This window comes from Lissotriton vulgaris, chromosome 6 (assembly GCF_964263255.1).
Source record: "Lissotriton vulgaris chromosome 6, aLisVul1.2, whole genome shotgun sequence".
In the NCBI taxonomy this organism is placed as follows: domain Eukaryota; kingdom Metazoa; phylum Chordata; class Amphibia; order Caudata; family Salamandridae; genus Lissotriton; species Lissotriton vulgaris.
This window is the reverse complement of record NC_141694.1, coordinates 1,723,470,771-1,723,614,949: the sequence shown is the minus strand read 5'-3', so window position 1 is coordinate 1,723,614,949 and position 144,179 is coordinate 1,723,470,771. Positions and strand designations below refer to the sequence as shown.

General features: G+C 45.4%; 1 protein-coding gene across 1 annotated transcript; it reads right to left on the bottom strand.

Moving 5' to 3' along the window:
* Positions 1–95,801: 95,801 nt before the first annotated feature.
* Positions 95,802–96,678, bottom strand: LOC147709363 (mitochondrial import inner membrane translocase subunit Tim22-like). Its single transcript, XM_086925468.1, has 2 exons — positions 96,342–96,678; positions 95,802–96,234 (listed from the first exon to the last, which is right to left on the bottom strand). Exons 1-2 carry the CDS (start codon positions 96,556–96,558, stop codon positions 95,885–95,887), a joined length of 567 nt encoding a protein of 188 aa, XP_086781594.1. The 5' UTR covers positions 96,559–96,678; the 3' UTR covers positions 95,802–95,884.
* Positions 96,679–144,179: the final 47,501 nt, after the last annotated feature.

The following is a 144,179-nucleotide window of genomic DNA, read 5'->3' as shown; positions in this document are numbered from 1 at the left end:
TTGCTAGAGGAGCTACGGAGAACTTTCTTTGGGGCCATCTTCTTCAGAGCAGGTCAGACAGCAGGCCGCAGTTGCACGAATTGTAGAGTTGTCTGAGGCCAGACGTGACGTCGGGTGACGTTATGCTGCACACACACACCGCTGCAGGACTTCTTCCTGGCACTGGTGGTTCTCTTGAGTCTTGTGCACCTAAAAAAAATGGAAGACAGAGGAACATCAGTTCAGTTATAGAGCACAAAAAAATCGAAAAACACTGCAAAATCAGCACAATCCCAATCCATCCATGCCCTCCATAATGTTTAAATTCAAGACAACCCACAGAAAGACTAAGCCCATGCAAGACTCACTACCCCTGGGCATAAATAAAGGTTGAAAAGTAGGCAAAATGGTTGGAGGCCTAACAACAAAGCCTGCATTCAAAATGGCCACTTGCCTGCCAGCACATGGCCAGTGCCTGTAGCTGCACTCAAAATGGCCACCAGCCACATGGCATGTCCCTCCCCATGAACACCCCCAAAAATCGAAAAACACTGCAAAATCAGCACAATCCTATTCCATCCATGGCCTCCATGCTGTTTAAATTCAAGACAGCCCACAGAAAGACTAGGCCCATGCTAGACTCAAATACCCCTGGTGAAAAGGCCACAAGTACAGGCCCAAAAATCGAAAAACACTGCAAAATCAGCACAATCCTATTCCATCCATGGCCTCCATGGTGTTTAAATTCAAGACAGCCCACAGAAAGACTAGGCCCATGCTAGACTGAAATACCCCTGGTGAAAAGGCCACAAGTACAGGCCCAAAAATCGAAAAACACTGCAAAATCAGCACAATCCCATTCAATCCATGGCCTCCATGATGTTTAAATTCAAGACAACCCACAGAAATACTAGGCCCATGCAAGACTCACTACCCCTGGGCATAAATAAAGGTTGAAAAGTAGGCAAAATGGTTGGAGGCCTAACAACAAAGCCTGCATTCAAAATGGCCACTTGCCTGCCAGCACATGGCCAGTGCCTGTAGCTGCACTCAAAATGGCCACCAGCCACATGGCATGTCCCTCCCCATGAACACCCCCAAAAATCGAAAAACACTGCAAAATCAGCACAATCCCATTCAATCCATGGCCTCCATGATGTTTAAATTCAAGACAACCCACAGAAAGACTAGGCCCATGCTAGACTCAAATACCCCTGGTGAAAAGGCCACAAGTACAGGCCCAAAAATCGAAAAACACTGCAAAATCAGCACAATCCTATTCCATCCATGGCCTCCATGATGTTTAAATTCAAGACAGCCCACAGAAAGACTAGGCCCATGCTAGACTGAAATACCCCTGGTGAAAAGGCCACAAGTACAGGCCCAAAAATCGAAAAACACTGCAAAATCAGCACAATCCCATTCAATCCATGGCCTCCATGATGTTTAAATTCAAGACAACCCACAGAAATACTAGGCCCATGCAAGACTCACTACCCCTGGGCATAAATAAAGGTTGAAAAGTAGGCAAAATGGTTGGAGGCCTAACAACAAAGCCTGCATTCAAAATGGCCACTTGCCTGCCAGCACATGGCCAGTGCCTGTAGCTGCACTCAAAATGGCCACCAGCCACATGGCATGTCCCTCCCCATGAACACCCCCAAAAATCGAAAAACACTGCAAAATCAGCAAAATCCCATTCAATCCATGGCCTCCATGATGTTTAAATTCAAGACAACCCACAGAAAGACTAGGCCCATGCTAGACTCAAATACCCCTGGTGAAAAGGCCACAAGTACAGGCCCAAAAATCGAAAAACACTGCAAAATCAGCACAAACCTATTCCATCCATGGCCTCCATGATGTTTAAATTCAAGACAGCCCACAGAAAGACTAGGCCCATGCTAGACTCAAATACCCCTGGTGAAAAGGCCACAAGTACAGGCCCAAAAATCGAAAAACACTGCAAAATCAGCACAATCCTATTCCATCCATGGCCTCCATGATGTTTAAATTCAAGACAGCCCACAGAAAGACTAGGCCCATGCTAGACTGAAATACCCCTGGTGAAAAGGCCACAAGTACAGGCCCAAAAATCGAAAAACACTGCAAAATCAGCACAATCCCATTCAATCCATGGCCTCCATGATGTTTAAATTCAAGACAACCCACAGAAATACTAGGCCCATGCAAGACTCACTACCCCTGGGCATAAATAAAGGTTGAAAAGTAGGCAAAATGGTTGGAGGCCTAACAACAAAGCCTGCATTCAAAATGGCCACTTGCCTGCCAGCACATGGCCAGTGCCTGTAGCTGCACTCAAAATGGCCACCAGCCACATGGCATGTCCCTCCCCATGAACACCCCCAAAAATCGAAAAACACTGCAAAATCAGCACAATCCCATTCAATCCATGGCCTCCATGATGTTTAAATTCAAGACAACCCACAGAAAGACTAGGCCCATGCTAGACTCAAATACCCCTGGTGAAAAGGCCACAAGTACAGGCCCAAAAATCGAAAAACACTGCAAAATCAGCACAATCCTATTCCATCCATGGCCTCCATGATGTTTAAATTCAAGACAGCCCACAGAAAGACTAGGCCCATGCTAGACTCAAATACCCCTGGTGAAAAGGCCACAAGTACAGGCCCAAAAATCGAAAAACACTGCAAAATCAGCACAATCCTATTCCATCCATGGCCTCCATGATGTTTAAATTCAAGACAGCCCACAGAAAGACTAGGCCCATGCTAGACTGAAATACCCCTGGTGAAAAGGCCACAAGTACAGGCCCAAAAATCGAAAAACACTGCAAAATCAGCACAATCCCATTCAATCCATGGCCTCCATGATGTTTAAATTCAAGACAACCCACAGAAATACTAGGCCCATGCAAGACTCACTACCCCTGGGCATAAATAAAGGTTGAAAAGTAGGCAAAATGGTTGGAGGCCTAACAACAAAGCCTGCATTCAAAATGGCCACTTGCCTGCCAGCACATGGCCAGTGCCTGTAGCTGCACTCAAAATGGCCACCAGCCACATGGCATGTCCCTCCCCATGAACACCCCCAAAAATCGAAAAACACTGCAAAATCAGCACAATCCCATTCAATCCATGGCCTCCATGATGTTTAAATTCAAGACATCCCACAGAAAGACTAGGCCCATGCTAGACTCAAATACCCCTGGTGAAAAGGCCACAAGTACAGGCCCAAAAATCGAAAAACACTGCAAAATCCGCACAATCCTATTCCATCCATGGCCTCCATGATGTTTAAATTCAAGACAGCCCACAGAAAGACTAGGCCCATGCTAGACTCAAATACCCCTGGTGAAAAGGCCACAAGTACAGGCCCAAAAATCGAAAAACACTGCAAAATCAGCACAATCCCATTCCATCCATGGCCTCCATGATGTTTAAATTCAAGACAGCCCACAGAAAGACTAGGCCCATGCACCACTCACTACCCCTGGTCAAGGCCCCAACAACAGGTCAAAAATCGAAAAACACAAAATTTTACAACAAAAAAAAATCGAAAAACACAGAAAAATCAGCACAATCCCAATTCATCTATGGCCTCCATGATGTTTAAGTTCAAGACAACCACAGTCCACCCACCACTGAGTACCCCTGGGGAAAAGGCCCCAAAACAGCCCAAAAATCGAAAATCCCAAAATTTTAGTTGCAGCAACTGTAATGCCCCAAACAAACTTACTTGTAAAATTTCTAATCCAACAGTGATCCAAAGAAAGTCAAAAAGGCCTCAAATCCAAAGATCCAGCAGCATCCACAAAAAGTAATCCTTCCAGGTCCACATCCGAATGAAAAGTGACCAGGAGATGGACAAAGCACTGGGAGGAGCCTGCTGAACAGGAACAGGAAGTTGAAGACTATGGGGCACTTCCTTCCTCCCACCCCCCTGCCCCCCTCCCCAAAATGGACTCCTCGCTAAAAAAGTGCAGGCAAATGTCAAACTAAGGAGTTATTCACATAAAAATCATCATTTCTAGAAGGTTTATGCTGCTTGCTGGTGGATTTCTTGTGCAGAATTGCAAATTTATATTTTCGCTCGCCGCATCTCAAATCTCGCAATTGCGAAGTACCGCGAGACGTGATCTCGCCGTACTCGCGTTGACAAACTATCGCTGGCAAGCCGCGATGACGTAATCGCGCTCGCCAATTCCCGCGGGATCACACAGCAAGATCCAAAATGGCGCAGCACTCGCAAACTATCGAAAAAAACAACTCGGCAAACGATGATAAACGCCGCGCGCCGCAAAAATTGTATCACCAACGCCGCGCGCCGCCAAAAAAATCCGCTGCGTGCGAATTTGCGGATTTTGCGGGAAATCCGCAAATCTCGCGGATTGCGGATTTCCCGAAAATCCGCAAAATCCGCGAGCGGAACGGATTTTCCGCCCACGCTTAGTAGAGATGCCATGGTGAGGTTATTCAGACAAGCGTGGTACAACCCGAAGTTTAGAGTAGCGGCAGTAGCAGTATGTCAGCGTTGTGTGATCTGTCAGCAACTGAATGTAGGAAAGAGAACACCAGTCACATTGAGTCACATAGGGAGGTCTGGGGGGCCATTCAATAGAATGCAACTAGATTTTATTGAAATGCCCAAGTGCAATCGCCTCAGATACGTCCTAGTGATTGTCTGTATATTCTCCAGATGGGTTGAGGCTTACCCCACACGTAGGTGCGACACACTTACAGTAGCAAAGCTATTGCTTAGAGAACTGATACCACGGTTCGGGGTGCCGGCCTCTTTGGAATCGGATAGAGGAACACATTTCAACAGTGAAATAGTAAAAATGCTGTGTTCAGCCCTAAGTATAGACCAGAAGCTCCACTGTAGCTATCGACCAGAAGCTTCGGGGATTGTAGAGCAAATCAACAGCACCATTAAATCCCGACTTGCCAAAGTTTGTTCCTCGACATCCTTGAGCTGGCCTGATGCACTTCCACTCGTCCTTATGAGTATACGTAGCACACCGGATAGAAGGACAGGTCTTTCCCCACATGAGGTGCTAATGGGGAGGGCTATGAGACTGCCATCAGTTCCAACTGCAGCACTGTTGAACATCACAGATGATTTGATCCTGGACTATTGCAAGGGACTATCTGACGCCATTCATTCTGTGTCCCTTCAGGTGCAGGCTGCAGAGGTTCCATCAGCTCAGGACCTGTGCCATGACCTGTGTCCGGGGGACTGGGTCCTGGTGAAGAAACACGTCAGGAAGAACTGTTTAGACGTGCGCTGGCGTGGACCATTCCAAGTCATATTGGTCACGAACACGGCAGTAAAGTGTGGAGGCTTGCTCAACTGGATCCACGCCTCACACACCCGAAGAGTTCCAGCACCTCTGGAAGAAACAGCTCCTCTCTCGGATGAAAATCCAGCTGAAAGCGGAGAAGCCATAGAGGGGACAAGTCAAGCTGTAGAGGTGCCAGAAGAGGCTGAGAGCGTGTCTGACCAGGCTGAGGACGGTAAATATACCAGTGAGACTGAAGCCGCCTCAGAAGGAGAAAGCAGCTGGGAGTTCGAGTCAGACACTGACCAAGCTGTAAGTGGTCAAGAGACGAGTGCAAGAACAAGGAGCAGGAGGACAAGGAGTGGAGAAGCTAGCTGGCCGGAAAGAAGGAGAAGGTCAAGCCTGAGAGCAAATCCAGAAAGAACCCTTGTCCCGATTTCTGAAGACTCAGATCTAGACGAAGGTGCAACGGACTCAGGCTCCGAGAGTCCGAGAAGATCAAGGAGGGTACGTGTGCCCTGCAGAAGATACGCCACCACTGAGTGGACTTACCTAGCGGCAGATGTCTTGGGGACAGAGATCCGGGAGGGTGAGGGAAGTGCAGGTGACCAATCTCGATCCAATTGTAACGGTGGAAGTACGGCTGTTGACACCTGGAATCGAAACTGAAGGGTTACTGACATTCACACTCCCCGTTCCCCTGTACCTAAGTCGGATCAAGGACCTGGTGCTGAATCGATTAGAATTTCCAACCTTGGGTCATCCAGTACCAGCACAGGAAGAAACCATCCTTCGTTTGGAACTGTTGGAATATGCCATTAGAGCTGCTGGCACCAGAATTATTGTAGATACTTAAAGAACTTTGTAATCAAACCAGATAGAAAGAAGATAACCTAGTGCCTAGTGGAAAGAAGAAGAAAATTAGGGATTTCATTTAGAGGACGGAGAAGGGTTAGGGCTGTCTGTTGCTGAAAAACTAAGACTTGGTTGCAAAGAGACTTTGTTGGTTAAGAGTGCTTCACAGGCTGAGAAATCAATGTGAGCCGAGTGAAGACCTCGAAAGGACTTTGTTCTTTAAAAAGAAAAAGCTACGCTGTCTGATAAAATGGAGACCGGCAGTCCGACCCGTAGAGCCAAATGCATAATAGGCACACTTATAGCAGTAGTAATTTCTCTCATAATCATAGTAGTTACCGTATCATACATGGCGGGACATGCAAGTGTAATTGAGACAACAGATGTAAAGCCTGTAACGACTTTGAAACCTGCTCTTGTTGGAAAGAAAGAGGAGAGCAATGTGATACGTGAAAAGGCGTTACTGGCAGATGAAGCCCGTAGGTTACACATAGATGAATCGCAGGGAAATTTTAGGACAAATGCATATGCCAAATTATTGTACGAGTATATTGATGCCATGGAGGCCAAAGATTGTTATGTCTGCATGCAATTGCCGGCTTCCGTTGATGAAGGCATCAGGTATCATCATCTTCCATTGACATATGGGATAACATGTAGTTTATTGCTCAGTATATTTTATGGTCGAGAGGGGTTTGAGTACTACTTTTCAAATTATGATTCGGTACTGCCTGAAGTCCCGAATTATAAGCAAATGAATAAGTGGGACTATTACAAGAAGGAAGATAGATTAGCAAAATTCTTTCTTCCTTGGGACACATTAGATACTTCATATGCACGCAGAAATAATCTAACTTGCAAGGTGTCAGAGATTGAGAAAAAGTTTATTGGACAAGTTGATGACCGTTACAGGAGGCAGAAGATTCTGAAGATGTCAGGACAATGGAAAACAGATTGGACCGAAGAGGAAAAGGCACACAAAAGGAAGGGTAGTAATGGACCAATAGCGTTGGGTCGAACAGAGAAAGGAAAGTTATGTCTGACCCGAAGCAAAACGTACTATGAGAGTGTATTTGTAGGTGAAGTTAGTTGTGCACATGCCTTTCGGTTAGAATATTACACGAAAGATTTCATGAAAGGGATGCAGGTGATTCCTAATGTATATTTTGTATGTGGAAGAAATGCCTATGTAAAATTGCCTGACAATTGGTATGGTTCATGTTATTTGGCAATTGTCTTCCCCAAAATATACCATGCAAAGGATTTAGAGATCATAGAGGGAAAGGCTTCGGCAAGAGGGAAAAGAGATATAGGAGATGCTGAAGTGGTTGGAGATGTATTTGGAGCCATGTTTCCTCTTTTAGGGTTGATACTTAATGATGTCAAGATCAGGAGATTAGCTACAGTTGTAGATAGATTGTCTGCCAGTACTGCAAGGTCATTGATGCTAGTGGAAGGAGAGATGCAATCGATTAGGGCAATGGTTCTTCAGAACCGTCTTGCTTTAGACGTTTTGCTAGCAAAAGAAGGCGGAGTCTGTAAGGCTTTGAAGGTCCAGGAATGTTGCACTTACATTCCAGACAATTCAAAACCTCTTGAGAAGGTTATACAGAATATTACTAAGATACATCAAGAAATTGAAGATTTGACAAAGGTAAATGTTTGGGAAAAAGTAGGTCATGGAATGGGTAAAGTTGGAGGTTGGTTTGCCAATCTCGGGAAAAGTTTTGTTTGGTATGACCTGGAGCCTATCTTCATAATACTGATTTGCATAATCATATTGTGGGGTTTAGTGAAACTGTACAAATGGTATAGATCAAACCGGTTGCAAAGGTCTATGAGAGAGCAAGAAAGGAGATTAGCTGCTTTGCAAGATCATCAATATAGAAGCCTGAGAGCTCTAGAAACGATAAAAAGGGGGAGCCTTGCAACCAGTTCTGTGTAAATATTCAAATTGAGGTGTTAGTGATGACCTCTAGAGGTCATCAAAGGGGGGAACTGAGAGAGCGCAATTTGAATAAGACGTATATCTGCGTCATATTTACAAGCCTGTGGCGTAACGTTGGCCTATGTAACTTAAGGAGTGAGAAAATGTATCTGTATTTACTCTAGAGTGTTTATTAGAATTAGCAAAGCCCGTATACATAGTGGGCTAATGTAGAAATGTGTGAAAATGCTTAGGAACATTAGAACGTGCTAAACAGAATTCATGTATGCAGTTACTAAACGGAGAAAGAGATGAAATGTAAAATGAAGAAACGTGCAGACCACATGGCACTGTATAAGAATGAAAGTGTACCATTGTATCTTTCATGTAGCATGGATTCGATATTATTCAATGATTTGCTTACTTATATATATGTGTGTTAAAAGCAATATTTTTATAGAAGTGTTATGTAGAGTTTTAGAGTGGTGTGTTAACATGTTATTTTAAGCTAAAGAAGTAAGAGTTCACGAAGTGCAGTCCACTGCATATAATTTAGTGGGCTTGGAGAGATAGGGGGATAGCTTTGATCTGCACGTGTGAGCCAAGAGTCAAAAGTCTCGTTAAATTAAATTGCCAATGCTGGTCGAAGTTTTACGGCCTAGTGAGATAAGGGAAGCTTGGAATTTGGGGCCCTGTTTCGAAGTGTCTGTTTCCAGGTGCGAGGGGGGTACCAATCACAAATGTAATGAATAGAGATCTGTTTGAGGAGATAGGCTCGGGTCCGGAGGAGTTGACCGGAATGTCATGGGGGTACCAGCACGATGGAGACGGCGCCTGGGAAGCAAGGTCAACTTAACAGACGATTCAAAGAAACGAAACTATGGAAAAAACCAGAAGCAGGACCACGTGAAATGTGTACGTGGTGGGCGTCTCAAAGGGGCGTTCCACCCATACTGTGATTTTGTATTAGGGACAGCACCCCGGGGAGGAGGTAGAGCAGATGGCTTGAGGACCCTTAGAGAGCGGATGGGTAGGCAGAAAGGGTACTGCTATGCGATATAGGTTTCCATCTGAGACTAAGAGAGTTTGCGCTTCTTCGGAAGTCAAACGGCTGACACCTTGTTAGGTAAAGAACTTGCTGAGTAGGGAAGTCATCTAGTATAGAGTAGGGACAGTTTAACCTGTTTTATTTCTCTTCTGTAAATGACGCTTCAGATCCACCTTGTGTCAATGATATTCAACTTATTGATTTTAGAATTAGTTTTGATTGTTTTCTTCAGTAGATTGAGGTTTTTTAGGGAATTCATGTTCCTTCTTGTACCTGTATACCTGTTGAATCTTATAGTGAGGTGTTTGTACTTGCAATTGATCTTGGTTTTATAACAAACGTTTAAACTTTTACAGTTGTAAGTGGTTCTTTAGAGTTGCGTCAGTCTATGGGGTTGATTTAACCTATGTGGGTTTGCCTTTTACTCAATGACAGTCAATAATCGATCCAAAAAGGGACAAATGAGATAGGTATCTAGGTGATCAGATAAAAGATCGAAATCTCATTTCCCGCACACCTAAAATAAAACAAGTGTATATGAAGTTATGGTATGGTCACAAAATAAGAAAGAAAAACCCCTGTAATTTCCTTGTAACTGTCACCGCACACACCTGCATTGCAATATACCCCCTTGCATATAACCCCTGGCCTATATAAACTGTAGCCATATAAACTGCACCCAGGAAACCCGGAGGTTGGGTTTCCTGGGGTTGAAATTGGCCCAGGGAGGGAGGCTGTGTGCCCCTCTCCCGGGCTGGCTGTCTTTGGGGGGTTTGCCACTGCCGGCCCTATGGTCAACCTCCTGCCGCACACAGCCATGTGAGGTTGGCTGCATGTGGGACGTTGGCTGCAGTGCTGGCAACCCCCCTTCGGCCATGTGTGACGTTGCACTGGCTGCATGCGTGGATTGGCTGCAGTGCCTGGTCGCTGGCAGTTGAAATAACATATGGTAATTAAATCTTACTTAACGTTAAAAGAACCCTAGAAATTCACTGAAAATACTAAAGGTTACAGGGACATTATAGTTAGGAAATGCTTTTTAAAAAAACATCGAAATTCACTGAAAAAACAAAGGTTACAGGGATGTTGTAGTTAGGAAATAAAATGTAAAAAACCTTAGAAAATATCATTAAAAAAAAGGTTGCAGGGATGTTCTAGCTAGGCCCAGATTACACACACACAACCATAGAAATTCAGCAGTTATAGTTATACTTGTCTCAAGAAAGAATGGGCCTGATTTAGATCTTGCTGGATGGGTTACTCTGTCATAACGGTGACGGATAATGCATCTGCAGAAATATAAATCTAATTATATCCTATGGTATTTTTATTTCAAATGATGGGATATCCATCACCGTTGTGACGAGTAACCTGTCCGCCAATAACTAAATCAGGCCCTTAAACTAATGCCCTAGGGAAACTATAACTCGTGCCCTTGCCATGCGCCGCTAATTTCCATATTACATCATTCATGACATCTTCTACGACCTTATTTATAATATCACAATAATATTTCTGATGAGAAAACTGTACATGGCGGCGGCGTGAGTTAAAGTCACTGACCTTGTCGCAAGTGATGTAATATGTAATAAGCCAGGAACAGAGTATGAACTGGAACAAATACTTAGCAGTGTCCAGAAAGCGAATATAAGGGGGCCGGAATAACAGAAGGATCCAATAATTAAGCTAGCAAACGGGAAACCTCCACCAGGGTGTGAGCCAAGCAGGGTTGGAGGACAGAACGAACAACAAGGACTATAATGCATCAGGTACATGGAACAGAAACCTGGATTAAAAGGTGAAGCAAAACTAAGTATGGTAAGTGTTGATGTGTCTGTTGACCCATACTGATATAAACGCAGGTTCGCAAAGGGACCTCATGAGTGACATCCAATGGAAGGATGGCAGAATCCTGACACTAACATTCCACAAGATGAAGCAATTGCAGTTATGAGGGAAGTCCTGGGCAGATGCACGGTGCTAAACACAGTGCCCACTGAATTTTTAGTTCAATTGGCAACACTTCATTTTCAAAAAGGATTTTTTTTTGCAAACAAAGGGCATAGCAATTAGATTTACATTTGGTCTTGACACAGCAAACCTGTTTATTTCATTTTGTTTTTTGGGGGAGTACAAATCCCTTTAGCCAAAACATAATCAAATGGTCTTTTTACATTCATGCCATTTTTGCCATTTTTGCCTTTTAGCGGGGTTCTGAAAATGAACTAAAAAGGTTCCAAGAGCGTTTGAGTAATCGGTCACCTGGTTTGCGTTTTACTATGACCAAAGACCAGTATAAAATCAATTTCCTTAATTTGTACATTCTAGTTGAAGATGATAGATTGATCATAAGTTTGTATACCACAAATATGAATGCTCTTCTGCATTTTACTAGTAATCATCCGAGGCCACTCAAAGAGAATTTTCCATGTGGCCAATTTTTGAGGGGCAGTAGAAATTGAACCAATAAGGAGCAATACTTTAAAAATAGTGAGATTCTCTGTAGGGTATTAATCTCAAGAGGGAATCCAAATAAACTAGTTTGGAGTTCAATTTAAAACCATTGTTCACTTCCAGAGAGACCCTACTGACACCTTGGAATAAAGATACAACTTCACCCTTGACATACATACTGACCTACAACCCAATGCTAACAAAATAAAAAAAGATCATTAGATCCAATTGGATATTGCTCTCAGGCTTAGATCTCCCTGCCCCTTTATTTTCTTTCAAAATAGGAAAGAATATTAGACAACATCTAGTACTGCATTGTGCTGCATCTAGTACGTGCAGCACCTGCAGCCCCATGGAGTGGCCTACATAGTCTATTGGGCCTTCCATCCCTACAAAGTCACTACAGGTGTGGTGGATGCACCACGTCAGTTCACTACAAATTCTAAAGAACTAAACATCCCTGGGTCAGTATTGTACTAAAACAATGCTGGAAATATACTAAAAACCCTGCATATTGCATCTCATGCATTAGATTCTACATTGAGCAGACCAGCCAAGCAGTAAAAAGTAGGATATTTCAGCATTGGTCTACAGTACAATGCAAAAAACAAAAAAGCCATTGGTATTGCACTTTGAGACCCACCACCATAATGAAAATGACATCAAATGATTGGTCATTTGGATCGCGGGAACCAATATAAGGGTGGTTCAGTGGAACACACCCTTCTTAGAATAGAAACTAAATTCATCAAGATATGTAAATGCATCACTAATGAACTAAATTAGAACAATGTATTATGGTCCCTACTCTGTGTATGATGATATCTTGTGGGTTGGAGATCACTATAAACATTTGAGGCATGGTCTGCAAGTGACTTCACTGGTGCAATCATTTGAAATATACTTATTTGAGCTGATTCTTGCCAAAAATGTTGAAAATAGTTAGCAATATCAGCCCGTGTCATTGATCAGTACAGGGTATTGATATAGCTTTTACATTGTATTGTTAGTCACAAAATCTTTGATGCAGAGATGAATCCTACAAATATATATGATTTGCTATCAGGATAATGTATGTCCATATACATATGTGAGAACCTTACCTGTAGGATCAAAATAATCAGTATTCGTGAGATGAGGAATTAATGTTGTACTGCTCTGAATTGTCTATTGTGGATACTGCCTTACCATTATAGTAAGTAATGTTTTTCGAATAGGTGGTGAATTGCTGATCTGTACTGTTTGTTTTTTGTTGCCACTGCCTCTCCCTTATGCAATATTTCCAACATGGTGGCCCGGATGGGTGACTTTCCTATCCAGGCATGCATGCTTTCAATACAGGGTTCAGTGGTGACATCTTCCACAATTTAAATTAGGATGTGCCCGTCCCTTATACATTAGGATGCATTAGGTGGGCTCAAGTTCAGGTTAATACATAATAAATAAATACAAAGTCCCAAATCTAACGTGGCAGTAGCACGCAATGATATTTTCAGGTAGCGTGTCACAGGACCATATTACCACAAGTCAAGTGGCACCCTGCATGTTTGCTATTTACTATCACACTTCCTTTAGCGCCCAGCGGACGTATCACATTCAAGAAATGTCTTGCGGTTTGGTAGACAGTAGTGTGTACCTAGATGGGTACACCTCAGAGATGCAGTATGCTATAATCGACTGGAGCTTTGCCTGCAATTAAGCCTACCTGCAGCTACTTCGATGGTTGGGAATTCTATGAACTTAGTAAGTAAAGTATACCCAGTACCTGTGCTCTCCTCTAGACCTGTCCCGTGGAGGCATGTCAGTAAACAGCTATTTGTAGTACCTGGCAGGATTTGCCCACCATTAGTGATCCTCTTTGAAGATGGAGAAGTCATTGCCCAGGTGTTTGCATTATAGTAATTAAAACTAGACAACACATGCACGATTTGGACACAAATGGGATTGTGTTTTTTTGCATGTAAGTTTACAGTGGTCACATTCTTGGTATGCTTTTAGTAAATGTTCACTACATGTTTATCACACTAAGGAACCCAGAAGGTAGCCTCCCAGTAATACATTGCATCCTCATAGCATGAGGATTTTGAATACAGCCATCAGCTTGTGTGTTGGTAGTATGCTTTTGGTGGAGTAGGCAGTTCCCACGCACTGGTAGTTCTGACTAATATGACACAAACAGTGTTAAACAACATGAGCTGTGTATTTTTTGTATAGATTTGTAAGATGGGCACTTTACCTACTGCTCAACAACTACTTCAACCCATGCACAAGCAGTTCTATGTTTCCCTCATTAATGGGTTTGTTCAAGACAGTCACATGACTCTTTCAGCCTCGTATTCTGTCCCCGATGCAATTCCTCAATGCGCCTTTGCGATATACTTTTGGGACTTTATAACCACTTAATGCTGTATTGTTTCTTTAACTTTGACTCATGTGACTCTCCTCATATACCTCTTGGTAAAGTAATCACATAACATGTAAAGCGTCGTCCTGGTGAAGTCAGCACTTACGGGCCGAAACACATAGACACTCAAGAATAGGAGCACGACCACATACAGATAAAATCACAGAGGACGTATTACTAGAGGATAGAGGACGTTTGTTTTTGAGTCTATACATACCACCAAGTCTGGTGACCTTGCTACCTTCAGGTCGGACCACATATCAGAAGGAAAAAAATGGACACCTTGCAAGAAAATGAAACAACAAGGAGTATAGTGTTCCTAGGACTTATGGAAGAGTGCAATCATATTTTGGAAAAGTGCAATCATATGTTTGGGATAATAAATGATAATCAAAATATTTTAATGAAATGTAATATGGACTATTACTATTTTATTTTTTTAGTTTCTTATATAGCGCAGGAATTCGACCCCCGAAGGGGTATCTCCGCGCTTGCGTTCTTATCACAAGCTGGTTAGCATAAAGACAATCAGGCCGGAATGGTGGGAAATTAACAGGTCAGAAACAGATGGTCTTTAGGCATTTCCTAAATGCAGTCAGATTGGGGTTTAGCCTGAGGGTGAGGGGCAGGGAGTTCCAGAGGGTGGGGCCTTTATACGATAAAGCTCGGCCTCCCTGTCTCTCTTTTTTGATCCTAGGTACCTGAAGTAGAGCTTGATTCTTAGAGCGTAAGGAGCGGCCTGGTTCATAAGGTTTGAATATTTCGGCTAGGTATTTAGGACCAACACCAAACAGGCATTTATGAATAATATAACAGATCTTGAATTTCACCCTCTGATGAACAGGCAGCCAGTGTAACTTGTTTAATAGGGGGCGAGATGAAGACCTGGCTGGTACATTTAGAATTAATCTGGCGGCTGTGTTCTGGGCTACTTGTAGCCTGCCTAACTGTTCTTCATTAGTGGAAATAAGCAGCCCATTACAGTAATCTAACCTGCTGATTACCAATGCCTGCACTAGAGTTTTCCTGTGACTATCTGCTAAATATGTGAACACTCTCCTCAATTGTCCAATGACCCTCATACAGGATCCTGTTACCTGGGTAGCATGGTCCTTGAGTATAAAGGAACGATCAAGCTTGACCCCCAAGTTTTTCACTGTCTCCTTTGGACAGGGAGCAGAGCCTAAATCGGGAGGCCACTACTCAGGTGACCAAAGGAGCGGGGCGTCTCCGAAAAGCATGACCTCCGTCTTGCCCACATTGCACTGTAGGCAATTGGAGGTCATCCAGTTGGATATGGCTCTCATTCCTGCGGCAAAGGAGCTTTTAACTGCCGGCATCATGGTCTGGAAAGGGAACAAAAGCTGGGTGTCATCAGCATAGGATATAGGTGTGAACCCATATTCCCTCACAATTCCAGCCAAGGGGGCCACATACACATTAAACAATGTGGGGTTTAGGCATGAGCCCTGTGGAACCCCCTTGGTGAGCTCCCTAGAGATGGACATAAGGGAGCCCAATTGAACACTCTGTGAGCGGCCAGTGATAAAACTCTTTAACCATGAAAGAGCCATTTCGCCTATCCCTACCCTCTTCAGACGACTGACCAAAATGTCCTGTGACACCGTGTCGAAGGCAGCGGATAAATCTAACAGCACCAGAATCATAGAGCCTCCTCTATCCTGTGCCATCCGGATGGTATCGGTCACGGAGAGGAGAGCTGATTCGGTGCTGTGATTAGGTTTGAACCCAGATTGGGAAGGGTCCAGACCGTCCGCTGCCTCGATGAATTTAGACATGTGGGTGTTGACATGTTTCTCAGCCATCTTACTCAGATGGGGCAGGAGAGAAATCGAACGGAGGTTGTTAAGGTCTGACCATGGTAACGCCGTGTTTTTGTGAATAGGGTTCACAACTGCCCTTTTCCAGACACTAGGCACCAGCCCTTCCTTAAGGGAAAGGTTAATCAAAGTTTGAAAACTCGGGCCAGCCAGCTACCCAGAGGGGCTATCATTTTTGCAGGCAGGAGGTCTGTAGGTGATCCTGATTTAATTTGATTGTACAGAACGGTAACTTCGGACAAACTAATTTCCGGAATCGTGGTGAGACAGCAGCTTTCACTCTTTAAAATCTGAAGAAGGGGAAAGTCAGCCATACTACTCTTGATGTATAATGCCCTGGTGATTTTTTCATAGATTAATTCAATCTTGCTCTCAAAAAATGCGGAAATATCATCGCATAAGGTTTGAGTAAAATCATCAGGGCTTTCACAGGCAGTAGGTTTGACAAATAGTTTGAGAATTTTGTAAAGTTCTCTAGTTGAATTACCTGCTTCCGTTATTTGTAGCGCCAGACTCTTTTTCCTGGCCAGATTTATATTTTTATGATACTTGGATAAGGCCTCCACATAAAGCTTTTTACTGCAAGGTGTATGCGCTTTCCTCCATACTTTCTCCAGTTTCCTACATTGCTGCTTTTCTACTCTCAAATCCTCCGTATACCATGCTTCCTGCTTCGATTTAGGATGTTGTTTAGACAGTTTCAAAGGTGCTAATGAATCCACTGCCTCCAGGAGCGCTTTATTAAATTTAGTCAGACCTGTTTCAATGTCATCATTCTCGGAGAAAGTAGGTTCAATCCATACCTTCTGGAGTCCTTCAGAAGTGATATTATGCCATTCTCTTCTCCATACAGCAGGAGGTGGTTTATAATGAGGCAATTGAAAACCTAATAGAGTGAATCCCAATACATAATGATCAGACCAATTGATAGGGGTAGGGGGCGACATTTTATTTTAGAACAATTAGTTAAAATTAAATCAAGTGTATGTCCACCCGAGTGCGTTGGACCACTGTTCTGGATTGTAAGTCCTAACATTTAAAGATCAGCAAGCAGGGCTGTGGTATCTGGGGGCCCGATTCACAGAATGAATTTAAGACTAAATCCTAAACTTAGTACTAGCTTAGCCCGAGTGCGGACTTAGCCCGAGTGCGGACGTAAAGATAGTAGTCTTAAATCTATTCTGTGAATACCGAAAGAAGTAAGTTCATTCTCTGAATCCCGAAAGTAGTAAGTTCACTTTGGAAATCCCGAAAGTAGTAAGTGCATTCTGTGAATAGCAAATAGTAGTAAGTTTAGGATTTAGTCTTAAGTTCATTCTGTGAATCGGGCCCTGAATGATTATGTAAATCAGTGTGTATATTAAAATCTCCAAGGAGAACAAAATCTTCCTTGGCTTTAAAATATGGAGCTAAGAGCTCCATAAGGGTAAGTGAGAAACCTGTGCATTGGCCAGGGGTCGATAGACTAATGCTCCCTTCCAATGCATTTTAGAGGAGGAAGAGATCTTGAAGATCATTACTTCCATATGAGGACTATATCTTTGATCAAGTACAGAAACTTTCATGCTTTCTTTAAATACAATAGCAACACCCCCGCCTGTTTTAATAGGGCGGTCTAAGTGAAGGATCTTATATCCGGCGGGTATTCCCAACATAATAGCAGGGACTGTGTGAGGCTTTAGCCAGGTTTGTTTTTATCAATGTAATGAAAGTTGTTGGTGGAGAATTGTGTGTAGTATTCTTGTGAAATAATGATTTCAGCCAAATAATATGACTTGTCCAATACAATAATAGTATTGTTAACTAAAAATTATATAATGATAATGTATTCCCGTGGAGAACACCTTGAGTTGAACTATAGTATATGCCCAGATTCTGTTAGGGCCACTTTGACTACCCCTCTTTTGATCCAGATAACCACAGTTGGCCTTTTGTGACTGTTGGTGCTATTTTTACCGGAAACCTGAAAAACTCATATCTCCAGTTCAACAACTGTGATTATTTTGGTGCAATTCTACTTATTAGCAATTACCAGACTTTCTTCATCTATGTGGGATTGTTCTTTGTGGTGTTTTTAAGTTCTTACTGGTTAAGTGCTACATAAAAACCTAACACCTCGCCTCTAAGTTAAACCTGACTGCTTTATGCCAATCTACCAGAGGGTTAAGCACAGGTTAATTTAGTCACTTTTATGGGTCACCTTGAAAAAGATTGTGGTTGTTGCTTGAGTGGGGCTTCCATCTCTCTTAATAAACAATCACATTTCTTACAAGCCAAACTCCCTTCTTGCGGTTGACAAGCTTATGTGTCAGGATTGCAGTACTGCCTTACCTTTTTACCTTAGATAACTTTTATAAAACATCAATTCAAATCACCAAAACTTTACAATAACTATAATACAACAAATACAAAACATTATTTATTCTGCAAAAACATAATTTTAAAAAGAATGATGTAGAAGCAGAATATGCCCAAAATGTTGAAGATTTAAATGGTCAAACCCTCTATATTTTATCTTTATTTAATGATAATGAAAACACTCTGCTAAATGTTTACTCCCCACTGTTTAAACTTGACAAATGTGCCACGACTGAGTTAAAGGCCCTTGAGATTTATGTAGAGAACCCTGCTGCACCTTACCTGTCCCCCCTCCTTTGGTTAGACTAAAGTCTATGCTCTATGGCCTGTTGATAAAGGAATATTCTGTGGTTAAGAATTCCCTAGCCCGGTGTTTAGACAAAAAATTGGAAAAACAATATTGTGTGGACACATTTTTGTGTCAAGAACATTGAGGACAGAAATATTGTGATGGTAAGAGTCAATAGGTAAGGACCATTTTACTATATATAACTCCAAATATATATATCTTGACGATACACATATATTCAATATTCAAGGTACTTAGATGTGAAGTTAAGAACAATAAATCTATATTTACATATTGAAACATACCTTCTCGATTTTTGGGTCCTGGATATTTTTGATCCGATATTCTGTCCACAGGATATTTTGGATTCTGAAATTCTTTCAGTGATCCAGTAGCCCTAAAAGAGTTAGAAAATGATTTTAACCTGGACATGCTGGGAATTACTCATTTCATGTCCCTCTTTGTTCCACAGCACACCTTTAAAAAGATCTGCGGAGAGCAAACAGGGAAAGTGCACATTATTAAGATGAACACAATGCCCTAGGGCAGCCTCAAACTCAAGCTGCTCTAGGGGCAGTGAAATATGGAGAGGCTGTTTACAAGTTGCTCTACATACCACTGTGCTACAAGCAACCTGCCTGCACTTTCAAGAGGAGAGAAAGATTCCCTTGCAAGTGGGTGCAGTGAGTGACTGCACCTGCCTGTATGGGGGTATCTCAGGGGTCCATGTGACCCCTTTTCCCCCTCACAAAGACTAACATGTTGGGGCACACCGATAGTGTGCCACCTTTTTGTACCACACTGCCAATGCTCCTCCAGACTTCTTCTTTGCTTTTGTACCTGCATCCATAACAAGGCGCGGGCATAGATGCAAAGAGATTCACTCATTTGCATGGGGCCACACCCCCATGCCAATGAAGGAACACCCTCTAACGATGGCGCCGGTGCACATATGTGCATGTGCTATCAATATTACAGAAGTGGCGGCCCAAGTGTCTGTGGCCCCTTCTGCAATACCAAAGTGCTCTGAGAACACACAAAGTGGACGCACACGCCCTTTGCACCCTCAGGGCACTCTGTGTAATACGGCCCCTGGTTGTTATTCACTTTTTGAAGTATACCGCCCCTTACACAAAAGTGGTGGTCTTGCTGTTAAAATGAAAATCTCCTGGAAGTGCATAAAAGTCTATTACAGTTGAAATTCTGTACTTCAATTATTAATCATACAATTTGAAGATCATATAGGCTGTTTCTGGTCTAGTGTTTTAGTTTATTATCTCCTATATTTGTTCACAGAATCATATGATCTTTCTACCAATGTTTGGGACTACTCTATAGACATTATTTTGCTCAAAGTAGTTAAATTTCCAGTCATATTATCACAATCTTTTTCTTTGGGCTGACCATTTTAGGGTGCCTTTCACCTGATATTTTCCCAAACTTTAGAGAAGAAAACAACAGCTTTGTGGTCAATTAAATGCAAAGGCTTTCTGATGAAGCCTTTTCTATCGTCATTCCCTCCTTTGATTCGACTAAGGGAAAATGATTCTTTGGTGTATGTGAGACATTGGGTTGTTGGTTGAGGGAGAGTGAAACTCTTCTGAAGCAACAGCCACAGTCCTTGTCAGGTTGAACCACAAAAAGTCACAAAATTAACCTGTGTTTAACCCTCTGGTAGTTTGGCAAAAAATCAGTCAGACTTAACTGAAAGGCAACGTGTAAAGTATTGATGCAGCATGGAGACAGTAAAAAAGTAAAAACACAATAGAACAAAAATCACACACCAATTAAAAAAAGTAGAATACAATTTTATAAATCCAGTTACACAAAAATGAATTCATTCAGTAGAATCGAATATGTCCAATTTCAAAGATTTAAGTTATGTATAGCGCCAAAAAGCACTATTTGCGGTAATGGGGTTTGTGCCACACCAGGGGAAAGTTCACAACCTCTGGCCAACAGTAATGGAGCGTGGGCCGGATGTAGGCACCAGTCTAGTCCAACTGAAAAATGTACCTTCTAAAGTCCAGTGGGGAAGAGTTCTGCTCATGATAGATGAGGCCGCGAGGTGCAGGAAGAGCGTTATGCATGGTTGTCACTGTAGCGCGAAGATCTGCTGGGTGTCACGGATTTACATTGCTGTAGTGTGAGGATCTTGCCAGGGTTCATGGACATTCGTTGCAGAGATTTGTGTTGTTGATGCAGTATTGTGAAGTGCAGATATCACATTGCCAGTCGTTTTGGCTGGTCTCTGTTGCATTAAGAAATGGGTCCATTGGAGCTTCGAGTTGATGGTTGGTGTGGGTGGCAAAATCTTGACACATCTGGCCAGTTCACGACCACAAAGAGCCCAAAACTGCAGGATTTCTCCTTTTCTTCAAGAAGGAGCACAACAGATGCCACACTAAGGGTCAAGGCCTGCGGAGGCACTTCTTGAGGATCAGGAACTCCTTCCAACAAGTGCCAGCAGGTCTCAGGCAGGTCCACTTGCAGGTCCAGGTCATCTGGACTGTTGAAGATGGGTCTCTGGAGCTTGTTGTGTCCCTGTAGCTCAGAACAGGAGGTCAATCAGCTGACCCTTGGAAGCATGTCAGCCTGGGATAAAAGGAATTGTCTTCCTTATTAGCAAGCAGGGCAGGCCTCCAGCAGTAGGACGTCTTTCTTCTGTAGAATGCACAGGTCCAGGAGTGTACTGAAAAGTGGGTCAGAGGGTCCCATTTTGATACCTGAAACCCAATTTGAAGTCTGAGAAGCTTCTGACATTTTCCCACTCCAGAGTTGTCTAGAATTTCCAGCCTCTCCCCTGGTCCTAATCTGTCTGGGGTCACAATAGGCTACTGTGAAGTAGTTTGTGTGTAAGCTGAGACAGTGGCATTGAAGTGAATGTGTGACAGGTGACAGCTCGGTCCTCCTATCAAGTCAGAGATGGCCAATCCTGCCAACGTCCAAACCATCTATTGTGATACTGTCTGGGAGGAATACACAAAGACCAAATGCCATCTACAACTGTTCATATCATGTGACACAGGATACAGTCTGCAGGCACCGAATAGATAGGACAAGAAAATACAAATGTCTAACTATGGCATTTTCAGAATTGCGACTTAAAATCCAACTTTACCATTAAAAAGGGTTCAAAATTACAATTACTCAGACATCACACATGACTTTCCTACGTACTCCCAATCAAAAGTTATCATTTATTAACTGTAATAAGGTAACCCAATATTATCATGTGGGAGAGGTGGACCTCACAATAGTGAAAAAAATGTAAGAGTTTTTCATTACCAGGACATGTAAAACTTAAAGGTACATGTCCAACTTTTTAAATGTAAGGCACCCTTTCTTATGGCCCACTCTAGGGGTGACTTAAATGTACTAAAAAGAAAGGTTTAGGCCTGGTGAAAGGTTTTTTTGCCCGGTGAAAAGAGCAGTTTAACTGCACACACAGGTTGAAATGGCAGGTCTGTGACATGTTTGAAAAGTTAATTCTTCCCTGAAGTGGGTGGCACAATAAGTACTGCATGCTAACTAGCAGCATTTAATTTACAGGCACTGCGCACATGTAGTACCACTTCACTAGGGACGTACAAGTAAATTGAATGTGCCAATTGGGTGGAAGCCAATTTCACCATGTCTAAAGGAGAGAGCACACACACTTTATCACTGGTTAGCTGTGCTATAGTGCACAGAGTCCTGCAAGCCAACAACAAAAACCGGTTCAGAAAAGAGGAGCGGTGAAGACAAAAGTGACCCTTCAGTGTGGAGCAGGTCCAGCAGTATCTTTAAACACAATCCATATGAAAAAGTCTTGGGCTTCTAATAGTTGGTATACATCAGAATTAAAATCTCTTGAATTCTCACTGTGGATAAATGGATAAAAATTAACTCTGTGTGCAAACCCTCATCTTCGGAGGTCAAAGTTTATTTATTATGATAAGGAACTCTTTATGAGGTCCACATAAAACAACATATACATACAAAGCACAAATACATAACAAGAAGAAAAGAAGATATTTTCATCACAATCACATAAGATATCCTAATACAGGTCCAAAAAACATTTAAAAAAGTTGTACAGTTTAAAAACAAACATTTCATTAGGAGGGTTAATCAAAGCTGCCTTAAACGAAGACGCTGATAATATGTTAAGTTGTAAGCAGATTGATCTTAACCATCTACGTCTGCAAGGCATCAGTGTAGGGCAGACGAACATCACGTGATCTAGATCCTGATCATGTAATTGGCAAAGATCACAGCGTGCTGAACAACCAAACCAGCTGGCTTGTAAAACTTTTAGCGGAAGCAAATTATGCCTTAATAGGAACACCAGGTGTCTCACGCCATGGGAGATGTTCCAGTACATGTATGGTTGTGCTTTCCGCAGGGTATAAGATTCAATAACAGGCGTACAACCTTTTTTCGCTAGACAGACGTCTCTATCAAGACAAAACCCCAATTCCCAAGAGGCTGACTTCAAAACTGTTTTTAATTGATGAGAGGACAGTAAAAATAAAGTCTCCTCATCCAATTTCAATTGTGACACAGCAAGTCTGAAGTTTTTTACAATTGATGAGAAGTCATTAAAAGATCCTAATAATTCATTTTTTATAAGGACTCTTAAGGTATTGGGTTCACCTTTAGATAAAGCTACTACCCAGCGTATGATACTAGCAAGACCTTGAACCCTGCTGCTACGTAAACCCAATTCCTGTCGCAAGGAAACAGTCGAGTTTGCGGTGCCTACAGACATTAAACTCCGAAGAATTTTTCCTTCCGCTGAGTTTAAAAAACTCCATTTTTTTAGATCGACTAATTCAATTCCATATAACAGGGAGGCTGGAACTTTCGCTCTAAAAACATCTAAGAGAATAGAAAAATGCCTTCTACCTGTGGCTTTATATAGGGAAACTAAGCTCTTTCCCTGAGAAATAGCCTTCCGGGAATTATTGTCTATGTGTGATTTGTCACTTAGATTGTGAGTGACAATTTTACCTAAAAAGGTATAAGATTTCACACATTCTAGTTTTTCCCCCCCCACAACCCATGGAAAGTTAGAACATTTAGGCTTCTTTCTACCAGAAAAACAGATCACCTTGCTTTTTGCCGTATTTATTGATAAAAAATGACTTTCAGCATATTCAAAAAGTGCATGCAACCGATTATTTAGGCCCTTTGGGGTGAGATCCAAAATTAGGATGTCGTCTGCATACATAAGGCATGCAATTGGAACACCCCCCAAGGATGGGGCAATACCGGCGCAGGCAGAAAGAGCGATGGGTAAATCAACAGTATATAATGAAAATAGCAACGGAGCCAAAAGGCAACCTTGCTTCAACCCATTAGATGTTGGGATTAATTTGGATACGCCGCGATCACCTCCAAGTAAAACTCTGCACCAAGTGTCAGAATATAAGGCACAAATTAACTTAATAAGGGACGCAGGCATACCAAGGTTAACTAACTTTCTCCACAGCAAATTTCTATCTACTTTGTCAAACGCGGTGGAGAAGTCAATAAAGGCGCCGTATACCTGACCACCCCGAACTTTCACATATTTTTCATTGATAACTTGCAATGCGGTCAGGTTATCTAAGGTTCCATGATTTTGTCTGAAACCTGTTTGCTCCAGGGGAAGGATATTATGTTCAGATACCCAATCGTTAATTAAAGAAAGCACACATTTTGCAAACACCTTACCAATGGCGTCAAGCAAGGCAATTTGGCGATAATTTTGTGGAAGATCTCTTGCCCCTTTTTTATACAAAGGGACAATGATGCTTCCTTTCCAGGAGGGGGGGACTGTTCCACTAAAAAAACAGAATTTAAACACTGGAAAGAGTATTTTACTCCAAAGTTCACTCTGGTTTTTTAATACTAAAATTGGGATTTTATCAGGACCCATCGCACCAGAGGAACGCATATTCTTAATGGCACATTCAATTTCCTTTTCTGTTGGACAGTCAAGTATAACAGCAGCATTATCAAATTCAACATTAATACCATGAGAATTATTGTTACTGTACAACTTCTCAATATAGTGAACCCACACCTGTTCCTCAATGGCAATGGGTGTAGGACTGGCTCTAGTACCGCAGCCTTTGCCAATTAAGGACCAAAAGATCTTAGTTTGGTGATTAAAAGAAGCTTCCCTCAACTGAATCCAGAGGGCGTCTTCCTCAGAGCGTTTTAAACGAGCCTTAAGCCTAACTCTCCTTCTTTTCAAGATGGACAACTTAGACTTAGCTTCTTGGGTAAAACGTAAAAATTGCCCCCTTACAACTTTATTTATTTCTCTATTTATAGCCCGCAGAGGGTAAGGGGCTACAAAGGACTGTTTCACACCTGATTTCTCCTTTGCACAAGCGGTTACAGAATCTAAAAACTTAACAAAACAAGACAGCTCTCTCCCCTCCCAGAGAGGAAGATTCTCGACAGTAACACACAGAAGAGGCGCTAGGTTTTCCACAGTACTGAGGTTCCAAAAACACTTCCCTGAGCTGGAATCAAAATTCACAGAATCTATATCCAGCCTCCATGGAACCACTTTCTGAAGACTAATGGAAATCGAAAGCGTCAATACATTATGGTCACTAAGATTCGATTCAATGACCCTCATATCCTTTAATAGGTGAAAACCGGCATAATCTATCATGATGAAATCAATAATAGATTTTCCCTTATTAGATTTACGAGTAAATGCTGCTGGAATATCAGACGGAAGCCTCCCATTTACAATTAAGCAATCCGCTTTAAGTAAACCATCTAAAATAAGTTTACCTCTTTTGTTAGTTTTTATGTTCGGAGGAAACTGGGCTGAAGGTATATTCAGAGACTCTTCCAATGGAATATTTCTAAACAACTCCAACCCACAGTTAGATACATTACAATTTAGGTCCCCAAACATTAACACATGCGGAGTTGGTGAGATCTCCAAGACTTTAGTTAAAAAAGTGAATAAAGTTTTTAAACCATTATTGAAACAACAGTTGGGGGGAATATAAATGTTTACCACAATCAGCAATCTATTAGGGCAATCTTCAAATACATCTTTCAGAGTTATTGCTTGAAACAGTTTTCCTGGATCCAAATAATGTGAATAGTTCCATTGCAATCTGTTAGATAATAAGCATGCTAAACCTCCCTTAGCATGGCCTCTTCTAGTGCTGGTTGCGTTAAAATCCAAAACAAAATAATCTTTATCCAAAACGAAACTTCCATCAACCCAGGTTTCTTGCAAGCAGATTATATCTGCCTTTTGAGCATGAAGGAAACCTAATTTCTCCTTATAATCTTTAAATCCGGCAGTGTTCCATGAGATAAATTTCAGCTCCCTGTTAAAAATTGGAATCCTGAATGGAACGGGGAGCAGATTTACTCGCAAGGACTCCAGGAAGCCAATTCCATTTGGATTGGTCATCCTTCACCGTTTGCTTAAGGGGAGGGTTTTTGTAAGAAACCAGCCTTTCATTTCTAGCCACACAAACTTTTAGGTTCTCAGATCCAAGATTAGACCAATCTGACACTCGCACATCCGAATTGGAGGAAAATGGTAATGAGGGGTTAGCAGCATTATTTAAAATACGTTTTTCCCCAAAGTGTGGCATCACATCTATCCCTCTAATTTGTAATTCCTCAGCCCATTGTAAAACGAGGTTTAACACAACTTTTGAATAAAATTTCACCCTTGTTGATCTTAAAGGTTTCCCCGCATAAGAATTAAGGAGAAGTACCAGATCTAAATCGGAGGTTTGAACTAATTTCAAGCCTTCGATCTCTTTAAAACAGATCAATAGGGCCGATCTATTCAAAATTAAATCTGGTTCAAAAAGGGGAGAAAAATCAAGATATAACGTATCCACAATTGTTTTTTCTTTTGGGAGGACAACTGTCGTTAAAGATGGAGCCTGAAAGGGTGTTGCTGTAGGATTTAAATTAGACGGAGGCGGAATAACAAATGGAGAGGTAACCTTAGATAAAACTTGGCTAGAACCTGGATTAGCCTTACAATAGGAAAAGGGATTAGTGGATGGGAAAACAACCTTAGGAAGAAAAGGATTAGTTAAATTTACTGGACCTAGATCAGAGGAGGGGGCGTCATCTTTGGGCGATACCACCCTAATTTCAACCTTGGGGGTGAGAGACTGCTCCACCTGCGGAGAATCATCTATATTTACTTCCACATTCTTATCAAAAAGAAGTTTCCTCTGTCTTTTTTTGGCAAACCTACGGATAGGTTTCCTCTTCTTCATTCTAATCTTTTTATGTTTCTGGGGACTCGTATTTCCCAACAATCCCGTTTTTCCTTTAGGAATTTCCTCTTCCTTATTTAATGGCAAGGAAAATATGGGAAAGAGGGAAGGCAAATCGGATTTAGAATTAAGAGGGGGAGTTGCTATTATCTCTATCTTATCACTAAGTGGGGCTATACAATTGGCGCCAGCCGAAACCACTTTGGGGGGTTTAGGGATAGCTGAAAGTACTATGGGCTGCCTTTCCTTTTGACTTTCTATCGAAGGAGAAGAAAGCGCTAAATCCAAATCTGCTGAAGAGAAAGGAGCGCTTATTTTCTGAGACATCAGCAGAGAAGACACTGGAATAGGAGGATCTGATACTAACTCGTTTTTGTTTAACAGAAGAACTTGCAAAATCTGTGTTACGGTATCAAAAATACATTCCGAACCTCCCACAAACTTTTCCAGCAATCTTAAGATCGAAGACAAGATTGATTCCAAAGAGGACAAGGAGTTAGAAATTAGCCTCCCGTTAATCTTTGGGGAACCCTCAGCTGAATTGTTCAACACTGGACCTGAGCAGGTTGTAAGATTTAATTGTGGGAGGGAGAAATCTAATTTATTAGAAGGAGTGCTACTTAGGGGACCAGTACTTGAAATCGTTATAACTTCCTCCAAAGGTACATCTTTAGAGTTCACCTGAACCAATTCCACCCGCGCCCTATGAGCTGTTAAATCAATATCAGGCAGAGTGAATTCATTCCCTACTACAGGGGATGTAACTGACAAAGCTGGTAGAAAATCAGTATTCATTGAAACTTTAGGTGCATCCCTTAATGTAGCTGTGGAAGGAGTAATATCTTCAGATTTTGCGGGCATATTGCCCGAAGAATTAAAATGACTATTCTGGTTCAGATGTACATTATTTAGTGTCGAAGGTGAACCCCTTAGTTCTTCCGAACTGACTAAAATTGGCAGAGATTGACTGGCCACCAAGCTTAAACTAGAGGAAACATCAATGACCCCATTAACAGGCACCGCGACATTAAAACCTGGAGTTCCGGTCGTGGGCTGTAAATCAGTGGGTTTGTATTTCCCTTTATCCCAAAGATTAAAAAGCTGGCATTGACCCTTCAATTGCATAGTAGACGCTATTTTGTTTCGTAGGGGATTTGATTTAGTTTTAGACCCAGATCTCCCCACAATCACTCGTCCAGAGCGTAATTTTTTAGCCGTCATGAGACTATATTAAAAAGAGGGAGGAAAGTTAAAAAAAAATAACAATTATGAAGTATAATACCAAATTGACAGAACGTTAAAATACAAAATCGGCCTATGGATGCAACAAACAGCTTAAATTAATACTGGAGAACCAAGGGAGGGGGCCCAGCCCAGCCTCCTTCGGCCTCTGACGGCCTCAGACGGTCCCGCCCTTGTCCCGGGCTTCTCCCTGCGCGCTCCCGCGCGCTCCCGCGTTGCGGTGTAGCTAAGGAGGATTATAGCCGCGCTGAGGTGGGGGAGGAGCCAGCAGGGAGAGCGGGTCAGCTGCTGGTGATGCCGAGTGTCAGGCGCTCCTGGGACTTGAAGTCCACGCCTGACCACGCTCGCAGCCCTGCACACACCACACCACAGAGGCTCAGTTGTAGGCGGTCTTCCCAATCACAGCGCACTTCCAGCAGCGCTGGAAACACCCAAGGCGAAGCGGGACCCGCGGAGCGGGTACCGCGAGTAGTTAACAAAGGAGATTAAGTGGAGAGCAGCTCCAGCGTGCTCACAGTCCAAAGCTCCTGCTGCAGACCAAACGAAGAACAGGTGAGGAAACAGCCAGAGAAACTGACAAGCTGGATTATAGCCGCGCTGAGGTGGGGGAGGAGCCAGCAGGGAGAGCGGGTCAGCTGCTGGTGATGCCGAGTGTCAGGCGCTCCTGGGACTTGAAGTCCACGCCTGACCACGCTCGCAGCCCTGCACACACCACACCACAGAGGCTCAGTTGTAGGCGGTCTTCCCAATCACAGCGCACTTCCAGCAGCGCTGGAAACACCCAAGGCGAAGCGGGACCCGCGGAGCGGGTACCGCGAGTAGTTAACAAAGGAGATTAAGTGGAGAGCAGCTCCAGCGTGCTCACAGTCCAAAGCTCCTGCTGCAGACCAAACGAAGAACAGGTGAGGAAACAGCCAGAGAAACTGACAAGCTGGATTATAGCCGCGCTGAGGTGGGGGAGGAGCCAGCAGGGAGAGCGGGTCAGCTGCTGGTGATGCCGAGTGTCAGGCGCTCCTGGGACTTGAAGTCCACGCCTGACCACGCTCGCAGCCCTGCACACACCACACCACAGAGGCTCAGTTGTAGGCGGTCTTCCCAATCACAGCGCACTTCCAGCAGCGCTGGAAACACCCAAGGCGAAGCGGGACCCGCGGAGCGGGTACCGCGAGTAGTTAACAAAGGAGATTAAGTGGAGAGCAGCTCCAGCGTGCTCACAGTCCAAAGCTCCTGCTGCAGACCAAATGAAGAACAGGTGAGGAAACAGCCAGAGAAACTGACAAGCTGGATTATAGCCGCGCTGAGGTGGGGGAGGAGCCAGCAGGGAGAGCGGGTCAGCTGCTGGTGATGCCGAGTGTCAGGCGCTCCTGGGACTTGAAGTCCACGCCTGACCACGCTCGCAGCCCTGCACACACCACACCACAGAGGCTCAGTTGTAGGCGGTCTTCCCAATCACAGCGCACTTCCAGCAGCGCTGGAAACACCAAAGGCGAAGCGGGACCCGCGGAGCGGGTACCGCGAGTAGTTAACAAAGGAGATTAAGTGGAGAGCAGCTCCAGCGTGCTCACAGTCCAAAGCTCCTGCTGCAGACCAAACGAAGAACAGGTGAGGAAACAGCCAGAGAAACTGACAAGCTGGATTATAGCCGCGCTGAGGTGGGGGAGGAGCCAGCAGGGAGAGCGGGTCAGCTGCTGGTGATGCCGAGTGTCAGGCGCTCCTGGGACTTGAAGTCCACGCCTAACCACGCTCGCAGCCCTGCACACACCACACCACAGAGGCTCAGTTGTAGGCGGTCTTCCCAATCACAGCGCACTTCCAGCAGCGCTGGAAACACCAAAGGCGAAGCGGGACCCGCGGAGCGGGTACCGCGAGTAGTTAACAAAGGAGATTAAGTGGAGAGCAGCTCCAGCGTGCTCACAGTCCAAAGCTCCTGCTGCAGACCAAACGAAGAACAGGTGAGGAAACAGCCAGAGAAACTGACAAGCTGGATTATAGCCGCGCTGAGGTGGGGGAGGAGCCAGCAGGGAGAGCGGGTCAGCTGCTGGTGATGCCGAGTGTCAGGCGCTCCTGGGACTTGAAGTCCACGCCTGACCACGCTCGCAGCCCTGCACACACCACACCACAGAGGCTCAGTTGTAGGCGGTCTTCCCAATCACAGCGCACTTCCAGCAGCGCTGGAAACACCCAAGGCGAAGCGGGACCCGCGGAGCGGGTACCGCGAGTAGTTAACAAAGGAGATTAAGTGGAGAGCAGCTCCAGCGTGCTCACAGTCCAAAGCTCCTGCTGCAGACCAAACGAAGAACAGGTGAGGAAACAGCCAGAGAAACTGACAAGCTGGATTATAGCCGCGCTGAGGTGGGGGAGGAGCCAGCAGGGAGAGCGGGTCAGCTGCTGGTGATGCCGAGTGTCAGGCGCTCCTGGGACTTGAAGTCCACGCCTGACCACGCTCGCAGCCCTGCACACACCACACCACAGAGGCTCAGTTGTAGGCGGTCTTCCCAATCACAGCGCACTTCCAGCAGCGCTGGAAACACCCAAGGCGAAGCGGGACCCGCGGAGCGGGTACCGCGGGTAGTTAACAAAGGAGATTAAGTGGAGAGCAGCTCCAGCGTGCTCACAGTCCAAAGCTCCTGCTGCAGACCAAACGAAGAACAGGTGAGGAAACCAAAAATTCGGAGGTCAAAAATTGGTTTTTATGCAAGCAGATTGTGAACTCCCTTGGCCCCTTACGAATAAAATGTTCTGTAAGTAAAAATTGAAAGATGCCACAGACAGACTGATTGAATAAACTCTACTGATAAAGAAAATTGCTGCTATTCACATAGCCTTTGATCAACTCATCAGCCAACTTCCAGCTAGGTTCTCTACTTCTCTCTCTGACATTTCAACACATTCGGTTAGTTTTACGCCTCTAGATGAAAATAATTGTGTGTCTCTGCCGGCCTCAAGTAAACTATCCTGTTCTCTTTGGGATCCTGTTTCTGCTAGATTAACTAAAGAATATATGATGGCACATCCTAGCTGGGCAACTGCTAATGCCAATGCCTTCATTTTGGATGGTCCAGCTGACCCAGAAAATGTAAAAACAGCTTGGGCGACCTCAATCCTAACCCTCCCCCCCCACCCCCCCCAACCCTTAATCCAGTTTATACAGAACTATCGGCCTATTTCACAATTACCTTTTCCAGCAAGGTACCGGAAAATATAATCTTTCAGTAAATATCCAATTTTGTGGAACTTAATGGTCTTTTACATCTGGCCCTGAGAATATTTCATTTAGGGAATAGTACTGAGTTTACAACTGTATCAGCCCTTGGTGATCTGAGAAGCTCTACTGATGCAAATATTACAACAGTTTTATTTATTTTGTCCCTCACATAAATGTTTTTTTCACAGTTACTGATCAATCTATATATGATCTTATCTTAATAAATAATTTTGGTTAACTTTTTTATATGCAGATGATGCCAAATAATTGTAACACTTGAGAGAGATTTGCAGAATGTAGCACTACAACTTCATGTTTGGCTCTCCAATATCAAGATGAGTGGTGATCATTTAAAACTTAACAGTAGCAAGACTAAAATTCTTTGTTCCATCAATTGAATTTTGAAGCTTCCATTCTGGCTGAGGACTCTTTGCCTACTCCAGTGAGAGTGGTGAAAAATCTTGGTGTTAAAATGTACCCATCACTAACTTTAGCCGATTAAGTCACTAGTGTGGTAAAATCTTTCTTTTCCAACTGTAAACTGAAATAACTGCTCCATCTCAGAAATTGCTAATTTTGAACACTTTTGTGGCTTCATGTCTGGATTATTGCAATGCAATATATCTGGACTTACTAGCTTTCTTGATTCCAAAGCTACAACTAATTCAGAATTCTGTTGTCAGACTAGCATGTGGTTTACATTGGAGGAAACTTATTACATCTTTTTTGGTCCCTCTTAGTGGTTTTCAATAAAGGAGGGGATTCATTTTAAATCCTTATGTGAAGTAAGGTTTAGATGGCACTTGCCGGTTCACGTGCTGCGATACGCGATTCCGTTTCGCCTAGAGATTCCCAACTGTCAGTTAAAAACTTTAGGTCCAAGGGGCCTCATTTATGAGGCCGTGCGTCACTTTTAGAGACGCACCAGCAGCATAAAAAATGTGCCTTGTTGCACCATATTTACAAAGTGACGCATCTCGGTAGATGCGTCACTTTGTAAATCCATGCGCTACATTATACCTACGCCAGGTATAATGTATGCAGGGGGGGCGTTCTGACACAAGAAAGGGTCATAGAAGTGACGCAGTGAAATCTATAAGATGTCAATTTCTGCCCTTTCACATGGGGCTTGCCCCATGTGAAAGGGCACATTGCTGGAGTTGCGTCACTTTTGTGGCACACTCCAGCTGATGTGTTTTATCTAGGAACCCGATTCAATATTGTGACTTTATGCCCCTATACAGCTATAATCAAGAATATCCATATAATGGCATAATAATCAGAGCCATATTTCAGGAAATCGCCCCTGCAGTCCAAGACACGGCAGAAGCTACTTCCTTAGATTCCTAGAGAGAACACCGAGTTCGTTCGACACACCAAACCTCCAGCAACCTGGGAAAGCCCCGCTTGCTTTGTTTTGATTTGTAATAGAACTCCTGCGAGCACTGTAAGAACGGCCAGTTTTTAGTGGCATCTTTATTGACGTCTTATGTCCAAACCTTACGTCAAACTCGGCACCTTTCAGGTATAAATATACCAACGTTGCCTCTGGAGCAGAGCAGCTAATCTACTTTCCGAGAGCCCAGCAGAAGCGAGAAGCCCACGGACGCTGCCCCTTCTCTTTGACGCGCTGAGAAAGACGCTGTCTTTTCTCCTGCCGAGAAAATCCAGCTCCGGCGTTTCCAGCCTACCCTTGCGGGTGACTGGGATATCGGGTCCTGAGAGGGAGATACCAGACCTCCTACATTCTTTTCCCAAGGTACAGTGCTGACTAAACCCTTAGAGAAAATTCTTGAACAGATCCTTGGCAACCAACCTACTTAACTTAAACTGCTACTTACTTACTCCTTCCCATGTATTAGGCTTAGGTCAGGTACACCGGGGTAGGCGTATTTTAGAAGCACCAGTTGAGCACGTTAGCCTATGTATATATGTATATATGTTTTATCCATTTTAAAGTGTCTTATGGCTATGAAACCATATCAATGCTTTTACAGTATTATTTCATAATACTCCTTTTACTGTACGTACTTTACTTCACAATAAGTATTGCAATTGTGGCAATTCATTTCTCTTGCATGAGAAGGAAGACTGCTCAATAAATAATACCTTTTATTGAAAAAGCCCGTCTCTCTATTCTCTGCACCCTGGTGAAATTAAATACGCACAACTGACTGAGTGAAATAGCTGTCTATTGTTTCACACGACTCTAGAGATTGACTCTTATTCTGAGGGAGCAAAGTTGTCATGTTTATGCGGTTGTCGGAAGCTGAATCCCTTCTTGTCTGAGCCAGGGAAGCTGATCACTTCCTATTCAGTCAAGAAAGTTTCCAGTGACCTCTGAGCTAGCTGGCGCAAACCTTAAGTAAGTCTAACATAGTCAGTAGAGACCTAGAAGACCTCAGTCCTATGTCTAAACTGCTGTTTATGTTATTCCAATGCGCAGGGCCTATAGGAAAATAGGAACTACACTACATGGCGCCCAACGTTTGGTAAGGCGATAAAACTAACGCAAGACGTTAGAGTAACTCAGTCGTGCTTTTTCACACAGACCCTTTCTCCCGTAAATACTCCAATAGACGTCTGGAGTGGGTGAAAGGTTAAAATCCGCCGGAACATAGTAGGAAGAGATTCCTATGTAGAGTTTCTGGTTTAGTCAACGTTGAAGGATACAGGGTTCCAAATTATTGTGCACCTAATCTTTTGTTTCCTTGGAAACCTGCTCTGCAAACTTTCATTAAAACAATGTCAAATAACGGCGACAACAACGAAACCGATGAAGCCGCAGTAGATGCGAATCAACGGGGTTTCGATGTTACAGGGTTTAATGAACCAGGTGCAATTATCATCCCGATCAACATAAGAAAAACTATAACTTTAAAACTTATAGAAAACGGACTGACATCACGAGGTGGTACAGTCATTTTCGTGATAGAGGCACACGAATATCGGCAGACAGAGGTATTCTATTCATGGATAAACTTTCCTGCGGCAGACGCTACAACACACGAATTCCACTATTACAGAAAAGAGGAACCACCGGAAGAATATACACCTTTTGAGGATATTGAAATACCACTAAATTACCAAGAGCACCTGCTCTGGTTTAAAGGCGCACTAAAACATAATGATTACATCACCAGGCTCGGTCCACTAGGTAGACCAGGAGCAACGTGCCCGGTTCTAGCCAGCTACACACCACATCGTGACATCGAAAAAATGTCAAGAGAAGAACTTTTAGCACAGCTAAAATTACTAATTAAAATTCCCAGACAGTTAATCCAATATGTAATGCGGACTGCAACAGTCCAACCAGCTATTAATATTCCACAGCTGACCCCTCATCAGGGGAACACAAATAAAATTACACCACAGAACATATAATCATGTCTGGGAAAAACACCCACAAAACAGGAACAAATTCCATTCTGGCTAGCACAGAAAATAACTCAAATAGAGGCAGTATTCCCGAATACTACCCCTATTGAGAAACACAGAATTCTGACCATCTGCCTTCCAATGGGGGTCGCACCAGATGTGGAGGACTGTGACACTTGGGGCACAGTCTTTGCTTCCATTTACACAAAAACACATGGTGTTCCGTCTCTGGCGGTAATACCAGGTTTGCTAAAACAAATTCAGAATGAATACGGTCCAGAACCTGCTTTAACTCTTGGTATGAAATTACTGAAAGATTTCAAGCAGGTCTCGGCTATATTATTAGCCAACATAAAAGGAGAAGCAGCATCTGTGGCGATCCGCCAAAAATTGAAAGAAACAGATATAACAGATCAACCAATTGAGCTTGCCAGAATCATAGAAAAATGCTATGAAGAACTAGGTAGCGATAGTTTGGGTGGGAAACCGGTAAAACCCCAACTACGTGGAAATCCTGAAAAGATATTTATTAAAAATAATCTAAACACTCCTAAAAAGAGCTGGGATGGAAATAAACAATCCACTCCCAAAGAAAAAGGTTTCCAGTCCAGAGGAAGGTCTCCTCGGCGGAGAGAAAAAACTCCGAATCGAGAACACCAGTCTCCCCAAAGGGAGCCCTCTGAAAAAAAATACAACCTTAGAAATAGGGATAATTTGAAAAAGCCTGATAGATATCAAGATATTGATACACGTCCCTCTCGATCTTTTTCGCAGAAATCGGAAAGAAGAGTACGGTCAGAACACAGGGAAGAGCACGCCAAGTCCAAAGACAAGGAACCTGCTCAAAGTAAAAAATTACAATTTCCAAAAAAGAAGGTATCCAGTATTAAAATAATCAAACATGCCGAGGATACTGAGGACACAGATGAAAAACGGAGAGTGGGCACAGACAATGCTAGACTGCGCAACAGAAATCAGCATAGCTCGCAAGATCCTGATGAATCATCTGGAGACAGTGGACACGAATGAATACATTCAAGTGGAAACTGCAGATACCAGAGTTAGCGAACCTCATAAAATATACGAAATAACATTGCGTATAGAGGGAGATAAGACTAGGAAAATAAGGGGTCTGTTTTGGGATAACCTCTCAAAAGGCTATGACATCCTGTTAGCTGAGAAAGATGGGCCCCCAGAGTTTGTCAGGGAGTGCCCTCATGGCGAAGAAATGATTATGCCTGCCTTCTCAAATCATATTCCAATTCACAGAAAATATATATATGCAAGAAAATGGGCAGTAGCTCAAGCACCTGCATTATATAAGAATCATGTAGGATGGGATGAGGACTCTCCTCCTCACAAAATCCAGTTAAAATGTCAACCTACTGCACAAAGGCAGTACCCTATTAAGCAAGAAGCTAAAAAACAAGTCAGGGAGATTTTAGATCAACTTGAATACCAAGGGTGATTAAAACATGCACCTCTCAAATGAACAATCCTTTGTTCCTCTCTCCAAACCAGACGATTCGTATCGTCTAGTCTTGGACTACAGACACCTTAACTCATGTTGCAAAACAATCGCGGTACAAAAATTCGCACAGTGCGGCACTAATGAATAACATAGTTTGCAAGAAATACAAAACATTAGACATCTCTAATGGGTTCTTTTGTCAAAATATTGCACCGGAAAGCAGATACTTGACCGCTTTCTCAATAATGGGGTCACAGAAAACTTCTGTAGACTCTCACAGGGATTCAAGAACAGCCCAGGATTATTCTCAGCCAGAGTAGCAGAGTTACTACAAATGTATGATGATGAGGCATTATCTTATGTCGATGACATCTATCTCACAGATGACGACTTGGATACTCACTTGAAAAGAGTGAACACCATAATACTTGGGTTCGCAGCAGAGGGTTACAAATTCAACTTTAAAAAGTCACGAATTCCCCATCTAACTGTCCTATTTTTAGGATACGAATTATCAAGTGAAGGCAAAAGCCTAGCAGTATCAAATCAAAGTATCAAAAAGGTTTATTTGTATTGGTACTCGACAGAGGACCACAACATTTTTACATTTTACATGTTTAAAAAGAATTCAGTTTTGTCAATACAAAGATAAAAAGGATTTTAAAAATTTATACAAGTTATAACAAACAAATTCGTTCGGAGGTTGATTGCACAAAAATATAAGTTCGCTCACCATTGTAATTCTACAGGAGCGAAAAATAGGGTCAAGGTATCTTTTACGGGCTAGGGTTACTTTATGATTTGGACATACAAATAGTACATGCTCTAGAGTCTGATCGCCCCCTGCGCACAATGTACATGTTGGAGTTCCTCCTGGGAGCCATCTTGAGGTGTATGCTAATACGGGTAGAATACCCAATCGGATCATGGTTATCACTCTCCTTGCGCCATGTGTCAAGGTAAACCCTATATAAGACTTGCTTTGTTTATATTCTAGTGAGTCTGCGAAGGGTTTGTAAGTAGCTAGTTTGTTACAATGTAGAGAGTCCAGTTCATAGCTCAATTTTGGGGTGAAACATTTTAAGAACAGTTTTACTTGCGCTGGTGTCCAAGTGAGCAGTATTTCTGTGCTAATATTTGCCATGCGAAATGCTACAGTCATGTTCTCTAAAAAGATTTGTTTATTAGAGTCCGGCCCAAAAGTCTCTTTTTTCAGCAATGACCTTAGAGTGTTCTCTTTTGCATGTAGTAAATTGTAGGCCCACCTAATTACATTGGCAATTGCTATAGCATAAGAGCTGGTTACTGATAGTTCTAATCTCAGTGCTTGGACAGGTACAGCGTCTGATACTTTCATAATCCTTCTTAAAATGTTTCCTTCCTTGCGATCCATAAAGACCCATTGCTTTATGGGGATGTACTCCATCGCATAGGATAATACAGGTGGTATTTTTACTCTGTAAATGTTCAACAATGAGGAAAAATGCCTGTTCCCTGTTGCGCTATAGAGTCTCTGGAGGGCCGCAGCATGTATATCAGATTTCCTTTGTACATTTTTTAACTGTATTGTGCTTTTTACGTTTTTCGATAGGATCCTGCCGAGGTAGGGATAATCATTAACCTCCTCTATCTTATCTCCTCCTATCCTCCAGATATATGTGGCGCTTTTTTCCTTCCCGAAAAGGCTATCACTTTTGTTTTCTTTATGTTTGGTACTAAATAGTTTTCTTTGGAGTAATTATGCAGAATATCCAATGATGTTTGTAGTCCGAAGGGAGTAAGGTCTAACAACACTTCTTAGAGAAGTGCGCTGTACTCCAAGCACCAAAAACGCTGAAGAACTTACAATCAATTCCAGGCTTCCTGAATTTCGGAAGAAGAACTTACATTCTAAATTATGCAGAGAGAGTTAAACCACTCTACGAATTAATAAAACCTGATTTTAAACCAATCTACTGGACTCAGAAACACACAGAAATTTTGAGATCACTGCAAACAGACATGTTAGCTAAAACAAAATTAGAAACACGTGACAATACACGCAACCTTGTAATCCGAGTCATCCCAGGAAGATGCAGATTCACGTACCTGACCTCTAATGAGGGAGAAACGGTACCGATAGCTTACAAATCACATTTTTACACACAAGCAGAAAAAACATTCAGTCTCACAGAAAATACTGTAAAGGCAGTTCAAATTGCTGTAGCAAGAGAACTAGCCCTAGCCCAAGGCAAAAGAATAACTGTTTTCACAGCAGAATCAGCCTTCGAGGCACTATTCAGCCCAGTAAATCTAAAAACAGTGGCACTAGATCCGAAATGGATACAGTGTGAAAATTCTCTTGCTGCAGAAGACGTGACACACTATTTTGTCCCGAACATGAAAAAACTGAATGATTTAAAATATGAAGAAGAATATCCTCTGCCAATCGAAATTCTGCCTCTCCAACAATACTCTTGCATAATCTATACAGACAGATTTGTACAGCATTACAATGTAGATGATAAATCCTACAATGCAGCCTGGGCGATTGTTAAAGGTCGCTGGCTCTGCGGTAAATTCAGACCGGAAATAACAAAAACTGAATCTCTGAGGAACTGTTCGGCTCTGCGAGCTGAAATCAGATCTTTAAAGATGGCGCTTGCAAATGCGGAACGTGAATTCCCAACACTAATAGTGTGCGATTCGCATTTCTGCGTCAAATCTTACAATAATGATTTGCAGAACTGGGTTCAAAATGATTACAAAGATGACACAGGTGCCACAATCAAGCATAAAATGCTTTGGGAACAAGTAGTTCTTTTACAGAAAGAACTACAAAAGACCCACGTGATACACACTCTAAGTCATCAACGTGATGGCGTTCACGTTGCAGGGAATCCATTGGCTAATATAGCCACAGCGGAAGCACCTAAACGGGCTTCCGTAGCCACAAAAAAGCGTTCAGAAAAATACATAGACGGGGAAACGATGCTGGCGGTAAAAACGTCTTCAAAAGGCAACTGTGCAGCACTACCCGTGAACTAAACACTCAATTATACCTACATAATCGACGCAAACTCCGTTCCTTTTGCTCGAATCCCTGGAGTGGGGGATAGGGTAATTCCAAACACGAACCGGAGAGTCTTATTAATAGCAGACGCACACATGGGTGAAGGTCCAAGGCACAAACAGATGAAGGAATCTCTGACAGAATTACAATCAGAATACTGGTGGTCAGGGATGAGTCTGCAACATTATAAATTTGCGAAGAGCTGTCCAGACTGCATAGAGACCGCAGTAACGAGCCAACCGGAGTATTGCCATGGCCATTTCTGTAGTTAGCATAAGGCAATCTATACATAAAATCCAGCATCCTATTAATTCCTTTTAAGACTAAAATCACTTAAGAATGTAGCCCCAGCGCTAGGCTGACGCCAGAACTGTTATAAAAGATTTGCGAGTCTTTATCGGCACATACGCAATTGCCATGCTTCATTCTGACCAGGGTCCTGCTTTTAGCTCTCGAGCTTATAAGGAGGCCATGACCAGCATGGGCATTGGGTTGCGGTACTCTTGTCCCTTCCATCCTGAGGGAAACTGGGTTGTGGAAAGAAAAAAACGAGACATAAAGCAATCTATAACGGCAAAGGTATTAGGTTCGGGTGATGGGTGGGTCCAGCATTTAACAAGTGTCCAACGTAGTCTTATTAATCTGCCAAGAAATTCTCTAAAAGGTTTCAGCCCGTACAAACTATTGTTCGGAACTAAAATGTATGTTCAGGACTTAGATAGTCATGCTTCAGTGGTAGAAGATAAGAAAAAATGCTTTGACATCAAAGATCGTTTGGCTGTTTTACAGGACGTAAATGAAACAAGAAAAGCCCTGAGCAACATAAAGTTAAAAACGCAGCCAACAACCACTGAAGACACACCACCTGTCCCAGCAAGAACTGTCTGGACTCCAAAGATTGGGGATCTGGTCAGAGAGAAAATAGCGGTGAAGAAGGAATTTGGACCTTATTACAGAAAAGCAGTACCTGTCTTAGCAATCAACGGAACAAGATCAGGTGGACTACCGCCCCTTGCTGGTAAAAAGGAGAACCGAGTTGTATCCATCGACCTGGTAAAACCACAATCATGTGGCCAATAATAAGTAGTAGGCCAAGTGGACTCCCAAGAAATAGCAGAATACCAAAATTTGCTACAATCCAAGAGGTTCAAACTGAGAGACTAATCACATTTGATAAACCTGCAGTGAATAAAAAAGGACTATGCAGAAATGCAATGGAACTTGTGCCTCTTGAAACCCAAATCGAAACTGTTCGTCAAGAAACACCAGTCTACAATGATGTAGCATCAGAATGTGCTAATGAAAGGCAAATTGAAAAAACAATTCCAACAATTGACAGTACTGCATCTGGCTACTTCATCAATTTCGATAACTTTTCTGAAGATCAAAGCGAGCATGAAGTAACGCCAGCAACAAAGACTTTTAAAGACAAAGCAACAGTACTCTTTCATCAACTCAAAAAACCTATCTCATTTCTCCATGGTTAGAATTTTGGATTGTGCTAGGAGTAATTTTTCCTCCTGCTTTGGCTCATCATGGTACTTTGTTTGGGAAAATTCCTTGAAGGAAAATACAGTACAATGGACACAGCAAGTCAGAACATCAACTTAGTTCTGAAGCCACACAAGTCATCTCACATCGAGAAAAGAGAACTATCATCAGTGAATGTCACAGCCATTCCAATACCCAGCGGGGTAGTTTGGGATAAAACAGATTACGAAATATATGGACCGGTCGAACTCTTGAAATATCCTCATCAGTTTAAGGTTTCATTAAGTGACTTTGTAAAAACAAGTACATTCTCTGATGATTGGGATTTTGAAAGCATAAATAATATGATGTCAGATTTAGAATTATCAGCAAAATGTACAGAACATGATTATTTGCAAGGTTCATCAAATTATGAACAGATGTATTGCTATACCCGCTATGCAGACCACTATTTGCATAAATCTGCTCAACCTCGAAATGTTTTTAAATATAATCAATGGGAACATTGTGCAACTCCACCTAAATGTAGTTCAAAAACATTCTATGAGAAATTCCAATACTTCTCAGGGTTTAACACAAGTGATGCAGAAACATTTTATTATAAACTGTTAGATAAAACAGGGACAAAAACCATGCTGACAAATACAAAATTGATCTATTCGGAAACATTTTATGAAAAAATGATTACATTTGGTTTTGATTTCGGAAAAACAACATTGAAACAAAAACCATCTGGGGTACAAAAGAATGGCAGGTACAAGGTCTAGAAGCATTATTTCGAGCCTGCATGATACCAGAACAAATAATGTTCTTGAATGACACCATTCAACAAACTATCTGTTTTGGCCTAGCCAAAATCAAAGACTTAAACAAACCGTCTGTTCCAAAGCCAATACCTGATAACACAACCACAGATATTGAGATAGACGTATCCAAAATCTTACATCAAAATAGAACACATCCTGTTTGGAAAAAGTGGTTAATCTGGCCAACAGACACAAATAAATGTCAAGATAGATTCCTGAACAAAATACAGGGGTTAAAAATGACCAGACCAGACCCTAGATACTCCCAGAGACAACATCCAGGGATTGTAACAACATACAGTGTAGGGAAACTATGCCTTGAATGGCTACAAACATTCACACTGGCAGAAATTAAGCAACGCTTATCTTTACTTAAAGATGGTGCTGACTTGCACGATTTCATAATGGGACCACGCAAACAGCATCAAAAACGTTTCATAGCGGCCAGTATATACGCTCCTTACAACGAGGCATGGAAAGTGACTCAAATTGAGACAGCAGAGAAAATAAGAGAAATTGATCGTATTAATTTGGAAAAATCACTTTCTGTTGTGGACAACGGGTTAATGACTCTGTCCTCCAGAATATTTTCACTGGACAGTATTGTATCATCTGCTATAGATATAATAGATCAGGACTTGCTAATGTTACAACATGGTCAGTCCCAATTACGTTCTATTGTACAACTAGGCTGGACGTTGCAAAACCTGCGTTCAGGCTATGTGCCTTGGCGTTTATTCAACACAACGTCATTGTTCTCTATCTTTAACCTTACTGATAAACAAATCAGTTTGGCACAGAAAGGAGCAGACTATACGATTCTGAGCATTAAAAAACTTGGGAGATTACCATTGACAATGTCAGAAAGACCTGTCATTGAATGGATAATACACGGGAATATCACAATTCCGATAACAACTTTCCAATTTAAAAAATGCCAAGAGTATATACCAGCAGGCCAGTATGAAAGGTTGGGTTAAGGGTACTTTAAGTCATCATGGAAATTACCTTATGCACACACATGTTATAGTGACAAAAACCAGAATGTATTTCTTAGTGGTAATAATTGTAAACAATCACTAAGCGGTATACTTCTGTGCCAAGATATTAATTTACATGGGGCCTGTGAGGGGACTTCAAATAACCTTTCATGCCACCAGTACGGCACACCTGCAACACAGATAGAGCCATTCTTTAGACAACTCTCTAACGGGGGTTACGTTCTAAAAACGGACCACAGCTGTTGTGGCATGGTGCCAGGGAAAGCATATCTCTTAAGCGTTAGTTCCATGGTCACTTGCTGTATGCAAGCATTGTATCCAAAAGGCCCTGGAGACTCAGAGGCGACGATTTGGCCTCTGTTGAATATCTCTTCTATACGAATTGATACTTTAAGCAGATTGAAGTCTGTGCTTTTACAGACAACAGTGCCCATCACGTCATCAAAAGAAACGTATGATCTTCAAGTTGCAAGGACAACGGCAGAGATACATACACTTTTATCAAATAATTGCCCCATGCATTTTGTAGAAATGCTAAGCCAAATCCTAAATATGTCAGATGCCAGTGGTATCTCAAATGTATTTTAGACAATTTTTTCGGGACTGTTAACACCCTTCGAAGCAGTCCTGGGCATCTTTCTCAATTTTGTCCATTCGGTTTTTGGTGGCCTACCACTAGTTTTAGGACTCGTAGCAGGAATCTTATTTTTGACTCTTCTGCTCCGATATGGCAAGCCAAAACGCAGACATGACTCCGGCAACGATGGAAGAAACGATCCTTGCAATACGCTACCGGGACCGCATAACTAAAGTCCTTGGATTAGCCCGGCTAAGAGATCTGAATATGACCTGGTTTCTTTCATTCAGACCTATATGGCAGAACTGCATCTTACCTGTGCTTTGATGTATGCTATGCGGAGAAGAATACGTGTTAGACACCTGTCTTACACTACAATCAGCAGTGCCAATGGATGTCGATACTTTGCTAAGTCCAGTAACGGCTCATGCATCGTGTTGTCCCTAGCGGTTACCAATCCTGATGACGGCATTCGTTGAGACCTCTGTACTACGATTAGGTGGTGGCAGTGAAGCAAGAAATGAGAGCAACATCACCAAGGTACGACCTTCTGTGAGCATTGCTGATCCCGAAATCGATGATAGCAATCATTCTCACGACTGCCCGGTTACAGCATTTTCAACCATGGTCGAACTTTCACCTGAAGCTGTAGACTGTTTTTTTGCACATCAAAAGATTCAGCGTTCCCCTGAACTCTGAATTCAGCCTTCACCTTTGAAAAAAAAAAGCTACTGAAAACATTTGAAACTATATTTTACCCTGAAACGAAATTATTTTTTTCCAAAATTTCAAAATATTTACCTTTTTTTTGGCACACGTACTCTGCTTACAGTAGAACTATTCATAGAGAACAGAGCTTCTATTTTTAGCAACTCTAGAGACAATATATTACCGCAGCCTCTAGCACACTCACAAGCAATTTCATTTATATGTGATGAAATAGTCTCAACCTTCTTTTCTGTAATTAAGAGACATTCCATGTGTAATTTTCGCAAATCGTTCAACTGAATATATATGCAATTTTTTTTTTGGATGATTACACTGCTTAAAAACGTACAGTACCTATAACGTTCCGTGTATTTCGCATACACCATTTCGAATGCAAAATGTATTTTGGGTTGGGTTGGAATACACATGCATCTTTATTGCTTAGTTTTTAGTAATTGATGGACATAAAACCGTGGAGTGGGTGATGTGTTTTATCTAGGAACCCGATTCAATATTGTGACTTTATGCCCCTATACCTCTATAATCAATAATATCCCTATAATGGCATAGTAATCAGAGACATATTTCAGTAAATCGCCCCTGCAGTCCAAGACACGGCAGAAGCTACTTCCTTAGATTCCTAGAGAGTACAGCGAGTTCTTTCGACACACCAAACCTCCAGCAACCTGGGAAAGCCCCGCTTGCTTTGTTTTGATTTGTAATAGAACTCCTGCGAGCACTGTAAGAACGGCCAGTTCTTAGTGACATCTTTATTGACGTCTTATGTCCAAACCTTATGTCAAACTTGGCACCTTTCAGGTATAAATATACCAACGTTGCCTTGAGCAAACACACGGTGGTGATTCTGGAGCAGAGCAGCTAATCTACTTTCCGATAGCCCAGCAGAAGCGAGAAGCCCACGGACGCTGCCCCTCCTCTTTGACGCGCCGAGAAAATCCAGCTCCGGCGTTTCCAGCCTACCCTTGCGGGTGACTTGGATATCGGGTCCTTAGAGGGAGATACCAGACCTCCTACATTCTATTCCCAAGTTACAGTGCTGACTAAACCCTTAGAGAGAATTCTTGAACAGATCCTTGGCAACCAACCTACTTAACTTAAACTGCTACTTACTTACTCCTTCCCACGTATTAGGCTTAGGTCAGGTACACCGGGGTAGGCGTATTTTAGAAGCACCAGTTGAGCACGTTAGCCTATGAATATATGTATATTTGTTTTATCTATTTTAAAGTGTCTTATTGCTAAGAAACCATATCATTGATTTTACAGTATTATTTCATAATACTCCTTTTACTGTACGTACTTTACTTCACAATAAGTATTGCAATTGTGGCAATTCATTTCTCTTGCATGAGAAGGAAGACTGCTCAATAAATAATACCTTTTATTGAAAACGCCCGTCTCTCTATTCTCTGCACCCTGGTGAAATTAAATATGCACAACTGACTGAGTGAAATAGCTGTCTATTGTTTCACACGACTCTAGAGATTGACTCTTATTCTGAGGGAGCAAAGTTGTCATGTTTATGCGGTTGTCGGAAGCTGAATCCCTTCTTGTCTGAGCCAGGGAAGCTGATCACTTCCTATTCAGTCAAGAAAGTTTACAGTGACCTCTGAGCTAGCTGGCGCAAACCTAAATTAAGTCTAACATAGTCAGTAGAGACCTAGAAGACCTCAGTCCTACGTCTAAACTGCTGTTTATGTTATTCCAATGCGCAGGGCCTATAGGGAAAATAGGAACTACACTACACAGCAATGCGTCACTTTTGCGCCATACAGATATGTCAGAAATACTGACGTATCTGTAACTCCTTGCTCCATGATGTGTCATACTGTAAATATGACGCATCATTGGTGTTGCAAGGAGGGCGCAGTGAAAAGTCACGCATCCCTGTTTTCACGCAGTGATGCGTCACTTTTCATAAATGAGGCCCTCGATCTTTCTCAGCTGCGTCTACGTGGAACTCATTGTTATTATACCATGTTCCGAATATGATCTGATGAGGTCCAGGAGGGAATTGAAGAGCTGGTTATTTCCAAGCTGTTAATCTGCATTTGCCATTTTTTTACGTTTGTCTTTGTACTATGTGTTGACGTCTGGATTCTTAGAACAGAGATATCCTAATTAGGGTGTACAGTGTGCTTTATAAATACTTCAATATGAAATACACATGCACACATGAATGAAATACAAATATTTTTCCAATACATTTTAGGTTTCAATACTTCTAGTGCTTCTTCAAATTTTCTAGATTGACTTATTGATCCTGTGGTAAATAAAATAATTACCCTGTCGGAGTTTCTATACATTAACAAGGATCATGCATATAATGAGAGGCAGAGTCCGTGGTGTCCGATTCAGAAGGGATTTATTCAGAAACTCGCGTTAATGGAGAATCGGTTCCATCTCCACTAGGGATCAGGAAGGATCGTCATCTGAATCTTTATTCACAGAGTCCATTATATATAGTTAAAACATACATTGACTTGGATAGAGAAGGCGGAGCGCTCCAGGCGGAGCTAGTGAAAGAGAGAGATAAGAGCACATGGGCGTGAGAAAGGGAATGTAAGAAGGCGTACACATGGGTGTTCACTTGATGAGTCATAGGTGTGTCATAGGTGGGTGGATACATGGAGAGGGTCTGCATGTTCAACTGGAACCTTTTCCCTACTTGTGCGCGCAAACTGGTCATAACGTGGAATTGACGTGTAACTGGGGGAAAACTGGGGGGAGCTGACTTTCGTGCTAGTAGAGAAGCGTTGGATGTCAGGACGACCTGCACCTCTGGCATTATCTGATATCTTGAGCTTGGAGGATGTATTATCTGACTTAAAGGTTGCTGGAGCAAAGGCTCATCATCACTAAATGCTAGTGTGTGAATATATTTCTTCGTGCATTGCGTGTGCCATGGGCCTTCTATGGATGCGAGTTCTGTAAATCACTTGAATGGAGACAGAAAGGCTAGGCCCTATCTTCTGCAGGCGGAATATGTTTACCCTTTTCATTAGACAGGAATGTGTTTCTGTGGAGCAGAGCAGATAACTGTAGGCAAAATACTGTCTTGGCAGACCAGGCTGGGCACCTCTCGGCTGAACAGGAAATATGTGAGAGGTCAGGGATTACCTAGCTAAACTAAACCAAACTGCAGTTTTCAGAGCATCAGGAGGCTTAGAGCCTGAATTCGGGTCCTGGCTCGGCTGAGCCATGAAAACGATTTCATCTCGACATTAAAACGTGTACCATGTAAATGCATTGGCAACATAGGCCTCAGTGCAGAATTAACGTTTCATTCATGGAGGGCCTGGTAACTGACATTCTGATGTTGGACGGAAATGCGGAGGCATTATCATTACAGGCCATAGAGGGAAAAGTTGCATGGATGACATGCACATACACTAAACGTTGGGGTTCACTCAGGGGACATATTGGACATATAACATTTCATTTTCCTCATTCCCTCCTTGTCCCCTACGTACCCTTCAGGTCACATCTATATTCATGATACCATATATCTGATCATACAGCATCATTTGTTCGTCCTTTTTCCTTTGTTTACGTGGATGGGTAATACAGGCAGTGGCACACAGGCCGCAGATCGCCGGGCCACATTGTAGACAGAGGCAACAGCTGAATATAACAAGCAGTATTATTCCAAGGAACGACAATACCTTCCATCCCCATGCTGATATTACACTCCAGAGCCAACCAGACCACGTCCATGTGCCTGGGTTCTGATGTATCTCGTGAGCTATCTTGTGAAGTCTTGTTATTGCTGCGTATACGGATGGTGAGTTATTTGGAATAAACACACAACAACTGGAGCCGATCACTCTACAAGCCCCGCCCCTATCTGCCAGGATGACGTCAAGAACAAGGCGATTCTGAAGAACAACAAGTCTCATCGCAGACTGCTCCTCTGTCAAGTTCGCTAGAGCAGATGCAGTCTCATTCACTACTGCTTCAAGAGTTCTTGTTAACCTACGTATTAATTTACTGTTTTGGATGGGACCTATGAAGAAAAAGAATCCTTTTTTGAAATCTGTATATTGCTCCAGAGCTGTCTCAGTCTGTGTCTAACATGTACTAGTCGGGAATCTCGATGATAATGGGATGGGGCTAGAAAAACGGGTGGCAGTAGGAACGCTATATAACACGTCCCACCCCAGTCTAAGGGCAGACGCACATAGGCTGTCTGACCGCAAATAAAATAGGAATGGCGGGAAGCTTTGAAAGTAGACTTTCCTTTATCATTGAACTCGACTATAGTATTACAATCACTGTGTCCTAAATGCACTGAGCCTTTCTTTCTAACGCATAATTCACCTTTTACTGGTAAGACTGTTATGAACGGTGAACCTGTATTTTTCTCGGACTGGACATTCAGAATCATAAAGTTAAGGGAAACATTTCCTTGGTCGTACATTTCATTTTCTAGATCTGTTCCTTTTCTCTGGGGAAGACCATCTTTGTCTGGAAAACATGCCTTATTCATTACTATATTTAAGTCTCCCCAGGTCCATTCACTCTGGGAATCTGTGAACTTTCTGTCTTGTGATGACATTAAAGTAAACCATGCTCCGCACGAACCATTGTGCGAGAACGGGAAAGGAAAGAGGGGAAAAACTCCCTTAGTTTTCTGATAAGGTGGGAGTCGGCCACATACCCAGCAATTCGTTACATTGCTGGTCTGATGAGAATGGTGCAACATTCGAATAAAAGTATTGTTGCGCAGTGCTAGTCGATATGACAGTTCATGAGGTGGCAGATCACTGAATGTGTGCTCTACAGTGTCAGTGAAGAGAGAATGTATATGTGAACCAAGAGGAGGAAAGAAAACATGTAGCGTCAAGCTGATACATATAATCAATATACTCAGAAGAAACATAATGATCAGAGTTACTATAAATCTACTGCGTAAGGTCTTGCAGTATTTCTCTTTCTTATCTCTCTGTCTACTATTCTGGTCTACGATCTTATACATGTCAGGAACCTGTCTAACCGATTCACCACAGGGTGGACTTAAACAATTAAACGCTGTCTGACTTACTAGACCGTAATTTAGACCTGTACTCCTGTTGCGGAGTCTTTTCTAGCAAAGGGAGTTTTGAGTCACTGGTTTCTGGGCAGTCCTTAGTTTCGATTACAGTTCCGTGTCCATGGAATCTTTTGACGTGTTGGGCATGGATCCAGCCTTTCCTTCCCTCGACCTTGACGGCAGTCCTCGTTGTAAGCAGTACTAACTTCGGTGCTCGCCAGCGGGGCTCGAGAGGACTTGAACGGTCAAAATTCCGCACCAACACTGTATCTCCAGGAACGATGGAGTGTTCCTTAACTTCGGTGTTGTCGGGGAAGGCGGCTGCAACCTGTGAACGACAAAAGAGGAGTGCAGACATCAAGGAAGCCAGGTAATCTGTCAGCATATTACTGTCAACATCGGTAATTCTTTTTGGCATTGGCGTACCACACATATTCGGCGGTCTACCAAAAACCACTTCGTAAGGGGACAGTCCTGTTCTGGAATGAGCTACCATACGCATGTAAAAGAGGGCAACCGGCAAGGCTACCATCCAATCCACGCCTTTTTCTGCACATACTTTCGCTAATTTTGTCTTAAGTGTCTGATTGTGTCTCTCAACGAGTCCTGCTGCCTCTGGGTGTCGTACACAATGGAACTTCCACTGGTACCCTAACAGAAGAGATACTTGTTTCATTAATTCAGAGGAGAATGGCTGACCGTTATCTGAGTACACGACACGGGGCAATCCGTAACGTGGAAAAAACTCTCGAACCAACTGCCTGGCAGTTGTTACAGCAGTGTAATCTGGGACTGGATACGCTTCTGTCCATCTAGATAGTGCACATACAACTACTAGGACATATTTGTATCCTCGACATCTGTCCATCTGGATATAATCCATCTGGAGGACTTCAAAAGGGTGGTCAGGAGGATGAAATCCACCTTGTTCCACTGGAATGCCTTTGCCTGGATTGAACTGGCAACAGATCATACAGGTGCGCACTTTCTGTTTTGCTACTGCACGCAGGTGCTTGTTGAACCAAATATTCTGCAAACTGTCTAGCATAGCCTTCTCTCCTAAGTGTGCGGGACTATGTGCTGTGTTTATGATAACTTGAACCATAGAGTCAGGAAGAAACCATGTAGCTTTGCCTTTTGTCATCCAGCCCTGGTCAGTCTGGACCCCTCCTTGTTCAGTCCATTTCTTTATCTCGTCTGGAGTGGCATGTGTCTGTATGTCGAGTACATCTTGTGAGGGATCCCTGACTGTCATGCAATTTGTCAGTGATGGTACTTCTGTCTTTGTCGTGTCTGTTGGAGTCTGGGCTGTAAGTTTAGCTCTTCGATCTGCCAGGTCATTACCCTGGGAAATGGTGTCTGTAACTTTCGTGTGTGCTTTGCACTTCATGACGGCTATGGCTGTAGGCAAATGTATAGCTTCTAACAGAGCCTGAATGAGGGGACCATGCTGAATTTTGGCCCCATGAGAGGTCAGGAAACCTCTCTCCTGCCATAACACTCCGAAGTCGTGAACGACCCCGAAGGCATACTGTGAATCTGTGTATATGTTTATTTTCATGTTTTTGGCTCGTATGCAGGCTTGTGTCAGAGCGATGAGCTCTGCTGCTTGTGCTGACAATGTGTCAATTTGTTGTGTCTCTATGACTTCAGAATCAGTGGTCACTGCATATGCGGCCACTAATTCTCCTGTGCTTGTTCTCATGCATGAACCATCTACATAAAGTGTCAGGTCGGGGTCTGGTAATGCAATGTCTGTCAAGTCTTGTCTTGGTTTCGTTACTGTATTAATTACTTCCACACAGTCATGTGGTGCAGTGTCTGCTGAACTTGAGGGCAAAAGTGTCGCAGGGTTCAGTATATTGCATCGTCTGATCTCTATGTGTGGCTGGAATAATGTCAGTTCATATCCTGTCAGTCTTGCTATAGTCAGATGTTGTGTCTGAGTTCTGTTCAAGAGAACTTCCACTGAATGTGGAACCTGTACTGTCAGGGGGTGCCCTAACACTATGGAATCACTCTGTCTTATTGCTAGGGCTGTTGCTGCAACTGATTTCAGGCACGCAGGCAGAGCCTGGGCCACTGGATCCAATGTACTAGAAAAATAAGCACAAGGCTTGTGTTTTCCTGCTTGATCTTGTGTAAGGACAGATAATGCTGTACCATCTCGTTCAGTGACAAAAAGCGTAAAAGGCTTACTGTAACAAGGAGTCGCTAAAACTGGTGCTTGACATAGAGCTTTTTTCAATTCTTCAAATGCAAGTGTATGTTCTTGTGTCCAAGGGAGGACAGTCGAAGACGCTGCCTCCTGTGTTGTTAACTGTATGAGTGGTTTGGCTAGATATGCATACTGGGGAATCCATTGTCTGCAGTAAGAAGTGAGGCCAATAAAGGCCCGTACTTCCTTTTGTGTCTTGGGCTGTGAAAGATTGGCAATTAACTGAATGCGGTCTTGTGTCAGCTGTCTACCCCTCTTGGACAGCAAGTGTCCAAGGTACACCACCTGCTGTGCACAGAATTGCAACTTTGAAGGGGACACCTTGTGCCCCTTGTCTGCCAGAAAGTATAAGACTGTCAGTGATGCACGTTCACAGTCTCGTTCTGTTCGTGCTGTGATAAGGATGTCGTCTACATATTGGAGCAGTGCGGTGTTGGCAGGCATGTGAATACTGTCTAATTGTCTCTTTAATGCTTGGCTGTAAATACTAGGACTTTCTGTGAATCCTTGAGGAGCTCTCGTAAATTTGAAGCTGCGTCCATTTAAACAGAATCCAAAGAGGTATTGGCTCTCTGGATGTATTGGGACACTGAAGAAGGCGTTCTTTAGATCAATTACAGTAAAGAACGTCGCCTCGGAATCAATTGCAGTCAGTAATGAAGAAATGTCTGGGACCACTGGATACTGGGGTATGATGCATTTGTTCAGTTCTCGGAGGTCAATCACTAGTCTGTAAACTGGTGGTGCATTAGGGTCTGTTCGTTTAAGAATAGGGATGACAGGTGAATTACATACATTTGAGTCAGTTTCTACTACCACTCCTTGTGTAATGAGTTCGTCAACAATTTTCAGTAATGCTACTACGGCATCAGGTAGTAACTTGTATTGTCGGATTCGTGGCAGTACTACTCCTGGTTTGAGAGTAACTCGGTGTGGCGTAATGTGCATGTAACCTACATCAGTCGGACCTCGTGCCCATAAGTGCTGGGGTACATTCTGGAGTCTGGGATCAAAATCTTTCAACACATAATGTCCTTTAAAATCACGTAAAAACAATCGCACTCCTTCCGGAGAACAACAAATTACTGCTCCTAGTTCTTTCAAGGTCTTTATACCAAGCAAATTTTCTGGACATGACTTAGTAAGTAACAAGTCTGTAGTACGGGACAATGGACCAACTCCTAGGGAAACTGGCTTTGACAATTCGTTAACAATAGGCTTTCCTGAAAATCCCAGGGAAATATTCTGTGAGCCTGAGAGGGGTGCCCCTGGAACCTCGTCATGACTGATGGTAGTTCTGCTCGCCCCTGTGTCAATCAGGAATTTTCTGTCTTTTCCCAGTACACGACTATGTACATAAGGACCTTCTTGATCTACAGGAACTTCAATAAGGGGCAAGCCAACCTCCCTCTCTAGGCTATTTCATGAGTACTGTTGATATTCTGGATAGTCTGACTGTGCGTACTGGTACATTTGTTACGTGACATGTTGTGTGGCAGCTATTGGTTGGGGTAAAGCTACTGTCTGTTGCGTGTTCTGTGGCGTTTGCGTGTTCTGTGGGGTGCTATTCTGTCTGGGAAGACGCGGTCTTTCTTTTGTCTTGCCGGTAGCTATATTGTGTTTCAGGACAGCACATTCATTTACATAGTGACCTGGTTGCTTGCAATGATTACAGTTCCCTTTAACAGGTACCGTGCCCTTTTTATGGCCATCAGCTGGTACTGATTGTGTGACTAGCACTTTCATTTTTGTATCTTTCATGCGTCTCTTTTCATGTTCCTGTTTCTCTCTAATTCTGTTCTGGTGGTATTGTAACATTTGCAACATTTGGGAAGGGCTGTTTGCTTGCCAGGTACTCTCAACCTTCAGTACTCTATTCTTGATCGGGGGTAAGGAATTTTCTACTAATTTGCTCACAAAAAGATGTGGATATGATTCACTACTTGGCTTAAGGCCACTATTAATAGAAAAACATTTCTCGAATCTGGAATAAAAATCACTAGTGTCTTCGTCTGGTTTCTGTTTACATGCTGAAATAGCATCCCAATCTTCCTTTTTAGTAACCAATAATCTTGGCAGGACCTGTATCAAGAGTTCAGGTAGTTCCTTAGCTTTTTCCCCAAGACCAACACCAGGGTGCCGGCCTTTATCCTCATCTTCCAACTCTGTCCAATTTATCTTTTTCTCTCCCACCTCCCATTCTTTCTCTTTAAGCTTTTCATAAATGCCTGCTGGTAACAGTACTTTTAATAATTTAATGATGTCAGCGTACGTGTAATCCCCTATGCGGAGAATGTCTTTTAATTCACGGTGGAATCCCCCTGGGTCTTTATCATGTCAGGGCAGCAACTTTTTCATTTCCAGTATTTCTATTTTCGTCAAGGGTGTGTAAACATATACTCGTTGAAGCTCATTGTTTGCATTCTTGACGGGATGTACCTCTCGTAGGGGGTTCTGTCTGTCTATGTGTAAACTCTGTCTGTCGTGGTGTGGGGCAGGAATCATGTGCGTGGTCAGAAATGTCAAGTACTTATGTCGTTGGTCTAGAATGACATTAATTAATTCGGTACCTAGGCCTATCCATCTCTCTAGGAGTATATCATCCAGTAATTTATACAAGGGACCGGGATCAGAACGTTGACTCTCGTACAACGTGATCAGATGTTGAACCATTTAAATACCAGCCAAACGCTGTTCTACCTGGGGAAGGCTCAAAAAGGTCTGAGCCACTACGTCACTATTATATATGTTAGAATTAGTCACCCATTGCACGGCTGACCGGGCTAGTTCCTGTTCGTGTATAGTGTGGTGTCTACCGCCCCCGCCCCCTGCTCGTCTTTTCAGTGCATTCTCGGTAGCTTGGAATAGGTGTTCAAGAGAATATCTTTCTGGTATGGGAGGACCATGTTTGCTGTAGTCGAGGCACTTGGGCCTGTCAAACTGTCTTGGTCTGCCTACGTAATTAATTTTATCCATTTCCTCTGTTCCGGGCTCAACATCATCTGATGCTAAGTCGTCCTCTTTCTCGTCTGACTCTTTCCTGTGTAAGTTTAGAATTTCTTTTCGTATTTTCCTGTCCATGCATTCTATCTTTGCCATTGTATCATGTTTACAGGCAGCTACGTTGTCACTCCAATCAATCATACCTCTACTTACTCCTTTATCTGGCTGGTCTTGTTCCCTGATCAGACAATTAATCAAAAAACGTAAAAGTGCGGGTTGAACCTCTACCTTTCTTTGTGCCATGGCCTCATGTATACTCTCGGGTCCCTCCCCCGTTCTAATGAAATGGTATATTTTGTTTAAATTGTCTTTCATGCCTGGTAATGTGATCAAATACTCTACAACGCGTCTTAATCGTAGTGAGTACATGAGCATTGGGCCCACACCTGGTACTGGATCGTATATACAGTGTGAAATCGTTACATTATGCTTATAGGGTGATGCCGTCATTTGCGGCGTTCGTTGTAATGCTAGCTCTTGGAGTGCTCGTGTTGGTGGCGGTGTTTGCAGCGTATTTTTGGGCCCCCTCCCACTGCCCCTTGTCCTAAATCGTCTTTCACAGTCGGTGGCGGAAGCAGTTGTGCATGCTGATCCTGTGACGTGATCAGAGGGAGAAAAGGATTGTTGCCAGGAGGAGGAGGAAAACCTGCATTAGCATACTCTGGAGCAGGCTCCTCTAAATAGGAGGAAAGGAAGACCTCCGCAGCTGTCTGTTTATGACTACGTACTTTAACCGGAATCAGTGGTGGCGGCAAATTACCGGGTACTTCCGGGGTCACTTTAGCTAGTCCTTCAGCGAGGACGGGATACATGCCTTTGATAAGGGCATTTCTTTCTCTATCTGCTTGTTCTGCCTTGACCCGTTCCCCCTCTTCCTTTAGTTCTTTTTCTCTGGCCTTTTCTGCTGCTTCTTTACTTCTCTCTGCTTTGTGGAATTCTTTCTCTGTTCTCCTATGCGCTTCTTTACGCCATAACTCAATGGCATCTTTCTGGGACTGTCTTGCTTTCTTTTTCCATAGTGCTTCCTCTACTCTCATAATGCAATCAGCATCCCATGTCCCTGAGGCAGGCCATCTATACTTTTCTTCTAGATCCTTCGTGTAATCTACCCATAAGTCTAAAAACAGTATGGCATCTAACCCATGCTTCTGGTACATGAAATGGCCAGGTGTGTCTCTAGGCGGGACAGGAACTGCCTCTTCAAGTATCCCTTTCCTGGTCCCTATCTGACGTAATTTCGAAAACAGTGGCATGTTGGAACTAACTTTAACGAAAACACAATATACACAAGAATAGACTGGAAACAACCATTCACACTACAACATTAAAACATTAAAAACAGATACGTCCTAACTGGTACATAGAAAAAGAAACATGATCCTGAAAAACTGTTTACTTTATGTACTGCAAAACAGTACAACCATACCGGTCTCGTAAAGAGACACGTCTTTACCGCGTCCACCAAAATGGACACGTCTTTATCGTATCTGTGTACCCAGACACGTCTTTACCGGACTCAAATAAATGAATCCGTCTCTATGCGTTCCCAATAACGGTACTCACCGGGAAGCAGAACTGAAGGCCTCGGAAACTCGATACTGCGTGACTGCTACTGCTGCTGCGCATGCGCCTCGGAACAGGTGGGCCTCGGGATACCTCGGACCTTGCTCTCTCGGCTTGGGCTCTGGTTGGGATGGTCCGCGATCCTCACCACCTCGTGTGGATGCCTGGTCGCAGTCTCCGTCTCCTCCGTAGACCTGAGGGAGTAGGCAGGAAGTCCCGCTGTCGTGTACACTTGAAGTCCGTCACGGCTGTAGAAGGGGGAAGGGGGCTGGACCTACATCGCCGGCGCGTGGGGAAGGGGACTGGTTCCTCTTCGGGCGCCAGATTAATGTGGTAAATAAAATAATTACCCTGTCGGAGTTTCTATACATTAACAAGGATCATGCATATAATGAGAGGCAGAGTCCGTGGTGTCCGATTCAGAAGGGATTTATTCAGAAAATTGAGTTAATGGAGAATCGGGTTCCATCTCCACTAGGGATCAGGAAGGATCGTCATCTGAATCTTTATTCACAGAGTCCATTATATATAGTTAAAACATACATTGACTTGGATAGAGAAGGCGGAGCGCTCCAGGCGGAGCAAGTGAAAGAGAGAGATAAGAGCACATGGGCGTGAGAAAGGGCGTGTAAGAAGGCGTACACATGGGTGTTCACTTGATGAGTCATAGGTGTGTCATAGGTGGGTGGATACATGGAGAGGGTCTGCATGTTCAGCTGGAACCTTTTCCCTACTTGTGCGCGCAAACTGGTCATGACGTGGAATTGACGTGTAACTGGGGGAAAACTGGGGGGAGCTGACTTTCGTGCTAGTAGTCTTGGATGTCAGGACGACCTGCACCTCTGGCATTATCTGATATCTTGAGCTTGGAGGATGTATTATCTGACTTAAAGGTCGCTGGAGCAAAGGCTGCTCATCACTAAATGCTAGTGTGTGCATATATTTCTTCGTGCATTGCGTGTGCCATGGGCCTTCTATGGATGCGAGTTCTGTAAATCACTTGAATGGAGACAGAAAGGCTAGGCCCTATCTTCTGCAGGCGGAATATGTTTACCCTTTTCATTAGACAGGAATGTGTTTCTGTGGAGCAGAGCAGATAACTGTAGGCAAAATACTGTCTTGGCAGACCAGGCTGGGCACCTCTCGGCTGAACAGGAAATATGTGAGAGGTCAGAGATTACATAGCTAAACTAAACCAAACTGCAGTTTTCAGAGCATCAGGAGGCTTGGAGCCTGAATTCGGGTCCTGGCTCGGCTGAGCCATGAAAACGATTTCATCTCGACATTAAAACGTGTACCATGTAAATGCATTGGCAACATAGGCCTCAGTGCAGAATTAACGTTTCATTCATGGAGGGCCTGGTAACTGACATTCTGATGTTGGACAGAAATGCGGAGGCATTATCATTACAGGCCATAGAGGGAAAAGTTGCATGGATGACATGCACATACACTAAACGTTGGGGTTCACGCAGGGGACATATTGGCCATATAAAATTTCATTTTCCTCAATCCCAGCACTATTAGAGATATAACATGCCAGTCATCTAAGCAGCATTTTGCAAAATAGTCTTAGAATCTCAATCCCATGTACCAGAAACATAGATAATGTACCATAAAAAGCACCAGAGCTGTCAATTGTCACATATAGGATCTGATCACAGCTAAGATGCTCATTCTGTTTCTTATGCAGACTCACATTTGCAGCTAAAACGGCATTCAAAGTTAGGTTATAGTTGTCCATGCATGAATTGTTGATGCACTATTCACCCAGGTGCATATTGTGTACCCTGCACTACTGTCCAAAAGCTGATAGCAGGTAAATTGAATTTTTTTGGGCAAATACAGCCTGATTCATCATTGGGACGTTTTGGGAGTCTGAAATAGCGATTCATAAGGAATCGCTATTCCAGACTCGCAAAACAGGATTCATGTAGGAATCGCAAAAAGATTTGGATTCCTACACAATCCTTATTTGCGATTAGCAAATTGCTAATCGCAAATAAGGAATAACTCCCCATTCATTCCTATGGGCCAAAAGGCCCATAGGAATGAATGGGGAGTATTCCTTATTTGCGATTAGCAATTAGCTAATCGCAAATAAGATAGCGATTTAAAGGGTGCCAGGGGTGTTTTCGCTATTTACCACGAGGTTTGACCTCGCGGTAAATAGCGGGCCGAAATTGCGATTTCGCAATTTTTTAATGGATGATGAATTGCATTTAAGGAATCTCAAATAGAGATTCCTTAAATGTAATTCCTCGCAAAATTGCGACATCGCTATTACCGATTTTTGCATTTGGGATGATGAATCCCAAATGCAAAAATAGAGCTCGCAAAGGGCCAGATTCTCAGAATCTGGCCCTTTGCGAGCCGATTTCGGCTTGATGAATCAGGCTGATAGTGTGAAATTAGGTTTATGCAGCCTGGAATGCATTTTGGGTCAACTAATCCAAGTACCTACTATTTTGGCAAAGAAGTCAACTTATGGTTTTACTACACGTTTTATTAAAGATATACATACTCTTCCTTATCTTAGGCTGGAAATTTGGCAGTGCCTCAAAAACACTGCAGATATGTAGCCCAGTACATTCATGAACTAACAAATACATATATGCATCAGTAACGTTTCGTACTGTAATTGGCCCATGTGGCTTCTCATGTCTAGCTTTGCTTTTTAAGGTTAGCTGTGTTAGTATTAGATAACTCTGACGTGACTTACAAATGCACTTATAATGTATAATAGGTTATACTTTATTCCTTATTGTACATGCTCATATCATCACCCTTCCCACAAACTACCAAAATCCTTCTGTGTTGCTCAACCATATGAAAGTGATAGGATAAGTATTAACATGAAGAATAAAAGTAGAATCTGTAGTTCAAAATTAAACACACCAAAAAAGCTATAAACACATATCCCGGCACTCCAGCTAACTTTTATAGTCTATATTTAACGCAAAATGCTTTGTATGTTACCCCAAATATCACTGGCAATAGACAAAGTTAGGTTCTCAAAATAAAGTGAATTTTAATTCAAAGCCGTATTTGTGACATCATATTTTAAGAGATATCCAAATATACAGTACAATTTTCAAACTTTTTTCAAAGAAGATGGACCAAGAGAGGACATATATCCCCTAATAACATTCAAAAGACTGGAAACAGTAATTATGTCCTTTTCATCCTGGTCCACGATAAGAAACAGCAGACACGTGTTTCGTCACATCAAGTGACTTTCTCAAGGCTTTAACCCTAATTCCAAAGGGTATTGAATACGACGAGGTTTCTAGAGTTTTCAAGAACATCAACTGTCTAAGGCAGTAGCCAAAACGTTGGCAATAACATATCAGGGTCCTCCCAAATGTTATATTGATGTCTTTACACACGATCCAGTATGCCTCACGTCCGAGGATTCTATTGTTTAAATTTAGTCAAATCGTATATTGCTTGTTAAAAGGCTCAGGAGATTCAGTGACTGGCTCAAAATTACGCCATGATTAGTGTGATAAGAAGGTTTTCCATCTGTGTGGAAACGATATGTACAAAATGAACGTTTAGAAAAACCCAGTTGGCTATGATAGGCCTCGTCTGTTCCCCAGCAAACGGACGGACGGCGTGGACTCCCCAAAACACGTCCAAGGGTGAATACATTACTTTTTGACCCGACCTGTTTTTACATGTGTGTGAGGTGCGCCCCCTTTACATTACACCAAAAAAGCTGTTAGCAATTTGTTTGAAAATATATTAGAATCAGTTGAATACATATCAGATTTTAAAAGAAGGCTGTAGTTCAGAATGTGTAGAAGCACGCTTAGAGATTCTAAAGCCTGCATAAAATAGATATGTTGCCATAAATACCTCCTTTCTTGTGATGATTGCTACTCTAGAAAAAGAAAGCGTGAGCAAAAAAAAGCAAGGTTTTGTTTTTGTTGCTATAAGGTAGCTTTAATTATTATCAGTGTCCTGCATTTCCCTTTGCCTTCTGGATCTGTCAGCTGGTATTATGATGCTAGAACTCAACTGGAATAAGTTATTACATTTGAGCAGCGACATCATTTCTTTCTTACAGGCGACTAGCTGTGTCGGACGTAGCCTGTAAGAAGGAAATTAGAGACATGCTTTTCTACAGGGGTTGAAGGATTCCATGAATTATAAAGCTATTACTTCCAGGTGCACCTGAAATAATTAACCCCAAGCATCTAACTTCTCATTTTATGTTGCATATTTAGGTTTTATTGTAACATCATAGACCATCTAGCATAAAGCTGTTTAGCCCGCCATGAAAAGTCAATGCATCAAAAGTGTGATCAAAAATCTAAAAGGGGTTTTTAAACATTAAACTGAATATAATTTTTTTTAATGTTTTGCCTGATTTTATTATTTTTCGTGTGGGTCAATTACAGTTATTTACATGTAGGTTATATGTTAAATCTACAAAAATAGGCTCTTGACTGTACGGAACGCTGTAGTGGAAACACTTGTATACAACTTCTGTTCACATACTAATTCAGTCTGTGAAGAAATGGACAAAAAGTGGAGTTCCCCGTGTGCTAGTGCAGCGGGGTTTCGAATACCTACCTTTCATCCTGTAATGTAGCCAATGGACAGTGCCCAGTGACCACACTGGTCAGGCACTAGGACCAGCCCAAGGGAAGGCTGAGGGCGGGAGGAAAGGGAGGAGCTGGGGGACGAAAGGGCAGTTCACTGCTGACCACCATGCCTGTAAGACACGAATAAAGAAGCTCCCTGATAAAGCAGTTGTCCGCGTGGTTAATAGGTCTGAGAAGACTCTACAACTGGCGACGAAGGTTAAAGACACCCTGCGCGTGTGAATAGCCACTGCAGCGACCGGCGACCGACTGGCCCGGAGCTCGCCCCACGTCCGGAGGCTCGAGCGCGCTGCGCGCCAAAAATAAAGAAAGAAAAACGCCCACCGAGTGCCCACCTCGGCGGCGGAATTGCGCTGATCTGAGCGCCTACCGAGCCCCCACCTCGGTTGCCCAAAGCGCCTACCGAGTGCACACCTCGGCGGCGTGTGGCCAGGGAGAACGCCCACCGAGTGCCCACCGAGGCGGCGAAAGCGGATCAGAAGTGCGCCCACCGAGTGCCCACCTCGGCGGCGGAAGCGTGGCAAGACAACCACCCACCGAGTGCTCACCTCGGCGGTGGAAAAGGAAGAAGACTGCCCCTTTACCTCCTAGTCCCTCCAGCGGCGGATCCCGGCTTCGGTGAGTGGAAACGCCGACCCAGTCAGGCTTCCGGTAGAAAATTGAATGAAATCAGCCGAAATCCCGCCAGAAACGAGATTCCCAGCAGCCATCTTGGAGTCAGGCAGCCTCGACCAATCCCCTGCGAGGGATTGCTGGCGGACATTTTGAAGTCAGGCAAGGGTCCTGATGTAACAAACAAGCACTGGCGAGTGCACCGAAAATAGCAAACAAGCACTGGCAAGTGCAACAAAGATAACAAACAAGCACTGGCGAGTGCAATGAAGTCTACAAACAAGCATTGGCGAGTGCAACGAAGATAGCAAACAAGCACTGGCGAGTGCAACGAAGGTATCAAATAAGCACTGGTGAGTGCAACGAAAACAGCAAACAAGCACTGGCGAGTGCAACGAAGATAACAAACTAGCACTGGCGAGTGCAACAAGAACGGACAAGAGAGTGAACACAGACTGCAAAAGGCGTCAGGAACTACGAGCGAACAATGGCCGACCCCGCCCCTGGGATTATTATTATTATGTTTCTTATATAGCGCCTGAATCGACCCCTGAAGGGGTATCTCCGCGCTTGCCTTGGGAACCCGTCCTGGCTTTTGCCTGTGATTAGCCCCTACAAGGCATCCCCAAGGTGAAAGCCAGGCATCCCGCCGCGGGGGGGCCGTTGTGGAGTTTAAGCAAGCTTAATGCCCAGAGTTGCAGAGTGTGAACCCATGATTAGGTCAGGCACCGAAGCGAGAATTATCGAGTCCATGGACATTTGAGCTCAAGACCCTGCCGCGTCGGGAATTGAACCCTGGTCCCGGGTCTGACCTCTGCTTCAGGGTCTGCCTGCTCTAACCAGTGAGCCACACTTCTCCACACACACAGTATGTCGCGAGCATCTCTCCTGCGGCGCCCCGAGCCCCTTATTATCGATTCTGGCAGGAGTATGAGCCTGCGGTGGCAAGAATGGATAGAAGACTTTGACGACTTCATGAAAGCGTCCAAGATAACAGACGAGGGAGAGCAACTACTCTTCCTCAGGAACCTGATTGACTGGGACGGTGGACGGATCCTAAAAGAACTGCCAGAAGAATCCGTGGTGTCCTACACTAAAGCACGGGAAGCCCTGAACGGTAAATTCCTGCACAAAAAGAACGTTGACTATGAGCGGTACACCTTCAACCGGGCCGTGCAAGAGAGAGGTGAACGAATGGAGGCGTTCGTGACTCATTTGAATCGCCTAGCAAAGCATTGCGAGTTTGATAATTTCTCGAAGGAAGACGCTCTGCGACTAAGAGTCATAGAAGGATGCCTCTCTGAACCATTGAGACGTAAGCTACTGAAGAAAAGCTATGCACTAGCGGAAATCGTGGACATGACGAGAGTAGAGGAACAAGCTAACGAGCATGCAAAGAGCATGGAAAGCGGTAAAAGCGAGCGACCGGAACAAGCCTTCAGGATGCAGTCTCGGCGCGAACTTCGGCGGTCTCCGCCACGTGATAGCTCGTCCAGGTCCAAGAAACACCACCACCAGTCTCACAGAGGGCACAAAGACACGAGATAGACGAAAGTACATTCGGACAAGCACACCAAATGTTACCGATGCGGCTACGACTTCCCACATGCAGATGCATGCCCAGCGCTGGGAGAGCAATGCCGGAAATGTGGGAGAGACAACCACTTTGAAAGCATGTGCGCGGCAGTGTCTAAGAGTGATCACAAGGGAAGCCACCGACGATACCCGAACTCAAACAGTCGCCATCATGTCAGGGCTGTCGAAGACAAACGTGACTCGTCCTCCGGGTTGTCACAATCAAGCGGCCGCTCCTGCAGGACATGTCAGTCTCGGCGATCATCCTCAAGAGAATCTCGATCTCCATCACCCGCTCCCCGAAAAGAATACCTCTATCGGGTGGCAGACCTTGACCAACTGAAAGAATACCCGCGTCTGGACATCAACGTTGGCTCTCACCCCACCCAGTTTGTGCTCGATAGTGGGGCAACGCTAAACTATTTACCCGCCACTGAATAACACCGGATGAATCCACAACCCGAACTAAGGGAGGCCCATGTGCAAGTGTATACGTGGATGGCTGAAAAGCCACTGACGTGCCTTGGAAAGTTTGAAACTGACCTTTCATATGAAGACCGGACAATACCAGCGTACATCCACGTCATTGAAGGGCCCGAAGCCGACTGCCTCCTGAGCCTGGCAACTGCCGAACGGCTGAAACTGGTGGATATCCTATTCAGAGTCACTGACAAACCAGCACTCATCCGAAAATTCCCAAAGCTGTTCCAAGGTCTAGGAAAACTGAAGAACTGTCAAATAAAACTACATATAGATGAACAAGTCACGCCGGTGGCACAGCACCACCAAAAAATTCCATTTCACCTACAAGAAGCCGTGGAGAAGGAACTCGGAGACCTACTAGAAGCAGACATCATCGAGAGAACAGAGGGGCCGACCGTGTGGGTCTCCCCGGTCGTGGTGGTACCAAAGAAAGGAGAAACTGGCCGAGTTCGTCTGTGTGTAGACATGAGAGCGCCCAATATGGCCATCGAAAGAGAGAGACATCCTGGCGCACACATCGGTGACATGATCACGTCCCTCAACGGAGCAAAGATATTTTCAAAACTGGACCTCAACAAAGGATACCATCAGCTAGAGTTGCATGAAAGGTCAAGATACATCACAACATTCTCGACACATCTTGGACTATTCAGATATAAGAGGCTAAGTTTCGGAGTGTCATCAGCGTCATCTCCCGTTTCCAGCCAAAGTCATCGAGAAGACCGTCAACAAGCAGATGGCCGCCTTCCTCGAGACGAACGGATCCCTCGACCCCTCACAGTCCGGCTTCCGAGCCAAACACAGCACCGAGACCGCCCTCATCGCCGCCACCGATGACATCCGAGCCCTGATGGACAATGGAGAAACAGCGGCCCTCATCCTCCTAGACCTCTCCGCGGCATTCGACACGGTCTGCCACCGCACCCTAGTACGGCGCCTCAGCAACATCGGCATCCAGGACAAGGCGCTGGAATGGATCATCTCCTTCCTCGACGGAAGAACACAGCGAGTCCGCCTACCACCGTACAAGTCAGAGGCCTCCGAAGTCATCTGCGGCGTCCCCCAAGGATCATCCCTGAGCCCCACCCTCTTCAACGTCTACATGAGCCCCCTCGCGGCCATCGTACGCAAACACCACCTCAGCATCATCTCCTACGCCGACGACACCCAGCTGATCCTCTCCCTGACCAACAACCCCGCCGCCGCCAGAGCCAACCTACACGAAGGGATGAAAGAGGTAGCCGAGTGGATGACGACCAGCCGCCTGAAACTGAACTCGGACAAGACGGAGGTCCTCATCCTGGGCTCCTCTCCCTCCGCCTGGGACGACTCCTGGTGGCCTCCCGCCCTGGGCACCGCACCCAAACCGACAGACCATGCACGAAACCTGGGCTTCATCCTGGACTCCTCCCTCTCCATGACCAGGCAAGTCAGCAGCGTCTCCTCGGCGTGCTTCAACATCCTACGCATGCTACGGAAGATCTTCTGGTGGATCCCCACAGAGACCAGGAAGACCGTCACCCAGGCCCTCGTCACCAGCCGACTGGACTACGGCAACGCCCTCTACGCCGGGACCACCGCCAAGCTCCAGAAGAGACTCCAGCGGATCCAAAACGCCTCAGCCAGACTCATCCTCGACATCCCACGATCCAGCCACATCTCCGGACATCTGAGAGACCTTCACTGGCTCCCCATCAACAAGAGAATCACCTTCCGCCTCCTCACCCACGCACACAAAGCCCTACACGACCAAGGCCCGAGCTACCTCAACAGCCGAGTCAACTTCTACGCTCCCAAACGCCACCTCCGATCAGCCAACCACGCCCTCGCCGCCGTCCCCCGCATCCGAAGAGCGACTACAGGAGGAAGGTCCTTCTCCTACCTGGCCGCCAAGACCTGGAACTGCCTCCCGTCCGACCTGCGCCTGACCCAAGACCACCTCTCCTTCAGGAAGAAGCTGAAGACCTGGCTGTTCGAGCAGTAGCGGCACCCCCCCCCCCCCCCAGCGCCTTGAGACCCTATGGGTATGTAGCGCGCTCTATAAGTGCCACTGATTGATTGATTGATTGATTGAGCGGCAGAGATATATCAAGAGGCCATCAGGAGAACAATACATCACATCCCACAGGTTCTGAACTACAGTGATGACATCCCTGTATATGGAGCAACGGCGGCTGAACACAACAAAGCGCTGAATCAGTTCTGTCAAGCACTGATGGACGCGAACCTCACACTTAACGAAGCTAAATGTGAACTGCACAAACCAACACTAAAATTTTTCGGACACCTATTCTCTGGAAATGGAATGAAACCAGACCCAGAAAAGGTAGCAGCGTTAAATGACACACCAAGCCCGAAGGACGTTGGCGATATACGATCGTTCCTAGGTATGGCCAGCTACTGCTCCAGATGTATTCCCGACTATGCTACATTAAGCTACCCGTTAAGGAAGCTCACTAAACAAGGGCAATCTTTCCAGTGGTCCACCCAGTGTGAAGGAGCATTTCGGGAAATTAAGAGAACTGTTGAATCAGCAAAGAACCTAGCATACTTCAACCCAACAATGAAGACGGAGATAACGGTGGACGCCAGTCCCGTAGGATTAGGAGCCATCCTAGCACAGTATGACAGGGAAGGAGACCAAAGGAACATAGTAGCGTATGCTGGCAGAAGCATGACGGACACAGAAAGGGCCTACTCGCAACCAGAAAAAGAAAGCCTGGCGGTTGTCTGGGCGTGTGAACACTTCCACATCTTCATCTTTGGAAAACACTTCACACTCATAACCTGCCACCAGGCGCTAATCACAATCTTCGGAAACCCGAAAGCAAAAATGCCACCAAGAATAGAGCGGTGGGGCCTAAGGCTGTAAGAGTACACATACACCATCATCCACAAGCCAGGCAAGGATGCAAACCCGGCAGACTACATGTCACGACACCCCACCAAAGACAACAAACCAGAACAATCAATAGCGGATGAATACATTCACTTCGTAGTGAATCAAGCGAGGCCTCCGGCTGTACCACTGGATGCCATCTGTGAAGCAACACAAACGGATGCCACCCTGCAAGAAGTGAAAAATATGATCCAAACCAACGGCTGGAGACGCAAGTCAAGCAATGGACAAAACAACACTGACATGGCGGCATTCAAACATGTCCATGAAGAACTGTCGATAGCCGCCAATGGACTCATCTTACGAGACACAAGAATAGTAATACCACGACAACTCAGACAAGGGGTCTTCAACTTAGCGCATGAGGGACATCGGGGTGTGGTAGCTACAAAAAGAGCACTCCGCGAAAGGGTCCGGTTCCCAACACTAGATCAGATGGTGGAGGCGACATTGAAGGACTGTCCGCAATGTCAACTCGTAAGTCGTCCAGACCCCCCTGCACTGCTACAAATGTCCCCACTACCGGAGGGCGTCTGGCAACACATTGCCATTGATTTCTTCGGGCCAATATGTCCTGGTCATCATGGACGAATACTCCAGATTCCCCATCGCCCAGCTGTGCGCCTCCACGAAAGCATCAAGTGTCATACCCATCCTAGAAGAGGTTTTTGCTGCCTGGGGAATTCCCCTATTGGTGAAGTCGGACAATGGACCACCTTTCAATAGCCACGACTTTGCTGAGTTTGCCCAACACCTCAACTTCGCACACCGCAAGATCACGCCACTATGGCCACAGGCCAACGGAATGATTGAACGTTTCATGGCCACGATCAAGAGGACCCTACAGCAAGCAGAACTCACCGGAAAGCGCCTGCAGACAGCACTTGACGAGGTGCTGCGGGCCTATCGAAACACGCCTCATTCCACCACAGGCAAATGTCCCGCTACCATCATGCTAGGACGCCCAGTGCGCACCAGAATACCAATGATGAACCTGACTGCGCCAGAACTGGATCCTGACTCTGATCACGAAGGGATCGTGGCAAGAGGCAAAGAAAAGAAGGAAAAGATGAAAGACTATGCTGATGAGCGACGTCATGCGGCCCCCGCGCAAATAAAAGAAGGAGACTGGGTGCTGGCAAGACACGAGCAGCACCGGAAGACTGATTGTCGATATAACGAGGTTCCACTCAAAGTGATCCAACAAAAGGGAACCATGATCACCGCGGAGACCGAAGGGAAGAGACTCACCAGAAATGTGACATACTTCAAAAAGTGCGGACTCACTGTCACCGAGTTACTGGCCAATCCCCAACTGGAGCCGGAAGACCCCGAGATACTGACAACCAACAGCTCACTACCAATGGGGATCGCTGATGAGAATGAGAGCGACAACCATGACCCTCAAGCACGCCCCTGACGTGTGATTAAGAAACCATCGCGTCTGATCGAAGAACCTTAAAGAAACAAACTCGTGACTTGACCAGGGACATGTCATTATGTCATCATCCACCGAGGGGGGAGGTGTAATGCAGCCAATGGGCAGTGCCCAGTGACCACACTGGTCAGGCACTAGGACCAGCCCGAGGAAAGGCCGAGGGCGGGAGGAAAGGGAGGAGCTGGGGGACGAAAGGGCAGTTCACTGCTGACCACCATGCCTGTAAGACACGAATAAAGAAGCTCCCTGATAAAGCAGTTGTCCGCGTGGTTAATAGGTCTGAGAAGACTCTACACATCCGTTTGTAACTTTAAATATATTGCGATGCTGTTCTCACTCTTAAACTATCCATTCCGACAGTTGTATCAATTATTTATTTTACTTTGTCATCCAATCAAAGGAAATCTGGAACTGAAAACTAGTCGTGTCATATGGCAGAAAATCATGAAAATGTGATAAAACAGGTGGATACATCCTATATGGGGTTAGGCCAGAGTAGAGAGTCGGACTGCAGTGCTTAATTTGTAACATAATAAGTGCCTGGACTCTTGTCAGGAGACCACTGCAGCTTGCACCACACAGTGCCCCAGCCAGCGCTGCCAATAACAGTAACAACACAACTGCAAATCATCACTCTCTTACCAGTGTGACAATTCGGACTATTTCAGGCCCCCAAAGCTACACGAATGACTTGGGCAGCAAGTAATAGCCATTTTAAACGCATATCGAATTCATAATTAACTGCTGTGGTGGTCATCTCTAAAATAACCAGACAGCGCCACCTTGTGACGGACTGTCACAAGCACCGGTGTTGACAAGTGGTGGTGCCGAGCACCGGAAACCACCGGCTCACATTAAGCTTGTGCGGACTGGCCTCTGATAGAGCAATCAGGCAGTGTCTGATGGACGGGTCTGAAAGGTCAGCTGGCTTTTGGATGTTTGTGGGTCTATTTTTATGTTCTGCGGGGCGATTTTGACAGTTTTTTTCTCAGATGTTAAAATAGATATTGCCTGCAGCAAGCACCAATCCATAACTTGAAAAATACTTGTACAGTGTATCTTTCTTTACCAGTTCAAAACTGCCCCTCTTTGAAACATAGGCTGCATGCTTATCAGTCTAGTTCACCAATAAGAGCCACTTTTATTTTGATGTCCAGGCCTATTCCCTGTCCTAGTCTAACTGTGCCAGATTACATACATTGTAACATTTCAGAATTACCAAACTCATGGCACAGTACTGGAATGTGCTGAAGGTACAAGTGGGAGTGATGTGATAGGCCAGAAGGCCATTGAGGAACCGCATATCTGGTCAGAATGATGGTTACAGCGGCAGGAGGCTGGTGTTTATTGATGCTCAGCTTCAGGACCTATTTTAGAGGGCCTGGATTCCAATTTCTTGCAGCTGGCAAGAAAATCAGGTAAGTATGTTTATTGTCTTTCAGACACAGTCTTTTGTCTACTGGTCATGAGAGGCAGCATAACGTGTGAATACTTTCATTTTGGGTGACACTTCCATAAAGGTCAGGTACAGTAAAACCATTTGGTAAAGCAGATGCCTAGGCCGTTGAGCCAGGCACAACCTGGCATGCACTTCTTCGCTGCCAGTCTTGGTGCCTATCTTTCACCTGATGTTGGAATGGGCACCACAGGAGAATCTGTTCTTCTTGATTACCAGCAGTGAGCGCTCAGTGACCTGTCCTCCTATTCACCAAGGGGCCACTTGACCCAGCCTCCATGTAAGAAGTGGTAGAAGAAAGACTGGAGTCTGACCCTGTCCTTCCATGACAGGATGATGACTAACGTTGACCCTCAGCAGACCCTGCGAGCAAGCAGTAAACTAGGGCTAGCCCAAAGAGGTGAGCGCAATGCAACTGCTGAGCAGTACAGATGATCTGTGCTGGCAAGCACACAGGCAAGATCTGTGGCTTGTTGTTAGCTACTGGTTTTGGTGCCTTCCAAGGGTGAAGTAAAAGTGGACTTCAGACAAGACTGAATCTGCCAGTGCAAGAAAACAAAACTATAACATTAACTTTGGACCTTGATCTAAAAGCATCAGTGTGTATAATGCTTGCAAAGAATAGACATGTAAATCGCTACATTTATTAACCTCCCCCGTGATCCTGATACATCTCTATTGCGGCCTCCCCTTTATTCTCTTCCATTAAGATTTATATTTATATCTAACTTTTTAAGATGTATTTATTTATTTAGAGAGTTTTCTGAGGTGCAAAACGATCCAAGGGTATCGGAGAGCAGAGAGCACACAACACGCTACATAACATATATCAGCAGAACCTACAGACTATATGAACAAAAAGATATGGGTTCGCTGTCTCTGAACGCCATAAATGAGCAATCAACGAGTATTGTTAATTATGGCCTTTTCGTGGTGAGCATGGGCTCCCAATCATCATGTTGAGGACAAATGACAGAATTCTAACGAGAGATGTATAGGGACGCTGTCCCCGCTTTCACTATGGGGTATTGACGGCAGACATTAGTGTCAGCAGTGTCACTGCAAATCTTGATCTTCCAGTGTCCAGGCAAGACCCTGTTTAGCAATCTTTTTTAGTAATCTGTTCAGTAAGATCTGTTAAACTTCTTTCTTGAAGGCTAACTTTGAAGGGTTTGCACAATTCTTTGGCAGGAGATCGGTCCAAGTTCTTGAAGCTGACCCAGAGAGGGTGCGGGTGTAGGTCTTTGTTTTTTCTGAACCTAGGAGGTTCTAGTAGACTAGAGCTAGCACTCCAGAGCGAGCGGCTGCCTCCTGAGATTCTGTGCTTGGTACAAGAGTGGTTCATGGTGAAGAGGTTTGTGTGTCATACATGCTATCCTCAGCTGGAGTTTAGCTTTAAATGAGAGCGAATGTAGAGACTCAGCCAAAGCCGATGATGACCTGATAGTTGTTACCACAATGATGCAGTGGCTTTCCCTTTTGTACCTTAACTCATTGCCACTGTGGTTGAGTTATGAATGAATCAATGAATACTCCATCTTCTTGCATCTTTTTTGATGCATCTAATGACAAAAGTGACAACCTGGAGCAGTCTGGGCAGGTATCAGACTCAAAACTGTTAAGTGTTAAGTGTAGTTACTCCTTAATGATATGTGTGTCATTTGTCATGCCTACCACATTTTGTAACTATTCCTTTCAGATTTCTAATTATAGGCATTAACTTACAAGTTCCAGTGTGCAAAATGATATCATTGTTGGTAAAGTACAGACAGGTTTCACAGCGGCTGCAAAAGGCTGAGTCAGAGAGTTGGAGACCGCGAGAGAAAAGAGAATGAACAAAAGGGAAAATGTGGGTGAGGTTAGTGGTGAATCTGGGCGGCACTAATGTTGAAAGGGGTATTGGAGGGGGTGTCATTCGCTATCTGCTTTCTAAGATAGACGCTGGTGCCTGGAACCTCTTTTTTCCTTCAGTAGGCACTTATGGTGGCTCTTAACAGGGGGGAGTTTGTTTGCTTTAACTTTAGAATCGCCAACTCTGCCCCTGGTTAGTAACTACCTCGCAGTGCTGTCCACTCCCGTTACATTGGTTATCTAGTGTCCTGCATGCATGACCTAAACACTGGTGGTGTTAAACAAGTAACTGAGAGCACAGAAACGGATAACAAGTCCCATTCTTGCCCTAAACCCAGTGGTTATCCTATGCCGGGACTCAGGAGTCTCCCGCTTCTCAAATGTCGGTGTTATTTAGAGTTTGCAGATGCAGGACACCCCCACAAATTGTGCGAATCCCAAAAGCAATGCAATAAATGGGGGAGACAGGCCAGTCGTAGTTTTGCAAGGTTTTATTGGCTTCTTAAGACTGCTGCAGCCATCACACAGAAGAAATCTGCAAAAGGGGTAAGTAGTTTAAAATAAAATAAATCCATTCTAGGTCTTCCTACTTAGTTCCAAACTGTGATGCCCCTTCCTTCCTTGTTGTTGGACTCCCACCCTTGCTTGTCAATAGTACAGGCGGTGTTTGAATGCGGCTACCCACAGGTTACGCAGTCAGCAGGCCCCCTGGGGATGCCAATAGCAAAACATGTGCTTTTCAAGCCGGTTGTTCAGAACGCAATTTATTCTCTGCCCCGCCTTCCTTGATTGTCAATTCTTAAGGGCGCCCTATTAGGCCAGGGTCGATGAATATCTGTGAGATATGGGAGACTCAGGGGTCCTCACATCACATTCTGCAGGGGGACCTCATCATTTTGCTTTAAGCCACTGGTCAAGAAACAGAGGAAGTCACCTGAATACATCTAAAAATCAACTCAATACTCCACAGGGTCAAATGCCTTCGCTCATGTTCACATCCCATAGGAATGTTCTGTGGCACAGATCTTAAACACCCTTGCAGAGTCGGAACAGCTAATCCCACCCCAATGCTCATCTGTGAAGGACAGAGGCTATAAAAGAGCACAGCGTTCTAGGAAATCCCTTTCCTTCAGTGAAATGTATATAAAACTACAAAGGGTCTGGTCTCCCACTGCTACACATCATTCGGATCCATTCAACTGCAAACCCTGCAAGCCAGCCAGACCCCCCATTCAATGATACAAAGCACTGCATGCAAAGGGGAGGGGCCTGGCTCTCCTTCAATAACATGACGTCACTGCTGCCTTTACAATATTACCAGGCTGTTTTCGCAAATGCCAAGGGTCAAAAGCACACTTGCTCTATGTTTGTAACCAGTGCTTTTCTCTAGGCAATGCAGACCCCTGTGCCGCTGACACATGGCTGAGAGGAAACGCTTCATCTGGAAAGCATTTAGGGGCGTGGTGGGTAGGACTGGGTGTGAGGGGAAGGGGGAGACGTCACTGCCAAAGTTTGCCAGGGTTAAGTTGTACATTACTCGGAATTCATATCCATTTGGCAACTACTCTGTGCACATAGACGGAAATTTACCAAACCCCCCACCCAGTAAGCAGGACTTATGGCAGTAAGGGACAATAAAGCATAATTTTCCATTAGATTGTTTTCCTTCAAACGCTGTAATACCCGATGTTCAGTAATAACTCACATGAAAAACCCATTGGATTTAAAATCTTTCAAAATCACCTGAATATACAATGAGACTACCACCAGCCAAGAGGATGTGGCAAGCACTTACACTCGGTTTACCACCTCCTGGATGTGCAGAATTCCCAAGCATTACCATGCTACTGATGCAGATTTCACTATAACTGCTGCTCTACACTTTTCAATTATAATAGTACCAATTTCTATGCTTGCACATGATAATACACATGACTGCCTTTGGACAGGACATCACTACAGGAAGCACCTACATGTGTACACTACATCCGTGCCTACACTCTAGTCTGGTTTCAATATCATGATATTCTGTAACAATTAACGACCCTCCCTGCTAATCTGTACTTGTGAGCTCCATCACTGAGGCACAAATGCAGTCTATTTTACCATCTTCTGTCCCTTTCTATCATCTTAAAGCTCTATTTCTCTATAACTATTTGTCTTACCTCTCTCTATTGCCTCTGTCTGTTTCTCCTTGAGTTTATTTCTCCATTGGGCCTGAGAGAGCGCAAAACCGAGTTAGAAATTGTACGGGTGCACCATATTCACGAGTGGTCAGCACCCACATATATAGGGGACTTACTAATTGTGTTCAAAAGTAATGTAGGATTGAGAACTAATGTAGTTGTTGCAGTCCCTTTATCTGCCTATCTTTTTATCATTCTGTATCTCTCTCTACAAGTCTATATACATCTCTCTGGACCTCTCCCTCTATCACTGTTGAATTCTCTACCACATTTCTATCTATATCACTCCGTACATCTCAATCTCTCCCTCGCCCAGCCTGCCCATGCTTCTAATGTCCTTGCTCGCTGTCTCTTCTGCCACCATCTCTCTCCATCTCTCTTGATGTTCAACAGACTGAAGGAGGCATCAATAGAGAGGACATGAGAAGAACATGTGCTTGTTGGCAAATAACTGCAATGAATTCCAACCAGGGACTCACATGAGTTGATACAGTGGAAGCACTTTTTTACACCGAAGTTTCCTTTATTTTAAAGTAAAACTTCATATTGGATTCAACCTTAGCCACAAAACATAATCTCACAGGCCTTGACTTTTATAGTTTTCTTCGAATTAAGGTCAAATTATCCAAACTTGAGCTGCCCAATAAGTCGGCCCTGGTTATGATAATTAACTTCTGGCAATGCTAGGGACATATTGCTTCTAAACTTTACAAATTTCTGTTTGACCCCAGTTCACCAGAAGAGTCACTAATTTGCACAAAGTGGGCCAAACATTTTGATAAAGGGGTTGTTGAGCATATCACAACTGACTCATGGCAGACTATTGGTAAACTTGCCCTTCATAACAAAATTGCTCCATCTCTTATTCAGTAAAAAACGTTCACAATTCATCTTTTACACAGGACTCCCGATCGGTCATACAAACTGAAACTAAGGGATAATGACAAGTGCTGGAACTGCAAACCTGAGGCTGGCACTCATCAAGACATGTTTTTTGGATGCCACCCATTAAGCTCATACTGGACAGCAATACACATGCAGGTATCAGCAGTTCTCAACACTCCCATTTCTCTGACCTTCACTGTGGTAACACTATGCCCTTGGGCTTCCCCGACTGCTCTCCCCTTAGACTCTACAGATATGGCCTTGTTAGACTTGCTCTTAACCATTGCAGTTAAGGTCATACTTACCGAATGGCAGACCGTTCACAATCTATCGTATCACACCTGGTGGGCTTTAAAAAAAAACAACAACAAAAACGTTATATTGGGTTCTGCCCTGTATGGATTTCCAGTACAGAGAGATACAAATAATTGCCCAGAGTCAGAAAGGGTCTTACTTCATTGGAGGGCGGGGGAGGGTGGAGTGGCCACAGCACAGCAGGGCTACAGTGGACGTGGAGGTTGTTTTCCACTGGAATCGTGGGGGCTGCCCCACTATCGCTCTGCAGAATGTGTTCAATATAATAATATAACCCTTTCTGCAGTTGACTCTCAGGCTAGCAAAGGCGAGCAGTAACAGGCATCGCAGCGAGGATGTGTGGGGCGGCAAGGGATCAGCGCTCAATAGTCAACCTACAGACACAATAACAAAAGGTTAAGCCCAGTGCTTGTGTTTTGTAAAAACAAGTACTTTAATGATGTGTTAGAACCGAATACTACACAATTCAATTAGCAAATACAGGGCTGTGTCTCTGGTTGTGATCTCAGTAAGCCCTTCACCTCCCATTGCTAAATTCTCTCCCCACCAGGTTGACCCTAGAAGCAACAGCTGCAGTCTCCTGTATCCTGTTACAGAATAAATAACTAGGCACAGGTGCAGATTACCTCACTGGTACCCCCACAGGTTAAGATGTGGAATTCATTTCAGCAATCCTTACCTCAGGTTTAGTATGTGCAGAAAGTCTCAGGTCCTTGTGCTTGATTTCCTTGGAGTGAATCATAGTCCTTTGTCCTTGGAGTGAATCTTAGTCCGTAGATCCAGTTACAGGTTATGCCTCGCTGTACTAACACAATCTGCTCCCAGACCGGTGAAGCGATGGATGCAGCCAGTGTCTTGAGTCTGCGCTGCTGCTTCTCCTTGACAGCAACATCAATGGATGACTACAGTATGCCAAGTCCAAACACTATGACATGACTTCGGCAGTTGCGGCCTCCTTGACTTACCGTGGTCCACTTAGCAGGGATGTGTAGCTGTGGCTTCACGGACTGGCCAAACTCCACTTAGCAGCAGCATATTGTCTTTTCATCTGATGTCAGCATCACTAACCTGCGGCCGGCAGTGGCTGTCAGTGGACACGGCCATGCTGGATTTGGTGAAGTCTTTGGAGCAATGCTAAACAGGAACTGCAATGAGAGACTGGGAGACCTACAGAGACATCATTCCTGACTTCACCTTCTGATGCTGAGGAACATGCTGGGCTTCCCCTTCTGTATAGTCTCTCTTCCTACAGGGCCAGGCACACTCTCTCCTTCTCTCAGTAAGCAAGGGGGTTTCTAGGCACTAGCCAGATCCTTAGCTCCTCCAGCACAAAGTGTGGGGTTCAGGTGATGTATTGTCACCTCTGGAAGGCTGATTGCCAAGCAGACAACAGTTGTGGTCACACTGAAGATCTTGGAAGGCACTGCTGAGCTCTCTGTCCCTTGCTCAAGAAAACCCGGGACTGTAACAAAGCGGGATGATTTGGATTTCACTTTTATATAAATGTTCCAGGCAGGAGATGTGGATCCACTGTCTCTAGATCGGAATTGGTTTTGGGTAGTGTTCTTTCAAATGTTTTTATTTGGCTGGTCTCTAGACACAGGCTTTGGAAAAAGTGATGCTTCTCATAATACATAGCACTCAGCTGGCTCCAAACAGGAGTACTGAAAACAGGAGCACAGTGAAGGATGAGATCTCTACATCTGGCTGTCATCAACTTCCTGAAGCAGTAATCAGGAAAAGAAAAACGTCAGTTCTGGCCTCACCTTAAACAACAGAAACTGGAGTCTCAGCTTATATTCGTACCATATACCAAGAAGAAAAAATCAGTAGCTCCTTGCTAACTAAGTGTTCATGGAATTTCTAAAAATAACTCTGTGTCAATCCTTCTCTCTTCATTGTGAGCCAGGGAATTGAGGCAATGCACTTCTACTGTCCTGGGAAACTGTCCTCAGCCTCCTGCACCATCCTAAGCCTGAGGCATCGAACATAGATCCCACTGCCTTCAGTATTAAAACTAATACCCACAAGAAATCCTGATACAATGCAAGTATTACATGCTTACTACACACATACATGCACTAAACATGTACACAGGATTTCATTGCAATTTCTGGGTCTTCACATGAAACATGAACTTTCCACGTAGGGGTTCAGTATACCACGCCTTCACTGACACACAATCTGGCCACACTATAATCATAAAACATTACACGCTATCACAACTGCTTGACGTGAGGGATCCAAGATGGGCAGTAGTCTGCTGGCTGTCTTCTATGAAGATATGCTTTGTGTGCCCCTCCAGGTCACAGGAAAAATCCTTGTCTTCACACTGGGAAATCTAAAAACTGTTGGGTGGAGTACTTGAATTGATATCACCCACTGGAAAGTTCTCTGGCTAAGTATCAGATCATCATTTTGTTGCCCACCATTCCACCTCAGACTTGCCTGATCAATTACCAGTGGCTGAGATTCATTCAAGCCTTCTGCCCATCACTTTTGTATTCCTCCATGCGACGATATCCTTGGTCCCTTGCTCACTGAACCTCACATTGTCGGGGACAAGTCTAGACCTCTGTGTTCATGCTAGATTACTGTGGCGCTAGAGCAACAAGAAATCCTGTTCACCATGCAGGGGACATTCCTGTACCAAGAAAAAGAGTTCCAAATGGGGAAGCTCAGATTTGAACTCGAGACTTTTCAATGTTTGTAAGTAATTAGCATGCATTATGTCATTCTAATGATGAGCTTATGAAAGCAATATTTTCCTGCATGTTGAGATAGCAGACGACAGGATAAATACATTTTTAAAATCTATTCATGCAGTGCCTCACACCAGTGCCATTAATCTATCACTTACTTTACACCTAATAAATAACATTTTAATTAAATATAACCTATTTCTAAGCACTCTCAATTTCAGTCGCTGAAGGGAGAAGCCATGGAGCACTGTGCTCACCATTATTCTTTACAACACACTTCACTAGCAACACCAACGTCAAGCCTCAAAGTATAAATCAGTCACTTAGCACACAGCATGATCGCCAGCCAAGTACAGCTATTTTTGACTCCCTTACCAAAGCTTGCCCATCAACATGCTTACATCATCATTGACGTCAGGGTAGATCTGCTACTCCTATGCTGCTTGATGGTTGCCTATGTTGTGCATGGCCTTCACGCGGGGGTATTGTGAGACATGTGAGGCAAGTCTGCTCTGTGGAATTTTGATGCATGCTAAATCTAAAATCAATCAATAGAGCGCACTACTCACCTGTAAGGGTCTCAAGGTGCTGGGGGGATGGGGGAGGGGGGTGGTTCAGGCAGCTCTGAGGTCATCCGAAAAGCCAGGTCTCGAGGTATTTTTGAAGGCTTACAGTGTAGGGCTTCGTCTGATGCTGAGAGGGACTTTGTTTCAGGTCTTGGTGATGTAGGAGAAGGATCTGCCCCCTGTTCTGGCTCTGTGGGTGCGGTGGGTTTCGCAAGATCTAGGTCGACGGAACAGAGGTTTCTCTTGGGGGCATGGAAGAAGATTCTTTTGTTGAGGTATTAGGGTCCGGTGTTGTGGAGGGCTTTGAAGGCGTGTGTGAGCAGCTTGAAGGTCACTTTTTTCAACTGCGAGCCAGTGGAGGTCTCGGAGGTTCTGGGTGATGTGGTTCTGTTGTGGGATGCTGAGGACGAGTCTGGCTGCTGCGTTCTAAATGGTCTGGAGTTTGTGAAGGAAAGATTTGTTGATTCCAGCATAGAGAGTGTTTAAGTAGTCCAGTCTGCTGGTGATGAGTGCATGGGTTACTCTCTTCCTGGATTTGTGGGGGGGGGATCCATTTGAACGTCTTGCGGAGTATGTGGAGGGTGTTGAAGCATGTGGAGGACACAGCATTGATCTGTCAGTTCAGGGTGAGTGAGGAGTCGAGTATGATGCTGAGGTTGCGGGCACAGTCTGTGGGGGTGGGAGGGGTTCCGAGGATGGGGGGCCACCAGGTGTCATCCCATGCAAACCTGAGAATTTTGTTGCCATGTGAGGACAGAGCTTAATCAAATTAGATTGCCTTATGCAGGATCACTATCATGTGGAGGACCAATAGCCGCTTGTCTGTGTTTTGAAGATAGTCTGTTAGAAAAGGTCTCATGGATATGGCTGCCTTGTGCCTTCAGGGCGAGTAAACCCTCTCCTGGTCGGTACATGCGCAGCTGCATCCTCTCAAGGTTTAGATCATTACTGTCTGAGGCTGAGATCCACCAAGCATTTTGTTAAAGCAGCTTGGTGGCATTTACATTCATTTTGATTGTTACTGGGGCAACGCCTACGGGGCCCCTTAATGCCAGTTGCTCTTGGGTACCTACGAGACTCACCAGCAATGCTCCTCAGTTGCCGGTTGAGACTTGAGCCGCCAGACGGTCCTGGCATTGGATTACCAAAATAAAGTGGAACAGCACCTGTCTCTGCGTGGTTCCTGACCAGAGCTTCCGAGGCAGATAAAGCTGTGTTTCTCCAGACGTAGAAGCAGGGCTAAAAATGCATTTTACTTTAAGGTCTACCACAAAAGTCAGGTATATTTTTTCACTGCACAAGCAACAACATACAGCTCTGTAGAAAGCCATTAGGAAACGTTCTTCCTTCCTTCTCCCGCTGTCCCACCAAATTCAGGCGTAGAAACTGAGGAGGGACACTGTTTGACTCCTGAAGTTAGAACTCGGGCTTTCCAGGTGGGTGTTGGTTTCGAGCACGTCCTTGGTACTGAGAACGCATATTTAAAGATAAAAGAAGTTAATATATTTTTATTCTACTGCTTTACTGCTTTAAAGATCTGTATTGAATATTTTAAAGAATAATACAAAATCACCACCATAAGGTCAATACAGCTTGGAGTTTTCCTCACGAAAACAGATGGGAAATCAAATCTGCTTTCGAACAAAAAATCAGATGACCCTCCCAAATGCCCTTTGGGCTTTGCAAAGGACTAATAGGATAAAATATGTCCAGTATCTTACTTCGCAAAACCCCCATGACGTTCTCTCCCATTAACTTTTCCCTCAGGGGATTGCTGTTGTCTGCAAAGCATATTAAGGTCTTTTCCTCGTAAGCAGCCCTGCAGAGCTGTCACTGCACGGAATTCAAGAAAACACTAACATTACCGAAGGCTTCAGAGCACTCTGACATGGATGTAAATGCACATTTAACGCTCTGTTAACTTCCTTATAAGGTTGTGAACAATGTTCCTATACCAGATGGTGACAGCAAGGCCCTGAGGCCTGAACTGGAAAGCCAACTTCCATGAGCGCCATCTCTGAGGAGAATATTGCTAAGCAGAGCTTTGCATTTTAAAGTTAGATGTGCCCTCATTTCCTTTTGAATTGTCATGTTATGTTATTGTATGTCAGAAAAGAAGATTCAATTTAAAAGTACATTTGTTTCACGTTAAACTTTGTTCTTGGTCAGAAGAATGCCATGTTCAGGAGGGAGGAAGCGGGTGGACTTGGCAGGTGAGCCCCATTGTCGTCAATGCAGGTGAACATTTTTGGGCGAGGTTGTCTGTCATTTTACCTCCACTAAAATCTATAGGAAGCATTTTTGACATGTAAAGCAGGAGAAAACACTTCAAAAGTTGGTGAAATGGCTATGCATGACTGAATCATTGAAATCAACATAGGGATTTCACCAAAATCACAGGGCTATTTGCAGTGACCTCACACTTAACCCCTTAACTGCTGAGACTAGCCCTCCCCCACCACTCAAGTGCTCGTTTTATCAAAAAAAGGTATCCACCCTAATCGTCCTGTTTTCCACAGGATGCGAATTCCCATGATCTGGTATCCTCTTGGAGGGAACCAAGAAAACAGCCAAGTGATATCAAACTATTGCGATTTATTAGAAAAAGTGATAAAAGTTCTGTTCAAGGAAGTGTAGATTCTTTTATTCTAAAAATGCCATCAACAATATGTTTGCCATGAACAAGTTTGCTGGGCTAAGATCACCGTCGTTCCAACTTTCAGGAACAGGCAGATTTGTAAAAAACACAAATCAAAAGAAAAACTCTTTTTTACCACAGTTATTGCATGTTTCTAAGTGGTGGTAGACGTTTTCCTATTTATTTATGAAGTTTCTACTGACTTGTAGTTTATAGTGGAAGCAAGTGTAAAGCCAATGGGAGAACACAGAATCCTACACATTTCTGAAAAGTAGACAGAATTCAGCAAGACTTCAGGTGGGTAAATCGCTCTTGGTTTTCTGAAATAAACTAATCATTGAAATAAAGCAATAATAAAAAATAGCAGGAACAAAGCAAATAGGTGACAATATTTTAGTCTGTAATTTTTTGCCAAGATAGGTGATTGACAAAAGTAATATATGTCTGTCAGACACTTCTGGTAGCAGGGATATATAGTATTAGGGTTACATTTATGAAAAAATCATTCAGCACAGCAAGTCACCAAGTTGCGCTGCGTGACATAGCAAGTACAGGAATGTGCAGTATTTAACATAATACAGCGCATTCCTATCTTTTCCATGCACTGGCGCACAATTTGCTGCCTAGCGCAAACTCAGGCACCATGTTTCAAGGGTCCCTGCATTGTGAGCAGGATTGGTTTTGTGCAAGAAGGGCAACCTTCCTGCACAAAAACAATCCTCTGAGGCATTTTCCTCTTTCTATGTGTGCTGCAGAATGCAGCACGCATAGAAAGAGGAAAGAGGAAGTAACGAGGTAAAATAGAGATATTTCTCCTTTTTGCACCTCTCCTGAAGAGGCGTAGCCTTTCTACGCATTCCCAGGTCTACCAGAAATGGTAACACCCATGCCCCATCCATGGAACACCTGCCTGGGCAGAGTTGCTGCAACACAGCGATTTGTGCTGCCTTGCGTTAATCCAGATTTATCAGGCCATGCAGGGCCATGAAAGGTGGCCTTGCGTGGCTCGATAAATCGAACTTAAGAGTTGTGTCACCGGCGTGGGGTCCTGGGTGTGGCCGCCTCCACTTCTCCCTCATCTCAGCTCCAGTCCTGCAGCTCCCTACAAATCCCTGTGGGCCTTTGACATTAGGGCCCATGTGGCCTGTCTTGTGACTCTGACTCCTGCGAGCCCCGGTCACCTGAACGTGTGCTTTTGTCCCGGAACCCTGACCTGGGTGACGCTCCCATTTCTACAAGGGACTCGCGGGGAGGCGGAACTGGCTGCATCTATCGAGCGGCGAGGGGCCCGAGTCGCGTGCCCCCTCCGTCGTCCTTCCCTCCTTCCTTTGACCTGGTGGCACCCTTCTCGGTCTGGGTGTGGCATCATTCTTCTTGGATCGGTTGCCATTTTGGGCGACGGGGGCAGGGTGTCCGGACTTGCTCTAACCTGTGCCCCGGCATCCAGGGTGGATTCGGTGCCTGGGCCTAGGTATCAATGGCTCGGGCTTCTCCTACGGGGGGCGTCTGCCCCATGAGCCTGTATCCTCCCTGCTGACTGGACGTCCCGGCTCCTGCACCCATGACCGAGATGGGTAGGGGCCGTGCCCCGAAGACACCCGCTCTACAGATTTAAGCTATAATGGATTAGTTTACCACCGCCGAGCGGAACCCAGCGGAGGGGGCATCTTTAGGCTCCTCCCTCTCTGGGGAAGACCTCTCGACCATCCTGAATGCTATCAGCACCTCCCAGGCCTCGGTGGAGAGCAAGACCGGCGAGGTCCGGGTGGACATGGCCCTTATCAGCCAGGAACTTCGTAACGCCAAGGCAAGGATCTCGGAGGCGGAGTCGCACCTCTCCACGGTTGAGGACGAGCTGGGACAGCTGAAGACCCAGGTGGTCAGCCTGCAGAATCACACCTCGGAACTACACCGTCAAGCAGAGGATGCCGAAAACTGCTTGCGGCGAAACAATTTACGCCTAATAGGCTTCCCCCGAGGGGGTTGAGCAGGGAGAAATGGGTGAAGTCCTGGATACCCAAAGATGCTCTCTCTGTATGGTTTGCAATAGAGCGCGCCCACCGCTCCTTGGCGCCTAAACCTCCTCCTGGGGCCCCATCCCGTCCCATCCTTATCAAGATCCTTAACTTCTGGGACAGAGATGCCAACCGTAGAGAGGCCCAGGCCCAGGGTCCCCTGAAATACCAAAATAACACCATTATGCTCTTCCCGGACTATAGGAGGGAGGTGCAGGCCCAGCTTTGCACTATGCAGACGTCAAACAAAAACTCTGCAATCTGGGACAGCGATATTGTCTCCTCTTCCCGGTCTGTTTCTGAGTCGCCTTTCAGGACAAGACAAACTTTTTTGACACCAAGCAGACTGCCTGGACTTGGCTCACTGAGGAGCGACCTCTGCGGATCCGGCCTGCTTCCCCTCCCACCCTGACTGATCCTCAACAAACATGTTCATCTCTTCCCAAGCCACAACGGAGACACACCAGTCTCGCAATAGGGGGGATCTGCTGGGAGAGGTGTCGCGGTCACCCGGCCTTAGGCACCGGTTGTTGAATCCTCTGGGGCTCCCCAGGCTCTCGACAACCACAGCCGCGCCAGCTCACCGGATAACCTAAGCCGTGGTCCAGACCCACCTGGGAGATTGCGCCCCGCCTTGTCAGACTTTGATCTTTCTAGAAGCCCCGTGCTCCAGAGATCCGGTGAAAATGTGAGAATCTGATTTGTGGATGCCCACCAGGTTAGTATTGAGGAGAAACTCCTGCGATACTTTACATTTATAAGAAGCTGATGACATCATGGCATCTGACACTATGTAGGGGTCCATCATTGCCACGAACTGCCCTGCTACACGTTTTAGCTTAGCTATTTGTTATTGTTAACTTATGTTTCTTTTCAGGGCGACAGATGCTTCAATTCGGAAAGTTTAGGGTGGGGGGCAAGAGGGAGGAATGGGGGGGAGGGCCGTTGTCCTTCAAATGTTTTTTTTCCTGGCTCAGTTTGAGCAATTGTTCTGCTTTTTTTTACCGACAGCTTGACATTTGCACACAGCATCTCCATTGACAGACAGCATATCACCTTGCGCATGCCACACCTTTCTGCCATCACTGCGGTACACTGCTCCCCCTAGGACCCAGGCCCCTTCTATCTGCCCTGCCTGCACCTCACACATGACCCAGATGCCCACCAGCAGTAGGTCCCTCCATGTTCTGTCTTGGAACGGGAATGGCTTGCTAGACCGCATCAAATGTGCAGCGGTCCTCAAATACACCCAGTGCCACACACCCAACGTTCTCCTATTTCAGGAGACCCACCTCCTGGGAACCCACTGCCCATTTCTAGCAAGATACGGGTTTGACAGGGTGTGGCACTCTGGTTTTACACTGGGCTCCCGGGGAGGGGCCATACTAATCCGGAGGGGTCTTCCCTTCCCTTTACGATAGGAGACAATCGTTCAAATACCTTGGGATCTGGGTGACTGCTCCCGGAGCTGGAATGGGCGCTTAATATTACCCCCCTGAAAGCCAAAAATTACCTCAAGGGCTGGCAATCCCCATGACTTAACCCCCTTGAAAGAGGGGCACTTTTTAAAATGGTTATCCTCCCCCGCTTCCTCTACATTTTCAGAATACCACCTTTCATTTCCTGGGTAGTTGGTTCTGAAACTTTGATGCAGTGATTACAAGGTTTCTGTGGTGTAAGGGGGGGGGGGGAGGCCACATATCGCCCTGGCCCGCTGCCGGATCCCACCCTTTGATGGAAGCATGGGTATGACAAATCTCCTCCTCTACTACTTGGCTACCAGACTCCTCGTCATCCACAATTGGTTCACTGGGAGGTGGTCTGACCCGGCCTATCGGATTGAACTTAGAACCATGGACTTCCCGCAAATCCAAGCTTACCTACACAGGGCTCCCATTCCACAGGCAATCCCACCAATTACCAGAGCGGTCATCGTGGCCTGGCACTCCACCTTGCAACACACACACTGGAAGAAGCGTCTCACTCAACATACACCTCTATGATATGGCATCAGGATCTCGCTCCTTGGGGATGTCTGGGTGAGGGGTCACGTCAGGGCCTTCCCCGCTCTACAGCAGCACCATTCCCTTCACACCACCCAATTTTATAAGTATTTACAACTCTGCCACACTCTCACCGTACATATCCCACCAGGCACACCGTTTAGTCCCTTGGAGGAACAGGTTATGATGGGAAACCTGGGAAGAGGAGGGGTGTTGCGGATATACCGCTCCCTAGTGAACAATGGCTTCACTACCCTGGTCTCGCTCCAGACCCGCTGGGAGGGATGGTTGGGCCACCTGGAGGAAGCTGACAGGCGCTACTCCCTCATGGCTCCCAAAACCCTTACGACCTCTTCTAAACTCCATCTCAGTCTACTTTACTATCTCCACATGGCCCACCTCACTCCTGTGTGACTACATAAGGTGGAACTGCACCCCCCCCGCCCGGACTGCACACAATGTGGCCAAGCTCCAGCTGATTTTTACCACATGGTCTGGTTGTGTCCCAGCCTTGCCCCGTTCTGGTCAGGAGTGGACTCTGGGTTGGCAGGTTCCCCACGATCCCCTGTACCTTCTCTGGGGGTGTTCGATGGATTGGATGGCTCTAGAGCCAACAAGCTCTTTCTGGGCACAGCGGTTACTGTGGCCAAGCGAGATATTGCGGCTGCATGGGCTCAGGGCAAACCCCCTACCCTGCGAAAGTGGCACAGAGGGGTGGACTGGTGTGCTGCCAAGGAGAAACCTGTCTTTGAGGTTGAAATCTAAGATAAGGAGTTTAACCCCCAAAAATCTAAATTAGCGGAAGTGCTGATGACAACTCAAGATGGATCTTGCACATCCCTCTGCCTCGGTGGTGTATCCAGCCTTAGCCCCAACCAGATAAACCAACCACCTTTGGAGACCACTGCAGCTTCCAAATCCACCATAGATGGAGATGGTGTAACTCCATTAAAATCTAAATAGTAATCTATCATAAAGGCACGCATGGATAGTAAAAGGACTAGCTATACTAGTAGCGGAAGCCCTCCAGAAATGAAAAAAAACTCAATAACTGACTTTTTCTCTAAAAAGTCCCCTCATATTACTCAGTCAGCCCAACTGGTCATCACGGATACCTCGGACTCAATTAAGAAAAAAGTACCCAACGGTGACCAAGTAGTAACTCCGGCCCACCCTGTGGGTATATTATCTCCTATAACTCCGTCTCCTACGACAATTAGTATGCCCAACCAGGTGCAACCACACTTAATAATTAGCACAGTTATTGATATTTCCTCTGGAAGCCCCTCGGACAGCCTGCTGGCGGTCATTGACCTAACAACCAGCATGACGGAGAAAGACACAGGAGCCGAAAAAGGGACCTGCCTCCCAACACCCAAGATTAGTCCGGAGAAAGCAATATCCTATCCCAAACTAAATTGCATAACTACGGCTGCACAGTGTCATAGCTCCATGGAAATAGACGCAGGGGCTACAGGACAACAGGCAATCGTAGGCTGCAGCATATGGCTCACTGATCAAGCAGCCTATGAAACTTTCAAAGGGGTCCTCACACCGGCCCGGTCGCGCCTTGGGTCCCTTTTCGCACCATGGGAAAATGTACAATGTTATGTTATGTTATGTTAAAGTGCATTTTTATAGCGCTCGGCTACTCTAAAAGAGTGTCCTGGCGCTTTCCACAGGCAACTTACAGTGTATAATCAACATAACAAGTAAAACAGAACCCAAAAGAGAAGGAAAAAGAAACCCACCTAAACAGAATGATTAAAAAGCCAAGTCTTCAAATTCTTCCTGAATTGAAGCAAGTTGGCAGTGCTACGGAGTACCAGTGGAAGCGAGTTCCACAGCTGGGAGGCCTTAAGGCTGAAAGAGCGCCCCCCAATGCGGGCCTTCCTCACGCGTGGAACCACAGCAGTGAAAAGGGATTCCGAACGCAGTGAGCGAGCAGGGCGATAGAAAGCCAATCTTTTCTTCAGATATCCTGCGCCTGAGCCAAACAATAAAATCTACAGAGTCTGGGCAAGCACTCGAGCAGCACGAGCTCCTCCCCCAGTGGTTTGTAGCTCTACGCTAAGCTCGAGTATTACGGAAAGTGTAATATTGTCTGCTTCTAAAAATATTACAAACAACATGGAACAAGAATCTTTATTGGCTTCTATAAATGAAACACTGGTAAACACAGTAAGGGCCCTGACATGGCAGTCCGATAAATTGGAGTTGCAACTAGACATAATTCAAACCCTGGCCATCTCAATACTAAAGATCGAGGAAAAAATCAGTGCACTGCAAGAGAAGCAAAAAAAAGCCGCAGGCAAGGAATCTCCTTGCGCTTCTTACTTCTGCCACTTGATTGCGGAAAAACTATGGGCTAGATGTAGGTAATTTTATTTTACCACTTCTTAAATACCGAATTTTACCGATTCGGTATTTAAGAAGTGGTAAAATAGAGGGGGGGATGTAGGTATCACAGAATCGGTAAATACCGAATCGTTAAGATTCGGTAGTTACAGATTCTGTACATACCGATTCGGTAATGCCCATTGATTCCTATGGGCATTGAAGCCCATAGGAATCAATGGGCATTACCGAATCAGTAAATACCGATTCCAGCAAGGGTGCAAGGGGTGTCACTTTGACATCCTATAGCACCCCAAAAACAGGCATGTGTGCCATGTGGCACACAGACGTGCCCTAAGGGCATGGTTGTCTGTCACATGGCATAGGTGTGCATGCACACATGTGCATGCACACCTGGATTCGGTATTTTACCACCCAATTGGATTGGGTGGTAAAATACCGAATCTGAAAGGCCTTTGGGACTCAGAAGAGTCCCACCTACATCTAGAAGTTACCGAATCGGTAAAAATACTGATTCGGTATTTTACCGATTCTGTAAAATTGGCCCCTACATCCCAAAAACTCATTTACCGGTTGGTAACGGCCGAAATCGGCCGTTACCGGCCGGTAAATGGCCACCAGCATCGGCCCTATGCTCCGTGCCAGATGCGTTGAACCTAATATTAACGGATATAAAGTTGGCTGTACTGCAACAATTAAGCATCAACCACAGCAGGCTCGACGAGAAACCAATAGACAAAAAATCTGGCTGCAACACGGAAAGAGAGACCACCCTTCTGGGGCCAGCTGATGGGGAAACCTCACTGCCGGTTGCGATGCTATCAAAGCAAGACCTCGCAAAATCTCCATTATGCACCTCGGAAGTAAATCACAACCAGGGGGCTGATTTGCCCCCACAGAGCACGAACTTGGCTTGGAAGTGAAGGATAAAAAATCGCTAGGTTACCAACACAGAAAACCTCCAACTAATGATAACAAATGGCCCGTTGCTCTATCTAAAAGTGCTAAAAAAAAAGGCAAAAGAAGGCCAGAAATAAAGCAGTGAGAGATCGTCTTGCAAACCAGCCTCCACTCAAGCTAATAAAATTAGATAACAACTTGCCTACCATATATCCATTGTTTAAAGGTTGTGGCAATTCGAAGAATTCATTACGAACTGCACAACCACCTGCTCTCTAACCCCAGGCACCCTTGGATTCGACAATGCCTATTCTAAATACAGTTCCCACCACGGTACAAAGCATAACATCACAATCCCTTTCATCAGGAACATACCTGCCGGGGTATTCACCCTCAATCACGCAAAACCAGAAGGAACCTCCATCCAGCAACACTGGTAACACAACAAAAGATCCAGAAGTAGAACAACGGCCGGCATTCTCATCTGAACGCACTAAGGGATTAGTTTGCTCTACAACCAAGAAAGACCCAGGTTCCACCACTGATCTAAGTCCCACACTTCGAAACTTAGAGCCCTCAACTCATTCACAAAGGGCACAGCAACCCCCAGGATGGGTGGCGACTTTAGTCCCACAAGAAGTTTTCCCATCTGCAACAGAAAGTGGAGACCCGCGGAGATCATCGCTAGTGCGCAAATTGATTAGACCAGTGATCAATAATCACTATCCCCTACCTCACCCTAATAATGAAGGCCATGCTAAAAGATGCCAAGGAGAGGAGCAACTGGCCAAGCTGGCCTTCTTCCCATACTATCCGTCTGAAGGGAGGCACGATGTGTTGAGTCGTTCCAACATACTAAGGTTACTTCAGGCTATTCCTATCCAGTCGAAGCTAACCTCAGGTAACATACTGAGCGTGGAATTTAAAAACACCCCGGAGTGCCACAATGGGTAGGAAGCCACTTTTTTAACATTAAAAGTAACTTAACTGGCAGAAGAAATACTAGACCGAAAGGACATCCTCGAGGAATGGGGCATTGGAATTAAAAAAATACAAGCACCGAAATACCCAGCTCCGTTAAGAAAGCTACATGACTCACCCATTCCAAAAGCCTACCGCTGAGTATATTGAGGGACAGGGCCCTTCCTCCGCCAGCCACAGATAGATAATATAAATATATCCTGCTTCCACTCATCATCAAGGGGCATGACTAGGAAAACAGTAACAGGACAACCAGGAGGTGCCCATCAACCTGACCGGAAAACGAGTTTCCCACATTTGGACGAGTGAAGTCGCGGCCTACTCCTAGCAGTGAGAAGCGTGCTTATTGCCACAACAACTGATAACGTTTCTGTCATGAAATGTAGCTGGACTATCAAGACTTCTGAGCTCAAACACAGCAAAATCACTGCTATTGGCATCTGATGTTCTCTGTTTCCAAGAAACATGGGCTCTAACACCTTTAACAGTTGTTGGCTTCCAAGGGATCCACCACACAGCTAAGAAAAAAACATCTTCGGGAGACACTCCGGAGGCCTGTCAATATACCTCAACTTGAATATGAAAATAAAACCACACTCAATTTCAATTCAAGGTGAGATGCTTCAAGCGCTCATACTGGAGAGCACAAAGCTGTTGGCGCCCCGCTTTAAAATCCTCCTGATCAATGTCTATTTTAACAGCTTCGGCTCAGATCGAACAAGACGTCTTCGCCAGCTGTGCGCAATCTGGACCAAATCTTCTGTGATCATGTTAACCACGACACAATAGTCTGCGGAGATTTCAACCTGCGACAATTAGGATTATTTAACACCACTGCCTTATCTCTAAATCCTTTAAGTACCCAAATGAATAACATCTTAAGTAAACATGGATTACAATCTTTACAGCTCTTAGCAAACAGCCAAGGATCTTCATTTCAACCCCTGAAGACCTTCAAAGCACCATTTACTATGTTTTTGCCATGGCGAACCTTATCAATCACCTCGCGAGCTTTAAAGTGCATTTTTCTAATGATAGCGACCATCTACACTTCGTACAACATTTAACATTAATCTCCTGAAACGCAAAGGCCACAAGGTGATGGGTACTTCCTGCAACGACGAAAGATTTCATCGAATTCAGAGGATAAAACGGGGCCATGTCAATTTACGGAATTTAGCATCTTGGAAAGCTGCTATAGGAAAGTCCCTGCAAGCCTAAACCGGCGAATACCTACTATCTCACTGGACTCCCATTACTAGGGGCATCCATTAATTACTTAATCCTCAAATAGGCCCCAGGCAGCATCAGTTAAAATCAATTAACAATAATCAAACTATTTTGGCGAGCTCACGGCACATGCGTAAGCTGACAACGGCACGTAAGAAAACTAGCAACAAACAAGTCAAAGTCGACCTGTCATTGGAACTACACGACGCAAGAAAAAAGCATAGGCAATTGATATGGCAGGAAAAAAACAGCAAAGGGAAAAGGATTGGCAATACGTTCACTCAATCATGGAATCACAGGATGTTGAGCTGATGCCGAAATTCGAACGTAGCTCCCCAGCTCTAAAGTTCGCAATTCTAGAACTTGTGGCGGGAGGTGTGTCTAAAAGTGTATGTCGGTGCTGGCCATCAATGAGAGAGAACTGTGCATTTTTCAAATGGGTGGTGAAAAAATATGAGTATGTTGCTGGAGATGTGGGCCGCCGTGTCACCAATGTACTTACCGGGGAGGGTAAACACCCATTATTCTGTAACTTTCTTTCCGCATACCAACACTCCGCATACTTTCATTACGAAAGTGCCATGACTCCGCAATGCCATTATAACGCATGGCATTACATTTTATATGCTTTTACCACGCATATATTTACAACGAAATTCGTTGTAAATGCATAAATGGTAAAAGCATGTTTTTTGTTTAATGTTTGGATAAGTTAAGTATGGGTATAGGGGTATATGTGTTGGGGTACTGAGGTATATGTTTTGGGGTGTTTGGATATTTTAAGGGTTCAGATATAGTTTTGGGTTATGGGGTACAGGAGTAGTTTTAGAGTTTAGGGATAGGTATGGGTTTTGAGGTACAGGGGTATTTTTAGGGTTCAGGTCTAGGTTTGGGTTTTGGGGTATAGGGATATTTTTAGGGTTCAGGGGTAGGTTTGGGTTTTGGGATATAGGGGTATTTTAAGGGTTCAGGGCTAGGTTTGGGTTTTGGGGTACAGGGTATATTTATGGGTTAGTGTTTAAGGGTGTTGGGCCTATTTTAAGGAGTAAGGGTGGGTTATGATTATGGGTTGCAGGGGTATTTAAAGGGAGCAGGGTGGGATTAGCACACGATATGAGACATGGCATGAAGGGTGGAGCGTACCACACGCCCCCAGTGTTTGTCAGGCCCTTAGCACACGCCCACAGCACAAAGCAGACACGCCCACAAGGGACTACTTTGCTGGCACGGTTTTTTACCTTTTAAATGTATATGGTGGGCGTCTGCATAGCCTATGTCCTTCTGCTGCAACTGCCCTTTCCAACGCTGTATTGGGTGTTGTGATTGGAGCCGTGGTTCCTGAGATTACCCGCCTCGAAGGCTTGGGCTCTCTCTTTATTATATTAGTATGGATACACTGCATCGTGCCCTCTGCGCTGTCCAGGACCTACCCTAGGGGTATCTTACATGTATTATTTTGCTAGGTCCAATTGGCAGCATAAACATTGCAGAAATAGTCTGCAATGGCAGGCCTGAAACAATTTAAATGTACTATTAAGTGGATGGCACAATCAGTGCTGCAGGCTCACTAGTAGTGAGCACATACAATTCAGCACTGGTTTGCAGTGGTAAAGTGCACATAGCCCAAAGCAAAAATGAGATGAGAAAAAATGCGGGCAGAAGGAAAACGTTTTGAGGGAAGACTAACCTAAAGATGACATGTATAACAATACAACAGAATTACTCTCTCTAACCTCAGCAGAACCAAAACCCTTCACCTCGTGATTTGTATATAGGTTACCTCGTGAATTGTATATAGGTTACTTCGTGATTTGTATACAGGTTAACTCGGGAGGCAAGATGGCGGCCATGTAGCTGTGCCCGTTAGCAGCAGGGCGCAATGAGGCTGTGTTCTAACCCCTAGATCAATGTATACAATTACTGTGGCAACCTACGATCGAGGAACGATGAAGGAAATAAGGCAATAATGAAATAATGTTTTTCCTGCTTACATGCTGCGGCTCTGGAAGACTTCTACACCAGATTCTGGCGCTGACTGCTACTGCTCCCGTTCCCTGCCGCCGGCGTTCAGTGAGTGTCGGAGGGCAGGGCTTGCAAGCTGTAGTATTGTCCCTTTAAGAGTTGTTGTAGTCTTTTAAGAATTGTTATGGTTCTACCTTAGTTCTGTATTCTATTTGTGGGAGTTGGGCAGTGTTAGCCTGTCTCCTGCATACTGTGGATGTTCAAGCCATTTCTCTGCATTAAACCATTCTCTTCTCCACCACAATCGTCTCCTGGGATTACTACATCATTTTGGCGATGCTTTGGGATATCCTACAGAACATTTGTTTTTTTTTTAAAAGAAAAGTGTATATTTGGACGAAGAGAAACCGTTTGAAACAGCGTTCACGCATATTTCAAGGTATTTATTTTATATTGTGTATACTGATTGCACCTGCGCCTTTCCTGTAGCTGGTGATCCCAAAAAGGAATGGGATCTATGGTTTCCTACATTTTTAGCCTTTGTTGATGTTGTAGAAGAGGATGGATGTTCTCCTAAAAGAAAGTTAGCCTTATTAAAAAATTGTTTGGGTGACGCAGGTCTTAAGGAACTAGAAAATGTACCTCCTATTGAAGGCGCAGGCGATATAAATGTATTTGATGTTGTAGTTAAGCAACTTAGTGCTAGTTTTGGGAGAAAAATAAATACTGTTATGGTACGTTTTAAATTTTACTCACGTATACAAAAAGAGGACGAATCAATTGAAAACTATGTAGCTGCTTTGCGTACTCTAGCTGGTTCCTGTGCTTTCGAGACAATTAATTTTGAACAGGTTCTCAGGGATCAAATAATGATGAGAACTAAAAGTAAGAAAATACAAGAACGTTTGTGGATGGGTACTGAAACTACTCTTAAGGCTGTGTTAAATATTGCAAAAGGCATCGAACAGTCTGAACTTTTTGTGAATGAAATTCGAGGTCAAGAAAATAAAAACAAAGTAGTAATCCCTGAAGTTTCAATAGTAAAAGAACCCTCCAATTTCAAAAAACCTTTTGTTCCTTATAAACCGCAGTTTATCTCAAATAAAAAAGAGAATTTTATAAGAGATACTAAACCTTTCGAAAGAAGAAATCAGGTGGTTTGCTACAGGTGTGGAGGTGTCGACCATGTAGAGAGCTACAGAGGTTGTCCTGCTTGGAACAAAGTTTGTATTAAATGCAAACGCTCTGGCCATTTTAGTAAAATGTGCAGGTCTTCGCAAAAAGTGAATTTAGTAACAGAGGATGAATCTGATCTTGTTGATGCTCTTGGAATTAACAGTCTGTTATGTGTTGGTGACACTAAATTCAAGGGTTTTCCAAAAGACATAATTTTGCTTGACGGCAATGAAATTTCTATTCTTATTGATTCTTGTGCATGGTACAGCATTATTGGCATGGAGATTTTCAAATATATTTGGGGTTCATTGAAATTGTCACCACCAGATGTACAACCTGGTGGCTACACTGGTCACAAAATTGATTTAGTTGTTTTTTTTGGGCTGACATTACTTTTAAAGGCAGGAGTATTAAATGCAGGGTCTATGTTGCCACTAATGGCGAGTCTCTTCTCTGTTGGCCTCACCAACACGAGTTAGGCATTAAACTCGATCCCAATGCTGCACAACCTGTGTATATCATATCCCATGAGCCTGATGTGTTTACCAGTGTCATAAAAGAAAAGTTTCCTGCTATCTTCACTGATAGATTAGGCAAATTTGAAAATTTCAAACATCACATAATTCTTAAAGATGGAGCCATTCCTGTTCGACACAGGGTTAGGAATGTGCCACTGGGGTATCGTGATAAACTAAAAGTAATCCTATCTGATCTTGTTTCCTGGAAGATTGTAGAACCTGTTGAATCCTCTCCTTGGGTTTCACCAGTTGTTTTATCCATTAAGAGTAACGGCGAACTTCGTCTATGTGTGGACCTTCGTAGCTTAAATCAGGAAATTTGGGTTGATAGGCACCCATTACCTAATATTCATGAATTGATATCTACTCTGGCTGGTGCTTGTGTATTTTCTACTGTAGATTTAGCGAGCGCCTACCATCAGTTCCTTTTACATGAAGACTCTAAGTTTTTGACCACCTTCATAACACCTGAAGGTATGTTTCAATATTGTCGCATGCCCTTTGGCATAGCCAGTGCCGCATCAGTGTTTCAAAGACTTATGAAAGAGGTTCTTGAGGGTTGTATTGGAGCAATTGCCTTTCAAGACGATATTTTAATTTTTGGTAAGGATTTTGAAGATCACAATAGAAATTTAGACTGTGTACTAAAACGTGTCCAAGACAAAGGTTTAACTTTGAAATTCTCTAAGTGTAAGTTCAGACAGACCAAGGTGGAATATCTTGGCCACAAAATATCTTCCCAGGGTATCAAACCTAAAGTCAATCACATCCAAAGTATACTCAAGGCTCCTGCACCTTCCAACAAAGAACAACTTGTTTCTTTCTTAGGTCTTACTGAATTTTACAGCAAATTTGTGCAAGACTACTCTGCTAAGGTGCATTTGCTAAGATCTTTGTTGAAAAAAGATACAAAGTTTGTATGGAATTCTGAACAACAATGTGCTTTTGATCTTTTGAAAAAGGAGATTTTAAACGCTCCATTTTTAAGACCTTTTGAGTTGGGTAAAGAATGTATTGTATGTGTGGATGCGAGTAATGTGGGTCTTGGCTCTGTATTAATGCAAAAGAACAAGGGTGAGGAATATGTTGTTTCCTATGCTTCAAGGACTCTCAGTGGTGCTGAGTACAACTATTCCACTATTGAGAAAGAGTTGTTGGCTTGCACTTGGGCTGTTGAACATTTCAGACAGTTTCTGTGGGGAACTAAACTTCGTTTACATACTGACCACAAGCCCCTTATTAACATGTTAGCTGCAGGTGGTGGTACGACGTTAACTGCTCGTTTAGCATGGCTAGCTGCGAAGCTGCAGGAATTCCATTGTGTTGTAAAATATGTTCCTGGACGTTTGAATGTGCATGCCGATTGCATGTCTCGTTTACCTTTGGATTCACAAGTTTCAATTGTTTGTAATGATCGTGATGTATTGTTCTCCATTGGGGATATCAATGGTGAAGGTAACAACAGTTTATCTGTTTCCATGTCTGAGACTGAGTGGAGAGATGCTATGTACAAGGACTCTGATTTGTCAAGTGTTGTGTCCTATTTGCAACATGGTTGGCCTGAAGAACGCAAATTATCTGGTGATGTCTTGTCTTTTTATAAGATTATGTTTGATCAAGGTTTTGTTACCAGTGGTGATAAAATTGTTCCTCCTTCGAGCTTAAGAAAGAAGATTATCTCAATGGCTCATGAAGGTCACATGGGTATGTCTTGTACTAAAAGACGTATTCGTGAGTTCTACTGGTGGCCAGGTGTTGACAACATGGTCGATAAATGGGTTACTTCTTGCTCGCCATGTTCTTTGAGTGACAAATCTGTCAAACCTTTAGCTGTTGGTGTTTCGCCTATTGCGTTTGTTACTTCTCCTTGGAAAACATTGGGAGTGGATATTATTGGTCCTCTTGATTTGTCTTCCAGCTAGGATGTTTTTATTTTGGTTTTGATTGACTATTTTTCCAAATGGCCCGAGTTGAAAGGGGTGGATAAGATTGGCTCTCCTCAAGTGGTAGAATTTTTGGATGAAGTATTTTGTAGAGAGGGCATTCCTGCTGAAATTGTTTCAAATAATGGTCCATAGTTTATTAGCCGTGAGTTTTCCTTTTTTAGGTTTTGCCTCGCCAAAAAGATGCGCTCTGCGCATCTTTTTTGCGCAGCAAAAACCTAATGAGAACTGTAGTGTGGCTTTGGGTCGGCCCTCGTCATTCATTGGCTGGCTCCATAAATGGAGCCTAGCCATTGGATGAGGGGCCTGTCCGTCAATGCCGGACCAGACACGGGGGCGTTCCCGAGATTCTTTGGCTTTTGCCGACGTCACGCGACGTCAGCCAAAAGCCGGGAACGCCCCTGAATCTGGTCCGGCATTGCCGGTGTTCCTGCCTTCCGGCCTATTAGAGCCGCCGCGCTAGGATTGGTTCTCGAGCCGCCGCATCATGAGCAAGAACGAAGGAGCTGCCCTCCCATTGGCTGAGGCGGTCGAGCCCCCTCAGTGCCGCCGCGCTAGGATTGGTTATTGAGCCGTCGCGTCATCGCTGGAGCCGCCCTGCGATTGGCCGCAGCTTCGTTCTGTGTTCTTGAATTTGCCGGCTTAAAATTACAGACCATGAAGACAGGTTGAGGGTAAATGTGCTTAGAAATAAAGACAGTGCGCTGGATTTGTCACTTGGTATCGCCATCATAAGTAGTTAGAAATCTGGTCCGGCATTGCCGGTGTTCCTGCCTTCCGGCCTATTAGTGCCGCCGCGCTAGGATTGGTTCTCGAGCCGCCGCATCATGAGCAAGAACGAAGGAGCTGCCCTCCCATTGGCTGAGGCGGTCGAGCCCCCTCAGTGCCGCCGCGCTAGGATTGGTTATTGAGCCGTCGCGTCATCGCTGGAGCCGCCCTGCGATTGGCCGCAGCTTCGTTCTGTGTTCTTGAATTTGCCGGCTTAAAATTACAGACCGTGAAGACAGGTTGAGGGTAAATGTGCTTAGAAATAAAGACAGTGCGCTGGATTTGTCACTTGGTATCGCCATCATAAGTAGTTAGAATGCCACAAAATAAAATTGTCCTTAAAGACATAATTTTCCAGTACCAAGCTCTGCTGTTAACGTAGATAATAGTCAATGGCCGCAGAAAACGCTGCAAACCCACCACATCCTATAACACCAGCTTTTAATCCGGCTCGAAAGCCAATTGCGCCTCCTGTGATGCAGCCACTGATGACACTGTTCTTCCAATCAGACTTTCCACGGTACGATTCGACCAAGCACTCTGTGCAGGAGAGCATAGCTCCCACAATGGCAAAGTTTTTTGCATATGATGCACCCCTCTGGCCCATATCTTTGAGGACTTCCTTTGCTGTTGGCGTCCTGTAGGGATCTTTGGGATCAAAGCCTACATTGGTGTCAATGCCGGCTGTAAACACTCCAAAAGCTCCACCCAACACAAAACCACTTGTCGCTGCTCTTCATTGAAATATAATTATCCAACAAATCGGGAGTGGTATTCAAAAACAAAATATACTGCTTTTTGTAGATTCTTCGCATTAGTTTCCTTCCCGCCAACACAGGCCAGGGCCGCCTTGAACCCGCAGCTTTCCATAACTCGCTCCATACGTCGCTGCTCGGGACTCTGCTGCTGATTAGGGAATCCGGCCACACCCATCGGGTGCAGCGGTCGTGGGCCTCGCCGCTCACCCACCAGCTGCTCGAGAAGCATGCTGTACTGTAGATCCTCTTCAGTGGCTGCAGTGCCTCCCGGCTTCACGGGGGCCGCCATCACTGTTTCTCTCTGTTTCCTGCCATCAGGATTATGATGTTTAGGTGCCACAACCTCTGCCCGGTGTTGGCATCCGGTACCTTGATCCTTTGTTCATGGGGATCACTCTTGTTTTCAGGCAAGGATACTGGCAGTTTTCCAAGGACTTATCTGCTGCGAAGAACACTGAATGTGTAAGACTTGAGCACATCCTGGCACTGTCTCTGTTCGGCTCCTCCGTATTGTATAAGAACGACTATTGACTGATAACTATTGCTCCAGAGAGGGATCAGTTCCTCTCACACTCGCTATGCGATTAATTATTACATAAGGGGACTGAACACAGTTTAACGTATGTTCGCAACATACAAATGTTAAAGAAGGCAAGCACATCGTCTACTGATTCCATTTTATGTTCTTTTTTTATTTGCTATGAATATGCAAAGTACAACCTTAAATTAAATAAAAAGAAAGTTCTAATGATAAAAAAAAGAAAAAAAAAAGAAATAAAGACAGTGAGTATGGTTTCAAAGTAAAGGAAGTTCTGTTGTAAAGTCGGCGATGACGAATTTTAGGTAAAGACAGCCCAACGTGCGGCTCGATGGTTAATTGCACATTGACACGCTTCAAGTGCTGGGTCACCCCTCTGCCCCTCTATCACCCCGTGAGATAAGTTGCTGGCGCTCCAGAAAGTCTCTGCATACTCATTTTAGGCTGGTTTACAGACGCCCACGGATTGCTTCTCAGATGGTACAGGGCCGTGTCGTGATTTTAACGTGTAAAAGGAAACTATGAGACAGAAATTGAGACCCCTCGGCAGTATGTAACGTGTCTGCCCCTGAGAGCTGTCCGCCCCCCTACCGCTGCCTCAGCTCCCGTTCCCGCACCCCCGGAGACCCACAGCCTGCATTATATGCAGTATGAGTCACGGCAGCTGCAGGACACATGCGAACAACACACTCGACAGACACGTCTCCCCGTGTCCCAGCAGCGCCTTTAAATTGCATTTTGGCCATGAAGGGCTTTCCTGGGGGGAATGTATGCTTTCATTGAAGCGCTATATGCCACGAGCATGCATGGCGTCCTTGAGCCTCCGCGCAGACATAACGAATCCGGGATGACTGCTCTCGACCTGCTTTTGTCTATGCAGCAACTTCAATTTCATTTTTTAAAATATATTTTATTGCAGCTTTATATTAAACGCGCGTGACATAACCAAGCCGTGATTTGTGGGCAGTGCGCGTGAACGCTTTGTTTAATTTTTAGTTCAGAACCATGTCTTACAGCCGCGCTCAGAGCCCTCTGCGGCCGGGATAGGTGCGTGACGTGTGTGGAGCGCACATACTTATGTGCTGGTTTATGTTTTGTATGTTATTTTGTAAATGTGCAATGTGTTGAGCATCCCTCGAGGCTTTTGCAAGGCGCCCTCTCTCCGTCTCTTCCCAGAGCGCCATCAGACAATGCTGTCATTGCCTGGGCTAGAAAGAAAAAAAACATGAAACACTGGGGAGGAATGGGGTTAACTCTTTATCAGCCGGTGCCTAACGGTGCTCCTTACAACCTGCCATGAAATCATCACTGCAGAGGAGCCAAGCAGGCCTTCTATAGGTCTGGGCCTCTCAGAATCAAAAATAAATGTTTTATTTGTTCAAGTTAGTTTCTACTAGACGAGAGGTAGTGTCCCTCATACCTCTGAACAAAGGATACTTGAAACCAAAAATCAATGTTGGATCACAGGAGAGGATGACTGATGTCTTGTTGGAAGGCACCTGTACTAGCCAATGCATGAGGCACAGAAGCAGCCATTCATTTACAGAAAGAGCGCAGGCTGGGGGAGACGGGAGCCTGCTAAAGAGACTGCCTGACTCAATTATTTGGTAGGCGTCACTGGGAGCGAGACCGAGCTTTTGTGAAAAGAATTTACAGAAACCACTAAAAGATTGTATATTCATACTTAACAGAACAACGGGGACACTGGTAAACAGCCTGCTGGGAAGGGACAGATGGGATCTCAAGACACACCTACACGTGGTTAGCTCTGGGTCTGCATTTTCCTAAAGATGGGAAGGAAGAGGTGCAAATCTGTTATGCAGACAGACTTTGAGAGGAGCATCTCTCCTAGGGAATGCAGGGCTCAAGGCTGCAGGAAGAGCTACAGCTCTCTTCTGCAGACAGCCTTTGAGAGGTGCGTCCCTCCTCAGGAATGCACGGCTCAGCACCTCCTGTGAGGAGCCTGTCTGCCGAGGACAGATGGGAAGACCTGCCGAGGCTCCTGTTTGCCATCAGTGACGGGTAGGGTCGGGGTGAAAGGATTAATGTTAGCACTGAGCAACTGGCAACTCGCTCTGTCACTGGCCTGTCAGTACCGGCCCCTCCCCTTGAGAGCTCAGGGGGCGGGGCTTTCTCCTGGCTGGGGAGTCCATAGACCACGCGTAGGCCAGAGGGAGCACAGGTGTTGTGGTGGTGGCGGCGGCAAGGGTGTGGCTATTGTCAGTACAGCCAGTGCAGTGGCACCAGGCTCGGGTGGTAAAGGACCGGCGCACCACAATTATAGCGGTTTCTTAATACCAAGTGCTAGCCAGGGGCTCAGAGTATTTGTGGCACGTGTAATGCCCGGGGCAGAACGCAGTCCCGTAAGGGGTCCCGATAAGCCCAAAGTCTATGAACTTCTGTGAGATAGGGAGCGTCAGGTGCCCCTGGCCTCCTTCTGCAGCAGGGCATCACTGCATTAGTCCACCGGTTATGCAACAAGGAATTTGCATGGGGTTTGTTAAGCCCCAAGACCGATTCAAAACACCCACAATGCGTGTACACCACAGTGTGGCTCCTTGAGTGTGAGTCTGTAGTGTGTGAGGACGACAGAGTAGTAGAGAGGTGTTGCTTTTGGGACAGTGGCATTCGAGAAGCCAGTTTAGAGCGCACTGCTGTTCTAAGGGCGGCGGGGGGGGGGGGGAGTAATTGCAGACATTGGTTTAAATTGAGCAGTCAGTCGGTGATCCCACTCGACTGTGCAGTGTGAAAGGGTAGACACAACCAACAGATGCCAGAGACACACGGACATAAAATTAAATAAATAAATACACACAGACACATCGGTGAGAAAGGTTGCTTTTATTTAAAGTTACAATTCGTGCCTCCCTGTTGCCTGCTTGTGCCTCTGTTTTCGTGTCTCCCTGTTGCCTGCTTGTGCCTCCGTTTTCGTGTCTCCCTGTTGCCTGCTTGTGCCTCCGTTTTCGTGCCGTGACTCTATTGCCTGCTTGTGCCCCTGTTGCCTGCTTGTGCCTCCGTTTTCGTGCCGTGACTCTATTGCCTGCTTGTGCCTCCGTTTTTGTGCCTGTGAGACTGAGTGCAGGCTGTGAGTGCAGGCTGTGAGTGCAGACTGACTGTGCAGACTGACGGACTGTGCGTACCTGTGTATGTGTGCAGCTATGTGTACAAGAGCTAAGTCATGCTGTGTATGTGTGTGTGATGCTATATGTGTATTATGCTATGTGTATGTGTGGGTCTGTAGCTGTGTATGTGTGCAGATGTGTCCAGGAGCTGAGTGATGCTGTCTGTGTGTAATGCTATGTATGTGTGATGCTATGTATGTATAATACTGTGTGTGTGTAACTGTGTCTGTCTGTATAACTGTGCATGTCTGTAGCTGTGTGTGTATGTAGCTGTGTATACAAAGCCTGTCAATGTGTGTAGAGGAGGAGCTCTGTGTGTGTGTGTATAGCTCTGTGTACATATACCTATGTGTGTATAAGTGCAAATGCAATAGGTCTCACATTTCGTAACCATAAAGCGATTTACTAGTAAACGACAAAGCCATTTGTTTATCTGTTTTACAAAAAAAAACATAGGTGAAAATTTTGACATTTACAATGCCAATAGCTCAAATTTTGTCAAAGGCAAAACCATTGCATTGTAAATGCTTGTTCTTGAAAGATGTGGTGTGGTTCACAAAAAAAGTGTCAAATTATAACCCACAGGCCAATGGCCAAACGGAGCGCTTCAATAGAGTAATTAAAGGGTCCATTCAACTCGCTGTCAAAAGCAATCTGAATTGGAGAGAAGCACTGCTTCTCTATTGTCTTATCATGTTTCCCCTAATTCTGTTACGGGTTTGTCTCCATTTGAAATGCTAAGAGGAAGGAAACCTGGCTCTAAACTGCTACCGTGGTGGATGAAAGATAAAATTCCTTGCGAGCGTTCATTTGATCTTGGTAAAGTCAGGGATAAGGTGTTGGCTTATCAGGATAAGATGAAAAGTAGTTGTCGTGGTTCAGCCTCTCGCAGTCCTAAGATTAAGGCTGGTGATTTTGTGCGTGTGAAATTTGGTAGAGCTTTTGGGAATAAATGGAATAAATGGTCTGACCCATGTAAAGTCACTGAAGTTTTTACCAAGGCTGTAAGAGTTAATGGTGGTAAAATTTGGAATTTCAGAAGGATTTCTCTGTGTAGAACTGTGGATTCTGGGATAACTCCATGTAAAACTTTTGATCTTAAGACCCCTTCACAATCAACTTTGACCCCCCTGCATTCAGCTTCCAGCGTTAATGATGATTTAACTTTTTCTGCTATGTTAGATACTTTTGGGTGTGAGCCACAAGCTGAGAATGTTGATTCGCCTGTTGGGGATGCTGTTGTTCCTGTTGACTCTGCTTGTGCTCTAAATGACTCCTCCAATATTAACTCTGATTTTGCAGTTTCTGAACGTGTTGTTGAACAACCTGTTAATGAATCTTTGAGGAGAAGTGTTCGTGTAAAGTGTTCTCCTGTCAAATTGGTGATTACATTCATTAATCCTTGTTTTTTTTTTTCCAAAGGGGGAAGATGTGTAGTATTGTCCCTTTAAGAGTTGTTGTAGTCCTTTAAGAATTGTTATGGTTCTACCTTAGTTCTGTATTCTATATGTGGGAGTTGGGCAGTGTTAGCCTGTCTCCTGCATACTGTGGATGTTCAAGCTGTTTCTCTGCATTAAACCATTCTCTTCTCCACCACAACCGTATCCTGGGATTACTACACAAGCGAGGCTGCAGATGTAGAGCGGAGTTCCGTGTGGAGGCGAGGCGCGGTAGCGGAGTTGGGAGCCGCTGCTGGGAACAAGTTGTTGGCGACCCCCAGAGCCTGACGAACCTGACGAGTTCCGCAAAGCTGACGAGGCGAAGGAGAAGAGGCTGCCCGAAGTGTGTAGGAGGTATGGCCCCAAAAATGAATAACTCCAAAGCGGCAATATCAAAGAAGAAAGGAGGGGCTGAGGGGGAAATGGCGGTTTTGGAGGAGGGAGACCCCCGGCTTAGACCGCATTCGCCCATTGTAAAGAAACAGCAGCAGCTGGTGGTTAAGACGCGTCAGGCGACTGCAATTGCGGACATGTTTACGAAAAGTGGCAAGGAGAAAAGGGCAAAGGAGTATACAAAGGAGAGCATAAAGGAGGCCACACCGCAAGCTGTGGACGGGGTACTACAGGAAGTCGGGGGCCAAGCTGTGACGCCTACTAGTTTAGTCGGCATCGAAGAAAGTACTAACCAGCAAATACCTGAAGGAGTTCCTCTGATCGGGAGGGGGCAAGTAACTATAACTACCCCAACAGTCGTCTTAGGTGGGGGCCTTGTAGCAGTAGGAATGTCGGAGGGCCAAGAGACTGTGGACAGCGAGGCAGGCACTTCTACTAAGATAGGCCAACATGATAGTAGTGACCCCCCCCAGAAGAAGGGGGGCGAGCAGTCAGAGGTGGGTGTAGCCCAGAGCACCGGAAGTCTTGACCATGTCAACAGCGAGGCTGTCCCAAGAGGAGCGTCTGGGGGTTTTGCGGAAAAGAAAAAGGTCCCTAGTGAATGTTTTTTCTCAGTGTCTGAAAACGCAGAGGGGTCAGACGAGGATGAACATAGCTCCTTTCTGGAGGATTCAGAAAGTGACCTAGAGCAATAACCCCCTACCACAGCGGTCAGGCCTCCGGCCATATCAAAGGAGAAAGACCATTATGAGCTAAGATGGGACCACTCGTCAGCCATGCCACTACAGGATAGTCCTTGTATGGAGGCTTCTCAGATGTCGCTCTTCGAAAGGATACACCAGGAAATAATTGCCCATCGGGAGGAGACTCGCCAAGACAGTAGGAAATCACAAGCCGCTATGAGGAAAATTCAGGGGGTTGTGAGGAAGCTGTCTAAGGCCTGTACGACTCTGGGGGACAGAGTTTCGAACTTGGAGGAGATGGTCGTTTCAACCGAGGCTGAAGCAGCAGCAGCGGTTACTTAAGCGGATGCCCACTGCTCTCAAGTGGTAGATATTCAATGGAAGCTCGAGGACATGGAGAATAGACTGAGACGGAACAACCTAAGGATCCTTGGGATTCCGGAGGGAGTCGAAGGCTCAGACATCAGAGCATATACCATCAAGCTATTCAACCAAGCATTCCCAGAGCTCTCCAGTTGGAATTGGCCCTAAAAAATTCAGAGGGTACACCGTACTCCTTTCAAAGTTCGGAAAAACGCAAGGGAAGGAGATAAGCCAAGGGCTATTCTAATTTTTCTCTGTAACTTCGTACTGAGGCAAGAGAAAGCAAGACCAGACGCGAGGAGGACTAGTGAGGGCGTCTCATTTTTTGTTCGGCCAGATTACTGCCATGCAACGGTAGAAAGGAGATGGAGACTACGGCAGCTTATAAAACCCTTCCAAGAAAAGAAACTGCAGGCATATTTGATAAACCTCGCTCAGTTAAAGGTTATTAAAGTTGGGAGGATCCACTGCTTTGCATCTGAGATAAAGGCGAAGGAGTACCTTGACTCTTTGGGCAACTAGCCTGGTAGCGGAAGAGTAATAGCTGGATATCAAGTTTGTCAAGTTCTCCTTCACGGGGAGTTGAGGACACGCAGTGGGTCTCAGGGTGTTGCTATTTCTTCACTTATGTTTGACTATATCTAGGGTGGGATGATAGGTTGATTTGGTGTTTTTTAGGTATGCCTCATTGCGACCACTGCTATACATCATACGCACAGACTAGGTCTGAGAGCCTTGACAGAGGGAGTGCAGGGGGGGGGGGGTTGGGGGATCTGGGGGGTCCGCAGGTGGGGGTAAGGGGGAAGGGGGGCAGAGGGGCAGAGGGGGGAGCGGGGAGGGGGGTTTGGTGAGGGGGGAAAAAAGTAAAAATGAGATAATCTGGTGTTGCAAGGTGACTTCTAGGTTTGAGTTCGGCTGGCTTAGTGTTACAAAGGTGTCAACCGGGATACTGTCACTGAAGATATTAAGGCAAATAGGTCTGAAAGCGGTTAAGTCTAATACATATCGGTATTATGGTGAACATTAGAATTTGTACATTCAATGTCAGCGGACTGAACGATTGGAAGAAACGACAAAAACTGGCTCACTTTGTTAAACATAACTGGGTAGATGTACTATGTTTGCAAGAGACCCACCTACTGTGGGCAAAACGGAATCTGTTTTCAATTAGTGGGTTTGATCTGATAGTTTGTACTTCACAGACCTTAACAATCAGGGGGGTTGCACTTTTAGTTAGATCATCTCTAGGTGGGGCGAAGCGGGTAAAAAGCGATAGCTTGGGCAGGTGGGTTATTGCAGATCTGTGTCTGGGTTATACAATCTGCTCAATTTATGGGTCGAATTGTGACGATCCAGATGTTTTTGATTTCCTGGAAGAAGAGTTAGCTGGTTGGCCAATGCCCATGATAGTGTGCGGGGACTTAAATATATCCTATCCACCCACTGGAATAGCACTCATAAGTACTCAGGGAGGAAGCCCAGGGGTTATAGGGCGTTGTCATCCCTAATGAGCTCACATGGGTTAAAGGATGTTTGGGGGGAGAAGGAGCCCCTGAACCCGGGGTACACATATTTCTCGCATCCTTTTAAAAAATATTCGAAATTAGAATATTTTCTTATCTCAGCGAGAGAATTGAATAGAGTTAACATCATGAAAATCCCAAGAATCATCTCAGACCATAATCCATTGATTTTATCCTGTAGATTAGATTCAGTAGACAAAAGGCATACCAGCTGGTCCTTTGAAAGGAGGCTATTATCCAACCAAAGATTTGTAGAACATATTAAAAAAATGGACAGGGGAGTTCTTTGATGCAAATCGTTACAGTACATCTAGGAACAGCGTCTGGGAAGCTTTTAAGGCGGCTCTCAGGGAGGAAACCATTAGCTGCTCGGCGAGACTAAGGAAAGCGGACAGGGGGGAAATAGATAGACTAATGGGTGATTTGGCGAAGGCCGAGGAATTGCATATTAGCGTTATCGGTCAGGGCCTAGATGGGTCGGAGAGCCTAAGAAGCTTTGCAATTATTAAAGCCGAGCTCCAAAAGCTGGTCACACGGAAGGCTGTAGGGGATTACCAGGCTTCAAGCGCTAAGAGATATGAGACAGGGGAGCAGGCAGGTAGGGTTCTAGCGCTCCGTATTAGACAGGAGAGAACTAGGAATTGTATATCAAGCATACAGGAGGACGGTAAGAATTACACAGAGTCTAGGAAAATTTTACAGGTTTTTAAACATTTCCATCAAAAACTGTATGATGAAGAGGGCCGTCAAGAACAACAAAGGGTTGAGAGTGGGGATTGGGGCCCATCGCTGGATGAACTAACTAGAGAAGAGTTGGATAGGGACGTGACCAGAAGTGAGATCCTGGTTGCCCTTCGGGAGCTAGCTGCCGGTAAGGCAGCAGGTCCGGACGGTATCCACCTGGAAGTGTACAAATCCATTGAATCGGATATAGCTCCAATTTTTTGGGATCTCTTCAACGGTATACTGTGTACAGGGGTTATCCCCGACTCTTGGAAAGAGACTAACATAATTATTTTCCACAAGAAGGGTAAACCCAAGGAGAACCCGGGCGATTTCGCTCATTAATGCGGACACTAAATTGTACTCGAAAATCTGGGCTAAAAGATTGGGGAGGATCATCGGCAGTCTTGTCTCCCCGTGGCAGCATGGGTTTGTGCCTGGGCGAGGCACGACGGACCACACTCGTCGAGCTATTACTCTGTTTGACGCCCATGCTGCTAGGGGAGGGGAGATGGCCATGATCCTCCTCGACGCGGAGAAAGCATTCGACCGCGTGATCTGGGAGTACCTGTGGGGAATCCTTGAAGGCAGGGGCTTCGGTCCCAAGGTCATCAGAGCTCTTAGAGTGATGTATAATGATCCGGTAGCCCGGGTATCAGTAATGGAAGAGAGCTCGGAGAAAATTGTGATCAAGAGAGGGACGCGCCAGGGTTGCCCCTGCTCCCCGATCCCCTTCTCATTATATATAGACCCCCCGATCCCAAAAATATTGGGGTGCCCCCAGATTAATCCAGTGATGCTGAATGGGTATACTAATAAACTGTTAGCATATGCTGACGAGTTGGCAGTTTTTACTACTGAACCGCAGTAGGCGATGTCTGCACTCACGGAGATGGCAAAGGATTTTGGAAATAAGTCTGGCTATCTGCTGAATGAGGGGAAGACCCAGATTATCTGTACCAAAAACATTACTAAGTTGGACAGCAGATACGTAGACTCCGCAGTGTATCTAGGGGTAAGAATTAACACCTCGGTGGATAAGATCATCACAGAAAACTATCGCCCCCTTATGGGACCAATCAAAGCCGAATTAAAATGCTGGATGTATTACACCTCTCTCTGGTAGGGAGGGTGAACGTCCTTAAAATGTCAATATTTTCGGAATGTTTTATACCTGTTTCGCGCCATCCCATTATTGCTGGAGGAAAAATTAATAAAAAATCTGGAATCAATCTTTAACAGATTTATCTGGCAATATGGGAAGACTAGGCGTTCCATGAAATTTATGTCACTCCCGTACGACAGGGGGGGCATGGCTTTACCAAATCTCCGATTATATCATTTTTCTTGGCTCTTGGCTCAAATGTCAGTATTGTTTCAATCTGTCCCTAGCCCAGAAGGGGCCCAGGGAGATAGGCAGGATCCCCCAACCATTTTCGAGCTATTGTTGGGGAAGAAGGCTTTTGGGCTACTATTGAGTGAGGTGGACCGTAGATACTATAAGAAGGCTCAGTATAAGATCTTGGACGGGTTTGGGGGACTTGGAAAGCTGTCCAAAAGTTGTTGGAAATCCCTAAGATCAATGTGCATCTCCACATTTGGAATTCTAACCTTTTCCCCCACCTGGATATGGATAGAAATAGCCTGTTGTGGAGAGAACAAGGAATAAGGACCTTAGGGGACATTTTGGAGGGGGGGGGGAATCCTTAGGTTTGAGGAGATACAGCTCAAGTTTGGGATTCCTCCGAATCACTGGTTTTTATACGGACAGCTAGCTCAAATGGTGATGGCCTTTAGAACTAGGATTTCTGTGATGAGACGCTTCCCCCTGATTGATTAGGTATGGAATGGGGGCAACAAAATAAAATTAGTATATAATCATCTAATGCTGGGCATTAAGGATGATTTGGAGAAAACAGAATCTACAATGGCAGGGAAGTTAGGTGAACCTGATGTTGACTTAGATCTAGCCCTCGTATTAAATAAAAGATTATTCCGATCCTCAAGCTTACGGGCACAGCATTACAAAGGGCTGTTTAACTTGTATCATACTCCGGCAAAGCTGCACGCCTTGGGCTTGCTGGAGAATGATAAGTGCCCTAGATGTGACGAGGGCCCTGCCGATTTAATCCACATGTTCCATTATTGTGATAAGTTATCTATGATCTTAAGGGACATTTCAAACTTTTTGGAGGGGCTGCTAGAATGTAGAATCATTCTATCCCCTAACTTGATGATACTAGGCGTAGATAGGAAATTGAAGCTCGGAAATGATGCTGAAGCATTGGTTTTTATATTTACAGCTGTCCTTCGCATTCTTATCTCAGCAGGTTGGAAAGATTCCTCCCCTCCCACCTTTCAAATGTGGATGGCTAGGTTGCTTGGTTTACACAACATTGAGTCGTGCTTATAAGAGCTAAAAGGTAAAAAATCTAGGGAACTAGGCAGAAACATCTGGGCACCACTTGCCATTTGGAGAAGCTCGGGTGGCTAACAATTGTGGTAATTCTTTTTTCCCCGATTATGGGTGGTTCATGGAACTAGTGCCTTATTATTTTAATTGTTTGGCTATTTATTATTATCTCGGTGGATATTGTGACATGTGTTTATTAATCAACTGGTATGAACTTGTAACCTGTGTTTCTCTATGGTTTAAAAGGAATAATTGTATAGTGAATTTGTATATTCTCTTTTTATGACATCAGTAAATCTCAATAAAAAAAAATAAAAAAAAAATAGGTTCCCTCGTGATTTGTATATAGGTTACCTTGTGATTTGTATGTAGGTTACAAAGATGAATTTCATACAATAGCATTACATAAAATGTGAGTTTTTATGTTTAAATAATACTGCACAGTGGCAAAACTAATTGTATCCCCAATAACCACCCGTGTGCCCCTAATAGAATGTCTGACATAATATCGACAGACAGAATATCGAAATACAAAAATATCGGCACAAAAATATCGACATCAAAAATATCGGAGTCATATCTTCATAAAGGTAAGTACAAAAATATCGAAAAAATAATATCGTAGTACAAAAATATCGAAATTAAAAATATCGTTTTTTTAAATGTATTATTAATAATGTAAAAATTATTTTAAAATACATATAATTTTACAAATATTAAATAAAAATATTAAAACAAAATTAAAACGAATACATATACATTTAAAATAAATAAAACACTTAATAATTTAATGTAATTTTTTTTTTTATTTCATTTAATTGATTTAATGTAAAAAAAATTATTTTTACCCTGTACGCCTGTACCCCAAAAACCCAAAACTGACCCTGAACCCTAAAAATATCCCTGTACCCCAAAAACCCAAAACTGACCCTGAACCCTAAAAATATCCCTGTACCCCAAAAACCCAAAACTGACCCTGAACCCTAAAAATACCCCTTTACCCAAAAACTGAAAACTGACCCTGAACCCTAAAAATACCCCTTTACCCAAAAACTGAAAACTGACCCTGAACCCTAAAAATACTCCTTTACCCAAGAACTGAAAAGTGACCCTGAACCCTAAAAATACCCCTTTACCCAAAAACTGAAAACTGACCCAGAACCCTAAAAATACCCCTTTACCCAAAAACTGAAAACTGACCCTGAACCCTAAAAATACCCCTTTACCCAAGAACTGAAAACTGACCCTGAACCCTAAAAATACCCCTTTACCCAAAAACTGAAAACTGACCCTGAACCCTAAAAATACTCCTTTACCCAAAATTAATTAATATTATTTAATTACCAATTAATTATTAATTAACAATAACAATAAAGTAAATATATTAGCACATTAGCTGTAATTAATTTAATTTAATAATTAATATTATTTTTCCCAATTAATTAATTCAGAATACCAAAAAATTATACATAAAAAAATACTCTAATTAATGTAATTAACTAATTAATATAAATTAATTACCAACTAATTAATAATTAAAAATGTGTACAAAATTATATTAATTAATTAACTAATTAATATAAATTAATTACCAATTAATTATTAAATAAAATATGTACAAACATATATTAATTAATTAATTATTATTAAATTACTTCCCACCCTATTCCCCTATAAACCCATAACCCGCTACAGTACATATTTATCAAGTAATCAATTAATTAAAAATATTTAAAAATTAATTCTCAATTAATTAATTAATAATTCCTACTAATTAATAATTAATTTAACATAATTAAATTACTTCCCACCCTATTCCCCTATAAACCCACAACCCGCTACAGTAGTAAAAGACAATATTTAATTAAATTACATTAAAAATAAATAATAAAACATAATAAATACAATATAATATATACAAAATGTATTTAAAAATTGATATTAGTAACATCGAAGTTATTTATTTCGATATTATTGACATCGATATTTAAAACTTCGATATTACTGATATCATACTAATATCGATATTAAGACTGTCGCTATTACTTACCTTCGATATTTTGTCCCATCGATATTTAAACTTCGATATAATTGTATATCGAAATTTAAAACTCTATATTTTGTCTGTGTACCACCCTAATAGAAGAGTAGTGTTCCTACCATATACTGGCAGATGCATCAAAGTAAATACCGGGAGCAAATGGGCAGATTCTCAGAATCTGCCCCTTTGCTCCCGGTATTTTTGCATTTGGGATGCATCATCCCAAATGTAAAAGTCGCAATTTAAGGAATCTCTAAATTGAGATTCCTTCAATTGTGATTGCATTTAAGGAATCCCAAATTGAGATTCCTTAAATGCAATGCATGAAAGTAAAAAAAATAGCGAATTCGCTAAAAGGGGGAGCAAATTACCATGAAGTTGGACTTCATGGTAATTTGCTAAAACTTTGAAAAAAGCACTTTTGTGCATTTTTCAAAGTTTCATGTTGCGCACACACATGCCCTTAGGGCATGTGTGTGTGCAACATATGTGCATAGATCAATTTCAGGGGTGCAGCAGGGTGTCATTTTGACACCCTTGCACCCTTGAAATTGCATGAGCAATTTGCGAGTATCTACTGGTACTCGCAAATTGCTCATGCAATCTCCAAGACATTCCTATGGGCCTATAGGCCCATAGGAATGAATGGGACAGCATTTCTTAATTGCGACTAGCAATTTGCGAGCAGCAATTAAGGAATGTTAAGGAATCACTATTTTAATAGCGATTCCTACATGCATAGGCTTTTGCTATTCCTAAATAGCGATTCCTTAAAAATCGCTATTTAGGAATAGCAAAAGGCTACGTTGATGCATCTGCCAGATAGTGAATAATCACCTCAGGGTAACGTAACAACCATAACCACCTCTGCACCAAATGTGAATGATTCCACAAAATATCACCCCAACAAGCTCCCTGAGCAAAAACAAGTACCACCACAAAATCTAGTACATGAAGTCCTCACTTCTCCAGTTCCAAAGTAAAACACCAAATTATCTGACTGTATATTATAGTCCAAAGAAAGGGCATTCTGTTACATTCAAATTTCAAGAAAAATAACAACACATAGCACCAATAGAGTTTCTAAATCACCTTCGAGCCATATCACCATGCTCCAACTTGTGATACCTATCAGGGATATGCTTACCAAGTTCACAGTTCGTACTGTCAAGTACCTAAGGATAGGGAGTGGGCAGTAACCCAGCACCCCTACAAAACCCCTGTAAAGTATGATCAAAATATAAATACACAAATTCCCCAGGTCTTACAAAGAATAATTAGAAACACACTGTGCCTATCCATACATCTTAATTATAGCTCTTGTTCTGATTATGGTTGACTGTTATTTAATGGTAGCTGCATGTATAGATCATGTAACGAGGTCGCCATGTGTATTAGGAGGGGTGGCAGAGGTGGTCTGCTCTGAGGTTACTGAGATTATTAATCTCTCATTCCTGACAGCTACATCTCCTACCTGCTAGAAGCCGGCCAAACTTCTGCCGCTTCTTAAAAATTCAGGATTGGATCCCGTGGTTCCATCTAACTACCGACCCATTTCCCTGTTGCCAGCGTTGGCTAAAGTCTGTGAGAAGGTGGCATTTCGCCAGTTGGATGCCTTTGTTGAAGCTTCTTTTGCTTTGCACCCTGCTTAATCTGGGTTTCGTGCTGCTTACAGCACCGAAGCAGCTCTCGTTGAAATGTCAGAGGCCATCAGGGAGTGCATGGATGGAGGCGGCAGAGCGGCTCTGATATTGTTAGACCTCTCTGCCGCCTTCGACACGGTACCCTATCAGCTCCTTCTCACTCGGTTGTCTTCCATTGGCATCACCGGTTCTGCTTTGGAGTGGTTGACATCGTTCATGGACAATCGGACTCAGCAGGTGTGGATACCTCCCTATTCGTCCTCGGCCAAGCTACTCTCCACTGGGGTGCCACAGAGGTCCACTTTAAGTCCCCTGTTGTTTAACATTTACCTGACCCCCCTGATCTTTTTGGATGAAGAACTGGGTGCAAAAATTATAGCCTACGCGGATGACACCCAGCTACTTTTTAATGGCCGCGCTCGGATCTGGATAATTCATCTGTCCAGACCTGCCATTCATCAGTCTTCAGCTGGCTTGCACTTGCCCAATTGAAGTGCAATTAGGACAAATTTTAAATTCTCCTCTACGGACAGTTCCCTGCCAACTTCAGGGAATCAATGTGGCCCTCTGATGTACCTCGCCCTAATTCTGTGGGAAATCCGGCAAAAAATCTGGGGGTGTGGTTCGGGGAAAACCTAAAATTTGACGAACACATTAAGAAATTAACCAGTGTATGCTTTGGTACCCTCAAAGCCCTCCGAAGATTTTCCCCCTGCTCCCGAGGGAGGCCAAAGAAACAGTGGCTTGTGCCCTCATTCTCTCTCGCCTCGATTACGCTAATGCCCTGTTTATTGGTATTCCGGCCTACTTGACCAATCGCCTTCAGATTATACAGAATGCTGTGGCTAGACTTCTCTTTAACATCTCAAGGAGGTCTAGTGTTCGGCAGTGTCTGCATTGGCTTCCAGTGGCTCAACGGGTACTGTTTAAGACCCTCATCTTCTCTTACAGAGCCATCCACGGTCAAGGGCTCTGTACTTGAGGAGACGCTTCACTTTGTATGCACCTAACCGCCCCCTCCGGTTGGCCACTCGATGCCGGCTGGTTATTTCACGATTTCGACGGGGTGTCTAGGCAGCCAATTTATCTCCATGAAAGCAGACGCTGCATGGAATGCCCTCCCTGTGAAGCTTCGGGCCACTCAGGGCTTCAATCTTTTTTAAAAAACTACTCAAAACACACCTTTTTAAAATGACGGTGTAACTTTTCAATTTTTCTGCTTACTGCCCTTCTGCGTGTACACGCGCCAGGTAAGCATGGGCGGAAAATCCGTTACGCATGCGGATTTTGCGGATTTTTGGGAAATTCGCAATCCGCGAGATTTGCGAATTTCCCGCAAAATCCGCAAATTCGCACGCAGCGGACTTTTTTTGCGGCTCGCGTCGTTGGTGATACAATTTTTGTGGCGCGCGGCGTTTATCATCGTTTGCCGAGTTGTTTTTCTCGATATTTTGCGAGTGCTGCGCCATTTTGGATCTTGCTGTGTGATCCCGCGGGAATTTGGCGAGCGCGATTACGTCATCGCGGCTTGCCAACTTGCACAGCGAGAGTTTGTCAATGCGAGTACGGCGAGATCACGTCTTGCGGTACTTCGCAATTGCGAGATTTGAGATGCGGCGAGCAGCAACAATCTCGCAGAAGCGAAAATATCAAATATGCAATTCTGCACAAGAAATCCACCAGCAAGCAGCATAAACCTTCTTGAAATTATGATTTTTATCTGAATAACTCCTTAGGTTGACATTTGCCTGCACTTTTTTAGCGAGGAGTCCATTTTGGGGAGGGGGGAGGGGGGTGGGAGGAAGGAAGTGCCCCACAGTCTTCAACTTCCTGTTCCTGTCCAGCAGGCTCCTCCCAGTGCTTTGTCCATCTCCTGGTCACTTTTCATTTGGATCTGGAGCTGGAAGGATTACTTTTTGTGGATGCTGCTGGATATTTGGATTTGAGGCCTTTTTGACTTTCTTTGGATCACTGTTGGATTAGAAATTTTACAAGTAAGTTTGTTTGGGGCATTACAGTTGCTGCAACTAAAATTTTGGAAATTTCGATTTTTGGGCTGTTTTGGGGCCTTTTACCCAGGGGTACTCAGTGGTGGGTGGACTGAGTCTTTCTGTGGGTTGTCTTGAACTTAAACATCATGGAGGGCATGGATGGATTGGGATTGTGCTGATTTTTCAGTGATTTTCGTTTTTTGGGGCTGTACTTGTGACCTTTTCACCAGGGGTATTTGAGTCTAGCATGGGCCTAGTCTTTCTGTGGGCTGTCTTGAACTTAAACATCATGGAGGCCATGGATGGAATGGGATTGTGCTGATTTTTCAGTGATTTTCGTTTTTTGGGGCTGTACTTGTGGCCTTTTCACCAGGGGTATTTGAGTCTAGCATGGGCCTAGTCTTTCTGTGGGCTGTCTTGAACTTAAACATCATGGAGGGCATGGATGTAATGGGATTGTGCTGATTTTGCAGTGTTTTTCGATTTTTGGGGGTGTTCATGGGGAGGGACAGGCCATGTGGCTGGTGGCCATTTTGAGTGCTGCTACAGGCACTGGCCATGTGCTGGGAGAGGCAAGTGGCCAATTTGAATGCAGGCTTTGTTGTTAGGCCTCCAACCATTTTGCCTACTTTTCAACCTTTATGCCCAGGGGTAGTGAGTCTTGCATGGGCCTAGTCTTTCTGTGGGTTGTCTTGAATTTAAACATCATGGAGGGCATGGATGGATTGGGATTGTGCTGATTTTTCAGTGATTTTCGTTTTTTGGGGCTGTACTTGTGGCCTTTTCACCAGGGGTATTTGAGTCTAGCATGGGCCTAGTCTTTCTGTGGGCTGTCTTGAACTTAAACATCATGGAGGGCATGGATGGACTGGGATTGTGGTGATTTTGCAGTGTTTTTCGATTTTTGGGGGTGTTCATGGGGAGGGACAGGCCATGTGGCTGGTGGCCATTTTGAGTGCTGCTACAGGCACTGGCCATGTGCTGGGAGGCAAGTGGCCATTTTGAATGCAGGCTTTGTTGTTAGGCCTGCAACCATTTTGCCTACTTTTCAACCTTTATGCCCAGGGGTAGTGAGTCTTGCATGGGCCTAGTCTTTCTGTGGGTTGTCTTGAATTTAAACATCATGGAGGGCATGGATGGATTGGGATTGTGCTGATTTTTCAGTGATTTTCGTTTTTTGGGGCTGTACTTGTGGCCTTTTCACCAGGGGTATTTGAGTCTAGCATGGGCCTAGTCTTTCTGTGGGCTGTCTTGAACTTAAACATCATGGAGGGCATGGATGGATTGGGATTGTGCTGATTTTTCAGTGATTTTCGTTTTTTGGGGCTGTACTTGTGGCCTTTTCACCAGGGGTATTTGAGTCTAGCATGGGCCTAGTCTTTCTGTGGGCTGTCTTGAACTTAAACATCATGGAGGCCATGGGTGGAATGGGATTGTGCTGATTTTGCAGTGTTTTTCGATTTTTGGGGGTGTTCATGGGGAGGGACAGGCCATGTGGCTGGTGGCCATTTTGAGTGCTGCTACAGGCACTGGCCATGTGCTGGGAGAGGCAAGTGGCCATTTTGAATGCAGGCTTTGTTGTTAGGCCTGCAACCATTTTGCCTACTTTTCAACCTTTATGCCCAAGGGTAGTGAGTCTTGCATGGGCCTAGTCTTTCTGTGGGTTGTCTTGAATTTAAACATCATGGAGGGCATGGATGGATTGGGATTGTGCTGATTTTTCAGTGATTTTCGTTTTTTGGGGCTGTACTTGTGGCCTTTTCACCAGGGGTATTTGAGTCTAGCATGGGCCTAGTCTTTCTGTGGGCTGTCTTGAACTTAAACATCATGGAGGGCATGGATGGATTGGGATTGTGCTGATTTTTCAGTGATTTTCGTTTTTTGAGGCTGTACTTGTGGCCTTTTCACCAGGGGTATTTGAGTCTAGCATGGGCCTAGTCTTTCTGTGGGCTGTCTTGAACTTAAACATCATGGAGGCCATGGATGGAATGGGATTGTGCTGATTTTGCAGTGTTTTTCGATTTTTGGGGGTGTTCATGGGGAGGGACAGGCCATGTGGCTGGTGGCCATTTTGAGTGCTGCTACAGGCACTGGCCATGTGCTGGGAGAGGCAAGTGGCCATTTTGAATGCAGGCTTTGTTGTTAGGCCTGCAACCATTTTGCCTACTTTTCAACCTTTATGCCCAGGGGTAGTGAGTCTTGCATGGGCCTAGTCTTTCTGTGGGTTGTCTTGAATTTAAACATCATGGAGGGCATGGATGGATTGGGATTGTGCTGATTTTTCAGTGATTTTCGTTTTTTGGGGCTGTACTTGTGGCCTTTTCACCAGGGGTATTTGAGTCTAGCATGGGCCTAGTCTTTCTGTGGGCTGTCTTGAACTTAAACATCATGGAGGGCATGGATGGATTGGGATTGTGCTGATTTTTCAGTGATTTTCGTTTTTTGGGGCTGTACTTGTGGCATTTTCACCAGGGGTATTTGAGTCTAGCATGGGCCTAGTCTTTCTGTGGGCTGTCTTGAACTTAACCCCTTCGAAGCTAATGACGAGCTGGGCTCGTCATGGCGCTTACCTGCCGTGCGCGGATGACAAGGCCAGCTCGTCATGAAATAAAGTAATAAAGCAATTCCCAGCACAGGACGGGAAAACGCCTAGCAGCCATGTGGTTAAACATCATGGAGGGCATGGATGGAATGGGATTGTGCTGATTTTGCAGTGTTTTTCGGGTGTTCATGGGGAGGGACAGGCCATGTGGCTGGTGGCCATTTTGAGTGCTGCTACAGGCACTGGCCATGTGCTGGGAGAGGCAAGTGGCCATTTTGAATGCAGGCTTTGTTGTTAGGCCTGCAACCATTTTGCCTACTTTTCAACCTTTATGCCCAGGGGTAGTGAGTCTTGCATGGGCCTAGTCTTTCTGTGGGTTGTCTTGAATTTAAACATCATGGAGGGCATGGATGGATTGGGATTGTGCTGATTTTTCAGTGATTTTCGTTTTTTGGGGCTGTACTTGTGGCCTTTTCACCAGGGGTATTTGAGTCTAGCATGGGCCTAGTCTTTCTGTGGGCTGTCTTGAACTTAAACATCATGGAGGGCATGGATGGATTGGGATTGTGCTGATTTTTCAGTGATTTTCGTTTTTTGGGGCTGTACTTGTGGCCTTTTCACCAGGGGTATTTGAGTCTAGCATGGGCCTAGTCTTTCTGTGGGCTGTCTTGAACTTAAACATCATGGAGGCCATGGATGGATTTGGATTGTGCTGATTTTGCAGTGTTTTTCGATTTTTTTTGTGGTGTATAACTGAACTGATGTTCCTCTGTCTTCCATTGTTTTTAGGTGCACAAGACTCAAGAGAACCACCAGTGCCAGGAAGAAGTCCTGCAGCGGTGTGTGTGTGCAGCATAACGTCACGCGACGTCACGTCTGGCCTCAGACAACTCTACAATTCGTGCAACTGCGGCCTGCTGTCTGACCTGCTCTGAAGAAGATGGCCCCAAAAAAAGTTCTCCGTAGCTCCTCTAGCAAGAAAGTTGCTAGTAAGGAGCAGAAGAAGCAAGTTACCAAGGAGGCTGGTGTGCCAACCGCCACGTTTTTTGGGAGCAAAAAAAAAAGTACGCCTGCAGCAGCAGCAGGATCTACTGGGGACCAAGCTGGGAGCAGCACTCCTGCTCCATTGGGTTCAGTGCCTCCACCACCACGCCAACTTAAGTCAAAGCCCTTGAGTGCTTCAGAGGCAGTCAGTGTACTTCTCCAATCACCATCGACCAGTGATGTTGGCTCATCGCAAGAAAGTAGCAGCAATGTCCCTGAATCAACACAGGTTGTTGTAACTCATCTGACAAGTGTTGAACAACCACAGCCGCAACAACAACACCATGTGCAAGTACACGCCCAAGTACATGTGGAAGGAGAGGCAGCAAAAGGAGATGCGCAAGCAGAGGTGCATGGAGGGTCACAAGTGCCCACAATAGTTGTTCCTCCCGAAGTAGGGGCACATCAGGAAATCGACAATGAAGCCGAGGTATCATTGGAAGCCACTCCTCCTGATGATCATTCATTGTCTTCCACATCCCTAGCAAGGAAAAGATCAAGGGGGGTGTCTACATCTTCTTCAAGCCCACCTCTTTCTGATGCAAGTGATCCGTCTTGGGAACCACCACTGCGGTCTGACAGTGAGGCACACCATGATCTGACAAAGGTACCTAAGCGTAAAAGGAAGGTCGTCGAAAAACTCATAGCTATGGATTGTGATGAGGCCCAACAAGAAGTGACAGATACTGCTGGTGATGAAGCCTCTCACGATGACGACGAGCCAGTCATCACAAAGGTCACTGCAGCCCCACCGGGCATGCAGCAAAGAGACATTTTGACCCTATCCCGAGAAGCTGCTGAGCGTGATGATGATGTCAACGAGGAGGCAATGGAAATGGAATCATTAGATTTGGAGTTAAGTAGTACACCAACACCTACCGCTTCCATATTTCTTCCTCGCAAGAAGGTACCCACCTCGACCTCAATTCGTGGTGGTGAAAGTGCAAAACGTACTGAAGTTCGGCAATCCACATCCTCCACTTCATCTGGCATTAGCAGCAGGACCACCACCACCAGTATCGCCGCCTCCTCCGGCCCCCAAAGACATTTCAAGTCTCCAGTTTGGGACTTCTTTAGTGTTTGCCCAAAAATGGAAAACGTAGCCATTTGTAGCATTTGTAAGCTTCGAGTTAGTCGTGGTAAGCTTGGTTCTAACTATGGTACCGGAGGCCAGAGAGGTCATCTTAAGAGAGCGCACCCTGTCCAATGGTTTCCGCACCTAGAGGCGTTTAAGGAAGCCGGAATTGCACGTAATGAAAACGTTCATTTTTCATCTGATGATGACGAGGAGGAAGAAGACGATTCAAACACTTCACTTACACCCAGTACCCCTGTCAGCAGCACACCCCATGTGAGGCACACTAAGAGTGTGGGAGAGAGTGAGACATCAATGCGGAAAAGTTCATCAGCGAGCGTAACTGGGTCGAAGATATCATCATTATCCCGTAAATCCTTGGTCCAGGGCAACATTAAAAAGATGTTGTGTACAGAAGCGCAATATGAACGCAACCACCCACTGACGCGTCTGTATAACACTAAGCTGGCTAAAATGCTAGCTCTGGACCTTCTCCCTTTTTCTTTTGTAGAAGGGGTTGGTTTTCTAGAATTAGTGGCAGCGCTCTGCCCTAAATGGAAGGTTCCTAGCCGGTTCTATTTTGCCCGAGTTGCGGTTCCAGCACTACATGAAGATGTTCTGAAGTGATTGGGGCAGCTTTGCAGAAGAGTGCTGTTCATACTATACATATGACAACAGACATATGGACCAGTGGCGCAGGCGCTGATTACATGTGCATCACTGCACACTGGGTCTCTTTTTCAGGGGCTAAAGCAAAGCTAAACACAGGTGTTGACACGGACATTGTTTTTAAAGCTGCTCGGAAACATGCAACACTAGCCATGTTTGGTTTGGAGAAACGTCACACAGCAGAAAACATTTTGGATGTCTTTAACACAAAGGTCCTTAACTGGCTGTCCCCACTAAAACGCCAGGTTGGTTATGTTTCCACGGACAATGGCGCCAATATAGTTAAGGCCATGAGGGACGGTAACTATTTCAGAGTGCTGTGTTTGGCGCACTGTATAAACCTGGTTGTCCAAAAATTCTTGGGTAATAAAGGCAGTGCAGCGTACAGCGTATTGGACACCTGCCGAAAAATGTGCAAGCATTTCAGCCATTCTTTTAAGGCCCGGAAGCAGCTGAGGAGCCTGCTATATCAACGTAAAATGCCAGTGAAAGCACTCATCCAGGAGGTGGTAACACGTTGGAACTCAACCTTCTACATGCTTGAGTGTCTGTATGAGCAGTATACGGAACTCGATCAATATTTCCTTAGGGTACAGAGGAGCTGAGGATGGGTGCGGCGCAATGGAACATAGTTCAAAGCCTGACACGCATGCTTCGTCCTTTTGAGTTCTTCACGCGTGCAGTCAGCAAGGAGGACTGTAATTTGGGAAAAGCTATCCCATTGTTGTACATGCTGGAGGACCAACTGAAGGAGGTGTGTTCTGTGTTTGAAAAAGATGTAAAAAACCAAGACTCTTTTCTTCTGGCTGAGAAATTATTAGAGCTCCTACAAGGTGATGAACGTCTTAAAAAGATCCACTCAGAAGAGCATTATATTTGTGCTACTATTCTGGATCCACGCTACAAAAAGGCGCTGGCAGGCCAAGCATTCTTTCCTTTTGATGATGAACATGTTCCAAAGTACGAACATTGGCTAGCCTTGTCAGCCAAGAGGTTTGAAAGAGAACGGCTGGAAATTGAAGGAAATGGCAGTACATCAGCAGGCCATCCCCAGTCAAAACAATCCACTTCTGCACCTGTGGCTGTGGCACAAGTGACCTCTCAGCCGTTAAAGACACCGGCAACCGGATCATCTGCACGAGACACAACAGAAACATTGGAGGCTGAAGAGGATTGGCTAACTCTGCGTGGGTTTGGTTCTCAAAAGGTCAGAGGCACAGCAAGAGCTAAGCAAAGTGGAGGAACCTTGGATGAGGAGGACCTTGAGTCGATGGTGAAGGACTATCTGAATGACTCAACAGAGGTCTATGTTAATTCTGACCCATTGGCGTATTGGCATGGGAAAAAAGAATTGTGGCCACAGCTCACCAACCTGGCTTTAAACTACTTGTCTTGCCTACTCGCTAGCGTGTCTTCTGAACGGGTTTTCAGTGCTGCTGGTGGCATTGTAACTCCCAAACGGAGCCGCCTCTCGCCCAAAAATGTGGAGAGGTTAACAATGATCAAGATGAATCAGCACCTCATACCACCAGATTTCAGAGTACGAGAAAGCGTGCGGGATGAAAAGGAGGTGGCCAGCAACATAGATGAGGGAATTTCTACTCTGTCATGTGACACGGAGCTCACCCTGCCTGAATTCTTAGAGTATGATGACGAAGCCTTATTCTCATTCCTGGACCGTGATACCGAGCCCTGAAAATGAGACAACGAATCAATAACTTTCTTTTTCGTCCTTATTCACTTTTATTCCTGTGTGTCTGTCTTTCTTTGTTGTGCACAGTTAATATATTTCAAACTTTAATCAGATAATCACAAAAACAAGCCCATCAGCAGAACTGTCTTCACTGGTTTGCTAATTGATTTGAAGTTGCCGCAGTCTGCATTCCTCAGGTTCACAAGTTCAGAAGAACATGCTCCTCTATCCTCCTCCTCCAGACTCCTATTTCCATCAAACCAGAGGGCTGGTTTACGCCCAATGAAGAAAGACTCAGCACTTGTGGGGGTGTTGTTGTACCTCTTTGCAGGTGAGTTGACGGCTCTGGGACCATTGTTGGGAAGCTCTAACACCGGATAAAAGTGTTTTGGACCAAATCCCAGGCGGAATTTTTTTTGTGTTTTTGATGAGTTGCTTGCCTTTGAGGTGCTTTTAGGGGGGGTTCCGTCTGTTTGTGGGTGAGTTTCGTGGTCTGGGAGCACTGCTGGGACACTCTAATCTTGATTGCATTTGCTTTTCAGGAAATCCGTTTTGGCAACCCCGACTTATGGCCAAGCTACGCAGCGCGTTTGGACCGAAGGCCGAGAAATATTGCAAGTATGAGATTTTGATTTTGGCCTGTTTGGGGGTGTTATGCTTCTTGGCGGGTGGGTTGGCGGGTCTTGTGGCATTCTTGGGAAGGTCTAATACCGGGTAGAAGTGGTTGGGACAAAATCCAGGCCGAATTTTTTTTTGTGGCTATTTCTGACATTTTGCTCAATGTAGCGTTTTCGGGGGCCTGTTTGGGGGGCTTCCTGGTGTTTGTGGGTGGGTTTCGGGGTCTGGGCGCACTGCTGGCTATATATACTTTACTTTGCAAGAGGTTTGAAGCAAATCCATGGTGGCAGAGGGGAGTTACGGCCTAGCTGCAGAGCGCGCGCGGAGTGATTTGGGAAATTGGCAAGAAAATGACTAAGGGCCAGATGTAGGTAGGACTCAGTTACCGATTCTTAATTACCGAATTTTACCGATTCGGTAATTAAGAATCGGTAAATAAGAAGGGGGGGGGGGTATGTAGGAACATCCAGATGTTCCTTTTACCGAATCGGTAAAAATCGGTATTTACCGATTCGGTAAATACCGACCGGTAATGCTCCATTCATTCCTATGGGCTTTGAAGCCCATAGGAATGAATGGGGCGTTACCGGTCGGTATTTACCGAATCGGTAAATACCGATTTTGACAAGGGTGCAGGGGGTGTCACTTTGACACCCTCTAGCACCCCCAAAAAAGGTTCGGGGGCCATGTGGCAGGCATACCTGCCCTAAGGGCAGGTCTGCCTGTCATATGGCACAGGTGTGCATGCACACATGTGCAGGCACACCGGAATCGGTATTTTACCATCAAATATATTTGATGGTAAAATACCGATTCGGTAAGGGTTTTGGGACTCAGAAGAGTCCCACCTACATATCAAATTTACCGAATCGGTAAAAATACCGATTCGGTATTTTACCGATTCGGTAACTTTACCGATTCGGTAAATTTACAGAATCGGTAAAATACAGGGCCCTACATCTCAGATTGCATTTACCGGTCGGTAACGGCCGAGTTCGGCCGTTACCGACCGGTAAATGCCTACCTACATCTGGCCCTAAGTCCCCATTTTTGTACTTTTGCTCTTTGGCTGTTTGGGGGTCTTCTACTCGCTTTCTCCTGGGTTGACGGCTCTTGGGCCATTGCTGGGAAGCTCTAATACCGGATAAAAGTGGTTTGGACCAAATCCCAGGCGGAAAATTTTTTGTGTTTTTGATGACTTGCTTGCCTTTGAGGTGCTTTTAGGGGGGGTTCCGTCTGTTTGTGGGTGAGTTTCGTGGTCTGGGAGCACTGCTGGGACACTCTAATCTTGATTGCATTTGCTTTTCAGGAAATCCGTGGTGGCAACCCCGACTTATGGCCAAGCTACGCAGCGCGTTTGGACCGAAGGCCGAGAAATATTGCAAGTATGAGATTTTGCTTTTGGCCTGTTTGGGGGTGTTATGCTTCTTGGCGGGTGGGTTGGTGGGTCTTGTGGCATTCCTGGGAAGGTGTAATACCGGGTAGAAGTGGTTGGGACAAAATCCTCGCGGAAAAACCTTTTGGCACTTTTTGTAACTTAGGGTTCGTTAGGGTTAGCCCTAGCAGCAGGATTGCATGTGTTTCGGGGTGTTCTAGATTTTTGCAACTGAGTTCTGGGGTCTTAGAGCACTCGTGAGAATGTGTAATTTTGGTTGCAAGTCATTTGAAGAAAATCCATGGTGGGAAAGGGGGGATTTGGCATAGTTAAAGAAAGCCTTTGCCACTATTCTTAACTTAGGGTTCGTTAGGGTTAGCAGTATTTCTATTGCATGTGTTTGAGTGGGGGGGATTTCGAGTCTTGGAGCGATGCTGGCTATGGATACTTTTGCTTGGTTGCTTGCAAGTGGTTTGAATGCAATCCACGGTGGGTAAGGGGTAATTAGTAAGAGGGTACTTCGGCCTACTTTTACTTTCAAAGTAAGTTTTGTCACCAGTTTTCTGCTAGGCCTCGTTTTTTGAGATTTGATTGGGGGTCTTCTACATTTTTGCGACTGGCTTCAGTAAGGGTCTGGGTGGGAGCACTGCTAGGAAGATCTAATTTTGTTCAAAAACACAGTTTACAGTACACCTAGCTTGAGGGGAAAGATCCGCTACATTAATTTGCCCCTACTTATTTATCCTTCAAAAGGTGACTCAGACAGAGTACGCACTTTCAAAAATATTGTACTGTCTACTAGGAAAATCAAATTGTGACTTTTTGCACTCCACAGCCTACATACCTTATATTTATTTATCAGTGGTGTTGTAATATTATATCACTTCCTGTTTTTCGTTGAATAATTACAGGCCGGGTTTCAGTCTCTGCAATGGGGAAAAAAGGATGGAGTCAGGCTTCACATTAGCGAGCCACAATTCAGCATCAGGCAGGCAGTGGACAGGGTGTCTTCTGGTGACCAACATCGATGGACGAAGCGTCGGCTGCAATGGAGGAGTGCCGCTAATAAGAGGATTTTTTCTCTGCAGGCAACTTACTTACCACTTCCAACAGGACAACTACAACAACATAGATACAGTATCCCTTGGCTTTTTCTCTGACTGTGACTGCATTTCTTGGATCTCTCTCTGCTTCTAAATTGATCCCTTAACACATCACTTAGTCCACTCCACTATCACATCTGCACCACACATAGTCATTTGTAAGTGCTCCTACGTAATTCGCAAGTCGCAGCACGCCCCAGCCCGTAGAGGACTGGGATGGCCCCAATGATGAAGCATGTCACCAAGGGGCAACCCTGGTGAGTGAGGGGACACCTAGAAAAAAAGCAATTTCTCCTTTTCTATCTACTATACCTTCCAGACCAACCACATTGAGTGTTGTTGTGAATGGATTTATAGTGACCAGCAAGGCTCTCAGGTATCTGGCTACAGAGACCTTATGTTGAATATAGTTATCAATAATTCCACACACGCCCTGTACTGTCGCATTCTTTCTTCCACAGTTGTCGAAAGTACTACTTACTTCTCACTGACATGCATGCAGTAGCCAGTAGTGCATGCACTTTCAAAGATTGATGGATAGGTTTGTACCCAAAGAATTGTTTATGTTCAATTGTTTGTCTATGCTGTGCTTTTTTTACAGGGTGTCTTCTGGTGACCAACATCGATGGACGAAGCGTCGGCTGCAATGGAGGAGTGCCGCTAATAAGAGGATTTTTTTTCTGCAGGCAACTTACTTACCACTTCCAACAGGACAACTACAACAACATAGATACAGTATCCCTTGCCTTTTTCTCTGACTGTGACTGCATTTCTTGGATCTCTCTCGGCTTCTAAATTGATCCCTTAACACATCACTTAGTCCACTCCACTATCACATCTGCACCACACATAGTCATTTGTAAGTGCTCCTACGTAATTCGCAAGTCGCAGCACGCCCCAGCCCGTAGAGGACTGGGATGGCCCCAATGATGAAGCATGTCACCAAGGGGCAACCCTGGTGAGTGAGGGGACACCTAGAAAAAAAGCAATTTCTCCTTTTCTATCTACTATACCTTCCAGACCAACCCCATTGAGTGTTGTTGTGAATGGATTTATAGTGACCAGCAAGGCTCTCAGGTATCTGGCTACAGAGACCTTATGTTGAATATAGTTATCAATATTTCCACCCACGCCCTGTACTGTCGCATTCTTTCTTCCACAGTTGTCGAAAGTACTACTTACTTTTCACTGACATGCATGCAGTAGCCAGTAGTGCATGCACTTTCACAGATTGATGGATAGGTTTGTACCCAAAGATTTGTTTATGTTCACAATTGTTTGTCCATGCTGTGCTATTTTTTCTTGTCTCCCAAAACCTTTCCCAAAAACCCCCGTACCCATCCATTTTTCAAACCCTAACCCTCTTCCCCCGGGCTGTGTGGTTTTGATTGATGTGTGACTAAATTACAGCAATAAATCCACACACTTGCTGGGGAGGATAAGGTGATAGCAACAGGCTGGTGAAGAAATCCGAGGATATATTCTTACTCTGCTTGACAAAGACTCATGGCTAATGTCAAAGAACTTCAACCGAATTAGTTATACTTTAACATTTGTTAGGCTACAATGTGGCACTGTTCTAGTGTACTTCTGTCACCTGCTATATTCTCTATTGTACCGTTGTATTGCTCAGGAGGACAAACCAGATTTCATTTTCTTTTTTTTCATAGGCAAGCAACCGCCACTGTGTCACACCACTAGTACCACCGCTATGAGGAAATTTTATCCGCCCAGGATTGCCAACCTTATGTGCTGTTTCCCGTGGAGCCAGCCCTGTTCCTAGCCCTACTTGCAAACAGAAATTACAGGTAAGATAGGCGTTTGGTTGGAGGTAGTATAATGGAGTATTAGGAGAGACGAGAGATTTGATTGACGGTAGTACTACTAAAGTCCTAGGACTATTCAGGAAAACAAACTTACTGTTATGTTAAACCCCCACCCACCAGACTCAAAAGCAGTAAAAAACAGGTATGGTCAGATAAAGTTTCAAAAAGTATATTTTTATAGCCCTAACAAAAGAATCTCCCGCAAGACCCTCCCTAACCCCAACGATTGTCCTTCAAAAGTCCCCAAAAATCCCAACTCCCAATTCCCACCCCCCAAAAGTCTCTAAAAAAGGGGCAAGGGACACTATGGCAGGGTGCTGTTGGAATTAGCAGCCAGGGCATCATGCTCCTTGCGGAGGGTGGCAAGTTCGAAGCGGAGGCCCTCCACCACGTTCTTATAGTTATGGACCTCCTGCTCCAGGTAGGACAATCTGAGGGATAAGCGGCGCCGGTGTGCCTTGCAAATCCTGTGAGGGGCAGCTGCTTTCTTTGCTGCTGGGCGGTGGCGTTTGGCTTTGGTAGCCCGGCTCTGTACCGCTGGAGCACTGCGCTGGCTGGCACTGGCAGCCCGCACGGAGGAGGATGCAGCTGTCCCAGTGGACGTTGTTGTTGTACCAGACTGCGTCTCCTCCTCCTCCAGGGCCACCAGCCGCCGATATTCTGCGACAGTGGCATCCAGCCTCCGTTGCCGGGCCATTCGAGCCAGCTCCTTCCTCCTTGATGGTGTCTTGGATTTGGAAGGAGCAACTACATGAAAAAAGAAAGACATCGTCTGTAACCAATGCTCCTTAAGATTAACACAAAATGATTGAGCAGAAAGTTGTCACAGTACATAGCAAATTGAAAGCACAGTACATAACTATTGAGGACAGTATCTATGTAACCTCCGACTTCTTCATCCTTGCTCTAACATTAGTGGGAGTTTAAGGAACAAATTCTACGAGCACTATGGACTTCTATTACAGTCGACTATGACAGTATACCAGTCTTATTCTTCTTCTTCTCTCTTGTTTAGGAAAATTGGTACGTTATCTTATGCAAGCCGGCATAATGCCAGCGCAGTGAACTTGCACCCGAGAAAAACAGACGCTCACCATGGTGAGTGAGACAGACTTGCGTTACTGTACCGGTCCAGTACATGCAGGTGGTGAAGCTCTTACTTTTCTATTACGGGTGGCACTGAGAATACTCTGTTAAAAGGGCTACTGCTTAATTAATTTAGCTTTCACCCTACAGTGCAAATGAGTATTAGAAAAGGAAAATGAAGAAGCTAAATTATCTGATTATCTATCACTTCACATGGGATGTATTTGATGACATATGGGATGACTTTAGGTGCTTTGCTTATTATTGAGTGAACAGTGATACCCCCACACATGAATGACGTACTACTACAACTAAACTAAAGTTATTAAGGGAGGTAGGGAGTTTCCACCGTAATAACCGGATATATGCTGTGCTTGCAGTTGCAATACAAACTACTGCTACTATTCATGGTAGTCTTTGGACAACGTTACAACTTCTTTTCCTTGCCTTTCCTACACTGGAACGGACGTGCCGGTGCGGTGTTACATGCTCTTCAAAGTAACACTTAGTTCATCCAGTGACCGTCTACTCTCTCTAGATACACATATGCTATCTAAGAGTCAGATAGTACCATGAATGATCCAGGCATCCATCCATTCAAAGTATATTGCACACATACAGTTTCTGTTTCACCCACCCAGGCTGTTCTCCTTCCACCCATCCTTGCTTCATCATTCACCCAGCCATGCACCATGCCATTTTCTTACCTTCCCAGCCACCTCGGGGACCAAGCAAACACATATCATTCTTCTTTGCCAGTCATCATTACATTTCTCGTGCTTCCACACTTACTTACACCCTTCTTTCGCTTTTCGTTCATCCCATCCATCAAGTTCACCTCAGATCTGATTGGTATTCTTCTCGCCAAAAACTTCACAGCTAAGTCGAAGTACATTTAGAGGAGGCTACTACCTGCTTTTTTTATAATACACCCGTGCAGAAAGCACACTCTGCAGTCTTCAATCTCAATGAGTAAGGAATGTATAGCTTACCTCTGCCCGCCACCACCGTGTGAACCCTCACAGGCATGTCCTTGTCCGGCACTTGCACCGCCTCCTCCCCAGAGTTGTCCTCCTCGTCCAATGCCACCATCACCTCCGCGCTGGCCCCGTCTCCAGATGTTCCACCTACAAAGTACATTTAATAATGTTAGAATACACCACTCACTACTATATAATATTTGGTCTAGGAGGAAGAAAGAAATGTGAAAAAAGTGTACAATTTAATAATTTATGACTGTGTACTCTAGAGTAAAAATGTCCCTTTTTCCAGGGAAGGCTGTTGTCTTGCTGCACTTTTTGGCACAACTGATGAATGTTTGCTTTTTACTTTTTAACACGCACCACTTTTTCTCCTAACAGACAGAACCTTGACTTCTAAGAACACGAGCAGGATCAAGTTCAAACCAGGTGAGAGCTCGGCTCGACCACAAGAAATGTGTCCAATTAATCGTCAGCACTAAGCACTTTTCCATTTTCAGTTACACGTTCACTTTTATGACAAACTTGAATTTAATAAATGTGTTTACTTTTAATAAAGCGTTTTAAACTTAACTAGACTCTGTGGTTTTTGGTCCTCCAGACTAGAGTGGATGAGCTAAAGGTTTTCGAATTTTTGCAAGCATGAGTCCGTGCCTCTGCCATCGGTGACTTTGGGAGCTAAATGACTCTGCCACACTATCTAGTCAGTAAGGAGATTGGGGGTTCAACTACAAAGTCTGTTATCACTGAGGTATGTGGAAAGTCTAACAGTTACAGCACCTATTATAATTGATAAGCTAAGCGATGCATTATTTAGTGTCCATAGTTCTGTTTGTGCAGATTTGTCCCTGCAACAGTAGTAGAATGGATTGTCCTCCTATCCAAACCAAAAGTAAAGTAGTATCTTATTCTTTCTTGGTGGTCATTCACCTTTTTATTGTTGGCAATGGTCAAAGCATAAACATTTAGAATACTTGAAAAGACATTATGGACATTCCCAGAGGACTGCACTCAGTGCATAGAGCTATTGCTGACTAGAATGGGAGTCCAATGGAAATGCCAAATGTGTAATCTTAGTTAGCTACACAGACAGACTAATAAGAATAATCTAGTAATACCACACGGAGTCATAGTCGAGGCAGGATAAGAATTTAGATCCTGTCTACAAGAAGATCAAAGACGATTTAGAAAAAATCGAATGAGGAACGCTAGGAAAAAAAAAGTACTCTATATTAAAATTAAAACTTACTGGGGCCAGCAAAGGAGCCCTCGCCTGCCCGGTCCTGGCCTGCATCGTCAACAGCACCCTCCTCCTCCTCCTCCTGTGTCCTCCTCTTGCCCCTGGGGGAAGCTGATGTACAACATGAAAGAAAGAAAAACAGAAAACATGGATGATATTTCTCAACCAAATCAAACATTTCAAAAGAATAACAAAGTAACAAAATATTTTTGCGAAATAGCAAATAGGGAACGACTCCACAGGATATATTATTGACCAATCTCATGTGGTCGACTACGTCATTACTTTAGTATTGCTTGTTTTGCGGACCGTCGAATTGGAAACTACCCTATGTAACTCACTAAACAAAGTACTAAAAAGGTTTGCCTAAGATTGGCAGGCAGCAGTCCGCAGCACGCAAAGTGACAGCCAAAGTCTATCGTGATTGAAGATCAGCGACAACACTAAAGTTTCCTACTACATTAACCAGTCATTAAAATACTCAAACTATTAATCCACCACCACTATTTCTTCTTATCGCCATGTGTACAAAGGAAGGACTGGACTTGAGTCTGTAGGGGCTGATTTAGAAGGCCCTTGCGGCTCTTTTGCTCCATTGTTGCATGACTTTTGTGACGCAGCGACAGCACAAAAGAGGCGCAATGGTGCGGCATATATTAACAACGTGACGCATATGGGAGATGCATCACGTTGTAAAGCCCTGCGCCAATAGGGGGCGTTCCGGCGCAAGGGAGGGCGTTCCTGCGCAGGAACGCATCCTAAAAGTGGCTGAGGGAAATCTACAAGATTTCAATCAGTCACTTTGAGGACAATGATCCGTAACTCAAACCCTGCGCCTGCTTGAAGCAGACGTACGGCTTGACGCAGCATTGGGGAGATAGGGCACCCCAGAGCATTGATGGAGCTGCACCATCGTTGCGACGCAACTCCAGCAATGCGCCGCCTTTATGGCACAGATGCGTAACGCTTTGGTGACGTTTTGGGCCCATGGCGCGCCGCATTGTAAATACGGCGCACCATGGGTGATGGTGGCGTGACGCACAATTACTGGCACATCCCTGCAACTTTGCAGGGATGCGCCGGTAATTAAAAATCTGAACCTTAGTGTGTAGCATTACGCAGTTCTTTCAACTACACTCATACATAATTTCACAGGCCAATGAAATGAACACAAAATCTAAAACAAATAAGCATAGTAGCAACACTACTGAGAAGAAGGAGAGCAGTGTACCTGAAATGCACAGAAGATTTTGAAATAAAATTTACCTACAATGTAATGAGCAGCATTATTGCTCTTGATAAAAAACAAAAATTTGCAATATAATAACACAGCAGGAGAAAACATAGTAGTAAAGACATAGCTACTACTACTCACCAAGCCCGGGGATCTCAAGGCCAAGGAGGTCGAGCAGATCTCGCTCACGGGTCAGGACATCCGTCCAGCGGTGGGTGGCCTGGTTGTAGGTGCGCCAGACCCGAGAGTGGTGGTAAATGGCCTGGCACACCTTCTCCCACCGCTTCCGGCGCTCCCGGGCCCCGTACCCGGCACTAATCTTGCCGCCTCCCATGATGGTCCTGGGGAGGCGGCGCTGAACATAAAAAACGAGTTGGGCCACCTCCTCCGGGGTAAAGATCTCCCGTGGCATCACTAGCTCCCCCCTCAAACGACCGCACGGGAGCCGGACACGGGGTGCGGGACCCTTCCCCTTCTCGGGATGCTTCCCGGCTCCCTTCACCATGGTCTGGGCGGAAAGGAATAAAGAAAATAGAATAGGGAAGAGAAGAAAAGAAAAGAGTTTACAAAAGTAGTTTAAAATTAACCAAAAGTAGCAGTAAACACAAAAATATAGGGCTAGAAAAATAGAGGGATAGATAATAAGTAAAATAGATCAAAAAAAACTTCAAACAAGCAAAGGATGGCAGAGATTGACAGAGGATACAAAGACCATGCCCAGAACCATAGCAATGAATGAGAAACAAGATGGCCGCGCCCGTTCACGACCACGCGGGTAAGTTCGCGCGAGATTTTCCTTGCGAACACGCGCGAAACTGTACTGGCAAGCCGCGGACTTTGCGAGATTACACTTCGCGCCCGGAAACGGAAATACGTCAGGCAAACAAGATGGCTGCGCCCTTGAACGACCGCAAGGGTCACTTCGCGCCTTGCGCTACGAGCGGCTCGCAAAAACGCACAAAACCTTGCCAACTAACACGCCGCAAAAAAAACAAATTGCATATTCGCACGAATTTGCAGCTTCCGAATCCGATCTCGCGCGTGTTCGCGCCCCGCGAACCCCGCAAAATTACAGAAAAACGAGTTTTTCAAAACTGAAAGCACTCGGCAGGGGCAAGAGTTCAAACTCATCATTAGTAACAATTCCCGGTAGTGCTTCCTGACTGGGGCCCCTCCAGAATTCAGTTGCTAGTTGCAACAATTGTATGACCCTGCTCTGACCCTCACAGCAGGCTCATAGAATAGCTACAAGTAGGCCACAAAGGTCCTGGGGAAAAAAAAACACAGCAACAGAAAGCAAAATTACAGATAAGGAAGCAGGTGCCAGACTGGAATTTTAAAACAGTGACACATTAATAAACTAACCCCAAATTAATTCATCTCAGTTGAAGCAGGGCTGGTGTGCTTGCTTTTCCCCCCCATAATCTACAGTAATGATGAACCAGAGGGTGGCATTGATGTAACAGAGGGTTGCAGTGGTGAAACAGAGGGTGCTGGGAACCTGTGATGATGAACCAGACGTAGAAACAACATAATTCGCGACCGTTGCGCGCCGAAATGTAAGTTCGCAATTGCGAACTGGTACGAAACCCTCGCGAACTGGCAGAAATCCTTGCGAACACAAAAAAAAATCCGCAAATTTGCAAGAATTCGCGGATTTTGCGGATTGCAAGTTCGCAAATCCGCAAAATTCGCGAACGCGAGTTTCGCAAAATTCGCCCATACTTAGCGCCAGGACACTCTTGAGTATTTGAGCGCGCTATAAAACCACTTATAACATAACATAACATAATGAATGTCTCATATATACCCCATCCTCACATTCATATCATGTCACATGAGCCACATACTCCACAGTTCAAATATGAATGTCATCTTACAATTTCCATTTTGTCTGCTGTTAGACGGGGGACGCCACTACACAAAGATAGGTTCTGTACACTTTTATCGGTATTCTTAGGCAGGTTAAACTTGACGATACAGCAGGACCAGGATATGATGATCCCTTCAATTCTAGTCTCTGGGGGAAAGTGGTAGCGGGACAGTCTCAGTACCAGTCCGGTACAGGGGTAGCTGGTGTTGAGCTCTCAATCCTCGAGCTGGAGGGTTCACAAGTAGGGGCCGCGGCAGCGCCAGCAGGCCTTCAAGGATGGTCTACGAAGGGGAGCCGCGGCAGCGCCAGCAGGCCTCCAAAGATGGTTCACGAGGATGGGCTGCGGCAGCGCCAGCAGGCCTTTGAAGATGGTTCACGAGGATGAGCCGCGGCAGCGCCAGCAGGCCTTCAAAGATGGTTCACGAGGATGAGCCGCGGCAGCGCCAGCAGGCCTTCGAAGATAGTTCACGAGGATGCGCCGCGGCAGCGCCAGCAGGCCTTCAAAGATGGTTCACGAAGAGGAGGGGCCACGGCAGCGCCAGCAGGCCTCCAAGGATGAGTACGTCTCGGTGTCTCTCGACTCCAGGATACAACTGCCTTCCTGCTCTGGAGCTACCCCAGTTATAGGTCTGGCGCCCTTTGATGTCCGGACCCTAGCACTAGGAGGTCGGGGGATCCGGGATGAGGGAGTCCAGACACCCAGTGGGGGGGTGGAGCCAGCGCCCAGGGAGGCTGGGGGCGATCGAAACCCGGCGGAGGGGAGCCATTGACGCTCCTTCTTCCACTGACTCGCCAAGTGGTCTCTTTACCCCCTGGGTGGATGGTGGTGCCTCGATGTCGGGGCTTGGCTGGGCCTGAGGCGGAGGTCGACCCGCGGCCACGAGGCCTGGTCGTGGCGGGTCCAAGATGGGGGCTGGGCCGGGGACGATGGTTCGGGAAGGGACCCGGGCCAGCCGAGAATGTTGTGGTTATGAGCCGGGGTTCCGTCGGGGAAGAGCTGGGGGTAGACCCGGCGGGCTGCAGGTGTGGTACTTGTCCGGGGAACAGAGGTGGCAGTAGTCCGAGACCCGCCATGCGGGGAGGGGTCGGGCATGCCACGAGGCCTGTCCAACATGCGTCCCCCCCAGCTGAAGGCAGGGAGAGTCACCCATCCTCTTGGGTAATCTCCTCGCCGAGGCGGAAGAAGCGGGACAGGCCGTCTGCGTTGACGTGGTCTTGGCCTGGGCGATGCTCCACAGTGAAGTCCATCCCTTGCAGGGAGATGGACCAACGCAACAGCTTCGGATTCTCTCCCCGCATCTGCATCAGCCATTGCAGAGGACGGTGGTCTGTTTGTACCCGAAGTGGGTACCGAAGAGATAAGGCCAGAGCTTCTTGAGGGCCCACACCACGGCGAAGGCCTCTCGCTCTATGGTGCTCCAGCGTTGTTCTCGGGCCAGCAGGCGTCGGCTGATGAAGGCCACTGGCTGGTCAACTCCCTCTGTGTTGATTTGGGAGAGGACGGCCCCAACGCCGTGATCGGAGTCATCTGTCTGTACTATAAATTCCCGGCTGTAGTCAGGGGCTTGGAGCACTGGGGCGGTGCACATGGCGGACTTGAGGTTCTCAAAGGCGGCCTGACACTCGGGGGTCCAGTGTACTTTCGGGGGGTTCTTCTTGGACGTGAGTTCTGTGAGGGGCCCCACAATGCTGCCATAGTCCTTCACGAAGCGCCGGTAGTATCCGGGGAGCCCCAGGAAGGCTCGGACCTCTGTTTGGGTGACCGGGGGCTCCCAAGCCTGAATGGCCGCTATCTTGAGTTGGAGAGGGGCCACTTGGCCACTTCCTACCTGGTGCCCCAGGTAGGTCACGGACCCTTGGCCGATTTGGCACTTGCTGGCCTTGATTGTTAGTCCCGCCCGCCGGAGGGCGGTCAGCACCTCCCGGAGGTGTTGGAGGTGTTCTGCCCAGTGGCGACTGTACACAGCCATATCGTCCAGATAGGCGGCGCTGAACTCCTCCAGCCCCGCCAATACTTTGTTCACGAGCCTCTGGAAGGTGGCGGGGCGTTTTTCATTCCGAAGGGCATCACTTTGAAGTGGTAGTGGCCATCCGGGGTGGAGAAGGCGGATCGCTCCTGGGCGCCTGGAGTGAGGCCGATCTGCCAATAGCCCGCGATCAAGTCAAAGATGCTCAGGTAGCGGGCGGCCCCCAGACGGTCGATTAGTTCATCCGCTCGGGGGATGGGGTGAGCGTCTGTTCGGGTGATGGCGTTCAGGCCCCTGTAGTCCACACAAAATCTGAGTTCTGGGGCGACGCCAGGGGTGGCGGCCTTGGGGACCAGCATGACTGGACTGGCGCAGGGACTGTTGGAGGGCTCGATCACTCCTAGGGCCAGCATCTTGGATACTGCTGACTGGATGCAGGCACGTACTCGATCAGGCACTCTGTAGGCCCTGTGCCGGATAGGGGGGCTATCCCCGGTGTCGACATCGTGGAGGCACCAGGGGGTGACCCCAGGGAGGAGGGAGAACAGGTCGGCAAATTGCTGTAGCAAGTCTTGGCAGCCTTGGCGTTGTGCTGGGGTCAGGGCAGCAGAGAGGTTGACTCCTTCCACGGAGCCGTCTTTTTCGAGTGTCCTCAGGAGGTCGGGGAGGGGCTCGGAGTCCTCTTCAGCCCCACTGTCGGTAGCCATTAGGAGGCTAAGTTCAGAGCGCACAAAGTGAGGCTTAAGTCTTTTGGCATGGAGGACCCGGAGGGGGTTCCGGGGGGACTCCAGGTCCACCAGATAGGTGACGGGGCCCTTGCGCTCCACCACTTTGAAGGGTCCTGTCCATTTGTCCTGGAGGGCGCAAGGTTTGACCGGGGACATGACCCAGACCTGTTGTCCCGGCTCGAACTCTATGGACGAGGCATTTTGATCGTACCAACGTTTCATGTCTTCTTGGCTGGCTTCGAGGTAGGCCTTGGCAAGTTCCCTGAACCGCCGAGTCTGGTTCCGGAGGGTCAAGAGGTACTTGTACACATCAGGAGGAGCTTTCTGGGTGGTCACCTCCCACCCTTCCTTGACCAGGCTGAGGGGACCCCGGACGGGGTGCCCATACAGGAGCTCAAAGGGGCTGAATCCCAGGGACTTCTGTCGGACCTCCCGGTAGGCAAACAGGAGGCAGGGTAGCAGCACGTCCCATTGGCGGCGTAGGGGCTCTTCCAGGCCCATGATCATACCCTTGAGGGTGCGATTGAATCGTTCCACTAGTCCGTTTCCTTGTGGATGGTAGGGGGTCGTAAATTTGTAGGTGACCCCACACTGTTGCCATAGGGACTTCATGTATCTGGAGATGAAGTTCGTGCCCCGATCACTGACGACCTCTCTGTGGAAGCCCACCCGCGAGAAGATCCCCATCAGGGCTCGGCCCACCACGGGCGCTGTCACAGTCCGGAGAGGTATGGCCTCGGGATAGCGGGTGGCATGGTCCACCAGGACGAGTATGAACCGGTGACCTTGCGCTGTCCGGGGCTCCAGGGGCCCCACAATGTCGATCCCCACCCGCTCAAAGGGAGTGGTGACGATGGGAAAGGGTTGCAGGGGGACTTTCAGTTTCCTGACGCTCTTCCCGCTGGCCTGGCAGGTGGGGCAGGCCCGGCAGTGGTTTATCACATCGTTCCGCATTTTAGGCCAGTAGAAGTGGGTCACCAGGCGGCTGTAAGTCTTGTCCTGCCCCAGGTGCCCGGCGAGAGGCACATCATGTGCCAGGTTCAAAATGATGTCTCTGAAGCGGAGGAGGACCACTAGCACCCGGCTGGCCCCCAGTTCGGCAATCTTTTGCTCACTGTAGAGGAGCCCGTTGTCCCAATAGATCCAGTGGGCCCCCGAGGCATCCCCTGCGCTCTGGGCTATGGCTTGCTGTCGGAGCCCCTCGAGGGAGGGACACGCTCTTTGTTCCTGGCGGAACTGTTCCTGAGTGGGGCCACCTTCTTGATGGACCAGGTTCAGGGGTGGTCTCTTCTGTGACGACCGGCGGTGGAGGTTCGGGCCACTCGGGTTCTTCACTGGTGGGATGGCGCGAGCGGCCATGGATCGGGTCGTCGCACAGACCCATTCAGGGAGACCAAGCATCCCCAGGTGCTCTCTTCGTTCAACGGCTGCCCAGGGGGAGCTCTCGAGATCGTTCCCCAGGAGGCAGTCCACGGGGGCATTGTCTCGGATGGTCACTTTCAGCATGCCCGACACTCCCCCCCACTCAAAGGGGATGCGGGCCATCTGGCACAGGCTTTCAGAGTTGTCCGCAGACCGTACTGGACAAAGTACGTTGGGCAAGATTTGATCGGGGGTCACCAGGTGGCAACGGACTGCGGTCACAATGGCCCCCGTGTCGCGGAGGGCTTCAGCCCGGTGTCCATTAATGGTGACCCACTGGCTGTACTTCTGTGTGTTGGCTGGGATGGGGGCCCGCGGGACCATGTCCCTTTCCCCGAGACATACCAGGGACATGGCTGCTGGTTCCCACTCTGTCTGGTAGTGTTCGCAGTCTTCGGCTTCTTCTTCGCCTTGCTCTTCTCCGAGCGCGACGGCGGTGATCTGGCGGTTCATTGGACCCGGGCCTGGACTGACTGGTTTCTCGGACAGTTGGGGTCATTGGCATAATGGCCGGGCCGCTGGCATTTGTGGCAGACAAGGTTGGGGCGGAATCCCGGTCGCAACGGAGGGCTTCCTCTTCCGGCCGGAGACGGGGATTGCTAGTGGGGGGCACCGTGGGGGGCACCGTGGGGGGCGACCCTGGCCTCCTCCTCCCCCTCGTGGACGGTGGGACCCCTGAGAGGCTCTGTTTTGTTCGCCCGGCCAATTCCGGGGGACCCGGGTGCTCTCCCATCGATCCGCTTCGATGGCGAGTTTCCGGGGTTCGGTCAGCTTGCTTTCGAGGAGATGCTGCCTTAGTTCAACAAAACAATTATTGGATAGGTGCTCCCACACGATGAGATCGAATAATTGTTCGTAGGTGGTGACCTGGCTGCCTTTGATCCACCCCTCTAAGGCTCGGCTAAAAAAGTTCACATATTCCACCCAGGTGGTACCGGGGATTCTTTTACAGTCTCGAAATCGCTGCCGGTGTATCTCGGGGGTGAGCCCATAGCGAGTGAGAAGAGCGGCTTTCATGTGCTCGTAGGTGGTCATCTCTGCGTCGGGGAGTTGTAGCAGGGCATCTCTTCCTTCGATGACGAATCTCCCCCACAACCCGGCTCCCCAGACTTTTCACGGAATCCGGTGGGAGATCATGGCTACCTCGTAGGCCTTGAACCATTGCTGGATATCGTCGTTCCGGTAGTACTCCCGGACGACGTCTTTGGGAATGTGGACCTTGGTGTCCGTAGGGGGAGCGGAGTTCTGGTTCTCGGGGACGCCAAGGTCCTTGTTTTTTCGACGAATCTCTAGTTCTTTTAAACTGCGCTCGTGTTCGTACGCTAGTTTCTTCTCTTCCAGCTCCCTCTGGCTTTTTTTCTCTTCCCGTTCTTCCCGTAGCCGTAAGTGTTCGAGGGCTATCTTTTTTTCTGCTAGTTTTAGTTCCCCGTCTAAGCGGAGTCGAGCCAGTTCCAACTCGTGGAGCCAGCTCCTCTCCCATTCTCGGGCCTCCTTCGAAGAGAGGCCCGCTCTTCTTTCTTCTTTGGGGGTTGCAACTGTTTCTGTGGTCTCAATGTTTTCGTTTTGGGGTGGGGACGCTCCCGTCTCCACCCAAGACTCCAAGGCGTGCTTTAGGTCGTCTTTGGTGCTCAGTCCCGTGGTAGCGATGCCCAAGTCTATGCAGAATTGTTTCAATTCCTTGTGGCTGTATTCTTTCAGCCGTTCCATCTGGAATTTTGCGGTTGTTACGATCTCTTTCGTCGACATTGTTGCTGTGCGTCGTGGGGCGAGTTACTCTCCGTACGATTATGCGTCGGCTCGGATCGCGCCGCTGGCCACCAATGTTAGACGGGGACCCGGAGGGTCGGCCGAGCAAGGGGGAGAGGCCTCCTGGCGAGGGCCCTCTCCTTAGATCGTACGGACGAGCAACTACCCCCCCAAAGATGGACGCCACACAAAGATAGGTTCTGTACACTTTTATCGGTATTCTTAGGCAGGTTAAACTTGACGATACAGCAGGACCAGGATATGATGATCCCTTCAATTCTAGTCTCTGGGGGAAGGGGGTAGCGGGACAGTCTCAGTACCGGTCCGGTACAGGGGTAGCTGGTGTTGAGCTCTCAATCCTCGAGCTGGAGGGTTCACAAGTAGGGGCCGCGTCAGCGCTAGCAGGCCTTCAAGGATGGTCTACGAAGGGGAGCCGCGGCAGCGCCAGCAGGCCTCCAAAGATGGTTCACGAGGATAGGCCGCGGCAGCGCCAGCAGGCCTTCGAAGATAGTTCGCGAGGATGAGCCGCGGCAGCGCCAGCAGGCCTTCAAAGATGGTTCACGAGGATAAGCCGCGGCAGCGCCAGCAGGCCTTCAAAGATGGTTCACGAGGATGAGCCGCGGCAGCGCCAGCAAGCCTTCGAAGATAGTTCACGAGGATGCGCCGCGGCAGCGCCAGCAGGCCTTCAAAGATGGTTCACGAAGAGGAGGGGCCGCTGCAGCGCCAGCAGGCCTTCAAAGATAGTTCACGAAGAGGAGCCGCGGCAGCGCCAGCAGGCCTCCAAGGATGAGTTTGTCTCGGTGTCTCTCGACTCCAGGATACAACTGCCTTCCTGCTCTGGAGCTACCCCAGTTATAGGTCTGGCGCCCTTTGATGTCCGGACCCTCGCACTTGGAGGTCGGGGGGTCCGGGATGAGGGAGTCCAGACACCCAGCGGGGGGTGGAGCCAGCGCCCAGGGAGGCTGAGGGCGATCGAAACCCGGCGGAGGGGAGCCATTGACGCTCCTTCTTCCATTGACTCGCCAAGTGATCTCTTTACCCCCTGGGTGGATGGTGGTGCCTCGATGTCGGGGCTTGGCTGGGCCTGAGGCGGAGGTCGACCCGCGGCCACGAGGCCTGGTCGTGGTGGGTCCAAGATGGCGGCTGGGCCGGGGACGATGGTTCGGGAAGGGACCCGGGCCAGCCGAGAATGTTGTGGTTATGAGCCGGGGTTCCGTCGGGGAAGAGCTGGGGGTAGACCCGGCGGGCTGCAGTTGTGGTTCTTGTCCGGGGAACAGAGGTGGCAGTAGTCCGATACCCGCCATGCGGGGAGGGGTCGGGCATGCCACGAGGCCTGTCCAACATCTGCCCTGTCAAATTCACCTTATAGAAAGAATCCTCGTCTGTGAAATCCTATACGTCTGTAACATATAGTTCTCTGATACGTTTCCAACCACTAATCTCTCATGAGGGAAATTACACAAGGTTTATATTTCTCTATCTAGAAAAACAACAATCTCATCTTAATATCTTATATACTGAAGGACTCCATATGTCTCAACGTGGCCACCATTTTACAGTTTTTTATATATGTCTCTACAGAGCATAATCCCTAACAGACTATACTTTGCTAGGAACCACCCATTTATTTTGGTCAAAGAAGGATATTCAAGTCTGGATATTACTTTTAATTACTCAGCATGGATGATTCAAATCAAGTTTATATTACCCATCTTCCTTGCATCAAAACTGAGAGCACTATCTTATTTCTTTTAATTTGAGTGTGGCAAAAGCATCCTCCCATTACAAACATTTATCATATCTAGGTTTAATGGCTCTAACCTCGGCAGGTGCCTGTTGCAGCCACTCAACTTACCTTACTAGTATTGGGTATTATAGGTGACCAAGTATGTTTTAAAAACATATCTATGGGGTTAATTACGATGGCAGAGGGACCGCCACCACCGGGCCGGCGGTGCTGGTCCCTCCACTATCTGGCTCCCATAACCGTCCACATTAGGATGGTGGGGGGGAATTGCTTAGTGACCACAGCAGTCACAAAGACCACCCTCCACGCTTCCGCCACAGCAATCGTCACGATTGCCTGGCAGAGCGGTCAGCATGTGTGAAATGGCGGCAGTGTCCAGGAGGCACGGCCTGCCAGATTACAATGCTCCACCGCCAGGGAAAGGCTGGCGGAGGCTGGGTTCTGGAGCCTGTTGCAGACCTCCTCTGTGTGGGTGGAGGGTAAATGTGCACTGGGGGGTACCCGTGGTGCCCCCTACATTTCCATGCACAAGGTGGCAGGCACCGAGTGGTGCCTGCCACGTTGTGCGTGGAAATGAACTAAGTGGCATCTGTGCATTGCGAACGGTGCTGCAGCCAGCAGCCCTGTCCGCAATGATCAGCCGGACCGCTGCCTTACCGACAGGCGGTCCCAGCTCCGCAGCGATGGGGGGTGGACTTATGTCCGCCCGCCATCAAAATGAGCCAGTTAGTTCTTATTTGCCTGCCTACACACCTCAATTACATCCCTACACTGTTCAACGCGATTTCAGTAACTACAGGTCCTGATGTATGCTATCCTGCCTTACCATATCTCAGGTCATATCTCTACTAAATTGTACTTGTCTAAGGCCCCAAAATTTTACTTCCAATTCAATTCAATTCCAACTTCCAACTCAACATCAATAACAAATTCTACATTTCCCAGGGAACCATGAAATATTTAATGGTTCCCTATGAAGTATGGATTTCACACTTTATACAGAGGTTTGCCATTTTCAGGGCTATTAGGATTATGTGGCATGGTTATCCAAATTAAGAGGTAAAGCCATTTAAGTTTGTGGCAAAAAATGCAAATTATAGACATTTTTTTCAGCCGTTCAAACTCCCTTTTTCCCCCAAGATTCTAGAAAAATTGGTCGCAATAGCCTCATACTCCAGCTTTTTCCAAACCATAGTAACCCTGAAACAGATTGCCATTCCCTCCACTGCACAGAAAGAATACACATATCCAAATGTAACACCCACTGCTCATCATAATCAATTCATCTTTTCATTTTTACATTATTTAGTATGCTCCTCTCCTAGTAGGATTCCCCTGTACTCCTTTGCGAGCAGTCATCCCGCAGGATTCCTTGGCATCACAAATCAAGGTCCTAAACAATTTAGGCCAATGTTTACATGCATATCCCCACCTCAGCATTCCATCACCACCAAGCCAACTGGCTCACTGACATGGCTATATATACAATTCAGAAATACAGAAGAAAAATGTGATTATTATTATATTTAAGTTTATAAAGCGCGCAGCTACCCGTAGGTTTCCTGGCGCTAAAACCAAATGAGAGGGGGAGAGTCAGAAAGGAAGGCTGTTACAGGTTAAATAACCAAGTTTTTACCTGTCTGCGAAACTTAAGGTAGCAGGGTTCAGTACGCAACAAAAGGGGAAGGGAATTCCAAAGTGAGGGGGCCAGCCAGGCGAAGGAGCGGCCACCCATTCTGGATCTTTTGATTCTAGGAACCGAGAACAAGTGCTGATTAGATGATCGAAGAGTGCGGGGGGACAATAGTGCTGAACCAAAGAGTTAAGATAGGGTGGGGCCAGGCCAGCATTTATTCTGTGCATGAAGCAAAGAGCCTTAAATTTTATGCGGCTTTCAATGTGGAGCCAGTGCAGAGTGCGTAGAGAATTGGAGGTAGAGGATGTATTGGGGAGTTTACAGAGCAGTCTGGACTGTCTGTAATTTACGAATCACCTCTTTGCAGGCTCCCAGGAGAAGAATGTTCCCGTAGTCCAGTCTAGAGGTGATTAAGGCCTGGACCATGGTTTTCTGAGTATCCTGGGGGAGCATCCAGATGATCTTACGCAACCACTTAATGATGGTAATACAAGTGGAGGAAGTTTTAACCACGTGGTTCTTCATAGATAACTGATCGTCAAAAATGACGCCGCGGTTGCGTGCTGTTTTAGATGGAATGTGTAGAGTGCCCATTTGTGAGGGACAATTTTGGGGTCCCCATAGGGTGGTGTTATGGCCAAACAGAAGAAGCTCTGTTTTCCCCCCGTTCAATTTCAGTTTGTTATCATACATCCAAGCTGCGATGTTACTGAGTCCTGCGCAGAGGGAAGAGGAGGAGGAGTGAGAGCCCGTAGAGAGAGAATAGATGACCTGGGTATCATCGGCGTACGAGTAAATAGTGAGCCCAGCTTGTGCCGCAATAGTAGCCAAAGGTCTGACATACAGATTAAAAAGCAAGGGGCTCAGGATGGAACCTTGCGGAACACCGTACGCTGATTTATAGGTTTGGGAAGCTGATGAGGAAGAGAAGACTTGGAAGGTACGGTCTGAAAGAAAACTAGCAAACCAGTTGAGGGCTGAGCCGGTGATGCCAGATGATCTAAGGGCATTAATCAGAATGGGGTGGGAAACCATGTCAAATGCGGCACTCAAATCAAGCAAAATGAGTGCCACGATTTCCCCCCTATCCACTCAGCATCGGATGTTTTCAGAGACCCCCAACAGAGTAGATTCCGTCGAAAAACCGGACCTAAAACCGGATTGGGATGGATGTAAAATTCCCCTAGATTCAACATGGAAAGAGAGTTGAGAGTTGATATGCTTTTCCAAAATTTTTGAAAAAAACGGGAGAAGTGAAATAGGGCGGAAGTTAGATGGAATGCTAGGGTCAGTGTTAGCCTTTTTTAGCAGAGGCACTATCATTGCATGTTTCCATGCAGAGGGTACTGTAGCTTCTCTAAGGGAGGAGTTAAGAAGATCCACAATGAGTTCGAGGGAAGAATTGTCCAGCATTTTTAATGTTTGAGGGGGAAAGGATCCAATGGGGAGCCGGATTTGATTTTACTGATAATATCAGAGAGAGTATTGATATTAAGAGGATCCCATGTGTCGATCAACTGTGAAGCAGGAGGACTAGTATCCCTTGGGACCCCTGAATCATAGGAGATCGTAGGGTTAGATGCTGTGGGAGGGGTCTGCTGTGCAGGGGTAAGGGACCTATCCTCTAAAGTCACTCGATCACAAAATGTGATTGGGGCGGGTGGGTGGAGCAGAGAAGGGGGAGGGGCAGGTTTTTCAAAATCAGAATAAATGGTGTCAATTTTGGCGATAAAAAATTCAGCCAGAGAGTTCCACTGTGCAGTATCTAGACAAGGTGGTTTGGGCTGACACAATGTGCCCGAGAGCTTTTGTACTGCCTTAAAAAGTGCTTTAGGACGATTTTGTGCCTCAAGAATAGGTAAGTTGACATGTTCAACTTTTGCAGTTTTGCACAGAGAATGATATTTAGTTAAGGCAGCTTTGTAGATTTGCTTGGAACACAGATCATATTTTATGCGCCATTTGCGCTCGAGGTTTTTGCAGATGGTTTTTTCTTTTTTTAATGCAGCTGTAAACCAGGGCGCAGGCGGGTGGTGTGGGTTGTGCTTTTGCATGCGCTGCGGTATGCATGCATTGGCAGCATGTACAAGCCAGGCATTAACAACATCAGCTGCTTCAATACTAGTGACTTCCGTGAAAGGTCTAGAGTTCTCAAGACAAGAGTTGAGTTTCTTAAAGTCCAGTTTGTTCCAATTTCTGGATGGCCTAGATTCTGTAGAAGTAGAGAGGGTGTTCGGTAGACAACCAATGGTAACAGAGAAAGTCACCATATAGTGATCGGACCATACAATAGGTAAAGGAGCCTCACATATAATGGGTGATGGGTGGGATGCTTGAATTATTCTGAGCTACTGATTCAGGCTTGCTTCCAGTCCTTTATTTTTTTCTTAATATTGCACACAAGACAGAGGCCAGAATTAAGCAAATCAGACTTTGGACTTAGTCCTGCTCCAACAGCAACAGTTCAGCTAGCACGACATCCATTGCCTTTCTGGGGTTATTGCAGTTTTTCAGTATACAAACTAACTTAAGATTGCATTCAAATCAGTAAACTATCCGTCCCTTATATACTTCCCTGAAATTCTATCTTGAGACACACATACTTGGCACCTGATATTGACCAACCATAACCTTCTAGTTATTCCCAGGCCTTACTGCTCCTGATCCAAACTCAGGTTGTTCAACCTTCTGAGCCTCCTGTTCTAAACTTCATATGTAAGATATGTATCTTACACCTTCTCTTCAAGACTTCAAAACTGTCTCTTAAGGACATCAACTTGAAAGACCTGAATGTGGTGACTGCCCCATCTATCTGTCTGTCTGTCTGTCTGTCTGCCTGCCTGCCTGCATGTCTATCTTTCTATCTATCTATCTATCTATCTATCTATCTATCTATCTATCTATCTATCTATCTATCTATCTATCTATCTATCTATCTATCTATCTATCTATCATCACCCAACCACCCGCAGACAGTCAACCACAGTAAAGCGATCAAGTATTATCTCCGTGGTACACATGTAGTGCTTGCACGGACCCACCGTATGACTCCCCTGGGTGTACTGTGGTACTTCACAGAAGTGCTGCTATGGTCTCACGAGAGAACCATGGCACCCACAGCAAGAGATTTTATTATTTACTTTTTGTCCTGTAAGGGGACCCCTCTGTTTTGCCCCCAGGTGTGCCAAGGGTTCAGGGTGTACCTATCCTGCCACCTTATATCTTTTTTCTAACTTACCCAGGAACTGGGGACTGAGTCCCTGTGTCCAGTAAAGGTGGCCGCAATATTGTTCTTCCAGTTGTGGCCAGTGAATCAGATCTTTCGGTACCCAAGGAAGTAAAAGACCGGCGGTAGTAAAATCTCTTTTGACCAATTAGAAACCCTTATTTATTAAATATACAGTACTGCATGACTACGGTGAGGCTCCCATGTG

What these genes read in the sequence shown, in the direction of transcription:
- LOC147709363 (XM_086925468.1), bottom strand. Translation starts at nt 96,558, where the DNA reads ATGGCGGCCCCCGTGAAGCCGGGAGGCACTGCAGCCACTGAAGAGGAT. An exon ending in GGCGGCCCTGGCCTGTGTTG is followed by an intron (nt 96,235 to 96,341) that starts GCGGGAAGGAAA and finishes GAGCAGCGACAA; the next exon opens with GTGGTTTTGTGTTGGGTGGA.